At 41.1% G+C, this 137939-nt stretch overlaps 4 protein-coding genes across 8 annotated transcripts; 2 read left to right on the forward strand and 2 right to left on the reverse strand.

Annotated features, from left to right (window-relative positions):
* Window positions 1-23350: 23350 nt before the first annotated feature.
* STAR (steroidogenic acute regulatory protein) lies at window positions 23351-29400 on the forward strand (the record flags this gene model as incomplete). The annotated part of the gene is made up of 7 exons (XM_083368113.1): window positions 23351-23414; window positions 25468-25581; window positions 25709-25836; window positions 26307-26465; window positions 27306-27490; window positions 27986-28079; window positions 29284-29400. The coding sequence occupies 7 exons, from the start codon at window positions 23351-23353 to the stop codon at window positions 29398-29400; spliced, it is 861 nt and encodes a 286-aa protein (XP_083224239.1).
* A 3847-nt stretch (window positions 29401-33247) lies between these two features.
* On the reverse strand, window positions 33248-60311 carry ASH2L (ASH2 like, histone lysine methyltransferase complex subunit; the record flags this gene model as incomplete). Of its 5 annotated transcripts, XM_083368108.1 has the most annotated exons (18): window positions 33248-34032; window positions 34198-34316; window positions 35671-35730; window positions 37078-37176; window positions 38325-38417; window positions 40178-40371; window positions 41200-41367; window positions 42414-42631; window positions 44145-44238; window positions 47561-47578; window positions 49374-49449; window positions 50261-50356; window positions 50593-50688; window positions 52807-52901; window positions 53800-53888; window positions 56087-56232; window positions 57668-57737; window positions 60175-60311. In XM_083368108.1, 17 exons carry the CDS (start codon window positions 60309-60311, stop codon window positions 34209-34211), a joined length of 1857 nt encoding a protein of 618 aa, XP_083224234.1. In that variant the 3' UTR covers window positions 33248-34032; window positions 34198-34208. The 5 variants fall into 5 exon arrangements, with proteins under 5 accessions (XP_083224234.1, XP_083224233.1, XP_083224235.1 ...); XM_083368107.1 differs by lacking the exon at window positions 33248-34032 and having other exon boundaries at window positions 34100-34316; XM_083368109.1 differs by lacking the exons at window positions 33248-34032; window positions 60175-60311 and adding an exon at window positions 58252-58472 and having other exon boundaries at window positions 34100-34316.
* Window positions 60312-67138: 6827 nt separating this feature from the next.
* On the forward strand, window positions 67139-72237 carry NODAL (nodal growth differentiation factor; the record flags this gene model as incomplete). The annotated part of the gene is made up of 3 exons (XM_083368887.1): window positions 67139-67421; window positions 70505-71295; window positions 72085-72237. The coding sequence occupies 3 exons, from the start codon at window positions 67139-67141 to the stop codon at window positions 72235-72237; spliced, it is 1227 nt and encodes a 408-aa protein (XP_083225013.1).
* A 12974-nt stretch (window positions 72238-85211) lies between these two features.
* Window positions 85212-104185, reverse strand: EIF4EBP1 (eukaryotic translation initiation factor 4E binding protein 1). The gene is made up of 3 exons (XM_083368416.1): window positions 103931-104185; window positions 89272-89436; window positions 85212-86200 (listed from the first exon to the last, which is right to left on the reverse strand). Exons 1-3 carry the CDS (start codon window positions 104091-104093, stop codon window positions 86169-86171), a joined length of 360 nt encoding a protein of 119 aa, XP_083224542.1. The 5' UTR covers window positions 104094-104185; the 3' UTR covers window positions 85212-86168.
* Window positions 104186-137939: the final 33754 nt, after the last annotated feature.

The following is a 137939-nucleotide window of genomic DNA, read 5'->3' on the forward strand; positions in this document are numbered from 1 at the left end:
GGACAACAGGGGAGAGGAAGTAGGAGACTCACTATAGGGAACCTTGTTCCCAAGTTTCTCCAAACCCAAAGCTGGAAACAGGTCTCTGTGTTGAACAACAGCGTGGAAGTTAAGATACCTTTAGCTCTCCGGAGGCTGGTGAAGCACAATTCTCAGCATCTCTTACTTTAGCCGCTGCTAGGTGGCCCTGCTGGAAATTGTCATTTTAACAACTTCTGGACAGCTATAGGTTTTCTACTTCTAAACAGGGCTAGATTTTCTCTAGCTTATAATATACCTATTTTAGTGCTCTGGCTTGACTCCGTTTCCCATCTTCACTGCTTTTAAAATTGTGTCATTTGTTTTTACGATCATAGGAAGCTCCGAAGCAGGGCCCTTCAAACTTGGCAACTTGCAAGACTTGTGGACTTCAGTTCCCAGAATTCCTCAGCCAGCCAGGGTTGGCTGAGGAATTCTGGGAGTTGAAGTCCACAAGTCTTAAAAGTTGCCAAGTTTGAAGGGCCCTGCTCTGTAGGATAGGATACTGGATCTATGGGCAAAGCTGCTGTTTTCTCTTCAGGCTGCCACTGTGTGATGCTCTTTCACTGATTTCTGTGGCCCAGGCTGAGACCAAAACAACCCATCGGTTCTAAGATAACCACAGGGAGCTTCCCACATTCTGAGGCTCTCCCTTCCAAAGTAATTTTCTAGGGGTTGGCTCTGAATCGCCAAGGCCATCACATGTTGCTAAGGCCGGGAGGAGATAGATCTATTTTTACTCAGAATTCCTTCTGTTTATCTTATCGCTTGGCTGTTGCATGACCCGGTGAGGGAAGGGCTTGCCCCCAGTCTGGTGCTTTTTTTTTTAAATAGGCAGCGATGTCCTTGGGGTAGGAAGGACTTTCTGGGTGAAATATCAGGGAATCTCTGCAAGCTGGTTTCTCAGCAGTCAGACTTCAGCATAGGAATTGCGCTCTGGTCTTCCAGCGGCAGATGCGAAAATTTGGGCCCACCCTTGACAAGCTGAGCCCCATTGAGCAGCTTGACCCAAGGAATGAAGCTCATCCCTTCATTAAAACCTAAGTTTTGGCAAGCCCCATCTAGAAAGTGTGATTTCTGGAGGCTCAACTCTTTAAGGAAGACTAATGACCAGAGGCTCTTTGAGGCTAGAACAGGGGTAGGCAACCTTGGCTCTTGTATGACTCGTGGACTTCAACTCCCAGAATTCCTAAGCCAGCATGGCTCAGCTTGGAAACCTGTCCCTTTCCCCTCAGCATGGCTGGCTCAGGAATTCTGGGAGTTGAAGTCCACGAGTCATAAAAGAGCCAAGGTTGCCTATCCCTGGGCTAGAAAGATAGGGGAGGACTTGGAGCCTTCCTCCTGTGCAAATGTCACCATGCTGATATTTTGGATGGATGCCTGACTTTTATTAAACTGTATGGTAAACATAGTAGAACCAGGAAGAAATGGCAGTCTTTGTCTTTGGATGCGATTGTTTGAAAACTGCACAAATATGGATCATGCTCAAGGAAATAAAAGACTTCTCTTAATGCCCAAGGTAAACAACTCAGCTTCCTGAGCTATTGGCATTTTTCCACTCCTTTACTTTTACTTTTTTTTGGAATCTCAGTTCCTTCTCTAACTTCAGTTACCCCCAACTAAATCTGTAGCATGAGCTTTTGTTTTAAAAACAAAAACAATCTAAGTTAGTAAAAAAAAAATAGGCATGAAATCCTGGCACATACCCACTTTGCACCCATCCTCTGCCCACTAGGGCCTTTCTAAAAATGTAAGTGCTACACCTGCCCCCCCCCCCAAGTTGCCTGCTTTTTTCCCAGGTGCCTGTCTAACGCCATTTCTCTAAAAGGTCAAGCAACAGATGATTGCAAAGCGACGGAAGCGCACAGGTGGCTGGGTGGCTTTGCATAGGGAAAACACACAGCAGCCAACGGGACCAAGCTTCCTTCCCACCTTCCATTTCTGTGCAAAAGCCGACTCTCCTTCCGTCTGTGGCTCATTCCACAAAGCTGCCTGGATTACCATTAGAACACAAATGCAGAGTGGGAATCCCGGAATTTCTTTTTCTTTACTGTCTAATTTAGCTCCAGAAATTAAGTGATGCCTCCCTCCCCTGAGCAACTTTCCAGGTGGGCTGATGGATCCTTACTTGCCTCCTGAAAAAGATTGGAGTGGTTTCTTAGGAGGATTGTGTGAACCAATCCAAAGAAGTCCAAGCAGAAGATGTTGACCCTACTTTTCTAAGCATAAATGGATTTGGATTGCTTTGACTTTCAAGAACAGAGGTTCTAGAAAGAAACTCTGCTCTAATATTAATAGATCAAACAGAAAATTGCTCAGGTTGTTGTAAAGAGCTATGGGCAGGCTCCGTGCCAGATTGGACATGAATTTGGGAAAAAGGTACAATGGAATACCCCAAGGGGAAACCAAGGTCTATTCAATGAACTGTTGAGCCTTTATCAGCAGTCTAAAGCAGGAAGGTCTACCATAATGGGAGACGTTAGATTAGATATCTTTGATCTTTCTTTCTGCTCTGATTAAATAGCTTATCCTCTCTGCCATGTGCTGACAGTATACTTGAGGCAGGGGGCGTGGTGCTCATACTAGAAGACATGCATATAGCTTTTCCACATGAAGGAAGGCCAGTCCAAGTCCAGCATCTTTAGGCAGACATGATGCTCAAATAATGATCTCGTCCATGCCTGCTCCCCTTCTTAAAGAGGCAGATAAGATTCTATTGCCCAAGTGGCTTTGTACAAGTAGTCCTCAATCTTCCATTGCTTAGCAAAGTGGTTGTTCAATGAGTCATGCCCAACTTGACAACATTCTTTGCCACAGTCCGGCTTCCCCTAGAGTTTAGTCATTGGAAGTTGGCTGGGAAGGTCCCAAGTGGTGATCCTGTGACCCCAGGATGCTACAACTGTCATAAATACATGCTGGTTGCCAACCGCTTGAATTTTGATCAGATGATCGTAGGGATGTTGCAAGTATTCTAAGTAGGAGGATCAACAGTTGTAGGTTACTTTTTTCAGTGCTGTTGTACCTTTGGACAATTGCTAAACAGATGTAAGTAGAAGACTACCTGTAGGTTGCCCGCTGCCCTATAGTAGAAGGTAAGGCTATCTCAGGTTTAATGCCAACCTTACCCATTGCACAGGATTTTGGAGATCCTGCTAATCGAAATAGTAACGTCTCTTGACATATTGACTCCTAGTATTCTTCCCAAAAAATTAACTAATAGAAAGGGAAATGATTCTATGGATCATAGGTCATCCAACGAACAGTGTTTATATCATTTAATGTTAATTCAATCTATAAAATCAATTACAGGCTTGGTCTAAAATAGGTCAGCTGCTGCTCGGCTGTAACTGAACAAATGGTCACATATTGTGAGCCTTCTGCCTAAAAATCCCTTAGGTCAATCCCCATCACATACTTTAGCACAGATCTCTTTCTCATATATACGTAGCTATAGACAAGGAGTGGGTGAAAAAAATACAACTTTCCGCCAAAATCAGGAAGAGAGAGAAAAATCTTATTTTCTGAAATTGTGATTCGCACATCACGCTAAACCATAAAATGGCTGGCTGGTTTGGAGTTTTACTGTAAGGTGTGTTTGCAGCCAGGTGTAGCTTATCTAATACGTTGTGGTTGTACAATGGCCTGATGTGATGGGTGATCCTCATCTATGTGAGGATCACATGGATTGGTTCATCCGAGTGAACCAAATAGGAAGAAACTTGAAAGGACTGTAAGCAGAATATTAAGGAATGATTGCCTTCTCAGTCTGGGAAGCACAAAGGAGGAAATATTCTGTGGGTCTATTGACCCTTTTGACTTCAGACCCTTACACTTTTTTGTATCTGCCTTTTCTTTGTACATCAGTGTTGTTGGGGTTGGTTTAACGTTGGCTTTTTTATTTCTTTCTCTCTCTCTTTTTTTACACTGTTCATTTCTGATTCTGCAGCATTTGGGCTGACTTCTCGGGTTTTTATTTTGTACATTTGTAAATATTTGTATGTTGAATGTTTGGATGTACATTTTTAAACTTGAAAAAGCTGCAAGCCAAGCCATGTTTGGAAAGGTGCCCCTGATGCATTGGGGATATTTTTTATTATTATTATTATTATTAATATTATTATTAATATTATTATTGGGTATATGGAGGGAGGTGGGAGGAGAGAAATGAATCAAAGCTTATTATAATATAAAGTCCCTATTCCAGTCTAAGGAAACCAGAGTGGAGAGGGGGAAAATTATCTCAGTCAGCTGGGATTTCCTCTCTTCCCAATTTTAAAATTAGGACGCTGAGCTTGTCGATCAGAAGGTTGGCAGTTTGGCGGGTCGAATCCCGAGTGCCGCGTAACAGAGTGAGCGCCTGTTACTCGTCCCAGCTTCTGCCAACCTAGCAGTTCGAAAGCACGTAAAAATGCAAGTAGAAAAATAGGGACCACTACGGTGGGAAGGTAACAGCGTTCTTTGCGCCTTTGGCGTCTAGTCATGCCGGCCACATGACCACGGAGTCGTCCTCGGACAAGCGCTGGCTCTTCGGCTTTGAAACGGAGATGAGCACTGGCCCTTAGAGTCGAAAACGACTAGCACGCATGTGCGGGGGAACCTTTACCTTTTTTATTATATGTACTACGGTTGCTGTTTTTTCTTGTTACTTATTCCCAGGGCTGTGTGTAATCTGCACTGAATAAACATATACACCAAATCTCCACCAAAAAGAGTTGCATTCTCTGAATTACCCAAGAAAGACAGTTTGATCTAGCCAGTCACCAGGACACTGTGAGTTCTAGTCCTGTCTTAGCCATGAAAGCTGGCTGGGTGACTTTGAGCCAATCACCGGGAGTTCCAGTGAGTTCTAGTCCTGCCTGAACCTTGAAAACCAGCTAGGTAATTTTGGGCCAGGAAGGTAATGACAAACCTTGCCAAGAAAACTGAAAGAATTGCCCAAGCAGTTACCAGGAGTCAAAAATGACTTACACAGACACTTACAAAGGGATAGTAATGGAGTAATACCCATATTCATTACTTAAAACCCTAATGTTTTGAGGGTTAAACATGCTTTTGTTTTTTTAAAACATAGATATACGCAGCAGCCAGTGGAAGTTCTGTACAGTATCTTGTTACTGAGAAGCATAAGGTTTTTACTTATATGGATCACTAGGAGGCAGTACATCCCTGGTTTCAACCTGCTTAAGATTTATCAGATGTACATAGTTCCAGATCATTTTATGAGACTGAATTCTTCTAATAGGGATTGAACTCATAGGCTACTGAACTTGAGAGGACAGCATACAGCATTGTCCTCTGTAATGTTTCAGGAAAAAATATATACTCTCTGTCTTTAGAATGGTGTATAAGTCTTATCTTCCTTTCTTAAGCTTTCAAACTGGAGAGATGTATAGCTGCTATATTGTGTCCTTATGTAGGAAGTTATATGTTTGATGAGACACACACACCCCAAACAGAAGAAAATCATCCCTATATGGCTGCTGGAGGTTCCGTTGAAGATTAAAGAAGAGGAAGACACAGAATATTTTCAAGTATGGGGTGTATTTTATCAATGGCTGGAAAAACAGGGTAGAGACTAGGAATTTAATATGTATTGTTAAGGAAAACAAATGGACCCAGACAACATGTTGTTTACTAAGCACTTATGAATTGTAAACTCAGAAAACTAATAAAATGTTTAAAAAAATAGAATGCAGCATCAAATTAACCCCTGTTACCACTGCTACTGTGATTTAAGGATAAGGCCAGCCTGACAGTAGTGAAAATGATAAATGATAGCTAATTATCTGCAGTTTTAAGGCATTCCCTAAAAGGACCTCAAGAATTTATTATTTACTTTAAGGCTAGGAGCAGAGTCAAGATAGATGAGTGAACCTAGCCTTGAGAACGTTCTAAAGTAGCAAGAAAAGTATTTTTTCCCCTGATGTTGTACTTGCTTACATCTTAGAAATAAGGTCAGGAAATTGGAATAATGGATCAGAGAAGGTGAAGGTTATTTTTCAGAAACTATGGCAAATGTTACAACGGCTATCATCACTGTCTCTTTCTACCTGAGTTCAATTCTGTTTAAGATATTTCAGGTTAATGAGCTAAGGAATAGGTTTACTGAAGTTGGTTGGACATTTAAATGAGTACCTATACTGTAAGCATGTTTATCTAAAGATTCTACAGGAACAAATGTTTCCATAGATTGCCTTATCCGAAGAAAAGAAAGGAGATATAAAACATGTGTAACTAGTTTATTATTCTATGTATTGAGCTGATGGCATTGAATTTAATGGCTTGGGTCTGGACTATCTAAGGGAACACCTGCTGCCGGCATCATCTTCCCATCGTCCTATGCGCCCCCACAGGGAGGGCCTTCTCAGGGTACCGCCGGTTAATGAATGCCGGCGGGTTATCCCCAGGGGAAGGGTGTTCTCTGTGGGTGCGCCTGCCCTATGGAACCAACTACCCACAGAACTTAGGACTGCCCCCGACCTTCGCTCATTTCGCCGGGACCTGAAAACTTGGCTCTTCGATCTGTTTGGTCCAGACTGTGGGGTTGTTAATTTAACTGGGTTTTAGATTTACTCTTGGGGCTTGAATTTAATTTAATTGTTTTAATTGTTTTTAATTTTTTGTATTCATGGTTTTAACTGCCCTGTAAACCGCCCTGAGTCCTACGGGAATAGGGCAGTATACAAATCCAATAAAATAAATAAATAAATAAATAAATAAATAAATAAATAAATAAATAAATAAATAAATAAATAAAATTTAATAAGATTCACTTCAAGCATAAATGTCAAGAAGCAGCTTTTTAAGCTGATAAGTAAGATACGGGAAAGCTGTGTGCAACCCATATTCTGGCTTCATTATGGAAATGCCTTTTGAAGGAACCTCACTCACTTTACTTTGATCCCATTGGACAGGGAAGATGCTCTAGTCTGAGACAGATGTAATGAAGAAAGCATATTATTTTAGATAAACAGAAACTTTATTGATCAATATAAGTAAACTCAACAGAATGGAGAAAGCAAAATTAACTCCTAACAACATGGAGAAAGAATGGAAAAAGCAAAGTTAACCCCCTAACAACAATAACTATTGGCAACCATTGGTGGGCCAAGACTTTGCGTAATATAGCAAAATTTTGCTACTTTAGAAAAATAGATTTATTTTGGCTGTTGAACAGATAATGAAAATAAAAATTAGCATACAGTTAATTATTTCAGTGCCTTCTATGATTGGACCTGTATGAAGACTGGAACGGCAGATGGCAGCATTTGGCTGAGTTTATCTGAGCTTGGAGACAAACAGGTTCACAAATAATGAATAATGGGATGAGACACCTCCAAGGAATATCAGTGTAGACTGTACTGGGAACAACAACAAAAAGATAATCTTGGAAGAAGGAAGGCCGGGGCAAACCACATTAAGAATTTGTTGATTTGTCTATGTGAAGTCATTGACGGTCAAAGTTATCTGAAGGTGGTGGTCTCTTTTAATGAAATTGATTTATTTAGAGTTTCAGAGACTTGGAGTGAAAGATATACACAAGGAGATACAAATAGATATTGTAGATTCAATACAGTTGTAGACTGGTGCAGTATAATGAGCGGCTAGGTAATACAGATTGAAATAACCAAGAAATGTTTGTAGGAACTCTGGAAATAGCTCCTTTAAGACCATGGCCTGGTGCAACCTACATTTCCGCAATCTTGAAAGAAATGTGTCTTCAGGACATTTTATCTGCAGCAGCAATCCCAAGGTTCCCAGCAGGGATTCCTGTGGGCCAAAGTGTCTTCTCCTGGGTGAAAAGAAAGTCCTGTCCTTGGAGTCCCTTTGCCACAAATCTGAAACGCTCTGCATGTTTTGGGTTCTAGGATCAGACTGGATATCTTTGCATATCCAAAGGCCTTTATCTGAATTCTTCTCTCACTAAATTCATAGTCTGAGGTAAGAGGAAGGACCAAAGGACCAACAGAGCAGCAGAGTCAGTTGGTAGAATGCTCTTCTCAGATGATTCTCCTGATGCCTCCTTTATATTCTCATTGGTGCCAGATGGAGACCTTTTTTAAAATTTTCACTGGGCTGTTTGGATTTTTATCTCTTTATTTCATGAATACATAAGTATATATGAATGTGCGCAATTAGCATGGAAGTGGCTAGTCAACATATTTTGGAATGAGAGTTCCAGATTTTATTGATAAACCAGCCTTCCACAACCCAGCCCTGTCTGCTCAAGGACCCCAAAATGACTTATCTTGCTTTTCGATTTCCCAATGTTTTGGTCAAGCATTTCTTCTTAATAGTAGGCAGATCTTCAGCCAAGGCCAAATTGTCTAGTAGGCCAAGATTTATTGGTTCCTATTGTCCAGCCTGCTCAAAAGAAAAAAACAAAACAAAACATGGAAGGACTTTTGAATCACCCTCATCTTCATTTGCAAAAGTTTTTTTAAATAGTGGAAGAATCATTAAAAAAGGATCAAATGAAATATAAACTTTTAAAATAAAGCATAAACCTACAAAGACGTGAGGGTATAGTTCAGGGGTAGGCAACCTCGGCTCTTTTATGACTCATGGACTTCAACTCCCAGAATTCCTGACTCAGGAATTCTGGGAGTTGAAGTCCATGAGTCATAAAAGAGCCGAGGTTGCCTACCCCTGGTATATGTGTATATGATGGAAATGGTGAAATGAAAAGTACTTACCCAAAGGTGCTTTCCAAGAGGCAATTGGACTTTCTTGGATGAGAAACAAAATATCTTCAAGGAAAAACCGAGAAAGTCCAGTTGCCTTTGGAAAAGCACCTTTGGGGCCGCAATGACCAGGATGACGAGAACCTCCATTAGATGAAAAATCCTTACCTCTGTCAGCTAAAATGAATAAACTCCAAACATGAAAGATGCTACTGAGGGATACATTCCATTTTAATAAACCTTTAAAGAACTCAGTTCATCTATTTGTCAATGAATCTGACAAACAGTACACACAAACGTCTTGCAACAATTTCCTGCCTAAGTGTGTGAGAGATGAAGGAACAAATGCAGAATACTCAGGTCTGACCGATTACTTCAAAATAGCATTTCCCTCAAAAACAGAACTCTGCACATAACAAAATTTTAAAATGGGTTTCAAATACTAAAATTAAAACTAAATACTAAAAACTTCAAAAACAGACCCGGATAAAATGGCAGATTTAAGTTTCCCTACTAAACACTAGAGGTAGAGGTCAGGAAGGCCTGGAGGAACATTGTCCATGGGGTCGCGATGGGTCGGACATGACTTCGCAACTAACAACAACAACAGCTAAACACTAACAAGGGGAGGCCCAATCTCAAGCACAAAAGCTGATTCCACAAAGTTGGGAATGAGCCTTGCCCTAGAAAGTAGAATGCGGTATTGATGTCAGACATCTAAGTAGTGACACCTGGAAAACATCTGTGCCTGAGGGCCAGAACATGAGGGATGAAGATACAGATAACTTTACCTAAGCCCAAATAAAGCCTGAAAAAAATTCAGAGGACCCCTAAATGACAACAGCAGCAGCAGCAACACAATATCAGAAATGTACATTCTTGGTCACCATCTGGTGGCAGCTGGATATGAAATCATACCTTCTGAGACAGGAAAAGAAACTGCATAATAATTAAATAAGTAGCAGATGGCTGGCTTTTCAGGACTTGAGTTTTCCAATGGAGAATGATGGAAAGGACATGCAATAACTCAACAGTTGATTGGTTGATTAAACTTGATGTGATGTCACATAAATGATGAGTCCATGCATGACGACTCTTTAATGCCATGCAGTTGAACTGGAATGTAACTTAGGAAGGCATGTAATCTGAAAATGTTATGGAAGCAAAATGGTGAAAGTAGTATGGCTACATCTTTCTACCAGCTGTGCCCCTTTTGTTCATATGATGGACCCCACTGTGTGAACACCAGTGTATCATTTTTTTTTATTGAACCAACCATAGTTACAAAAGAAAAATACTGGGGTTACAAGTCACAAAGGAGATTGAGAAAATAGTCATAACTCCTATACTTCATCTTATTCATTAATCACACATCCATTATATATATAAGGTATGTAGGTCTTGGCATATTCGGGTCTTTTCCCATGTAAGATTGAGATTGTCTTGGCGACGTTTCGACAAGGTCCCACTCGTCATCTTCAGGCTGGTGTCTTCGGCTTTGTGCTTGTGCTAGCAAAGCGTGATCGGAGTTGCCATTTCTCTATAAATATTGGTGGGGTTGGGGGGGTGTGAGGTGCTGGCTTTGTTGCTGTAAGCGGCCTGGTTGGCTGTGTTGTTACATCTTGATTGGTTGATGGAGTTGTTGTTTGCAGATTAGTGGGCTGTTTTATAACATCCTGTGTGGCTGAGGTGTTGGCTGTGTGCCCATTAGTCTTTTGTGTTGTAACAACTTGGATAATGGGCTGTGTGATTACATCCGGAGCTTTAGTGTAGTGATATCCTGAGATCTGTGCTGCAACATCCTGGGTGGTTGGTTGTGCTGTGACATCCCGAGCTTAAGCATTGTAACCTCCTGACTTCTGTGGTGTAATGTCCTGAGCAGAAGGCTGTGGTGTAACATCACGGGCTTTGGTTTGGCTCCGGGTTTTACGGACTGGCTGTGTTCATGGCGTGTGGGGGTCGGGGGTAGGTGGTGTGGCCGCTGGAGATACTGCCATAGTCAACTGTATTTCTTTTTTCTTTCTTTTTTTGTCAGAAATAAATTGGAAATAAAGAAAAAGAAAACATTGTCCTTTTTGTCTAAATGTCTTGAAGAATTTGGATTTGACTATGCAGGGGTTCTAATATGGAACTTCTAATATGGAGAAGTTCTATGATTTCCAGTCTATCACAGACCTAGATTGTAGTCACACTCATCAAAATCCATTACAATCACCAAATGCTCAGATTTCAGAGAATATTTGTACATTGCTTTATGACACAGAGGTCTCCAAACTTGGCAACTTCAAGACTTGTGGACTTCAGCTCCCAGAATTCTGAGAGTCGAAGTCAACAAGTCTTAAAGTTGCTACGTTTTGAGACCCCTGCCTTATGAGATACAGCCAACTCATTAGCTCCATTAGTCAAGTCCTCAGTTCTGAGTACAAAACAATGCAACAACCCCCAGTAATTCTGAATTGATTATGTCTTTAATAAGATGCAACATTCTCGGTTGCAGACGCTGCTCCCATTGGGGTATATTTCCTCCCGCAGGGACAGTTTAGCAGCAGATGTAGACATAACAATAAAAGATATACAAAAATGAAGCTATGCTTTAGCTCTAATATTAAAACAATATACATGAAACTATATAGATCATTAAATTATATAAATGAGTTATGGGCCACAAAAGGACAGAAATGCGTCTATCTCCCAAGCAAGTTCATCCAGAGTTGTGTTGCTTTCCATTCAACTCTTAAACAGCTTACTTCTTTGTAAACAAGAAAGCTTTATGGATATAGGTGTGGCTGTAAAGCAGGGGGGGTGGGCTGTTGTTGCTTGATCACAGTTTTATTTATTTGTTGGTTTATTAAAGTAACACAGCCTTGGACTGCTCAGTCAAGGCGAATGACCCTGCCCGGTCCACTGGGACATGCTAAATTTTCCTTCAGTATTGTTACAATGGCTTTGAAGGTCATTGGTACAGCGAGCACAATATGCTGAGGCCCTTGCATAGTTTTTGTCAACCTCATGTTTTCTAGGCGAGGAGCCACAGCTCCCATAATCCTTAGTCACCAGCGACACCCTCCCTCCCTCTTCCTTCCTTCCTTCCTCCTTCAAGTCTTCCCCATTAGAAAATTGGAAAAGGGAATCTTCTGGAATTCTGCTGTTCAGGGGAGAGGAGAGAGAATGATATTAAGGGGCACCTTAATGGGTCACCTGGGCCTAGGTATAAAATATGTCTTCAATTCCTCATGTTTCTTCCAGATGACAAGATATCTAAGCCAAATGACAGTCCCCAAATTTAGAAGAAGCCTAACCTTGGCAAGATTTACTGCCCTTCCAAAAGTTGGTTTTGAGAGCGCCTACTTTGTTTCTGTGAAGGATTTTATATTGATTTAGTTCCTTCATATAGCTATCCAGCTCAACCAAGCCAAGAGACAGACTCTATCACACTGGGCAGAAAACCAATTTTTTCAGGCCTGGTGCAAGGCCAGCAAGGTTAGCTTAATCTAAGGTGGAATGATGTTCCCCAGGGCTGATACAGGGCAGAAAAAGCTCAACTAGCCCCACTAGTTGACACTCCTGCTGGATCAGGCCGGACAGGTAGAAATAATGGGGGGAGAGAGTTCTTGAGACATTAACCCACATTTGTTATATTGCTCTTTTCATAAAGATGCCCAGCTGCAGTTATTAATTCCCCATCTAGTCAGATTTCCTGGTCACCGGATCCATTTTATTTACAGTAGTTACTCTCCAGCCTGAGTGATTTAATTTCCTACTTCTTAAGGTAGCTATGTTTGGTTTGACTATTTGGAAAATACGTTGTATCTTCAACAAGCCAGTTTTATAGTTTTGAGTTTTAATGTTTATTTGCTGTCTCATAGTTTTCTTTCACTGGTCAATGACTCAAAGTATTACTTTCTCTGGATCTAGTTGAAATCAGGGGAAAAATCAGCTTTTAAATGGGATATATAGTAATTGGACTCACCTCATTTGCCAAGAAAGTCATTTAGCTGCCATCAATTTGAACTCCAGGGGATTGTTGGGAGGGGAAAATGCTTGTCCTCTCAATTTGTCTCAGCTATAATTTGTAATTCTGCTAAACTCCCATTCATGAATCTGATCCAGTCTGGTCCCTTCTTTCTCCTCCACTCTTCAAGCAGCCCCACATTCTTGGCCAAACAGAAGACTTCTCAAGTTCTGTCCTTCTTTCCTTTCTCCAACTGTTCAAGAGAAATCCACAGACACTATAAAACAAGAGAGGGAACTCATCAAATGCTGGAAGCTTGATCAGATTCCTGTAGGCCAGATCAAAATTTCCCATCTTTCAGATACAGCATTTAGTGTTTAAAAAAAAACCCCCACACTTTTATGCTTCTTGCCTAGAGGACTTAAACCTAGAGGGCAACTGAGAGAATTTGAGAAGAAAATCTATAAGAACTATAGCACAAGACACCTAAAGCAACACGTCCTCACTCAAGGAAAAGCAAGACAAGGAGATCTTGGAATATTCAATGTTTAATATATGGAGGAAAACTCTTCTTATATCATCCTTTCCAGGGTACATCTTCCTTTCTACAAGGGAGGTTCTTCCTTCACATGTTATTATGAAATAACAAAGAGTAAATTAACCTTGTTCGTTCTGGTGCCATTCAGACATTTTGGGTTTCAAATCCCACAGTCCATTGTAAGCATGCTAGTTGGGGATTATGACATTCAAAGCATCTCAAGGGCCCTGAGATGGAAGAGAGCAACTTTAAAACAATCTCTGCCATTAGCATTACAAATGTTCTGATCCAAGCTGGGGGTTATTCGTTTCCCTCTGCATTTTAAGATCACTTACTAAGTATGTGTTGCCATCTTCCATTATTTTAGCTGGTTTCAGTTTTTGGTCATTATTGTTGCTTTCTTTTGGAACTTGTTTAGAACTATATTCAGTAACAATGAAGGAGTTAAATATTCTGTCACACAATCAATTGGATGAACCTTTTTCAAATCCCATAATGGCTTAGCAACAAGTGGGAACCCTGACACTGTAGCTTATTCAATAAACCATGGTTAAATAACTATGTTATCATGTGATGTGTAAATCTAATCTTAATGTATAGCTATGGCTTTAAAGTTCGTTGTTGCACACAAGAGAATACTCTGTTTTGCTTTATCATTTTGTTTTGGTGCATACAAATATTGAGTTCCAAGTTAGTAGGGGATCCATTGCAACTTGCAAGCTCTAATCTAGGCCTTTTATGGCCTTGGTCCATTCCTGATTATATACATGATGGGTCAAGGAATGCACAAGCCTTGAGCAGCATTTGCATCTTTCCACATGTGCACAGCTGGAATTGTACATTCTCTCACTCTTGCCAAAAGCTTGAGTTCATCTTAACAGATCTTGTTATCCAACTGATAGTACAAGAAGCTTTAGCAGCTGTGATCTGTCCTTGCAATTTGTTTCTATAGCTGATGGAATGAAAGTACTTTTCATCAGCCGGCTCCAATGTTTGATCTCCGTCCGCCTACCTGAACAAATTCTAGCTCTTTTCTTTTCTTTTTCTGACTCCCTTAAAGACCTAGGAGGATATTAAGAAAATGAAGTTTGCTTTTGATATGGTGTCCTTGGTGCAGAAGGCTGCAAAAGGTAGGAGAAGCTGGTCAAATGATTGTAGGCGGTGAAGAAGCCAGGATGCTCAAAATTAAAGTGGAGAACATCATTCAACAGGCAGACTCAATTTTGAGAAAGGTGCAAAGGAAGAATGGCATTGATTAGTCCATGCACTGGCTGTAGAAGGTGGCAGAAGGTTGCAGGGGAAATTTCCTGCATCTCCAGTTTAACAAGGCTCAGAGAAGAAGTGAAGAAAAATAACTTTTTCTGCATCCTACTTGGCATTAGAGTCAAACTGAACTATGGAAAGAGCTTTGCATATTTTAAGACGGACAAATAAAGCTGGTGACAGATTTTTGAAGCTGAATAAAACTATTCGTTTTACTTTCTCTGCTGGGAAGGTAGCGTTATAGTCTGTCCTTTCTTTTAAAATGAAAAACCTCATTACAGTCCTTTTTTCAAAAATCCATTTTAAAAGTTACTTCTGATTTTATTTACTGCTTTCCCTAACAGAAGGAGCCCTTGTACAAGACAAATCCTTTGTAGCCAACTCTGTAATTCAAGGCATTCTCTCTCTCTCTCTCTCTCTCTCTCTATATATATATATATATATATATATATATATATACATATATATATATATATATATATATATATATATATATATATATATATATATGTGTGTGTGTGTGTGTGTGTGTGTGTGTGTGTGTAAATTTTTTAGCTTGCTAACAAAGAATAAAGGGACACTGATATGATCATTTCAAACTTATTTGTTCTCAACAGTCAGCCATACCCTTCTGTTAGCAAGCCAAAAAATTTACACAAATATGAGCTGCCACTGCTGTGGCTACTGCCTGTAGATGGCCTTGGGCTAGGCTGAAACAGGAAATAAGATTTGACCCGAGTATTCTGAATGCTTAACAAACATATATATGTGTGTGTGTGTGTGTGTGTGTGTGTGTGTAAAGTTTAAATTTTTTTTAAATAGTTAACAAGCATTTAACATTTATACACACACACACACACACACACATATACATATATATGCATGTGTATGTGTATATATATATATATATGTAGATCTAGAGTCTCGGGTTTCTTCCCGCGTTCCTTTCATCTTCAGAAAGTTGTGGCGACGTTTCGACGAAATCCCATCCGTCATCATCAGGCCGGAGTGTTCCTCCTGCTGCTTCCAGGAGCAATGCGTGGTCTGGCTGTTCCTTTCCTTCCAACTGCCGGTGGGGCTGTGTTCTGACTGGGAGGAGGCGTGGCTGCTTTCTGATTGGGTGGGGGTGTCCTCCGACTGGGTGGAGGCGTGGTTGTCTTCTGATTGAGTGGAGGCGTGGCTGTCTTCTGATTGGGTGGATGCGTGGTTGTCTTCTGATTGGTTGGAGGCGTGGCTGTCTTCTGATTGGGTGGGGTGTGTTCTGAATGGGTGGGGTTTTTTGTTGTGTTGTAATATCCTGAGTGTTGTGATTTGGTGTCCTGAGGAGTGGGCTGTGTAGTGGCCTCCAGAGCTTTGGTTTGGCAACCACGCATCCACCCAATCAGAAGACAGCCACGCCTCCACTCAATCAGAAGACAACTACGCCTCCACCCAGTCGGAGGACACCCCCACCCAATCAGAAAGCAGCCACGCCTCCTCCCAGTCGGAACACAGCCCCACCGGCAGTTGGAAGGAAAGGAACAGCCAGACCACGCATTGCTCCTGGAAGCAGCAGGAGGAACACTCCGGCCTGATGATGACGGATGGGATTTCGTCGAAACGTCGCCACAACTTTCTGAAGATGAAAGGAACGCAGGAAGAAACCCGAGACTCTAGATCTACACATACAGACACCCACGAGAATCTACGAAAACATATATATATATGTATATATATGTATATATATATGTGTGTGTGTGTGTGTGTGTAAACAGATGTACATTCCTGAATCAAGAAATTCCAAATTAGTGGCAAATCAGGCTCTTTTCCCAATCAACACAGTCAAATAAATTAATCTTGAGTCTGATGCTCATGATTGTTCTAATTATTAAAATTAACTCATAAGCTGTCCTCATATCAAACAAGCAGCAAGATGGGAACAGGACAAATGCTTCTTTGTTGCAGTAACGTTCTACCCAGTCCACTCATATCAATCTCATCTCAAAACATTTGTTACTCAAATAAATTGCAGCAAATGATGTCATAAGCCGCCTAGACATTTAACAGTTGCATATGGGAAAATTCCATTGGTTACACATCAAGGACTTGTCTTTTATTGACAAACAGTGCAAGTTTGAAAATGATTAACTCCCTGAGTCAAAAGGAAGAGCATATCAAAAGAAGGGACCCAAGAAAGAAATAGTTGCACTGAGTAATGATGTATTAAATGGCCCAGCTCAAACATGTGAGTGTAGCATCATGATTTTCATCCAAGGCTTTTTCCTTCATTCCCTTGATATAAGGGGCTAACAGCATTTTCCTTCCTTCCTTCCTTCCTTCCTTCCTTCCTTCCTTCCTTCCTTCCTTCCTTCCCACCCTCCCTTCCATCCTGCCTTCCCCCCACTGCTTTCTCTGTGCAAGAATAAAATATTGCTCTGTCCTTGGGCCCTTTGAAGTCTCATTACATTTTATGTTGATTTCTTTCTTTCTTTTTTTTTTCCATTTTTGGCCACGCTGAAGTCAATGACTCAATATCCAGGAATATACAAAGGAGACCCAAAATGCTGACATAACCATTGAGAATGTTTATTTATTTATTTTATTAGATTTATATACTGCCCTTTCCCGAAGGACTCAGGGCGGTTTACAAGGTATTTAAAACAACCAGTACAAAAGTTAAAAACAAATTAAAAAAGATTAAATTATCCCTAAAATTAAAAAAACCCAGTTAAAAATTCTCAGCCTGGGCCGGAGAGCTCGAAGAGCCAGGTCTTCAGGTCCCGGCGAAATGTGTGAAGGTCGGGGGCAGTCCTAAGCTCCACGGGCAGCTGGTTCCAGAGGGCAGGCACACCCACAGAGAAGGCCCTTCCCCTGGGTGTTATCTGCCGACAGTCTTTTATCGGCGGCACCCTGAGAAGACCCTCCATGTGGGAGCGCACTGGACGAAGGGAGCTTGATGCCGGCAGCAGGTGTTCCCTCAGATATCCCGGACCCTCGCCATTCAGGGCTTTATAGGTCATCACCAGCACCTTGAATCTCACCCGGAGGGAAACCAGAAGCCAATGCAGCTCGCGGAGTAGAGGTGTTACATGGGAGTATCGGGAAACCCCCATCACAACTCGCGCGGCCGCATTCTGCACCAGCTGAAGCCTCCGAGTGGTCCTCAAGGGCAGCCCCATGTAGAGAGTGTTGCAGTAGTCTAGACGGGAGGTCACGAGCGCACGAGTGACTGTGCGTAGGGCATCTCGGTCCAGGTAGGGTCGCAACTGGCGCACAAGGCGAACCTGGGCAAAAGCCCCCCTGGTCATGGCTCCTATATGATCTTCAAAATTGAGCCGTGAATCCAGGAGGACGCCCAAGTTGCGAGCCCTATCAACGGGGGGTAACACCTCACCCCCCATCGTTAAAGGTGGAATAGTCTGGTTAACCCAAGATGCCGATATGCACAGCCACTCAGTCTTGGCAGGATTGAGACGAAGCCTGTTCTTGAACTGATTCATTTTGTTGCCTTCAATTTTTTTAAAAAAAGATTAATTTGACCATGTGAAATTCTGATTTGTGCTGAATAATAGTTTCTATGGGGGGATGGGGGTGGGTATCCTTTGCACTTTTCAATAAAGTTCCAAAGTTCCTGGCAGTGAACTATTTCCTGGGCCCACAAATAAACACATGACAGCCTGGATCTTTTAGTGAATATGCGACTAGAACTCAATTAGCTTGGCCAACATTGAGGATAATGGATGTTACAGTCTAAAACACTGAATAGGCATCTGGCTGTGAGTACATGTTTTCCATTACCTAGAGGAGAAAGAAAATGCCCTAAAGGAAGTTTTAATTTCTGTCGGGGTTTTATTTTAAGTAGATGCTGTAAGGTTATTTACAAGGGAAGAAAAAACATTGGGTTTTATGTATGAACATGGCATACTAGATTAAATGAACTTTAAGACCCCCTTATCTCTGCTATGACAATTATTTTCACATAAATTAAAATTAACCATATGGTTGACTTGCTGTGCATTTCTCTCAGCCTCAGAATCAGACATCAGAAGAGTCCAGCCTGATAGAACCAACGGCTTACTGTATCCAGCATTTGGTTCTGTGATTGGATCAGCCTGGAAACTGATGCCTTCCCCAGATCTGATGACAACAAGATCTACAGTGAATCTACATTTTACATCAAAGTATCTTTGACATAAGAAAGCAATGGAAATGTATATTTCCTTTACTACAGATGTGCAGACTGGAATGCATGCTGGGCGAGGAGGAGGAGGAGAAGAAGATTAATATCAGAAAAAAACAGCACTCCCATTCATTAATAAGTACATATAACATGGATGGAAACAGCCAGGAAAATGCCTAGGATGGGTCTTTAACCACTCGATGATGGCTTTGCTGCTGGGCCCAGATTCTGTCTAGTAGAAAAAGCAAAGCTGTCAGCCTTCAACAGACATCCCCATTTTCTTGCCTTCTTGCAACAGTAACCTGGAAGGTCAGCATCCCAGCAAAAGAGCACGCAAGCTGCTGACGTCAAAGGAAGTAACTGCCGATCGACTGGCTTTTGGGAAAGAGCATCCCTGCAGCTGTAACTCACTAGGAAATGTCAGCTTATCCTTGACTGTTATCATCTCCTGCACGAGCGTCCCCCCCCCCCCCGCCACTTTGAGAAAGATAATGCAGCTGATTTCACAGATACAAGAGATGAAGAGTTTTAAGAGATGGCTGGTGTTTCTTCTTTCATTTAGGAAGGAATCTCTCTAAAATCCATACTTGCTTCAACACCTGCACCCTTCGTTCCTCTCCCACTACTCTGTGGACCATCTTCTAACATTTTTCATGGAAGTTATCACCGGCCTAAACAAGGTCAGGTAATGCTGCAGGGCAAGTCACACCATCTGCATTTGAAACACTCTGCCTCTCAGACTTAATGTGAGTTTTCATCATTGAACATCTCTCTGGATTTTGTAATGTCTATTCATTTTATTTTCACTTAAATAAAGCGAAGGTCAAGGAGATCCAGACAGGCTCTCCTTGCTGGGAAATCATATTTTATCCGATATCCGCACTTTGGGAAAATGTGATTCTCTCTTCTGTCCCATCAATAGCATGACAATGTGGAATGGATGGTAACCACTATGCTCAAACAAGCTACACAGGTTGTTATTTTCAGAAACTGAATATGTTCAGAGCTGGGATAGGGATTCTTTCCCATTACCTACCATTTGAGGTTTGCATCCATGTTGGAGGATCTCCTTCTCTTCTCTTCCCTTCTTTATTGTCAAAGAAGGAGTGTGTCTCTCTGCACCCACCATAATTCTTGGCCATTTAACCAAATATTCTGGGGTTTGCAGGGCAGTCTGAATCATAACTAAAAATACAGGCCAAGTTACTAAACAAGCTAAGCTAAAGCATGTTAACTACTTTGTGGTTTGGGAGGAAAAAGACTTACAGCATTGGCATTTAAACTCTTCACAAGGGAGATACATGTTGAACTCATACATGTATTGTTTTGAAGGACCATTTCTAAATGTTTAATATCATTCTGGCAGAAGTAGTCTATTCCTTAAGACTTGGGAGTCAACACCTCCTGGCTTAGTTGTCCTGCAATTACTGTCTCCATTATCACTGAAAGTCATCATGTTTTAGCCATGCCTGAAGACCAGCGTGTTAGAAAAAGGACACAATGCAACCATAGACAAACATCACAAAAAATACAGATTGCACAACTGCCCCAGTTCCATATTTATCTAAACAAAACCAGGAACAGTATGATAAAGTGATCCAATGTGCATGACACATTTACCACACTACCCTCTTTGCATACAGAGGTTTAAGAGGGAACTAAAACAAAGCCATTGCAGAACTGGACATACTACCCAGAGTAAGTTTGCAATATACCATCTCCAAGAGACTTTTTCCCCAATTCATTTGTATCAGGTACACAACTAGAATTCAGTGGTGATATGGTCAGAGTACTTTCCACAAAGCCTCATTAAAGAGTCATAGCCACGGTATTATTTAAAATGTATTTTTTTGTTCTCATGTGTATGTGCTGTCTTTTCTCTTGAAAACTCAAAATGGTGTCACTGGAGTTTCTCTCATTTATCTTTCCAAGAGTCATCTCTATCAAGTAGCTGAGATGAAGCTAGGGACTGGTCCTATCAGGTCATGGTCAAGAAACTCTTGAATTGGACTTCCTGGTCTCAGTCCAACCTCTTAAGCAGTGTTCTATGTCAGGGGTCTTCAAACGTGGCCATTTTATGACTTGTGGATTTCAACTCCCAGAATTCCTCAGCCAGGCATGCTGGCTGAAGAATTCTGGGAGTTGAAGTCCACAAGTCATAAAATGGCCAAGTTTGAAGTCCCTTGCTCTACATCATCGTCTTTGTCAGGCTTTCAGTTGTGTCTGACCCTTGACCACTCTATGCATCAGCACTCACCATATCCTTCCATCTTGCACCACCTCCTTCAGATCTGCCACAGTCATCCTGGGGTCTTCCTTTCTAGTGTCCAGCCAAGGGCACTAGGGCAGTCCCTTCACCTTTTTTTGCGGATTGCTCCCAGCATGATTGACTTTTCGCGTGAGTCAGCTCTCATGACATGACCAAAGTAGTTTTAAAGAATTAGACCAATTGCCAGTTGAGGTGATTGTTAGAATATTATATGCTGGCTTTTGGGACCTGGCTTGAAATTTCAATTCTATCCTGAAGCTGATTTGGAAGTTGACTTCAAAGCAGTAAAGGTAGTTTTTGACTTACAACAATTTATTTAGAAAGGGACTGAAAAAAGTGACTCACGACCATTTTTCACACTTACGACCATTGCAGCATCCCCCTGGTCATGTGATCAAAATTCAGATGCTTGGCAACTGACTCATATTTATGACAGTTACAATGTCCAGGTGTCATGTGATCTCTTTTTGTGATCTTTCAACCAGCAAGTCAATGGGGAAGTCAGATTCTCTTAACAACCATGTTCCTGACTTAACAACTGCAGTGATTCACTTAACAACTGTGGCAAGAAAGGTTGTAAACAGGGGCAAAACTCACTTAACAACAATTTGGACTCAATTGTGGTCGTAAATTGAGGACTATCCGTAGCCCTGGCTGTCATAAGGATGAAAAGTGAATCGAACCACAACTTAAATTTCTAAAGGAACAGTTGTTGACATCCCAGCCTCCATTGATAAACAGAATTTCATACAAGATTTTTTTTGAATTTGAAGATTGCAGGATGAGAAGGATTAAAATATTTGTGCCTTTGAGTCCGTCTTGATTCTTTGAAGACTTGAGTCAGTCTTGACATGACAACAAGTCCATGCAGTTTTCTTGCAGAAATGATTTGCCTTTAGCTTCTTCCTGAGATTTGATGAAACTATAAGTTTACATGATGATTTTAAATAGAATAAAGTAAAAAGGCTCTTAAATTGAGTTCAATTCTGGGTGATACATAAAACTGGCTGTAGTTTTCCACTGACTGACTTCTTCTGGAATATCTTGTTTTGTTTTGTTTTGGTCTGAGATTTTAAGCAGGACTGAGTCTCCTTAGCATTTTGTACAGTATCTTCTAAGGCCTTCTGTGGCAGAGTAACTCGTAGAAGAGTAATAGAAAAGTGAAGCATCTTACCTTAATCATTCCTGTCCTCTTATCATATGAGCAGGTGATCATTGTAGCAGATGAGACAGAGTAAATCAGGAAGTGCATTATAAACACAGTTTCATCCCACTAAGGGTGTTCTGTTATTTATTTTTTAAGAAGGCTGCCCTTTTAAATTGTGTCACGGAAAGGTTTTTGGATAATGCTGACTTTCTCCTGAAAGCCACATCTAATGACTAAGGGAAACTGATTCAAAACATTCCAGATATTTGAGAGATGGCAGAGAATAATTCTCTGTTGCATCAGGATTGTATTCTGAATGTGTTTCTGTTCTGTAAATAATGATAAGGATTTGAGACATTTATACATCGGTCTCGGACGAAGGCCTCTAGATACTTAGGACTAATTGCTGTTCCATTTCAGCCTGTTCTCAGGAGTTTTCATTCCTGCTTTTTAGTCATTAATGGCCTCTGTTTGGTTCTTTTTTATTTTTTCTGCAAATCTTACACCGAGCAAGGAATGGAACGTAATAATCTTCAAGGTCTTTGATGTGTCTCTCCATTATTATTATATATTTTTTCATCACGGTTATACTTATTTTTCTTACTATGTTTTATTTGTCCTGGATCACTTTATAAACTTGGGATATACTGTTTTTAAAAATAACAAAAGCATATCGATACATGGAATAATAGAATCATCATATTTTTATGGAAGGAATCTTGCAATTTACCTAATCTGAATTTTAACTGGATTGACAGCTCTAGATGGTGAACTGCATCTGGCACAGGAATTTAATTCATTGCCTCTGTTTACCCTGGTCCTGAATTAGTTACCAATCACTGTACTCCATTTCTCAACCTGTTAACACCTTAATAGGAGCATCCAAAGTGGATTTTTGCTGAAAAAGAAAGAGAGAAAAGCTTTGGTTGGTAGGACTGATTTGAAGCAGGACGACTGGCTGGAAAACATCTGGCAACCCTCAAAAGAAGATAAGCTGGCTTAAAGCCCTTTGGGGATTGTACAGCCTTCCCGTGGGTGGAGCTTCCCTTGTAATTTCAATGCCTGCCACTTGTCCCTACCTCCGCCCCCACCCCTCCCCCCAACTCCCGAGAGGACGAGATTGGCCTTGGTGTCAGCCAGCTTGCTGTAAGTGATGTCTTTCCTTATCTCCCAGCTGACAAAATAGCATCCTTCATCAACTGTATTTAAGGGTGGAGACCAGCAGAGCCTCCAGTGACACTACTACTCTGGGAGCTGAAAGACACAAGGAGTAGCAACACAAATCAGGAATCCTTTGAGACTTTTAAAAAGACTCTCGTGATGTTGCCAGCAACATTCAAGCTTTGCGCCGGCATTTCCTACAGACACTTGCACAACATGACAGGTAAGGATGCATCACGTAACTCTTGAACAGCAAGAGAAGACTGGAGACAATATTTGAGGGTTGGTTGAAGTCAGAGAAGCCAAATTCAGGACAAGTTTTTTTGAACGGTTCAGGCTGACAGTTCAAGTTTAGCTCTTTGGAAGATACCTTAGGCTGAGATGATTGATCCTGATCCTTTCTCCAACCAAAACTAATGCTTTATTCCTGAGCCATAATGAAGCACCCATACTCTTTTTTTTTGCTTTGGAAATCAGTACAGATCAAGCCAAATCAATAGGTGTTTGTGCACAGCTAATAGGTAAAATTCAAAGATTGAAGGTTGATGGAAGGCTAGGGTTTTTTCTTTCCAGATGGGCTAAACTGTTAGTTCCTGGGATTACCTTTGTGCATTGTTTTATCAAGCAGTAGTACAGACAGAAACGTGCTGTAAGCAACATCATAAAGTATTTCCCTGGTCAAATTAGTTTGGGGAATACTGTTTGCATTCTTCTGGCTGCCAATTTATCATTGTCCAGGTGTTATGTTTTGGACACAAGGTGAACTGCAAGAAGGCTGTGTAAATTGAGCAACAGAAAAATGTTTTGCAAATTCAGACCATGTGCCCCTAAGTCAGCACCTTTCCTTACAATAGCCCCTCAGATGCACATGGCAATAGTGGTTCTGCACTATTCAGAAACAGCTTTTCTAGTGGAGAAAAATGTCAGCTGTTACTTTCTACCTTGCATGACGTTATTGAGGGCAAACTCTTCCTGCCTATTAACAGCCTGAAATTAGTGCATTGGCTGTGAAACTTTTTATTTCTCTTTCTTTTTCCTCTGCCCTTACAACAACCACTGATAGACCAGCTCTGCTTTCACAATCAGTGGATTTAGTGGTTAGTATCGCAAGGCTTTTCCAAAGTCAGGTGTTGAGGACTGCCACTTATGTCAACGGTAGTGCCAAGAAGCAGTCTCTCCTTCTGAGGCTATCACAGCTTGGAAGGGAAAATATTGTAGGACTATTGAGGATGGTGAAAAACCAACTCCTTCTAAGCCTCTAGCTAGTCTTGCAATGACCACTGATTTGTATTTTAGAAAAAAAAATTATTTTAATTTTTTAATTTTAATTTTTAATTTTTATTTTAATGTCTTCCTTCTTTCCCTATAACTGGTCAAATATGGCTGAAAAGCAGGAATGGGAAATGCCATACTTAAGGCAACTGTGTTTGTTGATGTATTCATCTGGAATGTTTATACTCCACCTTTCATCCATCCTGAATCTCAGGATGACATACATGGGAGATTTCCAAGCAGACTCCTATCTGGGCACTGACCAGATTCAAATCTGCTAAGCTTCAGCAAGGGGGCTGTTTCATCTGACCATACCCTTCCAGGCCTTTTTCAGTAACTCGAGTGCCTCTTCCTAACCATGGTGTATTAATTTTATTTTCTGTATTAACCATTATGTACTCAGCTGTATATTATCTAGATCAGAAGTGGGAAACTTTTATGGCCCATTATGGAACTTAGCCTGTTTACTTGTGCATTGAACAACAATCCCACCGTGCCAAAGGCTAATTTAATAACCAATTTAAACCATCTGCAAACACAGAAGACAGAGAAGTTGTATGGACTTCTCCTTATATTGTATTTTTATTTCAAAATAAACAAACAAGCAGAAGAATGAATATCAAGCCATTGATGAACTTTTATCCAAATAAAGGTGCAAAACGGTTATTTTAAAGTGCAAACGGGCTCTCTCGGAAGCAGGAAGCTGATGATTTTCTGCAACTAGAGGCACAGAATCTTCAGCTCTTTGGGGCAGGATTCATTTCTCCGTATTCAAAATCAAAGCTTTTTGTGGATGCCCTCTACAGACATGCAACCAACAACACACATTGCCCACCCCAGAAGCTGTGCTGGCTGGGGATGGTAGGTGTTGTAATCTCAACATACTTAAAGGATACCAGGACGTTGTTGTTGTTTTTTGTAAACTCCGGAAAAGGGTGAAGAATTCAGTGCAGAATTCCTTTTCTTCCCCCCCCCCCAATAATGCTGGGACTTCTTCCTCTTAGGTTTGAAGAGACAAGCAGCCATAGCCATTGTCAAGGAACTGAAGAAAGTTGCATTTTCCAGGCCTGGCCCTACCGAGTGGATCAACAATGTACACAGGAGGAGTTCTCTTCTAGGCAAGTAGCATATAATTGCCTTCCCCCCCCCCAGAAAGCACCTCCCTGTTTTGAGTGTGCTGGCAGCAATGACAGAAGATTTCAGTTTCTTTGATTTCTATTTCTTAAATCTAATTCAATTGTGCAGGTTCAAGGCTGGAAGAGAACCCTTTCAATGATATGGAGATGTCCTACATCAAGCAAGGAGAGGAAGCTATTCAGAAGTCTCTGAATATTCTTGGCGAAAAAAGCGGCTGGAAAACTGAGGCAGTGATGGTACGCTTAACAGTTTTCCAAGAGGAGACTATTATTAAGAGACAGTGAGAAACTTTAGGTTGCTGTAAAGTAGAAACGTTGAAATGGAGCAAGAAATGGCTGGTTGTAGCATTATGAGCAGCAATGATGTTGTTGTTGATAGTTGCGAAGTCATGTCTGACCCATTGCGATCCCATGGACAATGTTCCTCCAGGCCTTCCTGTCCTTTACCATCTTCTGGAGTCCATTTAGGCTCACGCCTACTGCTTCAGTGACTCCATCCAGCCACTTCATTCTCTGTCGTCCCCTTCTTCTATTGCCCTCAATCTTTCCCAGCATTATGAGCAATAGAAATCTGTTACGTAGAGCTTAATTAGGAACTTGGGGCTTCAAGGATGACCCTGTGTACAGCATATGATAGTAGTACAGCTAGGGGTGTCTTGGAAGGTCTGCATATCACATTAATACCTACCAATTGTTTATTCCTACAGAACAATGGTGACAAAGTCTTGAGCAAAGTGTTGCCTGACATAGGGAAGGTTTTCCAGCTTGAAGTAGTAGTTGACCAACCCCTGGATCGTGTCTATGATGAGTTAGTGGAAAAGATGGAGCAGATGGGAGACTGGAATCCGAATGTTAAAGAAATCAAGGTAAGGCTTTTGCAGGTAGAGACCCTTTTTGGAAATGAGGAAAAATTGCAAGGATTATTAAGCGACATGGCCCTTTCAAAATTTTTAGAAGCAAAACTATTCTTCAGAGAGAATAGCAATAAAGTAAGATGATACCCAGAGTTAAATTGCTGGAGAATGTTCCGTGGGGATTGGAGATTCCGTTCCCCAAATGTTGAATCATAATTCTGGGCATCTTTCATTCTTGACCAGAGGGGCTTGGGTTGTAGTGGCAGGAGACTGTAGTTCAGCAACATCTGGAGAATCAAAACCTTGATGTACAATAAGTTCTACTTGTAACATGAGCAAGGAAAAGTGCAAAAATAAAATTTGCCAACAGCTAGGGGTTGAGCTGAGCATCAGTTACTCTACCAGCTACTCACCCTTTCGATGTGTTCTGTCTCTCGCTATTTTGTGGGAAAGGTTCCTCCAATACTTTGGTTGTGTGTAGTCAGAGATGCCCCAGCTTCTGAGTTAGTTTTGGGGCCTGTAAACAAACAGCTCCCAAATGTAGGCAAGAGGAGAAACTTGCTTGTAGTGTCTCCTTCTCTACAGATGAAAGTATACATTTATTGCCTCTTCCGTGGCATTGATTCTTTAACCTGTAATCCAAAGCTGAAGTCATTCTACATTTTTTAAATGCACCAACTTACTTTCTCCGTAAAAAATTTGCTTTGTCTTTTTAATGGTCCATTGCACAATCAGCCAGATGTTCAAATTAGATTTGGCATTTTTATCCACCTACTAAGTCCTTCCCAAAGACCTGGGATAGGCAAGTGTAATGTTGTTGTTGCTGTTATTAAAATGGCCATCTTTTCATAGATTCTCCAAAGGATTGGCAAAGATACCGTGATCACTCATGAGACCTCAGCGGCAACTCCTGGCAATGTAATTGGTCCACGAGACTTTGTCAGCGTCCGGTGTTCCAAACGGCGTGGCTCTACATGCCTCTTAGCAGGCATGTCAACCACCTACACCGCCATGCCAGAACAAAAAGGAGTTATCAGGTACCCCTTGCCTTTGCTTAAACTACATAGTTCAATTACAGAACAGATCCCCAACTCTAGGTCCTTGTATCTGAATCCTCCCTCAGCAAGTCCACCCTATTACTAAGACTCAAACTTAGTAGCAATATAACCATATTGAGGAGACATCTGATGCCTTTTCTTCAGCTGATGTGCTGAAATATGCTATGACAGGTTGATGGTGTCAATGGAAGGACAGATGATGTGGTAGACCTCAGTAAAAGGGCAGTTTTCCAGGAGGGAGGGAGAACATTCAAAGGAGGGGTCAGGAGCCAAAACAAGAGGCAACACAGACCAGAGGAAGAAAGTTAGAATAGCCACTCCCTAGAATCTCCCTGGGTATAGCCGTTAGGATGGGAGTAGTAAGAGTTTAGCCTGGCAAGATTCTGTCTGTTGAGTGTAAGCAAATAAAGAACTGAACTTTGGTTGGGTTATTCCTCGTCGTTCTTGAGTAACTGTTTTCTTTCTTTTCTGCAGAGCGGAAAATGGTCCCACATGCATGGTTCTTCATCCAGTTCTAGGAAATCCCTCACAAACCAAGTTAACCTGGCTTCTCAGCATTGATTTAAAGGTAAAGATATAGGACAATCCAGGCTGAATCGTGGTGACCGTTACTTTTACAGAAACACTTCCATGCCATCTTACAATGGCTTGATGTGTTACGGCAGTGCACAGCTTAGATGGGGATATTTGTATTGTCGAAAAGAAAGAAAACTGGGGTTTTATATTTTTTTCAGGGATTTAGTTTAATCTTTTTTAATTGCTCTTAATTTTTGTATTGATGTTTTATATACCCTGTAAACCGCCCTGAGTCCTACAGGAAAGGGCGGTATATAAATTCAATAAAATTCAAAAAATTCAAGTTAATCCTGAACTGATTGTAGTTGCTCCCCCATCATCATTAAAAGGAATAAGATAGATTATATATAAAACCCTCTATCTGCAATTGTCCCATTGTAAAATGAGTTACTGGGGATAGGAAGAGATGAGTCTTCCTTTTGTGTAAATATTATACTTTTGAGGTTTTAAAAAATAAAAATTCTCCCCTCAGGAAAAAAAACAGGACTAAAAGTTTGTTCTTATGTATAACTGTGAACATTGTCAACATCTCAGCTAACAAGAGAATCATAAAGTACAAAGATATATGGATCCACAATTTGATTAAATATCTACATGGAGAATTGGATAAGAAATAAACTCCCCTTCTCTCTTCATAGTTAAAAATTATCAGTACAGGTAGTCCTCGACTTACGACTACAATTAAGCCCCAAATTTCTGTTCTTAAGGGAAACATTTGTTAAGTGAGTTTTGGTCCCTTCTACCTTTCTTGGCTCAGTTGTGAAGTGAATCACTACAATTGCTAAGTTAGTAACCTGGTTAAGTGAATCTGGTTTCCCCATTGACTTTGCTTCTCAGAAGTGTACAAAAGGGGATCATATGACCCTGGGACTCCACAACGGTCTAAGTACGAACTAGCTGCCAAGCATTTGAATTTTGATCACATGATCACTGTGATAGTCCTAAATCACATTTTTCAGTGCCGTGGTAACTTTGAACGGTCACTAAACGAATTGTTGCTAAGTCGACGACAAATTTCAGGCCAGAAACATAAAAAGTCCTGAATGTAGTTATGAAATTTATACGCTCAGTCCCCAAACTGTAGCTCTACAGAAGCTGTTGAACTACTAAGTTTCTTTTTCTCGATGTGGAGCTTGAGTCTACTTCTAACTGCATAGCAACCTGGTTTAACATCCCCACCTTTTTTTTAATTCCAGGGATGGCTTCCAAAGACACTGATCAACCAAGTTCTTTCTCAAACCCAAATGGATTTTGCTAACCACCTCCGGAATCATTTGACCAAATCTACATCTGCGCAAGCCCTCAGATGCTAAAATTTTTCCTGGATGATGGTCTGACTTCAGCCCACTAATGAATCACTGACTGAAGACTGTATCCCAGAGAATTGATGAATACCACCCTTGAACATCACTCCCCCCTCCTCTTAAGAGGCAGACTTCTTTCCTTTAGGTTGCATCCTTATGTTTGAGAGCCTCTCCTTAGAAAGAGGTGCACAAAAGTTTGTGTTCAGGACTCTGGCAGAATAAGATATCCACCTCAGGTTAGCAGTTTGCTGGGACTCAAAAGGCTAGCTGTTGCTTGATGGGCAAGGTGTTGCATCTTATTTCTTACCAACTTCTAAATTCTGAAATACATAAGGCAATGTAAACTATACTGAGAAGACTGCCTGATTCTAAGTCAGGGGTGTCAAACTCGCAACGTCGTGTGACGTGTCGCAACGTGATTTCCCCCCATTGCTGGCAATGGGGTGGGTGCGGTTTTGGCATGACGCATCCGGCCTGTAGACCGGCAGTTTGACAACCCTGGCTAAGCGATAGGCTGCAGTAGGACACAACTATTGTTTAAGACTAAGAGAGGAAAGAGCCAGCATCTTTGATGAACAGATTACTGTTCCACCTGGACCATACTGCATGGGCTCTCTCTACCGGGTTCAGTGTGCAGTGTGCTTGGAGTGGGTTAATCTTTCTTGGCTACTTATTGATAACATGCCAAGTCTGATCTGCAACCTCTCCATTTTAAGCAACTGACAGGAACCAAGAGATGAGAAAGAGCTTTGCAGGATTTGGAGAATTATGCCAATAAGTAGGCAGGCAGTCTGACCTGCAGTAAGGCTGTTCCAAAATACTTTTATAGGAAAAAGTATCATGTCCAGAGTGATGCCTTGGTTAAAAGATGCTGGCCATCACCTTCTCTTAGTACCTTGACTCATCCTAACTTGGCAGATGATCAACTGGGGTTTGCATCTAAGCAGCCGTTTTTACAATCCCCACCCCCACCCCCCAAGCTGCTAGAGGTAGCTGTCATATCCTTCCCCATCATTTGCAACCCCCTATTTCCATGCCAGGATATCAATACCAATAATATCAATGGAGGGTTCTGACAGGTACCCAACTTGTCTCGTTTCTATTTTTGACTACTATGGAATGGCTCCTAAATCTTGGGACAGGGTCAAGATTAATTCAAGGGTCGCTAGATCCTACGATACACTTAAGTGGAGTTAATTGAACTCTGCAATATTGGCTTTATTTAAGCTAACTTTAAATCTAACTCCATTAGTTGATCTGGTCAACTAATGTTCTTTTGATATTTTCACAGAACATTAAGTCTTCATGGACTCAGTTTAAGTGTGCCATTGGGAACAGAAACCGTGCATAGTATTAAATTATGGTCACTGCCTAATTATTGTTGGAGAGTAGATATTTCCCATCGCTTCCATCTTCTGCATGATTTGTTTGCTGCCCTTTATTGTTATCCACCTCTTCCTATTTTCTTCTTTGAAGATGGATAAAATGGGAAGTTCCAAAGATTAGCCTGAAGATAATTCACCCATCCTTGGCAAGTAAGATAGACCAGTATTTTTTAAACTTGGCAACTTTAGGCTATGGGGATTTCAACTCCCAGAATTTGTCAGCTAGCATGGAGCTTGAAAAACACTGGAATAGATGCACACTGCTGCTAACTCTTGACGCCAATTCTGTCCTAGGTTTTTCAAACATGCTACCCAATTTTGTCTGAACTTTAGTCTAAAGGGAAGGGTGAAAAGTTACTTGTTTTTTTCCCCAGACCAACCAAAACTGGCAGATAGCCCTTGTCTGATAATGTCACTAAACATCAGAGCTGATGGTAGCTTACGTTTTAAAAGCCACGTAACAATTATGCCCTCCAAAATTTCACAATAGAAAACAAGAGTCAGTTTCAAGGATTTGCAACACTGCTGTTGACTTGCTATGGAACTCCGCTTATTCTGTCCTTGTTATATATTGCAGAAGCTTAGTCTGTTCTGCACGATTTTAATAGCAAAGAGGACTTTGGGGGTTTTTTTGGACGGAGGGGGGAGGGGGTGTTATTAGAAAACCATAATTGTGCTATCGTTTATTACCAACCATTCCAAATCTAATTCAGCATCTGTAGCAGATAAAATAATTACTTTATTCTAATTTCCTCCATATGTTGCCCTTCTCCCCGCCAAATTATCACCAATGGGAAATCTGTCTCGGTAAGGAATATTTACCTCAGAGATTGGTCTTTACTTGACCTTGTTGGAGAAAAGAAAAGGATAAATGCTAGTTAAAATGTTAAAAACCTGTGTTTGAAGTGTGAAGGAGTATCTCATGTCACTCCATTTACCTCAGGAGTCCCTAGCAAGGTTATATCTTCCCCACAGCCATCTATAAAATCCAGTCTGTCGATATTTATTTTCCCTCCCTCTTGTTTGCAACAGCATTTTATTTAATTATTTATTCTAGTTGAGATTTGTGAAATGTTTCCGATTCATAGTTTCCATTACTTCAATCAACCAATCAACCTACTTTGAGATGTATGGAGAATCTGGCGTTAATAACACATAGTTCAGGTTGTCCTCGGCTTACGACCACCATTGAGCCCAAAATTTCTGTTGCTAAGTGAGACATTTGTTAAGGGCGTTTTGCCCCATTTTATGACCCTTCTTGCCACAGTTGTTAAGTGGATCGTTGCAGTTGTTAAGTTAGTAACACGGAGGTTAAAGTGAATCTGGCTTCCCCCATTGACTTTGCTTGTCAGAAAGTCACCAAAGGGGATCACGTGACCCCGGGACACTGCAACCGTCGTAAGTACGAGTCAGTTGCCAAGTGTCCGAATTTGGATTATGTGACCACGGGGATGCCGCAACAGCCATAAGTCACTTTTTTCAGCGCTGTAACTTTAAACGGTCACTAAATGAACTGTTGTAAGTTGTGGACCACCTGAATGCCTTTTAACATACATGAAAAAGTACTTTCTGTGATCTGAGCAATGGAAAGGTATAGCTACAAATTAAATTAGTGCTTTAGATCTAACAAAGCAGCACAGCTCTGCAGTTGTAATTTTGTGAATTTACGCTGTATGAATAAAGAACAACAAAAAAAAAAGTATGTTGTGGTGTGCTTTGTTCAGAGGGGAACTATCTAATTAAATTTCACTTTAAAAACCGAAGGAAATAGGAAAAAAGTTACAGAAGGGGCAGAGATGGCGAAGTTAACTATTTTAATTAAGGAGAAAAATGTATCTAGCTTTGCCTTCACTTGGAAACTGCTTCTAGGCTTCCTGTTCAAAAGAGAAGAAAATCAAACTTTGACTTTGGATTTTGATGATCCAAATAGGTTGTTGTTATAGAAATAGTTTGTACTCACTAACTATACAGAAGTAAAAAGTAGAGATTACAACTCTACTATATAACTTACTGCACCGAAAAAAATCGGAAATCATTTTTCTTTCTTTCCCTTTACACCTTTTTTCTTCCTTTTCCCTTTAACCATTTCCCCATTCAATTGTATTTTATATTAAGTTTAATAAAATTATACCTGCCTGCCTGCCTGCCTACCTACCTATCCATCCACCCACCCACCCACCTTCTTACCCATCCATAGGAAACTGGAAACTTACTGCTAAGCTTGTAAGCCGCCCTGAGTCTTCGGAGAAGGGCGGGATATAAATGGGATTAAAATAAATAAAAATAAAATAAAATAGGAAACACAAAGTTCTTTCCGTATTTCTTCCCTGACAATATATACCGTATATATTTATTAGCTAAATTAGCAATATTTTCCCACTCCCCCAAATTACCTTTCTCTATGGGTGAATGCACAGTCCCATACTTTTATTCTTTCCCCCCCCCCCAATCTATTTGCTTTTAACTTAGTACATTGAGGGTTTTTTTGTTTTGTTTCTTTACTAAAACTGAAAGTAAAAATTACTAATGCACTGTGTTATAAAAAAAATGTGCAGTAATAAACACATCAGGGTTTGTCCCATCGAGACATCGTTGTCTTACATACATACGTACAAAATAAAGAGCTGTAAGATCTTCTAGGAGACTCTATAGTACCTTTCCAGATAAGTGGCTGTCTAGTCCCTTTGTAAAAGCCGCCGGTGATGGAGCAACTACAACTTCTGGTGGCAAGCTGTTCCACTGGTTAATTGTCCTCCCTGTTAGGAAGTTTCTCCTTAATTCCAGGTTGCTTCTCTCCTTGATTGGTTTCCATCTATTGTTTCTTGTCTTGCCTTCTGGTGCTAAGGAAAATAAGTTGACCCCCCTTCTTCTTCTTTGTGCCAGCCCCTCAAATATTGGAATACTGCTATAAAGTCATCCGTAGTCCTTCTTTTCTCTTAATGGAAAACAGACTAAATTGATCGTTCCTTAACTTCTCTGTTATTTAGTTTTCGTGCCTACTTTCCCCCCCCCTTAAATGCGTTTCAAAGACAGAGGTGAAGTGAAAGATAACAGCAGTGTTTGCATCTTTCTGTTATCAACCTCAGTGCAGGATATCCCTAGATCTTGACCTGGAAAAGGGTCAATTTTACCTTTTTTGGGGGGGAAGGGGGGAGGGGGGAAAGCTCCAGTTTCTCTTAGGAGTCATTTTGGAAAGAATATTTCTGCTTATCTTGAAGAAACTCTTTATTTCCCATTGACTTACTGCTTGCTCTGCCTGTAGGAGGAAGAATTTTAAAAAAATAATAATGAAAAGGAAGACGGAAGAGCTGCACAAATCTAGAAATTTAAAAAAAGAGACATTTATTACTTTTCCCCCCCTCTACCACCACCAAGCATGTTATTTTTTTTTCTTTTTGTAAAAAATAAAAAAAATAAATACACGGCGTCTTTTTAAGGCTCCCAAGGTGGACTGCGTCTCCCGTCAACTTCTGTTTCCACGTGATACAGGACGTCCGCCAGCGTGTGCTCTACTACAGCAACCCAGCCCATGTCACTGACCTGCAGAAGGGGAGACGAAAGGGCGAATTGCTTTGGTTTAGTGGCCACGTACGAAGCAATTAAGATTTAGTTTGCGTCTGCGTACTTTGAAAAACAGAGGAATAACAGTCTGCAACAGAATATTAAGAGTCAGCCAATCAATGCAATTCTTGACATGCTTTCAAAGGATGAGAGAGCGGGACCCTGTTAAGAGCAATAGCGCTTTGACTTATATACCGCTTCGTGGCGCTTTACAGCACTCTCTGGGAGGTTTAAATGTCAGCAATATGGCCCCCAGCAATCTGGGTCCTCATTTGACCAACCTCGGAAGGTTGGAAAGCTGAGTCAACTCTGACCAAGTCAGCATCGAACTCCTGGCAATGAGCAGAGTTAGCCTGCAATACTACATTCTAACCACTGTGCCACCATGGCTCCTTTATTACCCATTTCCTGGTGGAAGGACGAAGGCATTTTGAAAGAGTTGTGCACTCAGTAATCATAACACATCGGTAACATATTGCAGGCCCTTTTGCAAAGCTGATTCTAATCGGATAGCTCCTGCATAGCGCTACACTTCTAAATTTCCTTTTAAAAAACAGTGATTTTTCATCTCTGCAGAAAAAGAGCTGGAAGTACATCGATTGTGCCTATTAGAATGAAAGCACGCTGTGCCCTCTAAGTTGATGAATTGCTATATTGCTTAGCAATGTTTTACGTGCCTAACTTACTATCAGCAGAAATGGTTTAACTTAAGAATTTCTGGTTGCAAAATACGGAGAATTTTAGCACAGAAGTTTCATTTGGCCCGTTCTTGAAATAAAAGGAATACTGAAGGGTGTTTGATTACATTTCAAGCTTATGCTTACAAATTAAATATGTGAAGAGGGAGAATGTCTTTTTACTTTCAATTACAGCTCGAGGAAAAAACAGTTGTAGAGTGGAATAGGGCTTGCTCTTCCTTTAAGTTGGAAATCAAATCATATCCACAGCTATTTTTGTCCAAGGCTGAAACAGCATGTGTGAATGCTGTGAGAACAATAGGCAGCCAAACAATTTAGCAATTGGTGTGAATTTTTAGCTTTTTTTTTAAAGAGGAATTCTTGCTGTCAGGATAAATGCATAGCCAACTGAACATAACCTTCAGGAGCTATACATGGTCAGTGCATAACTAGATTGGCAAACTTATTTCTTTATCTGAATAATTTTATACAGGGGCCAATGTGCATGTGTTATTTCTACTAGAAACAGAATTAATTTGGCCCATGAAACTGAGGTCTTCATTTACATGGAAAATGTTACAGATTGCTTGCACATAAAACCTTGGATTACATCACTTTAAAAAGTCACACATCGTTCTGATCATGGACTTGCTTACCGGGCGATAACTAATATCTCTTGGCGGATATTTGAAATAGGGTCCGAAGTTGATAGAAACCTATGAAAGAGGAAGGGTTTATTTTTGTTTATTTTCAACTTTTGCATTGCTCGGTACTGCCTATTTCAATGGGTATTATTGGAAGAAAAAGATGCAGCTGGAAAATTATAATGGAAAAGACAGAGGGACAATTTTACCCCAAATAAAACAATTTCTTTTAAAAAGGATAAAGTTAAAAAGAAAAAAAAGGGGGGTAGGTCTACATGTAGCTTTACAGGGATTTTTTTTTTGTAAAGAATTACAGAAAAAAAGTTACTGTGCTGCAAATTTTTCTACTACTATGAAAAATAGTATAAAAGTCAGGCACTCCCATTTCTCTTTGTTGCAAGCAAACTCCCTTTTCAGTTATCAGCCTATAAAACATAAGCTTTTTTTTCTTAAGTATTGCAGGTAGTCCTTGACTTATGACCACAACTGAGCCCAAAATTTATGTTGCTAAGCGAGACATTTGTTAAGTAAGTTTTGCTCCATTTTACAACTTTTTTGCCACATCTGCTAAGTGAATCACTGCATTTATTAAATTAGTAACATTGTTGGTTAAGTGAATCCGGCTTTCCCATTTACTTTGCTCATCAGGAAGGTCGCAAAAGGGGGAATCACATGACCCTGGGACGCCGCAACTGTCGTAAACATGAATCAGTTATCAAGCATCCTAAGGTAAATCACATAACCATGGGGGATGCCGCAAAGATCAACAATTGTGGGGAAATGGTCATAAGACACTTTCTTCAGGGCTATTGTAATTTAGAATGCTCACTAAATGAACTGTTGTAAGTCAAGGACTAGCTGTAATAAGATTTCTGGCGACAAATCGTATAACAGCCTTCCTCCAGAAATTTGCATGCTGAAAAATATATTTTTTCCCCTTTCTTTCTCCTATTAGCCAGGTAAATTTGCAGAGGACAAACTGTTATCTATTTTTCTCCCACTAGTCTACATGCCAGTCCAAGCTCTCTCGATCTCAGAAAAGCTCCTAGGCTGTTGTTGATAAGCGCAAGGCTGACTTAGGCAAATATTTCTCCAAATGCGCTCACCATTTGCTCCCATGCTTAATTCGAATCGGCTATTGTGGTCTTTTCAGTCCCATGATGAGCAGGCAGAGGAGATGAGCCTCCCACCGACTAACCCTTGGCAAGCAGATAAGGAGGGACACCGCAGAGCGGTTACTGCCAAGAGGGGACTGGGGAAGTTGGGGGCAGGCACAATCTCGCATCAACAGATGTGTCACTGATCCACAATCCTTGGGCTAGGATAAGCCTGCTTTCAGGGTCAGGCCTTCACCCAGCATGTATCAGAGCCCCAAAGCACCCACATTTGAAAGAGCTGTGCCCCACAGATTCTACATACCGTGCAGCCTTTGTACAGAGATACTGCAGGGAAATAAACACCTTCAAAAATATCTTTGTATGCAACTCCTTGACTGGTACCATTCTTATAGAAGATTATCTAAAAGAGACAAATAGCAGAGCGTGACTATAATCTGGGGGAGATTTCAGTTTGACCTGCAAAATTCCCTTTCTCCCACTGGTTGTGCTTTAACAGCACAACCAGCATATAGGCCCTTTGGGTTACACCCTGTGTTCTCCTGAAAGTGCAAAAAAAGAGCTTCTGTACAGCATCCAAGCGATAAATGAACCACAAGATTTGACTCTTGGATTTTATAAAGATGGAAAACCATTTTTGGCGTTCTTAAGAAAGCTTTTCTTAGGAGTTTGCTTAGACTAGAATTCTTAAGAAAACTTTCTTAAGAGTTTGCCGAGACTAGAGATGTGCAACAGGCAACTTTATGGCATCTTCAAAATGCAGCTGGCAAAGCTCTTTCTGCGGTTGAAGTACTATGCAGGATCCTCAGCTTTCCCAAAGTTCATTTAAAATAATCAGAGAAACATTTAAGCTCTTATAATAGACACCGGGGGAGGGGAGGGGGGCCAGAGGAGAAAAGAAAACCCACAAATGTTTCAAAACTAAATTACATATCATATAAAACACCCAAGCAAAGTTTTGAACAGTATATTTTCAAATGGCATTTCTAAGGGGAAAAGCTCTTGGCAGGCTGTCCACAGAAATTACAATTTTTTACTCCAGTAACAGCCCTTGTTGAGGATACCTGAGTGAAAATATACAATCTCTTCACCATGGTATTGAACACAAGGGCAAAACAAAAATCTTATAGGGAGATTCCAGCAAGCCACAATTTGACTCTGATACAGGCTTTGTTACAGATGCCTTTCGTAAATTTGCATTGTGATTTAAAGGCAGAATATGCCGTTCTCCTGATATATCACCGGCCTTCCCATATTCCTCCCACACTAGCTGGAACTCTCAGGATTTGCAGCTTAGTCATTTCTGAACAGCTCCAATTTCTCTCTCCTATTTTAGTATTGTCTCCAAACTAGATCTCATTGTGAATGACCCAGAGCACCTTTTTTCCTTTTTTGGTGTGTGTGTGTGTGTGTCTGTGTGTGTGTGTGGTTATTTTGAATTTCTGCACCAAGGCAGTGTATTAGACTCAATGATGCAAAAGGCCTTTTCCAATTCTATGACATACAATTCTTTTTCAGCAGCCCAATTTCTGCTGCTAAAGGCCAACTTACTTGGCTTCCCAGAGCTTGCTTTAAACTTTTCTCAGCTTTGTCCACAAAGTCCTTCTCTTCAAAGTACAAGTAGCTTTTGAACTTGATCAAAGCCTAAGGAGGGCACATGGGAGAAGACATCAAAGCCAGAAGTTCCATTTGTAAAACAATGGTGAGACAGAAACGCAACTGCTGATGATTGACACAAAATGTGACTTCAACTGATTAATTCGACAATTCAGCAAGGAGTTTATTCCTAGCTGTCTGTAAACAGAAGTCACCACCTTCAGCAAGAGTAAAAACATTCATGGGTTGTGGCGGGCAAAAGAAAACCCCATGGGCAACTATCAAACATCAAGGACTGCAAATATGAACCGCACTTTGAGGTACATTGCAAAGATCTGCATCCTGAAAAGTCAAGATAGAAATATATTTTAAACAAAACAACAAAACCAGCAGCCCTTGGTTGCTATTTATTTGCAATGCAGTCTTCTGACCAAGATAGAGCAGCTCCTTCCTAGGTTAATGAAAAAGATAAAACCCCTCTTTTTTGTAGTGGTTGTGGCAAACTGAGCAGAGAGCTCAGTATCCAAAAAGATAGTTTATTTATTATTTATTTATTTTTGGGACTTATATGCCGCCCTATCTCCCGAAGGACTCAGGGCGGCTAACAACAATAAAACACAACGATACAAAAGTTAAAAAGAATTAAATTAACAGCCCCAATAAAATAAATTACAATTGAAGTTAAAAATTAAAAAACATTTTAAAATCCCTGTCGTCAGTCCAGGTCAGCCTGATGGAAAAGAAGTGTTTTAAGGCCGCGGCGAAAGGACCGGAGATCCGGGACCATCCAGAGCTCAAGGGGAAGTTGGTTCCATAGGGCTGGCGCTCCCACAGAGAAGGCCCTGCCCCTGGGGGTCGCCAGCTGACATTGTCTAGCCGACGGCACCCTGAGGAGGCCCTCTCTGTGTGAGCGTACTGGGCGATGGGAAGTCGTCCCCGGCAGCAGACGGTCCTGCAAGTATCCCGGGCCTAAGCCATGTAGGACTTTAAAGGTAAGTACCAGCACCTTAAATCTCGCCCGGAAGACAACCGGTAACCAATGCAGCTCACGCAGGAGGGGTGTAATATGGGAGTATCGGGATGCTCCCATCACTACCCACGTGGCCGCATTCTGCACCAGCTAGAGCCTCCGGGTGGTCTTCAAGGACAGCCCCATGTAGAGAGCGTTGCAGTAATCTATACGGGAGGTAACGAGTGCGTGAGTGACCATACGTAGGGCATCTCAGTCCAGATAGGGGCGCAACTGGCGCACCAGGCGAACCTGGGCAAATGCCCCCCTGGCCACGACTCCAATATGATCAGGGATGGCTTAGTTTTGATTCCTGCACCAGGCAGGAAGAAGCCCAGCTGCTTTAGAGCCAGTTTGGTCTAGTGATTAAGGCACCAAAGTAGAAACCAGGAGACTGTGAGTTCTAGTCCTGCCTTAGGCATGAACACTGGCAGGGTGACTTTAAGCCAGGCACTCTCCTTGGGCCAAGTCACCTCAGAACGGTTGACAACTGGACACTAGGAGGAAGGAGTTTTAGATACGTTTGCCACCTTGAGCTGTTTATAAAAATAATAAAGGTGGGATATAAAGTAAGTAAATAAAGAAATACTTAGCTGCCTAGGGACACAGACGTCTTAAGTTACACATACTTAAAGTACCTATGCCAGTTCTGTTATATAACTTACAATCCTAAGACATGCTGCCCCATTAGTTTCCCAGTTTATTCTAGAATTTCAGTGAGGAATTCCAGAGTTCTTATGGCATCCTGTGGAAATGCCCAGCCACCTCTATTACAACGAGGCTTAATTAGAAGACCCACCTTGTCTTTGTAAGTATCTGGCAGGGATTTGGCTGTTTCTGTGTCTTCAGGAAGGCTGATATAAAAACCAAGCACGTCCCCCTGGCCGTAACTTGATGAGTAGTGTTTACCAATGGACTGGTGGAACTTTGTCCCTTTCTTGCTACGCCAGGAGTAGCTGAATTTGTCGTAACCCAGAGGAGCTTGAAGGTTTCCTGTAGAAAAACCAAACGTTACGCTTGTCCAATACCTGATTGCATTTGTTTACTCAATACTTCAAACTGTTATCCGGAGGGTGGGTGAGGGATTAGGGAGGGGGGACATGATCACCGTCTTCCAGTACTTGAGGGGCTGCCACAGAGAAGAGGGGGTCAACTTGTTTTCCAAAGCACTGGAGGGCGGGACAAAGATGTAATGGGGGGAAGCCTGTTCAAGAGAGATCCAACCTAGAAGTAAGGGGAAATTTTCTGACAGTGAGAACAATTAATCAATGGAACAAATTGTCTCCTGGAGCTGTGAGTGCTCCATCACTGGAGATTTTCAAAAACAGACTGGACAACCATTTGATTGGGATGGTATAAGGTCTCCTGCCTTGAGCAGGGAGATGGACTGGAAACCTTCTGAGATCCCTTCCAGCTCTATGATTCTATGTAATTCCTTTTCTTTTAATGACTGTGGAATCCCTTACATCAGGGTAGAGTCGGGGCAACTGGATGGAGCTGAGCATTTACTGGCGGGATGCCCTTCCTGACACCTATGCGGTGTTCGCAGCAGATGATTACATGGTGCCCAGAGAAATATCTGCCGCTACCTAGGATTGAACTCACAGCCTCCTGACTGTGAGGCGAGAGCTCCACCTCTAGGCCACCGTGAAATGACTCTTATGTTCTATGGATAAGGAAGACAAAAAAGGAGAAAGGGCCGGTGACAAAAGGCCCTTTGCCCAATGCCTGCAACCTACCATGAAGTCCTCGAAGGAAGAAAGGGGCAGGTCTCAAACTAATGAAAAAAAAATGAAATGAAAGAAGTAGAGGCAGGCTTACCTAAAGGCTGAGACCACCCAAGTCTTGCAGCCGTTTCGGGTGGCATCTCATCCACGGATATTTCAAAATACCAAGCCCCCTTCCGCACCCCATGTGAGGCTCGTACCATCGAATAGCCTTTTTCTCCAATGACGGTCAGCCTGTCATCTGAGATCTTCAACTGAGGAGCTGCAGCAATGGGTGGGGGAAAGCAAAGGATGACAAACCGTTGTGTGAGTGCCATCAGGAAGAAAGGAAGCAAACCCCAGAAACGGAAAGACTCGAAGTATCACTGCTCTCCCCTCTGCTGTATCACACATTCCTGGCCCAGTTTGTTTAATGCACCACAGTGTATTTTGACTGGCAGCCAACAACATACGATGGAAACTTCTAGTTCTTATTTTTATCACACTGATCTTTTCAGTTTGCCAAGCTGATTAGCAATCACTGACAAATCCTGACTCCAAATATGATGCATTAGGCTAGTCTGGCAGTCTCAAAATTCATTTTGTTCCGAGGGACTATTTCTTAGAAAGTAAATGGCATCGGTCAGAAAATGTTCTGATGTAAGGAAGAAATGCATATTTTTGCAAACTATCCTACACGATGCAAACAAAATGTACTGGATATTTTATTTGGAGGAAATTTCCAAACCGATCTTCCTGCCATTGCAATGGCTCTCTAGAGCTCTGCTACTCTTCAAGATATCAAAGCTATTAATAAAAGGCACTTCCCTGGAAATGCAAGGAATTAAAACTATGGATTTTTTTTTAAGTACAAACATACCCATTAATTACAGCCATCACTCCAAGGTATTTTTAATTACACATTGCTTTGCGATTTAAAAAAGCCACTGGCAGATACCATCTCCAAGCACACATACTTTCCTCTAGTTGGTTTCTTTGAATTCCTATGATGACCCATTTGCTGTTTTTCCTTTTTTTTTTCCCCTTGACTTTTCCATACAATTCCGCATTTAAGATCACCTTATTTTACGCTCCCTTGGGGTAGCTCTATGATCTGCCTACTCTTTTTACTGAAATCCCAAGATCACATTGCCAAAATCTGTGACACAACTTTCAAAGGCTGGTTTTCCTTTCCTTTCCTTTCCTTTCCTTCCCCCCCCCCAAAACAGCCTCGCTTTTAAAAATCTAGTTTTTGCACAGTAAGGGCTTGTTAGCCATCCCCGGTCACCAAGTGCGGGAAACGTCCAATGCGATCGAGCGGCTTGGTACCTCGGTCATGCAGAGCTAGAAGGACCCGTTCGTAGAGGCAGGCTCTGTAGAGATCACCAGGGATCGGCTTTCCCGCCCAGCAATCCAGCTCCAACTTCTCTGGGTCAGGAGCATGGGGGTCTGGCTCCGCCAAAATGTAACGGTACCCATCCTTATTAAACGGGTGCTCCAGCGGATAGCCATGGGGTGGAAGACGCTGAGCAGAGAACAAAGGATCACTGTGGAAGCAAAATGCATCGGTCAACGGCAGATCTCTCTCAGCTTTCCGAGCAATGAAAGAGAGAGGAATAGATCCTTTCGATTCATCAGTGTTGTTCACCAGGGTAATTTTAATTTGTTCCTTCCCTTCTAGGTGTGCCACAATGTGGCCAAGGATCTAAGGTAAAGCAGAATATAATAAAGACGCGATACAACAGCAACAAAGTGGTACAGATCAAGAGGAAGAGGAGTCTCAATACTTTTCCTTGAAATGGAAGGGCTGATCAGAACTCACAAGGCAACGCTTGCCTTAGTTTGCTGCCAATCCCTATGAGGAGCGGCAGACAGGCGGCCTAAACAGGCCTCTCGACAGCTGTGTGAAGGAAACGTTCTCTTGCTAAACCTTCTGCTCTCAAGATACACACAGGCTGGAAAGTCCCTCAGATGCCTGCTCTTTCATTTATGTGTTTTCTCCACATCAACAGAGTTTACAAATGAGTCAAGGAAGTTGTATATTGATATGCTGGACTGTGAGCTAACTAGTGGTTTTCAAACTGGGTAACTTCAAGACACTGCCCGGGGAAGTTTATGTCTACACACTTGAAAGTTGGCAAGTTTGAAAAAAACCTGTCCTAAGGGATTCCCCCGTTGTAGCAACACTACGCAGAAAGGCAATAAATGGATAACAAGATAGATGATCCACAACTTCCAACCACAACGGAACCCAAAATTTCTGTTGCTCAGCTTTGTTCCATTTTACCACCTTTCCTGCCGTAGCTGTTAAGATAATCTCTGCAGGTTGTTAAGTTAGTTAACACAGTTAAGTGAATCTGGTTTCCCCACCGACTTTGTTTGTCAGAACGCCGCCAAAGGTGATCACATGATCCAGGGACCCTGCAACCCAGGATACTTGCAGGACCATCTGCTGCCGGGAACGAATTCCCATCGCCCAGTACGCTCACATAGAGAAGGCCTCCTCAGGGTACTGTCGGCTAGACAATGTCGGCTTGCGACCCCCAGGGGAAGAGCCTTCTCTGTGGGAGCGCCAGCCCTGTGGAACCAGCTCCCCCCTGAGCTTTGGATGGCCCAAGATCTCCAGTCCTTTCGCCGAGGCCTCAAAACACTCCTTTTCCACCTGGCTGACCTGGACTGAGAGGGATTTTAATTATGTTTACAATTCTAACTTTATTCTTTAATTTATTTTAAATTTTATTTTTTAATTTACTGTACAGAGACCTTTAAGTTTTGATGTTGTTAGCTGCCCTGAGTCCCTCAGGAGATAGGGCGGGATATAAATCCCATAAATAAATAAATAAACCCGTAATCATGATCCAGTTGCCACTGAATTTGGATTGCATGACCAAGGGGAGGCTGCAATGGTCGTCAATGTGGAATATGGTCGCAAGGCAGTTTTTTTTCAGCACTCAGCCACTAAACAAATGGTTGCAAGTCAAGGACCACCTGCACACAGAAGGATGATGAATTATTCTCCTTTTCCACCCTTTCCTTACCCACCAAATTCTCGGGACTTACCTCCGCGTTTTCTTGGCTGTTCCTGTAGTTCCTCCCTCTTGCTGCTTGCGTTTGGCCCCCCTTCCTTTCCCACTGGTGCCTGGCACAAGAGCCCCTTGGAAAGAGAAACACCACAAATGTGTGTCAGCTACTGATATGATTGGGGAACTGGCCCTAATCCCCATGAGTATCTCTGAACCTCAAGAAAGGTTCTGCTTCCAGGTGGAAAGCAGAACCTCACTGTTCTGAGAAAACACCGAATGTTTGGTCTCTTTCCTGGCCTGTTCTAACTTGGGAATCAAAAGTATTTTCAGCGAGACACAAGCAGCACCATCATGTTTGTCACTGGTCTGACAGTAAATAAAATAACCATAGGTAAAGGTAAAGGTTGCCCCGCACATGCGTGCTAGTCGTTTCCGACTCTAGGGGCCGGTGCTCATCTCCGTTTCAAAGCCGAAGAGCCAGCGCTTGTCTGAGGACATCTCCGTGGTCATGTGGCCGGCATGACTAGACGCCAAAGGCGCACGGAACGCTGTTACCTTCCCACCGGAGTGGTCCCTATTTTTCTACTTGCATTTTTACGTGCTTTCGAACTGCTAGGTTGGCAGAAGCTGGGACGAGTAACAGGCACTCACTCTGTTACGTGGCACTCGGGATTCGACCCGCCAAACTGCCGACCTTCTGATCGACAAGCTCAGCGTCCTAACCCACTGAGCCACCGCATCCCTTTTTAAAAAATAACCATACTATACCATAATTAACTGAGACTTAATTAGACTTAGAAGACATTTAGTCACACAGTTGCTAGCCCAGCTCAAGCATCCATCCACTCAAAGTCTAGAAGGCAGGAAAATCAAAGCACAAGGTTTTTTCTGCAAAACAGCCAACTGATTATCCTCATTCATTAACATTACTGTGTTGCCCACGTGACTCTCTCTCCAGTTTAACCGCATGCTTGCTTCGTAAGCAGGTGCATCCATGCGTCTACACAGCATCAATAAATGAATCTGGGAAAATACGGAGAATCTAAACTTCAGACCCTATTGGATCTGAAAACTATTTTGAACAGCAGGGTCCACTGTAACGTGTAACTCAAATGTGAGCAGGAACAGTAATTCAGGACTGATTTGAATGTAAAAAGATGTGTGCAGCTAGTGAGTAGCAGAAGTAGATCTGTTCAGGCTCTGGATTCCTTGCTTCTCATCAACTAGAGGCAAGCATGCTGGTGGACTACAGAGAACTACCTTCCAATAGTAGCAGAAAGCAGAGTATAGAGTAAGTAATCAGTATGAAATCAAAAGTAGTAAGTATGAAGTCAGATCTCCAGTGGTTTAGGAAACACAGCCTTCGGAGGGAGTTATCGTCTTCTGCACCACCACCAGTTAATTTGAAATACAGATAGTCCTCGACTTACGACCATAACTGAGCCCAAAATTTCTGCTGCTAAGCAAGAGAGTTGTTCAGTGAATTTTGCCCCATTTTACAAACTTTCTCCTCACACAGCTGTAAAATGAATCGCTGCAGTTGTTAAGTTAGCAACATGTTTTGATAACTGAATCTGGCCCACCCGTTGTCTTTGTTTGTCAGAAAGTCGCAAAAGGGGGAATCCCGTGATCCCGGGACACTGCAACCGTCATAAAGGTGAACCAGTGTCTAAAATTTTGATCTCGTGATCATGCAGATATTGCCACAGTTGTTAGGTGTGGAAAAAAAACGGTCACAAGTCACTTTTGTTTTTCAGGGCCTTTGAACAGTCACTCAACAAGCTGTTGTAAGTTGAAGACTACTTGTACAAATTTTTATTTTCATTATTGCAAGGTAGGTATGCTTATTTTTATTTATTTATTTTTTTAAAATGGCTCCTCTCTCTTTGCATCTCGGGAGTGTTGGCTTCCTACCTAAATTCAGGCAACAAATTCTTTTATCACATGAAGCTGGACTATTTCCAGGCTGGCTTAAGCAACCTTTTTCAAAAGCATGGAACAACTGATCTGGGGCTTCAGCAGACTATAAACACTTGGGACTGTTTACTACTGACATCTGGGCTACATGAGGACACTGAATTTTATCATCCCAATAGTATTATGACTAAGTCAGGCTTAGACTAAGCTGACGCAGATAAGCAAACTTTATTCAGACATGGTTCATTTTACTAGGGACATCTCAAGATGGTTTCGTCAAAATTATCAAATGTGTATTGTGATGTCACACTGCAAGCTCTGCCCGATTTGTATAAAATACAATGGTAAGATTCAGGCGATACACTACGTTCAAGTGAAACAAATCAGATTTTTGTCTCAGCGTATACCTGAACCGAGCCAGTGTTTTAGTAACCAGTAAACTTTGTGTCTGAATAGGGTTTTGTTCAAGATCAGAATCCATGAACCAGCCTGCTCTTAGGACTGTGTAGTAAGAGCTCCTGTAGAGAAGCAAACTAATAAAGTGGGGGCAAGAACTGACTGTCTGAATTCAGAAGGCAGTGTTGTAATGAACGGTTGTATTTCAATGTTTAGCAGCCTATTAAGAGAGAGAGAGAGAGAGAAAACTTATGTTTTCAAAAACACACTTTCCACCAATACTTTAATAGTAGTCCTCAACTTACTATAACTTGAGTCCGCAAGCAGGTGGTAAGCGGATCATCACAACATCTCATGCAATTTTATGACCTTTTTGTTTTGTTTTTTGCGGTGGCTGTTAAGCAAACATGGAGATCGTTAAGCAAACCCATTGTTTGCTATGGGATGTTTTTTTCCCTAGAAACCGGAATAAAAGCTGGTTTCCAGCCAAAATGTTGTTAAGCGCCAGACACAGGAGTGCGGGATACGGAAAATGCCTGTAATTGAGGGCTGTTGGCCGAGTGCTCAAAATTCAGTCATGTGACCACGGGGGCACTTCAAAGTGTAGCCATAAGTACCTTGGGGGAGGTCTGTTGTCATTTCAAACAGTTGCTACCTGACTAGCCATAAATCGAGGATTACCTTTATACAGTAAAGCTCAGGATAAAGAAGAACATTTACCTGATCCAATCTTAACGCCACACAAAAAGCCCAAGGAAGACTTTTTAAACAGGAAGAACCGAGGTTACACATCTACATACTTGCATCCAAACCTCTTCCATAGAAACCAAATCAATCAATTAAATTGGATCCAAAATTCAAATGTTTGTATAATCAACAAAATGGAGGAGGATATGGCTTTTGACCGCTGTAAATGCTTCACATTAATTTTTTTTTTAAAAAAATGTTCCACTTACAAATTAATGTGGCAGGCTTAGGATTAATCAATTATACTTAGTTTCTACGACAATTTGGCCAAACAAAGCAAAAACGGGGGGGAGGGGGGAGAGGAGGAGGAGGAAGGGAGGGAGGGAGGGAGGAAGGCTTTTCACACAATACTTAAGTTTGAGGAAGCTGAAAAGTAAATATTCACATATTCACCTCCCAAAGAGGCTCCACCTGTAAGAACAGAAGTTGCAGCATGTTGTTGTAACGTGAAAGTTACAACGTGAAAGCAAAACACCACAGCATGAAATGGAAATGAAACAATGATGCCTCGTGTGTCTATTCAGAAACCAAAGTCCTTGGATATTCATTGAATAAACTCCTTAAAAGGCGGAGGAAATTCTCTGCTTCTTTTCTCCTGGGATTCCATCTCAGAAATGGGAGAATGGGACTAACCCTTCTCTTACTCCCAGCACGAAATCAGGCTAAGCAGAGGGGGGATGGAACAACCAGGTTCCTTCACCTCCAGGGTGGTGGGGGTCTTTATTCTAGCTCAGGGGTGTCAAACTCAATTTCATTGAGGGCCACATCAGCATTGCGGTTTCCCTCAGGGGGCTGGGTGGGTGTGGCCAGGGTGGGCGTGGCCTGCTGGGTGGGCGTGGCTAGAGTGTGTATGGCCTACTGGGTGGGCGTGGCCAGCTCTACATCGTTGGTATCAAGGGTGCCTATGGGGGCCTGGGCAGGAGTGGGACAGATCTGAGGGTCTCTGGGCCAGGGCCAAGGCAGTGGGGGCCGTTCCCTCACTGTTTCCAGGATGGCTTCGCGGGCCACATGAAACCACTTCACGGGCCGGATCCTTGTGTTTGACATGTCTGTTCTAGCTGCTGAGGAAGCATGGAATCTCCAGGGTTACCATGAAACCAGAACGGATTGGCAGGATTTTATTTCTCAGCCAACCCTTTTTTATTCCCTGCATGGGACTTATCTGTCAAGGCAACGGAATCCAATAATTCAAGAGAAATAGATTTTTAACTGAGCCTCCTTAATTTGCGTTACCCTTAGACTGGGGTCAGGTCAGGTGCTTGTGCAAGTCCCACTGAAATCAACAGGGGATCTTTAGAAGCACAAAGACACTGTTCCAGATCAGTTCTGGATACGTACGTGGCTCTTCGCAAAGGTGCTCTGTTCTGATGGCAACTGGACTTTCTCATTTTTCTTTCAGACATGTCGTTTCTCATCCAAGAACTGAAGAAGGGGTTTCTTGGAGGAGAGGCCAAAAATCGGAAAGAAAAAATCGGAAAGTCCAGCTGCCTTTAGAATAAAAGCACCTTTGGGCACAACCATGACCTGGACGAATGAGAACCTCCATAGAGTTAGTTAGAGAGAGTAAGTTAGATGCACAACCACACATTCAGGCTTTAAAAAAATATCTGTAGTAACAAGCTTGAATGAAATATTGGAATATTTTTTCAACTGAAGATTGCATTTTTAAATTCACCAAACTTCTTTTCTAGTTTTTATTTGTTGTTGTTAATAATTATTTATTTATTTATTTATTTAATTTTTGGGGGTGGGGTGGGGTTATTAGCGAAATTACACTTTCCAATTCTGAAAAAAGAATCCACAGTTTCTTCTAATAAATAACACAGATTTAGGCACAGGTACACATATGGTATGCCTTTTCACATAAACAAAATACAGAAAGAATTCCTTAACATAGCTTCTAATCAAAAAATTAATTCAATAAAGATGTATTCTTATGAATACTTAACTGGGAGCTTGTCCCATTTAATACACTGGAAGTTTCAAGCTGTCAGGCATAGCACTGCAATCTAAATTTAACCATTTGTTTAATTGTTCACTGCTATAACACACAAAGAAGAAAAAAAACCTAAACAAAACAGTGGATGTAAACTTAATTATATTTGGATTTATAAAGAAAATATGTTCAACTACAGAGTCTGAGGATTGAAAATTTTAAATTCCTGTTTCATCACTTCAGAAAAAAAATAAAAATAAACAAACTTACCATTTAGACTTCCAGGAGTAGATACAGTGTTGCTCTGTTTTTGGTTGTCATACCCAGGACCGATATTAGCAAGGTCCTAAAAAGAAAGCAAAGGATATTTCTTTAAACAAGCAAGCCAAAATTTCAGTCGCTTTTCCAATTCACAACGGTTTCAATTAGTTAAGATTTGAAAGCTACCACCCAAACCCCGTATCTTATAGTTCCTGTTCTCTCAGAAAACGAAGGCCACTACGGTGGAATTTCCCCCCAGTAAATTCTACAGCAGAAAAAAAAATGGTCTGTTCTTAGGTGCGAACAATTTCAATCATTGCAAAAAACAAACAAACCTAGCAGCCTGCTAGTGAGCCAATCACTGAAGAGCAACCAACTGGACAATAATTTTAAAATAATTTTCCAGCAACAGTTTGAGAGGTTAACCTTTGGTTTGAGGGAAAGAAACAGCCTACGTGAGCTTGCCTTGCCCCAGGTTTCAAGGAAAGACGTTTCGGCAGGAGAAGCCAGACTTGTGTCCAATCCCTACCAGTCAAAGGTGTTGCTTCTGCTCAAATGACTACTTTTCTCTTTTCCCCTCCCAAAATTGTAATCTTCTGGGTTATATTTGCCCAACTGGAACTTTCCTACCTTCTTAGAACCTTCCGTCACTCAGAAAGAGACCAAATTCAAAGTCTTACTTGGTATTATCAATATTTACCCTGTCGTGAAATTTTGCCAGCATGCTGTAAGACAGGGGTGTCAAACTGCCGGCCCGTCGGCCAGACGCGTCATTACAAAACCGCGCCCACCTCATTGCCGGCAACGGAGAAAAAGCTCCGATACGTTGCGCGACGTCACGTGATGTGGTGAGTTTGACATGTCTGCTGTAAGATGTTCTGTTATCACCAACCTACCTGGTCTAAGAGTCCAAATTTGGGGTAATCTTCTTCCGGATCTTTGCTACCTGGATCCGGATGCTCTTTCACCAAAAACACGTCTCTTTCTTTACACTAGAATGAAGCATTCAAACAAGATGGATGCGAACAATTCAAACTCCTTATTCAGAGAAGATCAAATGCTAGTCATATGGTCAAAAATGGAATAACATAAGCTTTTGAAGTTCAGTGAGAAAACTGAACTACAAAACAAAATGGATTAACTCGTCCACTCACCGACGCATTTTCTCTCAATTTGTAATCAAATGTGATCAATAAGAAAAATGGCAGGGTTGTTCATCTTGACTTACCATTGTTTTTACAATATTATTTGGCCAAGTCATTTTTCCTGGTCTCTGCCTTGTTGTCATACATTCCCAGTACTTATCAATAAAGGGTATAATATCCTGTTGGGGAAAAAAAATCAAATATAATGATGACAGGGGAGTTCACAGCCGAGGCAATTTACCAAGTTTAACCAATCACCTACGATATGTCTAGACTTTTTATTATAAAAAAGAGATTTATAAATATAAACAGGGTTAAGCTTTATGCACTGAAGCAAACTGAAAGCTAAAACATACGAAGAATGGTTGCAGGAACTGGGTAGGTCTAGTTTGACAGAAAGGAACAGAGCTAATAGTATAGCAGTGTTCCAATATCTCAGGGGCTGCCACAAAAAAGAGGGGATCAACCTATTCTCCAAAGTACCTGAAGGCAGGACAAGAAACAATGGATGGAAACCTATCAAGTTGAGAAGCAACCTAGATCTAAGAAATTTCCAGAAATTGTGGGTGATCCAACACGAGGTTTTTAGGAAGAGATTGAATAACCATTTGTCTGAAATGGTATAGGGCAGGGGTAGGCAACCTCGGCTCTTTTATGACTTATGGATTTCAACTCCCAGAATTCCTGGCTCAGGAATTCTGGGAGTTGAACTCCATGAGTCATAAAAGAGGCGAGGTTGCCTACCCCTGGTATAGGGTTTCCTGGATGAGTAAGAAATTGGACTACAACACTTCTAAGGTTCCTTCCAATGTTATTCTGTTAAATTGGTATTAAAGTTTACTGTGGATGCACAGATCTAAAAGATCATTTTGCTTTGCCACCCAAAAGGCAAGATACAATTAAGACAGAGCTAAAGGCAGTTTCCTTAATTCATGGAGATAATCTGGAATTTTGAGTGGGTTGCAAATACATAGAAGGTACATATTTCACCAAGATTTAATAGATGAACTCTCATTCTTCCCTCTATCTTTTTCTTCACTAGACCCCTTTGAATAAGGTTACTTTGAGAAGTATTATTCCTTATTCCTCACCATTACATCACACATTCTTTCATACACGCGTGCGCGCACACACACACATACATCTTGCATCAACAGCAGGATATGTGTCTGAATGCTCTTCCAACATACATTCCTGCCAAGAAGAAAATTTAAGTTTTCTGTATGAGGAGATGTGTGGCACGAGAGAGAGCACGGTTGATCAAATGGTCTCTCGTCAGGAGTATTGAAATGATTCTCAACATTCAACAAAATGTATAAAGCTTATTCTCATTAGTGTGAAACCACAACGGACTCAATTCTCAGGGGGCAAAAAGTTTAAACCATCCCAAGAATCCTTGCTACCAAATCAGGCTTCCCTCCGTACTCGATACCAGGAAAGTGTTCTTGAAGCCGGTTCTGAGAATTTTAGCTCTTGCAAACTTTTAGAAAAAAAAACAAAACTTTTGTTCATCTCAGAAACGGCCTTACTACTTACTGCGTTGGCTCCATGGATATATTTTTAAATTTATTTATTTATTTATTTATTTATTTATTTATTTATTTATTTATTAGTTTTTATAAACCGCCCTTCTCCCGAGGGACTCGGGGCGGTGTACAGAGGAAGGAATGTATACAGATTGAACAATAAAAATAATAAGAAACACTAATGAAAACAAACTGGGACCCCAATTAACGCTATCATGCCAGGCCGGACTGCTGGAACAGGAAAGTTTTTAAGTCGCGACGGAAGGTACGGAGGTCAGGGGCCATCCGGATTTCGGTTGGTAAGCTGTTCCAGAGGGCTGGCGCACCCACTGAGAATGCCCTCCCCCTGGGGGCCACCAGCCGACATTCCTTGAGCGGTGGCACCCTGAGGAGGTGCACTAGTTATTGCACTAGTTATTCTACTAAATGGCTCTGAATGACGCCTAACCATGGTAGGCAGAGAATAAATATTTTTAACACTAAAGCAGTATTTAAGCTGACTTTGTAATAATGCCGCTGGGGGGGGGGCGAAAGCCCTAATAAGCAGGCATATACATAGAATGAAGGCTATTGCTAAGCACATTGATTTGTGCTTTAAATTGTAAGCCGCCCTGAGTCTTTGGAGAAGGGCGGGATATAAATGGGATTAAAAAATAAATAAAAAATAGGAGACTTCTGGTAGGTTTCATTCACCACTGCTAGCAAAATTGTCCTATGTGATTTCAGCCATTCTAGGGGTCCAAAATCAGAGCAGAAACAATGGAGCCGTACCTTGTCTTTTGAGAACATGGTTTTGGGATGTTCGTCTTGCGTCCTTGATTGCCAAGTCAGATTTGCCAAGGCACTAAGACACATTTCTTTTAAATCTTTAAGAAAAGAGACACAGAAAGGAGACCAGCTTCTTCAATAACACTCTATGGTCTGAAATAAACATCATGAGTTAAAGAGAGGTGTGAATGAAAAAAATGTTATGGAGGAAATTTCAACATTGGTATAATAATGGGCAAAGGAGAGAGAAAGAGATGAAACCGTGTATCTCGGGGACTGTGTATAGTGCTAATATGAGAGCTACAATGTTAAATCAGATAAATTCAATAATCTTTATGTTCCTTTTGGTTTTGGTGATACAGGTGGTCCCCAGGTAATAACTGAGCAAATGCTACTTATGACTTGTCCTCAAAAGTTCTGGCCGTTACAGTGCCCGTACAGTCAAATGATCACAATCCACACACTCAGCAACCAGCATGTGCATTTCTGACCACTGCAGGGTGCTGCAGAAACAAGACCAGTTTGTGACCTTCCCTGCCAGCTTCCAACAAGTAAAGTGAAAGTGGATGCTAGTAGGATGTCGTAAGATATAGTCACGTGTGGTCCTCCCTTAATGACCAATGGTGATTCATTTGATGACGGGGACTGCAGAACTGACTCCAGTCCCAATTACTGTTGTTAAGCAAGGACTGCCTGCAAGTTTTAATATTTTCCAAAATGAGCAAGCAATAAATCCAGGGATGGGAATAAGCCAGTCAGAGCTTGAACATAGACCCAACGAAGCTGGACTTTGCTTCTGCATCTATAAAGCCTCTGAAAACAGCTGTAATATTGCCAATTTCAGGTATTTCATGCAGCGTGCATGGCTTAATAACTCCTGAGATGAAAGGATTAAGAGTGCTGCAGATAATTCCATCTCTTGAAGTTTATAACTTAAAAATAAAAGTGAATGCGGGGGAAAAAAACGGGTATAGAAATTTTTTTCTACCAGCTTACTTGCTTGTTTTCTTAAGAAGTATGTATTCCCACTGTGATGGCAAATGTTGCAATGGAAACTGTAGTTAGTCATAAAAGGAAGGCAGGATCTGAAACAACAATTCAGTGGTTGTTCTCAATAAATCAGATGGAAGAAAAATGTACACTCAGTAAAGTAACACTTGGGCAGGTTAAGCCATTTATCCAAAAAATAAAATAAAATGCAAGACTTTTGCCCACTCACCCATACCTCAAGCATAAACCTTGAGGCAATATTAATTAAAAAAAAAACCTGAAGACGTACATGGAAATAAAAGCCAGCTCAGCCACCAAATGCTTAACTCCATCCCAAACTCCACTGTTCTCAAATAATGGAGGAAAACTGTAAACACACAACCTGACTCCTTTAGTAATTTAACACCCCACTGCTCCTCTCCTTCATCGGTAGACATACGCAGAGACAATAAACACAAAAAGAGAGAAGTTTGTATGGGTCCTTTTTGTAATCTGAACATCAACGTCAAGATCTCTGAACATAAAAGCCTCCAGGCCAACCATCAAATTTGGAGTCAGTGAGAAGCACCCTTATTAACATCATAAACCCGACTACCAAGTGACACAAGGGATTTTGTTCAGGGCTTCAGCAGAGCCTGCACTTTCTTGGGACTTCTGAAGTCAATGCTTGCTTAGCTCTGGTTTTCTATGAGCTACGCTATACAGATGGATCAGAATGGTTTCAAATCACGAAGTAGGTAGGGTATAACCTATGGTATCAGTCTGTTTATTTTATGTGTACTGGACTAAGAACTGGCCTGTAGATGACAGCTCATAAAAACCCCTTGGGCTTCTTTTTTTTTTTAAAAGATTAAATGTCCTATCATTTTGCTGATTAACTCAATAGATGTTTACAGCTTTAGGATTATTTGTTCACAATGAGCCAGCAAAACAGCATTTCTCCACTCAGCTTTAGCCAAGGCTGTCAAACATTTCAGAGAAACCAGCTGCAAATAAACAGCCTCAAACTTTCATGGAAATGTAAAGGATAATATGTAAATCCTCATCCCGCAAATACTTGGATGTTCTAAAAGGGCTGGGCATACTCAAAACCAAATGAATTAAGCCAGGGTTTCATGCTTTGTGGAGGTGGGGGGGATGGCTCCACAAGGGGCAACAAGCCCACCATTTCCAAACAACTCAAAGCCTGGCCATGGCCCAGGGATTGGAGAGCCTGAATTAAGCATGACAATTTACACAGCACAACTGCTTTGATTAATATACACAGGTCTTAGTGTTCTTAATACAGCAGAGATAGGAAAGGTAGGTCCTCAGCCAGAAACAGCTTATTAGCGAGAAGTGTGTCTCTGTGTGTGTATTTAAAAACTATAATATTGTGTTACATTATGTTCTGCATAACCACAATTTATTAAATAATCACCACTATCTGACTTCACACAATACACTGAGCCAAAGCCTCACAAATTGGATTAAGGTTTAGGGTGATATTTAAATTCAGGCACATGAGAATCACAAAGCAGCCACAATGAAGTCTAGGCATATTCAACTGAATCACAGAACTGACGTTTTAAAATGGCCTTCCAGATATATACCTTGTATTTAGCTCTGGGAAGTCGGGGGGGGGGGGGGGGGGAAGGGGGGAGGGGGGGAAGTAGGGGGGAAGGAGGGAGGGTGGGGGGGAGTTGGGGGGGAGGGAGAGGGGGAGGGGGGGAGGTAGGGGGGGAGGAGGGTAGGGGAAGGGGGGTTTTTTAAAGGAAAACTGTATTTTAAAACTTTTCAATAAAAAAATAAATAAATAAAATGGCCTTCCAACATCTTGTGGCAGAGGTTAAGAACTGGAAAAAGTTTTGAAAGCCTGGGACATAAGCCATTTGATGTTGGTTCTTGCAATTAAAGAATGCTACCTGAAAAACTCTAGTGTTATCATTTCTCTTCTACTAAATATCTCTTGCAACATAATAGGGAACCATTTTTTACTCCTATTACTATACGGGATGTTTTTATATACAGTAATAGCCAATAGTCTATTGCTAAACAACAAAATAAAGTGAACAATCTGGGGGGTTTTTTTTGGGTAAATAATTATGTAAATAAAGTGTTAATGAAACTAAGCCATATTTATGTAAAAGGGAAGTTTCAAATTCAACTAATACCCACCAATTATTTGAAACCAACCTCAGATATAAGCATATGCTGCCCTCTTTTGGAAAAATTGGAGAGAATGTTTTGATTACTCTACTGAACTTCTGTCCCTGATCAAGAGAGTGTCTATTAATATGCTGCTACTACATACGTGGTATCAATGCCAAATGTTTCTGCGGTGAACCACTTGGTGCAAATCCCACACTGCAGTTCAATCTCTCCAAGTTGTCTTCCATTATCCTCATCCACAGAGCTAGTCTGGTTATCCATGACTTCTGAACCATCACCCACACCTTCCTGTAATAACATTTGCATAAAAGTAACAAAAAGCCACCGAGATCAGTTAAAATATTTTCCTCCCAGTAAAAATGAAAGGTGTGTCACCCTAGGTAACCACTGTATCCCCACCTGCTCAACTTCATGGCTGAGATTTCTTTAGGCTATCTCGTTTCACATTTTTTATTACAATCCAGGACATATATCGTGGCACTAAACACAACTGCAAAACCAACCCTTGATTCTGATTTCAGTATCTTGGATTTTTTACATTTTTGTCTAGTTGGCCTTATTTAGAATGCTTATGTGAGCTTTGATTTGAATATTCAATCTGTTTGAAATATATCTTCAAACTGAATTCCTAAGATAATTTGGGAATCCAATCAGGTACCTTCAAATTGATTTAAAGGATTGAAAGAATTGCATAAATACCGATATACTTTTTCCCAACAGAATTTTTAAATCCAATCAACTTGAATTGCAAATTAACACTGCATTTACTTTTCAAACTGGGAAAAAAATTGTGATCACTTCCAATTTGCATACATCTATTAGATTTTTTTAACATACCCACATCAATCATGAACCATGAATGAATGAATGAACCTTTATTGTCAAAGTACAACCATGTATACACTGAGATTGGCTGAGCCTCCCTTCGTGCCCCCACCCCCCAGCTTACAGTGACACAAACCCTCCATCTTATTACGCCATGTGAACTAATTACACAACACACTGGCCTTGCAAGTCAATTATGCATAAAGTTTATAAAAATTATTTCCCGTTCAAACGCCTAACAGCCCATGGATAAAAGCTGTTTTTCAGCCTGTTGGTGCAGCTGGCTATACTCCTATATCTCCTACCCAATGGTAGGAGAGTAAAGAGATACCGTCCAGGGTGTGAGTTATCCCTGAGAATTTTCCTCACTCTTCCAAAGCAGTAAGCCCTGGCGATGTCATCCAGTGGTGTCAGGGGACAGCCCACAATGTCTTGTGGTGTGCTCACCACCCTCTGTAATGCCTTCCTATCTGCGGCTGTCAGACCAGCATACCAAACCACAATACCCTACGAGAGGACGCTCTCTATAGTAGACCGGTAAAAGAGGGTCATTAGCCGTTGTTCTACCCTGTTCTTCCGCAAGACCCTAAGAAAGTGAAGCCTCTGTTGGGCCTTTCTGGCCACCTGGGTTGTATTAACTTTCCAGGTCAGATCTTCACAGAGGTAGACTCCCAGAAATTTAAAGGAGGAAACTCTCTCCACACAATCCTCCCCGATGTAAAGTGGGGCAGGTTCCTCCTTTTTCCTCCGAAAGTCTAGCACCATCTCTTTCGTCTTGCCGATGTTCAGGTGCAAGTTGTTGTTACTACACCATATGGATAGTTTTTGTACCTCCGCCCTGTATGCGGTCTCATTCCCACCATGCTTTATATCTACAGAACAGGTTTTGTTTACACACCAAGGCATCCTTTCCACTGGATGATTCTGTTTCCAGGGTAGCAGTGACATCAGCTAGCGATGCATCACCCCTGAAAGACAGTAAAAGTCATTATTACAGGTTTATAACTTGTTTTATTAATTTTAATTGTTTAACAAAATGAATCTATTGATTCTGGCACTGAGCATTTTTAAGTTGAAACTGAACTTGGGAGTTTTATGTGCTTTTGTTCTACCCCAATATTCCAAACAGCTGTTTACTTTTATATTTACAGCAAACAACCTCCCTCCCCCCCATTACTAACATGCAGTAATCAAATAGTTTAATAAAATGTTATTGTTAAAAAGCTTAGATAGAGAAAAGCTGTCTTTTCTTTTTTCTTGAAAACGAAACAAAACTATAGGATGCTAATTTGATGTGTGTAAAAAAATCTTTCTAACAGATGTATGGAAATTGGAAGTGATCACATTTTTATTTTCAGTTTGAAAAGTAAACACAGTGTTAATTTGCAGTTCCAGTTGATTGCATTTAAAAATTCTGTTGGGAAAAAGCATACAGACATTTATGCAATTCCTTCAATCCTGATGTTGGTGACTTTTTGTTACCTTGATGCAAATATTGTTTCAGGAAGGCATGGGCGATATTTATCCATCATCTTAGCCTATTAACCACAAATACCAGGGTTGAATCTGCTCTGACAAAGATTTCCTTGACTCAGGAAAAGAATGTTTTTCAATGATTCTTAAAAAGGAAGGCCTGAGTCACCTCAAGCAATTCTATTCATTAGATTTATGCCGAGCAGTTAAGGAGGGCTCACTGGGACAGACACTTCAATTTGCCACACTATTAGTTGGCAAATATGCATATTTTTACTCAATCATATCTCACTTTTTTTCTCACTACAGCATACATAGTAACCATTCGTATAATTGTATCCCCATCATAATTTTGTCATACATTATAGCTTTGGGAAGATTGTTTTAAGTTTGGTTCTCAGAACGTGAATAGATATGATGTACTCCAGTGGATCTATTCTCAGCTATTCTCCAAGGACAAGATTATATGTCTAACCAAGTAGAAAGCTATAATCCAAAACAGCTATCAAAACCACACTAAAAAGGCTAAATCTCTTCTCAAGTCAGGTAACTACAACAGATCTAACCTGATATTTGCCAATAGAGAACCATAGCAAATGTCTGTTATGCTAGATTTTTTCCTTTTAGCTCAGTGAATTGCTCAGAAGCAATTCTCAATGGTTTATAGCAGAAAAATGTCCCTCCCACCATCACTAATAACCTCATACTTTTTAACAAGAGAGAACCTGTGTTACAAGCATTCCTCATTTAGTGCCAGGTGAACATCCAACTGACAAAGACAAGCTGCAGTCTCATTCAGACTAAGTTCTCTCACTCCTGTAGTCAGATGCATGGATTTGGGTCATAAATTTGCACATTGGTTGGAAACTGAATTTCGTATTTGTGAATGGTCACTAACCAAAGTAGCCACTAAATAAGAAGCAGGTGCACAGTATAGGATGGGAGTTAAGTTATGGTCTAATCAGCACCAGCCACATATTAAAAGGAATATAAGAAGCAGAGAAGAAATAAGGCCGGAGGAATATCTAACCTGATTCCACAGTAGGAAACAGCAAAGCTGCTGTCATTTAACAAGCTAAACCACAATCAGTTTAGCCATGGTTTAAAATACTTAATATGCTGCATGCCTGCTCATGCAACATGTTAATATCTAACCTGATTCCACAGTAGGAAACAGCAAAGCTGCTGTCATTTAACAAGCTACACCACAATCTGTTTAGCCATGGTTTAAATACTTAATATGCTGCATGCCTGCTCATGCAACATGTTAATATCTAACCTGATTCCACAGTAGGAAACAGCAAAGCTGCTGTCATTTAACAAGCTACACCACAATCTGTTTAGCCATGGTTTAAATACTTAATATGCTGCATGCCTGCTCATGCAACATGTTTAGTCGGAAATCGTGGCTGGCAGCTCAACGAACACAAGAGGCAAAGCAAACCAAAATGTCTGGTTACTGGAATGAATAGAGATGAGAGTTCAGGGGGGAGCAAAAGGCGAATGCAGCTGCCTGACTATAGCCGACCCCTGTTCTACAGAGGTCTTGGGTCTGTATGTCCTCAAAGGCATGGTCTTGGCTGGCTGAGAATCTGGGGAGTCGCCACCCCCCCCCCAAAACCGAGACTAAACGGACTAAATTCAACGAGACGGCGGCCTAACTGCAGCCGGCTAGGAATTCTGGGAACTGTAGTCTCCACATCTGGAAGGAGCACAGGCTCGATGCATCCCGCCATTGAAAGCGTTCGGGCAAAGCCAGGGATTCGACAGGCGGGGAGAAAGAAGCCGGACGGAGTTCATTGGGCGGAAAGTCAAACCTCTGACCAATGAGAAGCGGATCCGAAACCTCCGGCCAATAGGAGTGCTCCCTGGCCAATAGAAATGAAAATTCCAAATTCGATTTTTTCCCCCCGCCATATCGCCAGCCCTCACCCGGTCTCCGAGTCCCCTGTTCCCTGCTCAGGTGGCCCCGCAGCTTCCCCAGCCATCGGCTCCGAAACACTGGGTGGTGTGGCCTCGCCGTCGCCTCCATCCTCCGGTGCCGAGGCCCCAACTCCAGCGGACGCCATCTTGCACTAGAAAACGCCTCTCGTGGGATTATTGGTGCGTAATCTCGCGAGAGCTATTCGTACTGATTCCCCTTCTCCCTTTTTTTAAAAGGGCAACGTCACTTTTTTCCCCTTAAAGGGGCAATACCAGTTTTTTTGATGACTTGAAAGTAGCACTTGCATTGGAAATATTATATAGTGTTTCAGAAACTTTTAGCTCCCATAATATATTCTATTCTTAGTTTAAACCTAATTGGGGGGAGGGAATTGGGATCATCTTATGCAGTAATAACACGATAGCTTTTAATTTCCTTAATTACCCTATCATAATACAGCAGCATATTCATTATATTGCTATAGTATATGACTGCATTGTAGCATTATTGTAACATATTATCCTATGTTTCATATAATATACCATCATATAGGGCATATATAGGACTAGCACTGGTAATGTTACCTAGTTGGGGAATGAAATGTCTGCAAGAAAACAAGCAAGTTCAGAAAGCATCAAGGACCCCTTATTTCAACCCTGAGCTACAAATATGACTGCAACGTCACTTTTTTCCCCTTAAAGGGGCAATACCAGTTTTTTTGATGACTTGAAAGTAGCACTTGCATTGGAAATATTATATAGTGTTTCAGAAACTTTTAGCTCCCATAATATATTCTATTCTTAGTTTAAACCTAATTGGGGGGAGGGAATTGGGATCATCTTATGCAGTAATAACACGATAGCTTTTAATTTCCTTAATTACCCTATCATAATACAGCAGCATATTCATTATATTGCTATAGTATATGACTGCATTGTAGCATTATTGTAACATATTATCCTATGTTTCATATAATATACCATCATATAGGGCATATATAGGACTAGCACTGGTAATGTTACCTAGTTGGGGAATGAAATGTCTGCAAGAAAACAAGCAAGTTCAGAAAGCATCAAGGACCCCTTATTTCAACCCTGAGCTACAAATATTGGTATCATATATAATAATGCTTTATTATAACTCCAAAATAGTTTTGATCTGTTGCTTTACCATTATGATGCTATAATGTATTATTGCTGAACCCATTCACTGCATTTCGGTCTCTAAGTGTTTTCATTTCACATTCTCTGTATGTGGTGGGATTGCTTATGATAGGGATCTAAAACTTGGCTCTTTTATGACTGGTGAAGCACAATTCTCAGCATCTCTTAGCCGCTCCTAGGTGGCCCTGCTGGAAATTGTCATTTTAACAACTTCTGGACAGCTACTTGTACTTCTAAATAGGGCTACATTTTCTCTAGCTTATAACATACCTATTTTAGTGCTCTGGCTCGACTCTGTTTCCCATCTTCACTTCTTTTAAAATTGTGCCATTTCTTTTTATGATCATAGGAAGCTCCGAAGCAGGGCCCTTCAAACTTGGCAACTTGAAGACTTGTGCAAAAGCACACTATTTATTGCACATATCTTATACATTATAATATACAATATTTAGCAATTTAAAATACTTCCTGCTTTATTTTATTGTTTTTTTTAAAAAGAAAACTTTACACGCAAACCATGTATTGTAAGCCATGTATTGTAAGCAGCTCCAAAAAAACAGAGAGCGAATTAATAACTCTGCACAGGCCTAATAAATTTCAGCATTAAGACACTGTGGAAATGAACTTTGCCTCAAAATTAATAGATTTTTTTATTTATAGTATGTTTTTCTCTGCCATATCATTCCACAGACCAGTGCAGCATATAACTCATAAACCAGGGGTCGTCAAAATTGCCCCTTTTATGACTTGTGGACTTCAACTCCCAGAAGTCCTCAGCCATAAAAGGGCCAATTTTGACGACCCCTGGTTTATGAGTTATAACACTCTCTGTTTTTTTGGAGCTGCTTACAATACACAGCAGGTCAGAACTACACTTCTATCACCAATTTCAAAGCAATCTTTGGTAATTCAATCAGAATTACCAAAGCACAGATACATAACCTTAAAATCTTTGCAAAAGCACACTATTTATTACACATATACATTATAATATAAAATATTTAGCAATTTAAAATACTTCCTGCTTTATTTTTTTTAAAGAAAACTTTACACGCAAACCATAGTTGTCTTCTCATCAAATATGCATTTACTTTACTGCCTTAAGAACATAAACACTCATTTGTAACTCTTTGCATATCAACTGCATCATTTCACATATTTATTAAAATTACACAGCAATTCTATTTCTATTTGGCCAGAAAATCCACAAATCTCAGAGAACCTCACTCTCACATATAGTTACCAAAATGCAAAGGTATACATTTTGTTTGTTTGTTATTAGACTTCTGTGCTGCCCATCTCACCAAGGAGACTGTAGGCGGCTTACAGTCATGTAACTGAAATACCATATAAATCTTTAATATGTTAAAATGTTAAAAACAATAAATAAAAAACTTACATTTTAAAACTCAGATAAAATTTGATTAACTATGATGGAAAGGAAAGGGGCAAAGTGTGCACAGGGAGGAGCTGGGATCTAAATAAATGCCTTTTTTACATACGCAAAAAAATCAGACTATAACTATGTGAGGGAAAGAAAAAGAGAGATGAGTTATTTCAAGCTACAGGAACATATTTTGTGGAATTACTTTGTAATGCAGTCTTCCTAAAAAATCTTCTCCATCAAGACAGTCCAAACATATACTCTATTTCCATAAGTTCTAGTACAATGTTTGGACTGTCTTGAGGGGCAAGATTTTTAGGAAGGCTGAATTATATATATTTGCTCATATTCTTAAAAATATTACTTTATTACATTATTAAGAACATGTGCTTTTCTTAAAAAAAAACCCTGTCTATTCTAGATATTTAGAGCTATATATTACCCACTAGTGCACTCTGTCAGGACATAACATAGTGTTGGTAAATTCCCTGTCTATAAAAATACATTTTACAAATGCATTTTCTTTGAGCATCATTTCATGAAATTAATTTTTCCCTCAGTTATTCAAGCTGAAAAACTGTGGCTTCTAAAAATGCCTCCCTATCTCTAGCTGTTTCCTTTTTTAAGAAAACTAAACCAATTATTCATATGTTAAGTTTCTCTTTGAAGCTACTGATAAATAATTCCCATTATTTTCAGCAGCTTTGAATCTTGATAGTAAGACTTTTTGAAGTTCAAGCTTGTTTTACAAACTAAATGATCAAGATATGTTAATTGATTGTAAAACATGTTCCTAAGACTCAAAGTGCTCAGCATAAAACTTGAAATGCTTCTGAAACAAAACCCTCAAACAGATTATGTAACTTGAAGGGACTGACTCATATTTTATCAGTAGAATTTAATTTAATTTGATCTTTTCACTTTGAAGTGGTATACATTGTATTTATTTGAGGCTAAGAACCCTTTTAAGACAGCTTCAAAAGAAAAGTTGAGTAATAGCAAACAGGAAACTATAGCAGCTGGCTCTAAAATAAAGAAATTAGGAACTTTGCCCATATCTTTTTTAATAATTTAGAAATATATTCAGCTCAAATGAAATAGCTGAGGTTTAGGATCTGGTATCACAGGTTCATGGATCGCACATCTCTTGGTAAAGAATGCTGTTAGATGACATCTGGAAAACCTGCAATGTAAAAAGCTAAAATGGCAACCTGCTTCCATGTGGATTAAAATGATCGTCAGATTTCCCAATTTTCTCCAAAGTTGGTTAAAATAATCAAACTTGGATTTTCTGACTTTTTCAGCACTTAGGACAGCAGTCTCTTGTTTCATGCAAAGCAACTCAGTTTTTTGCCAACAGCTTTTGAACCAAACTCTAATCACGTTTTTTTTTTTTGTTTTGTTTTTTTGCATTTTGGAGAAAACAAAAACTCCAGCCTTCCAGTAACAGGAGGGGATCAGTACTAAGCTAACAGGATTCTCCTTGTTAACGGAAAACTCATCGAACATGGAGCTTCATAAAAATAGTAACAATAGTGCAGCTGTTAATAGGCACAGATCACTGAAAAATATATTTCATTTATTCACTTTTTTAGTATCTTTTTTTCTTCTTTATATTAGTTTGTGTTGGTTTTTATTTTCTTGTTTAGAATTGTGTGTGTGAGTGTGTGTAAAACTATGGGTAATTTACCAATGGTTCTATCACTAGGCACCAGTTTCCCTTTGGTTTATTTCTTGAGCTGAAGATATTAAAATCCAATTTTATTTTTCATTAGCTGCTCAGGATCATAGGTATGAGATGGCCGGCTATATAAATTGAATAAATGTATAAGTAAAGTTTAAATGCTTGTCCTTCTGTCAGCTAGAATTAGATGAAGGTGTTCATAGTTTATTTGGCCACAGCCCTATGTATAATGGTGCTTCAGTGTGTGGTTGGTAATAGTTGTGGTCTAATACCATGTAACCAAGCTTCAGTACCTTGAAGTTGTATGATTATGGTAATTTAAGGAAGAATAGAATCCAGAACACTTATAGAGAAATGCGTGCTTTCCTGTTTTGAATCAACTCAGATTAATTACAAGTGCTTAGTAATTTAGTAATATGCAGGAAAATGATTTTTGGCTGAAAAAGGGAGAAAAATTGTAAAAACCACTTGGTGGCAGTAAAAACCTATCATAAAAAAAGTTGAAATAAGAAATCTGGAGAGGAAGGTCAGGGCAAATATTGCTGAGATCTCCCCCATCCCCATTTTTATCTTATTTGGTGAAATAAAAGGGAACATATACAAATAATAGTTGTGGTGAGAGACAGAAGGAAAAGGAAAAGGTAGGTTGGAGGGAGGGAGGGAGGGAGGGAGGGAGGGAGGGAGGGAGGGAGAAGAAAGGAAGCCATGGTGTCCACATGTCATGGGCATAAGATTAGACTACTTGCAGTCTTTTCCATATGTGCTTAAGTTATGCTGCTCTTTTTAACACGAACTGGTCTTTAAAAATCTGTTTACATTGTTTTATTCAGCAAAGTCCAGTCAGTTAAAAAAGAGCTGATGTGATCCTGAACTAGGAATCAAGGTGGATGAGAAGGAGGGAAGGAAGGAAGGAAGGAAGGAAGGAAGGAAGGAAGGAAGGAAGGAAGGAAGGAAGGAAGGAAGGAAGGAAAACCCAAGCTGTAGTCCACTTAGAGCTATAGAAACTCACAGGATCATTTTAACCATTCACCCAGATCCAGATACTTTTGCAGGGATAAATATGGGAAGCTCCAGATTGAAAGCAACATATAAAGCAATAAAATAAATACAGGTAAATAAATCAACAAATAAACAGTCTCAGATATGCATTCGGTGAAAGAACTCAAGTAGATTTTTTGGATTCACTCAATTTGGTCTGAACCAATCTGAGCCCCGACTGGGAATTCCACAACAATGACATTTAGAAAAATTGTGGGGAGTTCCCCCCCCCAAAAAAAATAGATAGCATGTTTCAGGTTTAATACAGCATAATGATTACTTCAGTACTTCAAAGACCAGCAATTTAATCAGCAGCGTTCAATTGCATAGGTAAAAAAAACCCCACAAACTGTAGGCGTAAATGACAAGATAAGCAAATATAATTCTTAAAGCTTTAAAATAACTCTTTGATGTTACAAGAAATTAGAAGGGGCCTTTGGAAGCAGAAGTGTGCAGTCACCTTCTCTGAAGGTGAGAGAAAGAAAAAGTCTTGATTAATCTTAACGGCTAATAATCACTTTTGTCAGATGAAAGGGAGGCATCTGAGATAATAAATCGCTTAATCCCTAAAGTACCAGAAAACTCTTTCTTCTTTTTATTGCAAAAGTCTAACACAAAGACCCCCCCCCCTTAGAATGTGCTATTGCTAAGCACATTGGTTTGTGCTTAAATTGTAAGCCGCCCTGAGTCTTCGGAGAAGGGCGGGATATAAATGGGATTAAAATAAAAAGAAATTTAAAAAACAGAATGAAATTCGTTATTGGTGAGTCTTTTAAGTTTGGCACCCTCCTGAAACGAATGAATGCGGACGCGCACAAACGTACATGCCAATAAATAAATAAATAAATCCATGCAAAACTAGATAGCTAGATAGGCTGGGGATTAAAAAAAACAAAACCTGATCACATAAAACGATCAAAGGTCTCTTCCTCGAGGCAGGAATGAAATCAACTCTCATCTTCTCCGAGATTTGAAAGGATCAGAAACGGCACAAGCGGCTCAGCTCCCATTTCAGATCCGGCCTTTCCGATTCTCGCAAGCAAAGATCAAACCCCAAAGGACCCACCCGGATCATCCGTCTGAAGTGAAGGGCACCCATCGGAAACCCGGCACTTTTTTCCCCCAAGCAACTGTGAAAGAATCACCTCGCTCGCAGCCCGCTTGGGGTGGGGGGTGGGGGGGTGGGGAGTGATGTATGGGGGAGGCGAAGGATAATTAATTGCTGGTTCTCGTCACCCCTTCCTCGTGAGGGGGCGGGGGGGTGGGGTGGGGGGTGGCGGAGCGCAGGGTGGACAATTGCATGAGAATAGGGGACGTGTGGAGCCCGTCGAAATTCTGACAGCTTGTTGAACATCAAAGGCTGGCAAGATTAGGCAGTCCAGGTATATAAAAAAAAACTGCCCAGTCTCGGCGGGCTATTGAGGGAACGAAGGCTGGAGAAGAAGGTGCTCGGAGTTGCTCTCGAGAAGGACGGAAAGGAAAAGAGAGGAGAGGAGAGGAGAGGAGAGGAGAGGAGAGGAGAGGAGAGGAGAGGAAAGGAAAGGAAAGGAAAGGAAAGGAAAGGAAAGGAAAGGAAAGGAAAGGAAAGGAAAGGAAAGGAAAGGAAAGGAAAGGAAAGGAAAGGAAAGGAAAGGAAAGGAAAGGAAAGGAAAGGAAAGGAAAGGAAAGGAAATTCTTCTTCTCCTGCCAAGCCCGCTCCGGAGATGTCTTCCAGATTCGCTTCAGTCTGGAAGCGGGTCTATCTGATCTTGGCGTTCCTCAACCTGTTGGCCACCTTCCAGCCTGCCCTCACGGGCTTATCCCCGCAACGAGCCGGGGAGCCCTCCGCCGCAGCCCGCCTCCGGCACCCCAGAGCCGCGCCCAGGTACCCGGGATACATGATGCACCTCTACCGTTCTCTGCTTGCCGGCAGCCACCAGGGCCAGTCCACCGCCGAAGCCTCGGCTTTGAAAGAATCCGACTCCATCCTCAGCCTGGTGGCTCGAAGTAAGTTCCGCGCTTCTCTCGCTCTAATTAATAACAACAACAGCAACAACAAGTTATTCTTATTCTTATTCTTATTCTTATTCTTATTCTTATTCTTATTCTTATTCTTCTTACTCTTACTCTTACTCTTACTCTTACTCTTACTCTTACTCTTACTCTTCTTATGATGATGATGATGATGATGATGATGATGATGATGATGATAACAGGACTGGGCTGCGCTTGTATTTATAAAAAAGGGTGACAGCGGTGACTGTGAGGTTCCAGACCCCCGTCCCCTATTCCTCGTTGTGGATTGCAGCCCCCACCCCAACTTCTCTTCTTCCCCCACCCCACCCCGCCGCCCCGCAGCCGTCTGCAAAGGAGAACCAATCCACATCCTTCAACTCTTTTGACATCCTGCAGATACTCATGGGTGGGAATGGGGTACCAAAGTGAAAAACTCTGCTCCTTTGTGTATTGCGGGGGGGGGGGGTGGGAGAGAGAAGAGAAGAGAGCCAGTAGATGCAGGTAGCTCATGAAGGATGTCCTGAAAAGTTGCCGGTAAAAGTTCCCCAGAGCCAAGGCAGGCATCGAGTGGGAGACACTAACCTGCTGGCAGGTAAAAGTGAAAGGAGGCCTTCTCACGTGTCTCTACACTCATTCTTCAAAGCGGTTAGAATGGCTGCCTTGAAGTAACTCCTTCGCCTGGTGAATTGTTTCATGCTACAGTAGTTGGGTGTTGAGTGTTTCTAGGCTGCTGATGACTGAATCCATGTTAGCCTAACGTCATAGAAGCCCATAGGAATAGCATGAACAGGTTCCATGTGCATCAACCCCATATTGAAACCCACACGCAGATATATTCACAGCCCTGCACCACTCAGAGTGTGGTGCCATGAATTGGGGGCGGGGAGGGGATTCATTGCTACAAAATCGAAGGTGATTCTGTGGCTTGACGGAGAAGGGTGATCTAGAAACATAAAATATAAATCAACCTTATTGGGTTTCATGGCAATTAATGGAAGGGCTATTCGCCGCAATTAACTGCCCTTTCATCAATTGCAATGAACAACCGAGTACTGATGCTGGATGTTGATTATTTTAGTAACGTTCCCCAGTTGGGGACTGTCAAGATGTAATAACCATTCTCCATGCCATCCCTAGATACCTGATCCTTTTGAGTGGATGTAACTCAGTTAATCCTGGGATTTCTTAACACACACAGAGAGAGACTCATGCTTCTAGCTCTCTCAGATGTGTGAACGACTAACTTTCTCTTGGTCTTTCTTGTTTGCTCACTTCAGTTGTCCAAAGACCACTGTGATGCTATAAATAAAATAATGAATTTTCCCTCCATCCCTTTTCCACTTTAAAGTTTTTTAAAATAACTCTTAATAAGTGATTACAGCTTTTCAAGGATGTTGCAAGGAGTGGGAAGGAATGATCAAAGCAACCCAGGATGTGGAATTCAGATTTCACTGACATATAATGAGATCTGGTCTTTGAACATCCATAACCCAATTAATCAATTACTTAACCAATATTGGACATTAAGACATTAAACTGGAAGGCATTGGGGTGTGAGCAGTAGTTTGCAGAAGTGTGTGGAGCTGCTATTGGCAGGGCCCAGGTTAATATTAGTTGTTTATCAAAGGTTTTTTTTCCTTGTAAGCCTTAATTACAGGCTGTCAGTGTTTTTATTTGTGAAATACAAGGAGGACAATTCACAAAGCATTTTAAACACATTTTTTTGCCTTTTATGTCTTATATATCTTATTTATTCTTCTTGTTACAACCTCATAAACAGGCTATTGCTGTTCTCCCCATATTGCCAGTTTGGAGAGCCAGAGACTGCTCTCTCTCTCTCTCTCTCTCTCTCTCTCTCTGTGTGTGTGTGTGTGTGTCTAGGCTGGAGGCATAATTTGCAGCTCATTCTCTTAGATGCCAACCAAAAGAGCTAATTAGCAAATTAAGAATGCATTGTTTTGTGCAATGGGTCTTAAATTCCCAAATAAGTGAGAATGCACACTAAGTGTCTTGATTGTTATTAATGATCATAGAATTCATATGCTTACCTTGGTATTTAAGTCTCATTCTCCTCTGGTGAGACACAAGCATGGATTAACATGCTCTGATCTTTCTAACCTGACTGTAGTTTAGCTAAGAAGCAGGAGATGGCAGAGAAGTATTCCACTGGGTCCCACAGTAACCTATTTGATCTTAGTGTCTCAACTTTAATATGGAGGATTCTGAGTCCTTGCTTAAGCATGATTTATAAATGAACTGTAATTAGCTTCCCCTCCCCCCCTTCTGTTCAATCAGGCGTGTTTTTTCAGGGATTGCCTGGGCAAGTCCCTGTGCTTTTCTTGGCAAGGTTTTTCAGAAGAAATTTGCCATTGCCTCCTTCCTAGGGCTGACGGAAAGTGACTGGCCCAAGGTCACCCAGTTGGCTTTGTGCCTAAAGCAGACCTAGAATTTGTGGTCCCTAGATTTCTGCCCTGATGTTTTAACTACTAAAGTAGCTTTCTAGGATCATACAATAAACAGGGTTTTGAACTATAGTTTTGTGTAAATGTGCTAACAATCAAAAGGTACTCAGTTTAACATACTCCTCCAGGAAATCTTGGGCCTCAGTGATGAACATTAAGTGATGAGAATATTGGAAGGATATGAAGCTTTGAGAATAAGTTTGATCCAGTGGTTAAGGGACCAGGCTACTCTCTTTTCATTGAACACTAATTTGTCACTTACTGTAGTTTAAGAACTGAAAACTTTTAGGAAAAGTAGCATGAATAGATTGGTGAATGTATGGATCTTACAAACTGCACTGTGTACAATCATCTTCGAATGCAAACAGTCAGAAAAAATAATTCCCCAAGTTTGATCCAGGAGAGGAGACATTATGTGAATAAATACAATAGTATCCCAATTACAAATTTGAACATAGCCGAAGATTCTCCCAACACCACATTTTCCTTCATAGATTTTATTTCTCATTGAAATGTCTCTGCATGATATTTTGGGAGTAGTTTTGGAATCTATGCTAATGTTTCAAAGCGTGAACTTTATTTTGTAATTACTATCTTTCTGATGTCTTCCAGCTTCATTCCAATTTGGGGATCACTGGGACTTCTCCTTTGACATGACTTCCATCTCCAGAAACTATGATATCAAGCTGGCACAGCTCCGGGTTCATCTACTGACCTCCTCTCAAACTAGAAATATCACTGTGCACATTTATCACAGCCACAGCCGCACATGTTATGGGAATCAGACTTGCACAGATAGGATGTTCCTAGGTGCTTTTGTGAGTAGCCTCTCCCTAAACCATTCACCCTGGAAAGTCTTCAACATCACTAGTTTATTACATTTTTGGCTCCACCAAGGGGTGCCATCAGGCATTGAGATTCCAGAAGTCCCACAGCAAGACTGGGAAGAAGGGAATATATTTGAGGACAATAAGCATGTCCACAATAATTCTAGAGAGGACCAGAAGCATTTTGTCCACAATGGGCCTGACAGAGCACTCCTGGTGATCTTCTCCAAAGATAAGGAACCCATGGAGCCTTCTCGGGGTTCAAGTCTCATTAAAACTGTAGAGATGTCCAAGCATGTTCTGTTTGACAACACTACTAAAGAAGCTGGAGGACGTCGCTATCGTAGGAACAGGAAAGAAAAACAAAGAATTAAACTGAGTTCTCTCCAATCCTCCAAATGGGCAGAAGAAGGCAGATTTCTATGCAAAAGAGTCGATATGATGGTTGATTTTGATAAGACTGGCTTTGGAACCTGGATTGTACATCCCAAGAAGTATAACGCATATCGATGTGAAGGAGAATGTCCATCACCTGTCGATGAGACCTTCAAGCCAACAAATCATGCTTATGTTCAGGTATGAAGGAGTGTGTGAGAGACCATGGGGCTTGGTAGAGTAATACTCCCCAGTTCTTTGAAAAGGAACTGGAAAAGCAAGCTTTTAGGAAGCAGTAGTAGAGTGGCTTTTGTCTAAAATTATGCACATGCTAGTTTATAACATAGATTCACATTTAGAAGTTCCATTTTACCTTTAGAAGTAAGGGGCCCCGTGTTGCTTTCTGAAGCAGATTTTAAGGATGCTTTGTTCAAGCTTGTTCAATGCAAAACACATCACTGAAGATCTGCAATCCACATAAAACCAGAACAACCATTCATTGAACAAGTAAAGTTTGCTAAAAGAAATAAAAGATCCTTTCCCATTGATCATACTAAATAAAAATACAGTTGTTGGTTTGATTGGCATATCTGTCTAAAAATGGAACCTATGGTTCCACTTTTGATGGCTGAGCCTTCTGAATGTGTTGGTGATTCCTCATGTGAATCAGGGTCTTGGTCAATTCTGAAAGCATGACAAATCAGGATGGGGGGAATCCTTGGTGCTCTCTAAGCTTGGTTGTTTTTTTTAGAGACCTTTCATTACCTTCATTACCTAGTACTGATGATGTTACCTAGTTTGGGTAATCAGATGTCTCCAAAGAAATCACCAAGCTCAGAGAGCACCAAGGACCCCTTATTTCAATCCTGAGCTACAAATATTCTTTTTTATTGAAATCAGGATCTGCCAGTTCATAATAGCAAATCCTCTTGATCTCTCTTGGATCCACTCTTATAGATGTTGCTTATGATTTCCTCTTTTATTTTACAGAGCTTGCTGAAGGTATACCAACCTAATCGAGTGCCTTGCCCATCCTGTGCTCCAATCAGGTTAAGTCCATTGTCCATGCTGTATCATGAGAAAGGAAAAATACGGGTCCGTCACCATGAAGACATGGTCATTGAAGAATGCGGCTGCAACTGATGCTTATGGGCTATTGCTGTCTGACTAATGGGAGCCTTCTGCAAGTAACTTCCCATTACTGGATATTTTATGGCAGAGGACCATAAAATGCAAATGTGTTAAGACTTTATTAGCACACTGAGAGTCTATTTTAGTGCAACCTTTCTAGGATTTCTTAATACCTGGAACTTATTCTGCCAGAGAACGGAGCTGCTAGTCCCCAACCCCAACCCCCAAACACAGTATTTGTTCTACATCCCACCATGTTGGGTCATAAATATGGCAGTTGTTTTAGTCAAGGATTCCTAAGCTTTAAAGATAGTGATGCCTTCATACTGATATTGTTCTGAGGATCATTTCCTGGGGAATAAGTGTGAAAGGAGGTTATCGGTTTTTGTTCTGTTTGGGGGCTTTTAAAACTATCTGTTGGGCTTTTTAAACAAGATCTGATGGGGTGACTTGTATGTTGGATCTCATGCACAGTCCATTTCATCTAGCAGAAGTCATATAGCTTTAATTTTATGCAAGTGGTCCTTTCAGAAAGTTGGCATGAGTCAATGCATGGGGGAAAAAATGCCCCTGCATTTTGCCTATTTTACCTCTTTCAAACCAAGGAGAGAGAATACGTGCTTTTGAAATTTCCCTTAAAGGAAAATAAAATTTCTATAATATTCTAGAAGATGTAATATGAAGTTCTTGCACTTGATTAGTTACAAGGTTGCTTTGGGTAAATTGGGTGAATGTACTTGTTTTTATTTTTATTTTTAATAATCTCTCCAGAAATCTTTAGCTTTATGTGCTTTAATTAAACTGCAAGGGAATCCCTCACCATTCATGTGGGACTTTTATAATTTGGGAAGCAAGTGTGGCCAATGAGGTTACAAATTAATGAAGCCACATGTCATAGGGAACAAAGATACAAGCAATACCATCCTCTGATTTCTTCCCCAATCAAACTAACAGAGAGATCTTGATCAAGAGAAATCCAGAAGAAATTCTCAATCACTATTTCAAGTGACTGAAAACATATTCTGAGAAATGAGAGGCAGATATTGGTACAACATTCATATGCGTTCATATATTTATTTTAACCTTCTACACTTCAACGGACACATCAAAAACTCTACTTGTTTGAGAGGGAGTTTCCTAATAGAAACAATTAAGGATGTCCTAGATTAACGATATGTATTTGGACAGGATTGTTGTATGAGCTGTATTTTAAGTAATTTGGAATAACCAAGGGTATAGTAGTTGGTAGTAGTAACAGAATCTGTAGTAACAAAACATCAGATTGTATTGTTGACATCATTGCTCTAAAATAAATGCCAAGCAGAAAAATAAAAGCTGCTTCTTGTGTTTTGATAATAACTTAATTTTCATTATCATGAATGGGTATGTAAATATCTTAATGTATTTTAAGAAATGAAGCTCAATATTTTAAATAAATAAATAGATGAGCCCAAGAATTATAAAATAAAAATAAAAACCAACCAGAGAAAGGTGAGCAAAGATAATTTGTCAATACACATACATGGCTACGGACTCTAAAGGAAAAATGGAGGAATTTTACATCTATATTTCTTTTTTTTTTTAGAAAAGTGAGTAGTAGAGCATAGAATCCGATCACAAAAACTGGGGTTGATAAATATTTTGAAGCAAACGGATTTTAAAACAAAGTACATATACTTTGGCAGTGCAAGAGGCAGGAAAGAGGGACAAAGGGGGTTTGGACTGAACCAGAGATACCCAATGTTGCATTTTGAAGATCTTCATGTCCACCCACCAGTCTTCAGTGCCCTCCTGTGGGATACTCCATTCCATCCCTTTCTCCCAAGTTATTTCCATAGCCTCTTGCCAATAATTATTTCACATTAATTTGGTTGTTTTTTTTAAGACTAGCACACACACACACATACACACACAAATCTAGAGAACTCAGAAGCTTGCAAATTCTCTGGTGCTATTTTTGCTTGATTTTAACAAAGATCTTATCCACCTGTAGATTTTAGAAGTCAATTCCCACTTGCATTTTCACAGAACAGTAAAGAGATGGATGGACAGTTTGTAGCCCCATAAATATATCAGACATCATTTTCAGCCCAACAGACCATGCCAGTTATTGTGGAAGGGCTGAAACTAAAAGAGAGAGTATTACGTAAAACCCCCATTAACTTCTCCTGGAAAGGTAGGATAAGAATTAACAAGCAAACCATAGAATATCAATATGCTGTCACTCTTCAGAATAGACATATGTACAGGATCCAGTGTGGCAGACTTTGTGCTGTATGGTGTCTCATGTTCCCCACCCTGTTTAAAGATTTAATCTCTGAGAAACTACAGCAAAACTTTTGACAATGACAACCCTAGCAACATCTGCATCCTGCCTTCCAAATTAGAAAAAAAAAACAAACCACAGGGATTTATTTTTTTTAACAGAGAACTTATAACAAATGACAGAAATCCATTCTAGACAATAGGACCTCTGGATCTTATAACTCTTTTATAAACAGGCATGGCAAGCAGCTATCTCCCCCAAGCCCTCCTTTGAAAGATGGAGAGTATATTTCTCTTCCTTTGGGGACATGGCCTTTGATCGCAAGTCTGAGCTCTTTTGTGTAATGGATGTTTGTTTAACCAAAAAAGATCCCCGCTATCCTAGGGGAGTCTTCTTATCATCATGAGGGGTGGGATTCAGACACTGGGATCCAATCTTCATTATGAGGAGGAAAACGATCATTCATGCTTCTAAACTGCTAACTGTCCTGACAAGAAACAAGGTAAATTAAAGGTCACTTCACATCCCTATGGTTGGCCAAGGAAACAGAGCAGCAGCTCCGCTAAATATTTTCCTCTGCATCAAAACTATGGGTCTCCTCTCTATTTTTGTCATACAATGTCTGGAATTTGCTTCCTGTCTGGAAAAAAAGGGGAAAAAACAAGAAAAGAAAAAACTTTGCATTACAAAAGTGCCCATTGGTGGATGGAAATGTCAAGCCCAGAATTTATGGAGCAAGAGAGTTCGAAACCTTGGCATCAATTTGAAGAAAACCCAGAGTCCAGCTTCTTTATCGATCCTCAAAAAGAAGTTCTTTGCACATCAGTTGACTGTCCACCGTCCACCCACTCTAAATAACATACACATGTTCCCCAAGGTATACATTACTGCACATTTGTCATTCATGGGAAACACAGAAGGAAGGATGAGAGAAAAAAGTAGGACCAAGTAGAGCTGGGGCATCACAGAGGGAGAAACCAACAGAAATAGTCTCAATAAATCTTCACATAAGAATCTGTTATGTTTGCCTCCTCCACTTGATGCCTCCTAATATACCACAGAACCATTCTCATTGGCCATGTTGGCTGGCGCAGGGAGGGGAGACATGGAGGAAATTGTGGTTCAGCCAAGCTGTAGAAGGCTGTACTAGAAGGTCCATTTCAGCCCCTGTCCTGAATTCTTCCATTACGCAAGAGGATGAAATCTCTAGCTGCTTTCTCTAACTAGGATTTTTTTTATCTATTATCTATCTATCTATCTATCTATCTATCTATCTATCTATCTATCTATCTATCTATCTATCTATTTATCTATCTATCTATCCCTGGTTATCTCTCTCTCTCTCTCCTTCCCCCAGTTATATGTATATACATATAATGTATACATATATGCCTTTAGCAATATGTACTGTATGTAGGAATGTAGATTCTTCTTACCCACCATTGTTTGCACCTTTAGCCCCTGTATTTTTATTGACATGTTTCTGAATATGTCCCCAAGCTCAACTTATGAGCCTTACTCATTCCTTCCCATCTACAGTATAAGTTTGTGCCATTCCCATAAATTTAGCTATATGTCAACCAAAGCAAGGCAGAACAAAAGGTAAAGATGCTAAAGGCAAATCTGTCTCTCTGTCCATCCGTCTGTCCATCCATCCATCCATTCCTGGTTATATGTAAATACATATACACCTTTAGCATCTCTACCTTTTATTCTGCCTTGGTTTGGTTGATATTTAGCCAAGTTTATGGGGATGGCACAAACAGATAGATGGAAAGGGATGGGTAAGGTCCATAAACTGAGTTTGGAGACATATTCAGGAACATGTCAATAAAAACACAGGGGCTAAAAGTAGAAACAATGATATGTGGGAAGAATGTACATTCCTTTCCATGCATTAGAATCAAAGGGTATTGATTAGACCAGCTTTCATCCTCTGCCTTGCTGGAGAAAGGACAACACTGATTTAATGTTTGTAAGAATATCATGTGGTAAATATTACAAATCCATGGGAATAACATTTGTCTCAAACTCTTGCATTCTCATATTCCAACCCCCCCTCCCCAAAGGAACATATTGATGTGCTTGTTGAAAATCACTTCATCAAAAAGAAGGATGAGTGCTGATCAAATAACCCTTGATTCTTTGATCAGCCTCCTTTATAAATAAGGATGAGGCAATTTAGACAGGAAATGGGGTATATTGCTTCAGCACTTCCAATTCCAAGGGCTTTTAAGACCAGGTTTTGCCTAATCTGCAATGTTTGTTTACCAGAATGGTTCTGATTTGGTTAATGGCTATTACTAATTTGGCCACATGGGAGCAGAAAGTAGAACCATACCCTGTGACAAACAGGATACACTAACAACTCCCTCGAGGTGTGTGGGAGTTGTAGCTAATTCATTCTATCTCCTAATATCCTACTGTGGACATGTTCAGAGGATGGAGGAAAGGGATTGTCCTGGAATCTTCTGGATAACTGGATTGTTAATCAATGAGGATGGAGTTGAAGAGTGAGTCAAAATCCTCCCTTCTTTTTTGAGGCTAGACAGGGAAAGCCAGTTGAGTCCTAATGGTGAGTCACTTTGATCCAAGATGGAATTTCCTAGCTGTAGATCAGATGGAACTTACAAGATCAGTGTACTTACTGTACTCATGAATAATCTTGTAGTGCAGAGTCTGTGCTGTCAAATTTTATCTCTTACTGGGGGGGTTTTTTGGCTATGTTTGAGGGAAACCTAGGTCACACTTAACTAAGTCAGGTAAAAGCCTCTCATCAGGAATCATGTTATATGTTACGTTTGGTTAGTTTTAAGCTTCGTTAAGTTTTTACTGCATTGTACAGACTCTCCCCATTTTATTATACTATAGTTCCATGTATTATATAAACTTGGGTTAGGGTTAATTCAGTAACCAGAATAAATGTATGAATATAGTCAGTGGGTAATGTACAGACAAATAAATACATCAGTGGAAATGTATTGACAATATGTATTAACTTATCAACCACCCACAATGCATAATTAATATTGTGTGGTGCATCCTTGATGCTCCTTCTGAACTTCTTCACGTGGTTTCTGGAGATTAATATTTGGCAGGAAGGGGCCATCTTCTGAACATAAGGATATGTATGTGTTTGTGTGTGTGTGGTATTTTTTTTCTAGTGGTGTGGAGATCATTGCCATCCAATCCACATTTGCCCATGTAGATAAACAAAGCTTGTCTGGGTTTCACCCCTGAGGCTAGCATCCAAGCCTGGAGGAATAGCACTGGCCTCATATGCAGACAAAGTTTCACACTGCTGTGACCCTACAGCGATTAAGGTGTGACTAGAGACTCATTTGCAGAAGCTGTTGCCCCAAATGATTCTCAGAGAGGAGTGAACTTAACTTGTCTTCTCCCTCCTCACATTAAGCATCATCTACCAAGGGCAAAGAGATATGCGATTTGGTGATTTAAAGAAGGCAGGCTGTGATGCCACCCACCTTGCCAGCTCAGGAAAAAAGCTAAGCCACACCAGTAGATCACAGTGATTGGAGGAGCCCATATGTTTCCTTTTATCTCCAAGGTGGTGGTGGTGTTAGTTGACATGGGCCAATTCCAGTTGGTTTCCATTGGGTACAAACATGTTTTCTGAGCAACTGGGGGTCAACCATATGATTTGAGAGGCCATAATTCAGGGTCTCAAGCTGATTCTTTCCAAGATGAAAGTCCCAGGTTCCATCCATAGCATGTCCAACCAATCCAGGATAAAATCCTATCTAGAATTTTGAGAATGGTGCTTATGCTGAGGGTGTGTGTGTGTGTAGTGATGGATGTTGTAGGTCAACATAACTAGAGGGCAGTAAAATTGTGGAAAGCAGTGTAGACAGTAACAAACTAGGATGATCAGTGGTTTGACTTACATACTTAAACTACCAATATTTTGAAGACAATATTGAATTATTGCCACTGAACTTAATCTTCTGATCCGTGCGGCAATCCTCCTCATTTATTGGAAGATGAGGACATATCCTATGTTTCTACCACACTTGTGAAGTCTCCCAGAATGGAGAAAGCTGCATTAGGAATGCATTTTGCATGGTAGAACTTCCACCAATTGAGTTCTGAAGAGCTAGAGTCCACACAGAGGTTTACTTCTCAAGAAGACAACTTTCTTGAAGACTGAGTCACTGAACTTAGCCCTCTCTGGCTAATATCAAAAAATGCTAATACGAGACAGAGCTGGTTAGTACTTGGATGGGAGATTACAGGAAAATCCCAGGACTGGCAAATACATCAGGAATGTGGCTAAAAAAAATCTGGAAGAAAGAAATAACAAGCCACATCTGTATGATTATCAAGAAAACTACATGGATATATTATGAAGTCAACAGGAATAAAGCTCTACTCAAAGATGACTTTCATTTTTGATTTTTATGGATTAAGCACTGCCAGAAGATGCCTTTCTGAACCAACTGAACACAGAATAATGTATCCAGAACTGTTCACACACACGCACACACACACACACACACACCCCACCACCACCACCACCACCAAAAAAGCTATTGAGCACAAGAGAGCACTCTATGAAGGTTTTCTATGAATTTAACTGTTAGGACACACGGCTCCTTTGTGCCCTAATATCTTCAAACAGAATTCCTTTTTCATACCACCCACCCCCCCAAAAAAAACCTTACCCATTTTGCACAGAGATAAAATACTAGCTTGCTTGGTTGACTGGATTCACACATCCCACTGGGTTAGCTTAAACATGGTCTGTTTTTGAACCAAGACTGGCAAAGCTCTACTGTCTTTGTGCCAACATTGACCGCAAACCCAAGTCAAGTCAGCCCCATTGTTATGGTTAAGAAAAAGCAGAAATCCAGACAGTGGATCTTTCTATCTCCTTGATCTCTTGAACTAATGTCAGAAAATCTTTCCAAACAATAAAAAAGGGAGCTAAATTTATGAATTTATGCCGTGGGCGAAAGCCAGGCTAGATTTGGTGCAAAGTGTTCCCTGCTGCATGGAATACGCAGCACTGGGGCAAATGTTTGAAATGCAGATTTGATCTTTGCATCTGAACAGAGATGAGGACACTCCTTCTGGCTCAAAACGAGCCTGCGCTAAGGAGAGGCTGCTAACTCTACAGGACCAGAGGATCCTTCTGCTTTCAACATGCAGCAGGGGAAGAAATCTGCATCAACCAACAGAGAAAGGAATGTCTGTTAAGGCTTGAGCAAACCATTAAGTGCTAGTTAGCATCTTTTCTCCCTTGGGGCACTTTCAGCTCTGTTGTTTCTTTCCAATAGTGTAACCCCACTCTTCTAAAAAATTTCGAAGCATCTAAAGAATCCAGTTCCTTTCAATGCTTGAATAAATATCCATATGGTGATATAGGGTGATAGAATTAATGAAATAAGACTAGGTGAGGAATTTGGTGTGTGGGGGGGGAAACTGATTTGCTATGTGATCCAATTGTCTTTTGCTCCTTGCTTTTTGCGACCATATTATCATCTGTCTGTCTGTCAAGTTTTTAACACACCCACAATATACACACTCGCATAAGTAGATATCTGAGATTTCACCCCCCCCTCTGAGCTAGCAGATCTGATCTGAACTGAACTCTTCTGTTTACATTAAATGTTCATTTCATCAATATATGAGTATATATTTTATTGCGGTTTTTAAAAATGATTGGTTTTTTTTAAAAAAAATCTAAAATGTATAGTTAATATCTTGCTTAGAGGTACCGTGTCTGCAGGCTCTTGAGGTTTCAGATGAGACTCTACAAACTTAGGAAATAAGAGCAGCAGCTAAAATTAGTCTGCTCTTCAACCATAAGAAGTTAGAAAAGTTTCTCAATTCTTTTTATTAAATAATGTTAGAGATATTGCTAATGAGTAGACAATATGGCAGGTGATTATTCCTAAAGAAACACAATTGCATGTCAGTTGTAAAAATCTGGTATGGAGAAAAAAGTATTAACTTATATTCCGTGCCTAGTACCCAGATTGTATCGAGAGAAGGAAAGATAGCAATTTATGAATTCAGTATAGCATAAGGATTATCCAAAAGAAGAGTATGGAATAAGCCTGGTCTCACATTTCATATTTTCAGTAGTCCAGGAGGTCTTCTGATGACCACAGCTTCAGATGACTAGATCTTGCTGGTGGAATTACAGCCGCTAAGACCAGGAGATTCTTCCACGTGCTCTCCCTTGTATTAGTTACTGGTGTTTGCTGCCACTTTCTTAGCATGGTCAAATTTGACACACAAATGTCGTTAGAAAGTAGAAGAATGAGGGATATATGACATGATAATAATATGGAAGCATCTGCTATGCATACAAAGCTGTGGGTTCTCCGTGTCAGGCTTGGATGCTTGAAATGCATCAACACAATTACTGCTAGAATGGAAAAGACTGGAGATTTGATTTGGTTGCCACCAGCAAAAATGTATTTCCAACACAGCAAGGTTGACAAAGCTTAGAGGCGATCACAACATGGTTAAAATAGGTTATATTGGCTAAGGCTAGAGATTTAAAATTTAGTTTAAATATTAAGCAAGTGCTATCTGCAGCAGCATCTGCAAATATCTTTTGCCAGAGGTCTGTTGTGGCAAGAAATGTGCATGTTCTAATTTTGTTTTGACTCCTACAACAGCAAGAACAAATTAGCATTTAACCAACTTATACTGGTAAGGGTGGGTGGGTGGGTGGGAGGAAGATTCATCTTCTAACCCAACTAAAATAGACGTTTCGAACTCTTACTCATAAGAAACCTTATTTAACAGCACAGTCTGTTTCATATCCCAGTGCTACCTGGTTCGGTCATAGCTATTCCCTATTGCTGAGATGAAATGTACTGGCCAAAATATATTTATTAATTAAAAGTATTATAAAACAGGCATACTGTATACAACTAATTATATTAAATATATATTACAAACCATTTTTGTTGATTTAGTGGAGCAGTGGACTAATGCCTCCTTAAGTAACACCAGCTGCCTGCAATTAGTGCAGGTTCGCATCCCACCAGGCTCAAGGTTGACTCAGCCTTCCATCCTTCCGAGGTAGGTAAAATGAGGACCCAGATTGTTGGGGGCAATTAAGCTGACTTTGTAATAATGCTGCTTGGGGGCTATGTGTGAAAGCCCTAATAAGCAGGCATACACATAGAATGAAGGCTACTGCTAAGCTTGTAAGCCGCCCTGAGTCTTCGGAGAAGGGCGCAATATAAATGGAATAAAAATAAAAATAAATAAATAAATATTTCCTATGGATGAGATGGTAGATTCCAGATGGACCAAGACTCTCTCTCAGAGGGCAGATGTATATAACCTCAGAAAACAGAATAACAGAGATGGACAGGATCTTGGAGGTCTTCTAGTCCAAACCCCTGCTCAAGCAGGAGACCCTATACCATTTCAGACAAATGGTTGTCCCATCTCTTCTTTAAAATCTCCAGCATTGGAGCACCCACAACTTCTGAAGGCAAGTCATTCCACTGATGAATGGTTCAGAATAGGTCAGAATATTCAGGTTCAGATCATAATAGGGCAACCGAAATCCATGACAAAAACGTCAGATCTTTCTAAGGTACCCCAGTTTATTTTTTTAGTTCATCAGTTTATGTGGTTTTTAATAGCCAGTTTGAGTTTATTACAGTACTTTAGTTTTCACTCAAGGCAGCAAGCAGAAACTGAACAGTGCCTCTGAGCAGTGAGCGAATCGCATCTTATAGGGACCAACAGCGTTTGTTCCATCTCTGTCTCAGTTTTGCAATTTGTTGCGCTCATAAACAGGAGCCGCTTTGGAAACTGAGTTTATTTTTTCATTGAAAACATTTCTACGGCTGCTCATCTTTCAACCGTATCTCGGCCAGCCCTCGAATCAAAAATTAAAATATATACAAAATCATTTTAAAACTATTCAACTCAACCAATTAAAACATTAATGCTTATTTATTTAAAACATTTATATCCTTATAAGTTATGGATAGCTTATGTATTTCCTAAATAGAAATCATAAAGGAAGGCAAGAAACAACAACCAACCCTCTCTTTTCAGTCAATAGATTTTTTTGCCTCCCAACCATGAATAGAAAGAGGTTAAGTGCTGATGGATGTATCTTTTAGCATCCTGCCTTAACAAAAATTTGCATTTTTGCACTGGAGTAGACTTAACCTCAAGAGGGCACTCCTTTGTAAATGATTTCTTGAGCACTGCCTTTAGTCTGGCAGATATTCAAGTGTTAACATGCCAGAAATTGTCCATCTGAACCCCTCGGGCATTTGAAATTCAGGGCATCATGGATTGTTTTAACAAGGGAATACACAAAGACAGGGAGTTTAGCCAAGAATTTTACACTGGAGGTTTTCTGCCAAAGATCCTTTATGAGTTTACCCAGACTGCACCTCTCAGCAACCCTCTAAGTTTCATCACTCTTCTCAGAAACAGAGCTAAATTAAGTTATAATTAGTAGTTAATTAAAAGGTGGGAGGCAGAGATAGACAGATAGAGGGTACAGTATGTGTATGTTCACGTTTCGTTTTTACGAGTATGGGAATATGGGCAGGAGGGTATGTGTATGGGCAGGAAATAATTATAAGCAGTGAGGTAAGAAGAAAATAGGACGCAAGAAGCAAAATGTGTAACAGTCAATATTTGCAGACACATTTATAAAAATTGAAGAAAAAATGAAAAAATATCCTGTAAAGAAGGAAATCAAATGTGTTGTTCAAATGATCTTTGAGTATACTGTATTGCATTGAACTTTTAAAGTTTTTTTTCCATTTCTCACAAGATACCAAAAAAGGAAATATTATGGCCTTTTCCTCTCTTTTTTTCTTTCTTTCCTTCCTTCCTTCTTTTCTTCTCTTTTCTTCTTGTTTCTTCCTTCCTTTCCTTTTTTTCTCTTTCTTTTCTTCTTTTTCTTTCCCAAAAAATTCATGTATCTCTGAGGTAAATGGACAATCTACAAGCCCCATTCTCTCCCCTTTAGTTCTTTTATGGCCCCAAACATGGCCCTTCCTTTCCAGAGGGATGGGAAGAAGAAATGTGTGAAGAATTCAGAAGGTTCAACACTGAATGCATGATAGTACAACAGCAGCAGTGTCCGCCTCCATCTGCATCTCTGGCCTATGACGTCTGGTGGAAAAACAAGTGACAAGATTCCAGGGACACAGGCCTATTGCCATACAATGCAACCCTGCCTTCAAATCCTTAGCCCAAGTCTGCAAAATGGGACTTCTACTAACATTCACTTAAATAGGCACAGACTACACAGAATGAACTAAGCTCCCCATTTAAACTTATTGCATAGTGAGATCAAAGCCTTGGTGGAGCAGTGGGCTAATGCCTCCTTAAGTAACACCAGCTGCCTGCAATTAGTGCAGGTTCGCATCCCACCAGGCTCAAGGTTGACTCAGCCTTCCATCCTTCTGAGGTAGGTAAAATGAGGACCCAGATTGTTGGGGGCAATTAAGCTGACTTTGTAATAATGCCGCTTGGGGTGTGTGTGAAAGCCCTAATAAGCAGGCATATACATAGAATGAAGGCTACTGCTAAGCTTGTAAGCCGCCCTGAGTCTTCGGAGAAGGGCGGGATATAAATGGAATTAAAATAAAAATAAAAAATAAAAATAAAAAACATGGATTGGGTAGAGCTGAAACATGCAGGAAAACCAGTCAGAAACTGGGGTCAGATTGTGTTAAATCATTGTGTAACTACAACTAACCGAACAAAACATTTTCCCTTGGACTGCCTAACACATGATGGTCTCATCAAACCAAACTGATTGCACCAGGCTGTTGTCTTTCAGGTACTGTATATCTGTACATAGTACAGAACAACTGGGTGGGACTATATCATTTGTTTTTCTTTCTGAACCCAGTCATCTTAAGAACAACATACTGTAGCTAAGAAACGGGTCCCCCATTTTTTTTACCCCAAGGAAACATAGTGATGGATGGAAGGGAGCCCATGTTGTTAACTGCCATCTTTCAAAAATTGTACAGGCAATTAAAAGATCCACAAGTTGAGACTGGGTTGGCAAGGTTAGCAAGATAGCCAGTGTTCAAACTTATTGATCGGGTAATTAATCTTTTTCTGGGTTCACATGATCCACCGTACTGTAGGCTAAGCGCAGGGTAGGAATCGCACAATATGCTGCCTTAAAAAGGGATTGACTTGGTTGTGATTCAGTAGATCAGGCAAATGTAACCCACTGCATGTAAAAGTGTCTTTGTGTTCTTTTCACATAACGCCAGCACGTCCTCTCCACAGGAGCATTGGCAATTTAACTATTGGATCTAGTGGTTAAGGCACCAGGCTAGAAACCAAGGGAATGTGAGTTCTAGTCCTGCCTTAGGCATGAAAGCTCCCAGAGTTGTTGCGGGGGAAAATAGGAGGAGGGGAGAATATGTATGTTCACCACCTTGAGGGGTTGGGGTTTTTTACATATAAAAAAATAAAATATTTTAAATGAATGAATGAATCAATCATCCAATCCCTTAAGATTCTCCAACCTGAACTCTTTCTAGAATTCAACTCCCAAAATTCTCAGAAATGATTGTGCTAAGCTGGGGAATTCTGGGAATTGAAGTCCACACTTCTGCAGAGTAAACAGAATGCCGGTAAACGGTCATCCCTAGCAACATACAACTAGCATGGAGACAACCGGAAGGCTTGAGCAAAGAAACGACACCGAATGGCTTCCTCCAAAACTCATACGCCGATTTTAACAGTTTATTTCATTTTCAGTACAGTGAAGAATGTGTACAGATCTACATGTAGTTCTGTAAAGAAAGGGGGGAAAAAAGTACTTGCAAGGCTGCCTGCTTGCCCAGTGTGACATTTTCCCACCTCAAAGACATTGTTTTTCTTAGTTTTTTTGTTTTGTTTTGAAAAAAAGAGAGCGAGAGAAGAATTTGCTTCCTCTAGCACATTCAGAATCAAAAAAAAAAAAAGAAAATGAAGTCTCTTTCAAGGGTGAAATCAAAACAATCTGCTGATACGGGTGAGCTGATTTCATCAGACCATTAAATTCTTACAGAATCAGAAGAAAAAATGCAATGCAAAGCAATTGAGCAAGCATGTGACTCTTGGTTTTTTTTGTTTGTTTTTGTGGTGGCCAGGTTCGTCCTGACCCTGCTACATTTCTCCCTTTGTGGTCGTGGTGCCTGATGCTGTAATAAAAGTTTTGGCCAAAAAGGAGAGCGCAGACGATCCCTCTCAAGAAGGGGAAAGATTTACAGGCCATACAATTGAGGAGGGGAGGACACCCACTTCCCTATTAAATGAATGAACGACAACTGATCCTACATTAATTGCCTAATCCAACATGATTATTTAAGTCTCCCTGTGTCAGTCTCTGCCTCCAACCTGACATTTATGGAACAAAGGCACTAGGATTTGAGAAACAGAAAACATTCCTTCTCACTTTAGCATTCTTCCTCCCTGGAAGCTAAACACCAGAAAAAGAAATCTACCAGAGTTTTCAGTCTTTAGGTAGTCAGAAACATCCTCTTTTTCCCAGCTTTACTATTGTTATTTTTTAATGCGATGAACCATTTCTCCTGAAAAGCTTTGCATAGCATGGGCTATTCTATTAAGCCTCTCTCATTTGGGGAAGCATTATTGATATCTCATCTTCATCAGGAATAAAACAACTCTTCTGTCCTCAGAGATTTCAGATATCTATGTCGAACTGGGCTTCTTCACCTGCGAAAGAGAAAAACGATTGATAAAAGTGTCTATGGAGATTCTCAGTCATCCAGGTCATGGTTGTCCCAAAGGTGCTTTTTCAAAAGGTAACTGGGCTTTTTGTGTTTTTCTTGAAGACATTTCACTTCTCACCCAAGAAGCTTCTTCAGTTCTGACTGTCAGAACTGAGGAAGCTTCGTGGATGAGAAGCTAAACATCTTCAAGGAAAAACAAAGTTTGGTTGCCTTTTGAAAAAGCATCTCTGGAACTGACAAAAATCTCAGTTTCATGTGTCTTCATCGGATGCCACGCACGCTTGAAAGCATTACTTCTCAAAGTTTTCCTTAACATTCCAGTTTTAACTGTGGACAGTCATTTCCAAAAAAATCCTGCATAATTCGTTTTCCAAGAAGTAGTGATGAGATTAACACCACTACTTCTTGAACATATACATAGTAATTGACAACTTATAATCCTCCAGCAGTCCAGACTGGCAAAGGACAATAGAATTATTGCTTTGAAAGCTGGTGATTCGGAGGCAGAAGAAGCCTATAATCTTTGCAAAATTTACCTCAATGTTCCCAGCAGAGAACAAAATACGTCCCCTTTAAAAAAAAAAATCTCTCTTGGTTGCTAGTTTCGATGGTGGTTTTGCTGCAGTAAAGCAGTCAACAAAGATGCTAAGAACTGGGTAATTCCAAGAAACTTCAGTCTCAGCTTTGTTCATTTGCAACCACACTCTATAATCATAGGACCTATTTTGTTTAGACCAAACCAAACCAAGCAAAAAACCCAGAACCTATGCAAACAAAAACAAAACATAGGTGTATTCAACACTCTTGCGATTAAGTCACCGTTCTGACATGAAAGCTACTCTACTGTATTCTGAAAACCATCTGTGAGGGTTAAGCAGTTAAAAATCTTCAATACAGTATTAATTAGTTGATGTAAGATGGTGAGAAATAGAATATATTCAAACAGTTAAGACGTGTATCCTGCACATTAGACTTTGTGATGAATTGCGACAAAGGTAACTTTGGTTATTTAAAACTTGGAAATTATAAATACTAAATGTTCAAATTTAAATATTAATGGGAAACTAAAAATTGGGAAAAACTAATTAGGACATTGATTGTCTATTAAGACTGAATGTTAAGCAGGGTATGTCTAAGCTAAAAATTATTGATAATTAAAATTTACTGTCTCATGTTTAAAGATACTTGTATGTTATTGAATTATCGATTCACTCAGCCGCCACGTTGCTTTTCAAATAACTAAATGTAAAATTAGAAAATCAACAAAACATTTTTAAAAGAAAAATCTTCAATACAGGTAGTTTTCGACTTACGACCACAATAGAGCCCAACATTTCTGTTGTTAAGTGAGTTTTGCCCCATTTCACAACCTTTCTTGCCAGAGCTGTTAAGTGAATCTGGCTTTCCCATTGACTTTGCTCGTCAGGAGGTCGTGAAAGAGGATCCCAGGACCCCGGGACACTGCAACCGTCATAAGTATGAGTCAGTTGCTGAGTGTCTGAATTTTGATCATGTGACCATGGGCGTGAGGCAAAGGTGGTAAGTGTGAAAAATAGCCGTAAGTCACTTTTCTCAGTGCCGTTGTAACTTTGAATGGTCACTAAATGAACACTTGTAAATTGAAGATTACCCGTGCACGATCATATATAAAGAGAGATACAAGTTGATAAGCTTATTAAAAATTTATTTCACTGAAAGGTACTTTTACATTAAAAATGTTTGATGGCAGCTGTCATGGGGGCATAGGAAGGTTTTAGAGGAAAGGCAAAATATAAATAAAGGCCTGTCTTGGTCAAGCACGCTCTGCCTCACGGCTTCCAGAAAGATGTCTGGGAATGTCCACAGTGAGGGAAGGCAAGCAAAAACATCCCTGATATTCAGACACAGAGCTTCTGAACATGGAGGAAACAGTCAACAGCTGCTAAGGGGCTGCATTTTCTCTAAAAGGATCTAATCTACTTCCCTAACATCCAAATCACCCAACAGGAAACGCTACATCAGGGATGTCCAACTTGGCAACTTTAAGATCTGTGGACTTCGACTCCCAGATGGTTACCGATGCAGAATTGTGTAGGGAATTTAAATGAAACTCCACAGAATTTTATTTTATTTTTTATTTTTTTTAATTTTAATTCCATTTATATCCCGCCCTTCTCCGAAGACTCAGGGCGGCTTACAAGCTTAGCAGTAGCCTTCATTCTATGTATATGCCTGCTTATTAGGGCTTTCCCCCCCCCCCCAGCGGCATTATTACAAAGTCAGCTTAATTGCCCCCAACAATCTGGGTCCTCATTTTACCTACCTCGGAAGGATGGAAGGCTGAGTCAACCTTGAGCCTGGTGGGACTCGAACCTGCACTAATTGCAGGCAGCTGGTGTTACTTAAGGAGGCATTAGCCCACTGCTCCACCAAGGCTCTGTGCACTTGGTAGCAGTTATTCTAGGAAATGAAAAAGTCCCAGGCCTGTGGCTGTATGACCAGTCTGGTCTAGTGGTTAAAGTACACTGGCTAGAAAGCAGGAGACTGTAAGTCCCTATTTTCCTTTCACACAATGGCAGCATCTCCTGTCCACAGGCGCATTGGCCAATAGAACTGTTTGATCTAGTGGTGAAGGCACCAGGCTAGCAACCAAGGGAACGTGAGTTCTAGTCTTGCCTTAGGCATGAAAGCCACCTGGGTGACTTTGGGCCAATCACCAGGTGACTGTGAGTTCTAGTCCCGCCTTAGCCATGAAAGCCAGCCGGAGTAGTCACTCTCCCTCAGCCCAACCCAACCTCTTGTTGTTGTGAGGAAAATGGGAGGAGGAAAGTCTATTGGATATGTTTGCTACTTTATTTTAAAAAATAATAAAAGCGGGTTATAAATAAATATAAATAAATAAAATATTCATGAAATCTCGTGTGGTCAGTAGACCCAGCACTCATGGTGAGAACATGTAGGGTTTTTATGACAGATCAAAACTGACCAGGCTATGTCAGCTTGGCACAGAGAAAAGCAATGTCTGTAACCCAACTCAGCAACCATGTAATGTGATTTGAACAAGCGACCACACACCTAAGCCTGGTTTCTCATCGTCAGCAGACATAAAGTTGACCTCAGTCTCATCCACACTTCGATTTGTCACACCTGGAATGTCTGGAAGATTGCAAGGTGGTGTTTTGGCAACTGGAGAATTTCGGCACGCCATTAGAAATTTGCGGTCATAAATAATGCGGGTACCTATAAGAGAAAGATAGCTACAATTTACTGCTGTTCTCAGAGGGTTAAGGAACCAAATACTGCTTAGAAAGAATTTCCAGTTAACCTGCCATGTTATCTACATTGTACTTTTTGTATGTAATTTTTATTTAAACTTTTAATCGAGAAGATAAAAATGAATGGAAATTAACATAAAGTAAGGAAGAAAAAAGAAATCAAGGAAAAATGGCAAGAAAGGAAAAAAGTTGTAAAAAAAACCAGAAAAGGGGGAAAGTGGCTTGTGATATTCTTTGCAACAGTTTTAAGTACAAATATATTTTAGCCTCTTTCTAAAGTTATATCATATTGCTCTCTTTTACAATCTATCCTATCTAATCATCAAAACCATAAATGACAAGCTCATTGTTTTCCATTTTTATACAAAAAGTCCATAAGAGACTTCCAGTCACCGATAATTGTAGATAATGTCTTTTCTCTACACAAAGTAGTCAATTTATTAATTTCAGGAATTTTTTTCAAGTTCACCAACCATTCCAACATTGTGGGTAGTGTCAAATCCTTCTATATCTAACTAGACCGCACTTTTAATATTCGACAGCTTGTCTCCTTTCCCAATCACGGTTAGATTTTGGCTTGTTTTCACAACCTGGCTCAGTCTTTCTTCTTTGCTCTCTGCAAGACTGGATAGAATCAGGCTGCTTTATATAAAAAGGGGGAACTCCTGGAGAAAGTGAAGGGTAATGCACAGAAGCCAATAAACCTGAAAAATAGACTGAGGTTCACCATAACTCATGGTCATAAAACAGTGGTTTTTCCACAACAATGAAAGCTGGCCAGAAAATCTGTCTCCATAACACTTGGTCTGAAGCCCTGATGATTTAATAGTAACTGAGAAGTAAGTAGAATAACATAATGTGCAGGCATGTGTAATTATCTGGACAGTTTTACAAGAAGTGCATATCAGCCTTGCTTTTTCCCCTTTTGGGCAAGAAGAACAGAACAAGCATGAAAGAAAAACAAGGGATGATATGCAATCTTACGTAAATTTGCAAACTGGCTGAGGCTACATAAAACTTGTGAATAGATCTGATTCTTCTGCTTATTTCAAGGTCAATCGTTAAGAATTGCTGGTTCTTCTTTGTCTAGAAAAGTGTCCAAACATGGCAACTTTAAGACTTCTGGCCTTCAACTCCCAGACTTCCCCAGCCGGTAGGTATTAAAAAGTTGTCAAGGTTGAACAGTCCACTCTAGAGCAACCTACCATCCAGCCGTCAAGAAGAAAGAAAAGCAGAGAGGGTCCCACAACATCGGCGCCTTGATTGCCTTTCCTGTGCTGTCACCTTTCCCAGATATTTTTCACCACTAAAAAGGTCTCATGGGGAACCATTAGAACAGGAGGCAAAGAAAGTGCTTTCATTGCAATAGATAGGTTTAAGTGTGACCACTAGAAGGAGCCTTGTACTCTTAATTTTGCTTTTGTACAGAGGCAGTAGTAAGACATTTGCAAGTCCTCTGATTGGGCTCAGAAACTGACTCCTTCCAGTTTTGAAATGTATATTCTACACGATGCAATCAGGTCCTGAACAGCCACCAGTCCTAGGTCTTCATCCATGCATTAAGCAAGCAACAAACTTTTTAATTTTTTCAACTGTAACTCAGCCTTTTGCCACTTCAACAGAACCAAGAAAGAAGAAAAATGTGCAAGTCTTCCTTTAAAAAAAATAGACTGTGCATTAACAAGCAGAGGAATCACTAAAGCTAATTTTGGCTGTGTATTCTTGTCGGTTTTGACATTTTTATGCGCTTGGTTCAGCTTCACTGCACCTGAAATTCTATGTTTCTCTTTGCCTGCTGACAACAGGATTTCAAGAGCAAGATTATTTGTCATTATGATAGACTTTTTCAGTAATTTATTGTTCCTACTGAGTTCTTAATAAGATTCTTCCTGCTTTTGCAACTGCCCTCCAGCAGAAATGTAATGACAGAGAATTAGGAGGAAAATTGTGTATATTTTCAGAATTTGCATTCAACACTGAGCTGGCCGAGCAGTTTCCAAATATAGCTTTAAGTACAAATCTTTTAAAAACCCAAGCTAAGAAAATGGGGACTTTATTGTTTTTTAGGGTTTAACATTAAACCCCCCCAAACCCGAAGCTTCAACCTCAAAACCACAATGCGAGAAGTTGCCTTATTTGTAAACTTTATTGTGGTCATTGACCAATTTAAACACACACACACACACACACCACAAATTCCGAAACAGCAAGTAAAGACAGCAAGAAAACTTAATTCTAACACTGAAGAAGTCAAAATGTGGCATATTTCCAAAAAAAAAGCAAAACAAAACGTAGCCACATTTAGACAAATCAAGCCACACTGATCAGACTAGTAGGAATTCCGATGAAATGGAGTTGTGATGGGGCTTCCGGATACTCCCATGTAACACCTCTACTCCGCGAGCTGCATTGGCTTCCGGTTGCCCTCCGGGTGAGATTCAAGGTGCTGGTGATGACCTATAAAGCCCTGAATGGCTTGGGTCCGGGATATTTGAGGGAACACCTGCTGCTGGCATCAAGTTCCCTTCGTCCTGTGCGCTTCCACAGGGAGGGCCCTCTCAGGGTGCCGCCGGTAAAAGACTGCCGGCGGGTAACACCCAGGGATAGGGCCTTCTCAGTGGGTGCGCCTGCCCTCTGGAACCAGCTGCCAGTGGAGCTTAGGACTGCCCCCGACCTTCGTTCATTTCGCCAGGATCTGAAGACCTGGCTCTTCGAGCTCTCCGGCCCAGGCTGAGAATTTTTAACTGGGTTTTTTATTTTTTAGGGATGATTTAATCTTTTTAAAATTGTTTTTAACTTTTGTACTGGTTTGGTTTTAAATGCCCTGTAAACCGCCCTGAATCCTTCGGGAAAGGGCAGTATATAAATCTAATAAAATAAATAAATAAATAAATAAATAAATAAATAAATAAATAAATAAATAAATAAATAAATACCTGTAACTGGGCATCTTAGTAATAAGACCAATAGCAAAACATGGGTTTATATTTCAGCTGTTGCCTTAGATTTAAGTAAATTCCAGTAATTAAAAAAGGGAGGTGGAATTGTGGTCCTGCAAGATTTTTATGTGCAAGTATTTTTTTGCCACTGAATTGGCATTTTAAGCTGACTAGATGATTATTAAAAATATGGGGATAATCGTAACAACTGTATCAAATTAACCCAGTTTGAATTAAGTTTACATCTAAATGCAAAGCAATGATATTTACTTTTTGGTCAGATCCCACCTCCGTTGGGAGCATAGGACCTGCTTCTCAAAAGCCGAATGCAAAGATTAGGAAGGCACATTGCACGATACGTTCAAGGAAGGTTGCAAAACCTGTGGTCCTATTCTTGCCATTCCCACTGGCCAGGCCAGGATTATGGGAGCTGTAGTCTAGCAGCAACTTTGAGTAGTGTAGCTGAGAGTCTTCACTCCTCCTCCTAAGGGGAGCCACGCTTTTACATTTACACCAAGGAACTGTTTTCAAGTACTCAAGTTCTGCTGCCAAGTAACACTATTTCCTTGGCCATATTTCGATCAAATCTTTCAAACGTATTTTTTTTTTAGAAAAGAATTGGTGGAAAATGGGTGACAAAAAACCAGGTTTTCCCCCATTTGGAGCAATTAGAACTAAATTGTTTCCCAACCATCTGAAGTTTGGTGGGTTTCCAGGGACAAGGTGGGTGGAGCGGGGAGGAATTCAACGGTTAGGAGTCCACAGCGCAGGGCTCCACCCGATACTAAACAGCAATGAATCAGGATCTGCAGACAAGCAGCTTTCGCTGCTTCTGACGCCTGCCAGCTGCTGGAACGCCCGCAGAACAAAGACTGTTTTCCTAGAAATGTTGTCACTGTACCAGTTATTGCAAGAACATTTCATAAGGGGTTCACTGGAGGTCTGCATCTCTGAGTTTATATTCAGACACACGCTCAGGACTCCTGTTTGCTTAATGTCATAGCCAGACAGGGTAAAAACAGAGGGCTTTGAAATATTTTCAGTTGCTGGAGGGGGAACGGAGGCATTCATTTTCATAGCCCTCAACTTACGACCACAATTGAGCGCCAAATTTCTGTGACCAAGACATTTGTTAAGTCAGTTTTGCTCCGGTTCTTAAGTGAATCACTGCAGTTGTTAAGTTAGTAACACGGTGGTTACGTGAATCTGGCTTCAACATTAACTCTGCTTGTCAGAAGGTCGCAAAAGGGGATCACGTGACCCCGGGACACTGCAACCGTCATAAATACATGTCAGTTGCCAAGCGTCTGAATTTTGACCATGTGACTATACGGCTGCTGCAAAGGTCGTAAGTGTGAAAAATGGTCATAAATCACATTTTTTTCAGTTTCATTGTATCTTCGAATAGTCACTACATGAACTGTTGTAAATCAAGGACTACTTGTAGTCTCTGGGGCCCTGCTTCCTAAGAACAGGAAACAATTGGGTCTATGGATGGGATTTTATATACATACAAATGAGGGGTCCTTGGTGCTTCTCTGACCTTTCAGACATTTCATTACCCAAACTAGGTGTCATCATCAGTGCTAGTCTAAGGCAGTGGTAGGCAACCTTGGCTCTTTTATGACTCGTGGACTTCAACTCCCAGAATTCCTGAGCCAGCTGGCTCAGGAATTCTGGGAGTTGAAGTCCACGAGTCATAAAAGAGCCAAGGTTGCCTACCTCTGGTCTAAGGTAATGAAATGTCTGCAAGAAAACAAGCAAGCTCAGAGAGCCTCATTTGAACCCTGAGCTATTCTCCTTTATTGATACTTTGATACTATGAAACTTTGAAACAAGTCAATAAAAATAAACACAAGCTAGGTATAAGTGAGGAAGGGGGGAAAAAACAGGGGAAAAAGCAAACAAGGGCCAGAAAAGAAAAAAAGTTGAAGCAAAATAGAAAAGAAAAAAAGATACACAGAAGTGATTTCCAATATTCTTCATCGCACCTATAAGTACAAGTATATTTTCATCTCTCTCTGAAGTTATATCGTGATTCCCTTCTTTCTATAATCGTGTCTAGTCATCAAAACTATAAATCACAAGTTCTTTTTTTTCATGCTTGTGCAAAAAGTCCATTAGAGGCTTCTGGTCATTTTTATTTCTGTATCTCATGTTTTTAATATGTTTATATTTATGATTTTGAATGTAAGCCACCCAAGTCACTTGGCAGGTTGAAATAGCCGCCATATAAATTCAATCAATCAATAAGTCAATAAGCATATTTTCTCTAATCAAAGAGGTCAATGTATTCATTACAGCAAAATCTGTCAACTTTATTCCTCCATAAAGGATTCCTAACTTATTTTCTGGGAAGGGCAGATCTCACTCATGTGAAACATACATGCAGGTGGTCTACATGGGGACCGGAACTATGAAACTAGATGCGCTGTTTTGTTAATGCCGCTCTCAATATTTACACTTCTGGGTTCTAAGTATGTTCCTTGCTTACAAGTATGCTTGACTCCCTCTTCTTTGTGGCAGCCCCTGAGATATTGGAAGACTGCTATCATGTCACCCCTCATCCTTCTCTTCATTAGACTAGACATACACCATTCCAGTAACCGTTCCTTCTATGTTTTAGCCTCCAGTCCCCTGATCATCTTTGTTGCTCTCCTCTGCACTCTTTCTAGAGTCTCAACATCTTTTTTACATCGTGGTGACCAAAACTGGATAAAAACTAGATAAGTCATGACAACCTGGAGTTTCCAATGCTCAAGCCTTTTCAGAACAACACCATGCTGGTTAGATATTCTGCAAGATGGAGCCCAACCTAGCTTGTAGAAAACTGGCCAGAGTCTTCATGAAAGGAAGCTGTCCCTGGGCACCCTTTATGAGCATGATCAGAAAAGGTCAGGAATGAAAGATCAAGGCTACATGTTAAGTTCCAATCAAACTGATTTATTGCTCAATGCCTAGGCAAAGGAATCTAGTCAACTAATGAGTAGCACCGTTTTGTAACGGAATTCAGGAGGAGTTGGTCTTAATCTGTTTCTGGCTATGTAGTGATTCTAGGGGGATTCCTCTTTTGACTCTGCCCCCCAGGCTCTCTCACTCCTTCTCCTACAGAAAGGGAACTGTGTAACGGTATGCAGAAATGACCTAGCGAGACAGGAGGAAGAACTGCAGATTAAGCAACCTTCATGCAAATGATATCTTGACCTATAGAAAGAAAAGGGATGTCTGTGTGGGGGGGAGGGAGGGAGGGATTAGAGAAGAGACCACCTCTACTTCGCTGGAGAGTAAAAGGAAAGGGAAGAATCCTGCAGGATTCTGTTCATGTACCTTTACGATAAAGCCAGACTTCAGTACTCCTAGCTGGGCTGGACTATCTTGAAAAGCCAACAATCAATCTTATTTTCTTTAATTCATCTCTCAATTGCCCCCAAACAGCCAACTGTTCCAAAGACCACTATGCCTGGGTGTAAACTTTTTCAGATACGGTTGCAATGGGCTCCATGAAATTTTCCCAGGCCGCCACAGGCTGAATGTTTGTTGTGAGCAGGTCCCTCTCCGTGCCATTAACATAAATGTTGTGGTACTGGTCACACTGGCCAAGTTCCCAGGGGCAACCCGAGACTGTTCAAAACAAACCACAAATAGGACTATCAGCCATCGATCTTATTGCGCAGCGGCAAAAAAAAAAGAAAAGAAAAGCGGTTCCTTTTTCTGAGGACTGGGGTCAAGGAGAGACAATCGTGATAAATTAAGGCTGGAACTGAAAAAAAAACCCCTGTAGCTCACGAGACTTTAACCGCCCTATTCAAAGCCCCCATCAGAAATAGGAAGAGGGGATTTCAACCAGACAGTTGTCCTCCCTTTTCCCAGACTCAGTTTTGGAGCAGAAGGAAAACAATACGTTTTAATCCAGTTAGTAGTTTGCGTTAAGAGGGACGCGGTGGCTCAGTGGGTTAGGACATTGAGCTTGTCGATCAGAAGGTTGGCAGTTTGGCGGGTCGAATCCCGAATGCAGCATAGAGTGAGTGCCTGTTACTCATCCCAGCTTCTGCCCACCTAGCAGTTCGAAAGCACGTAAAAATGCAAGTAGAAAAATAGGGACCACTGCGGTGGGAAGGTAACAGCGTTCCATGCGCCTTTGGCGTCTAGTCATGCCGGCCACATGACCACGGAGACGTCCTCGGACAAGCGCTGGCTCTTTGGCTTTGAAATGGAGATGAGCACCGGCCCCTGGAGTCGGAAATGACTAACACGCATGTGCGGGGGAACCTTTACCTTTACCTAGTTTGCGTTATGCAACCTCTTCCTGATAGAAAGGGAAAGATATAGGAAAGGGTAAACAAATCACTATCCTTATCGAATTTTTAGGAGAACAAGAGACATGTGCAGCAAACTGGCTTTCTGCATTCGGCTAGGACAGGGGTAGGCAACCTCGGCTCTTTTATGACTCATGGACTTCATAAAAGAGCCAAGGTTGCCTACTCCTGGGCTAGGAACTAAAATATAACCAATGTGCAACACAACAGTGCTATCACTAGCTTTATGATAATTGGTTGTCTTTCCCCTTCCCAAGTTGTCAGCTCACAAAATGACCTTAGCCCTTCTCGGTTGTCTCCTGTAACTTTCCCACACAGCAGTGTGCCAGTCTTCACCTCCCCCCCCCCGCCTGGTTTGGGTTCTAGCTCAGCTCCAGAAATAACTTTTCTGCAAAACATGTCCCTTCCCAAGGCTTGTCGTTACTCTCCAAGACTCTAACTAATCTAGAAGAGGGATGGATGAGCTGTGTCCATTCACAGTGTTTGCAGAAGACCCATCAAAATCTTAACCTTTGGGTTAATCCTAAACTTTGTTTGCCATCTCACAGCTTTTTGCTTTCTTGTTTATCACCAGTTCTCTCCACGTGGGAATTCACTTGCTCTGCCAATAGATTAGTGTTTCTCAACCTTGACAGCTTAAAGTTGTGTGGCTGGCTATGGGATTCTGGGAGTTGAAGTTCACACATTTTGAAACTGCCAAGGTTAAAAACTCTGCAACAGGCTACAATAATACTTCATCTGTTTGGCCAAGTGGGCTATAAACGTATACTTTAGACGCAGGATTATTTCTCTTCTTTGCTAGTTCTGAGTGCATTTGAAAGAAGCAAACATTGATTCTTTCATGATAATTACAGCCAGGTTGATTTCCACCACATTTTGTTCGAGTTGTTTTTTTTTCACCCTTCAAAAGACTGGAAGGGACCATTTGTAACCATTCAAAACAGTCTGCAGTCATTTTTTTCAGATTTTATGGACATTCTTCTGCTCTCGAGTCAGAGGCAAAAAACATCCAACACCCACTCACTCTCCCTACATTTTAAAGATTAGTAGCCAGGAGGAGGATAGCACAGTTGTATTATTTCCAGAAAAGTAGCTGTGTTAGATGCTGTAGCAACCATTAGAGGATTTGGATTCACTTAGACCTGTCTCTGCTTCAAGGCCAAACTTTTTTTTTTTTAAAAAAAAGGGGAAAAAAATCAGTACGAAAGAAAATGTTCAGGCTGCACATTCAAATCACAGACTAAAGACATCATTTCCAGAAGGGTCTGGTTTCTACTTACTGCAACCCACCCCACGTGCACGAACAACTTTCTCCGAATGGCAGATGATGCAACACACAATACGCTGAAGCACAGAAGAAGCAACCATCAGAAGCTTTCCGTAAGGCTTCTGCAACATTAAAGGGTTCGCCTTAGTAAACAATTGCTTTGTACATCTTGGAACCTGTTCGTAACACATGATTCGCTTACCTGCTAGAGTTCATCAAGGTGACAAGAAATGATAACACCATTACCTTGTGAGCAGCCTGGATGGCAGCCCAAAACTGTTGTGCAATGCAAAACAAACAGAGCTGAACATGCTTTCTTCCAGCTTCAGAATTCTGCTACCTCTGTGCAAATCTCACCCTGGCCCTCGGACTGGGTGCACAAATGTAAGGAAGCAAAAAAAAAATGCTCATAGCACGGGGGTCTCCAAACCCCATTATGCGCCACTTTAAATCCACCTAAGATTTACTTCAAAGCACCAAAGGAATTTGGAAAACGTTCCTCAGAAGCCCTGGACTTAGGACCACAATTGAACTCAAAATTTCTGTTGCTAAGTGAGAACAGTTGTTTAAGTGTGTTTTGCTTTATTTTGCAACCTTTTTTTTGCTTAAGCACAGTTGTTAAGTTAGCAAGTCTGGCTTCCCCATTGACTTTGCTTGGCAAAAGGTTGCAAAAGGTGATCACAAGAGCCCGGGACACGGCAACCCTCATAAATTAAGAGCTGGGGGTGGCGCAGTGGTTAGACTGCATTATGGCCGGCTAATTCTGCTGACGGCCGGCTGCCTGCTGTTGGCAGTTCGAGCCTGACCATCTCCAGGCTGACTCAGCCTTGTGTCCTTCCGAGGTCGGTAAAATGAGGACCCAGATGGTTGGGGGCAATAGGCTGACTCTGTAAACCGCTTATAAAACACTGTGAAGTGGTGTATAAGTCTAAGTGCTATGGCTAAATATGAGTCAGTTGCCAAGCGTTTGAATTTTGATCATGTGACCAAGGGGGATGCCGCATCGATTGTAAGTGTGAAAAACTCATAAGTCACTTTTCCTAGTGCCACTGTAACTTCGAAGAGTCACTAAACAAACTGTTGTAAGCTGAGGACTATCTGTAGAGAGGTTAGGTTTGCTCTAGCAAATTCCCCCCACTTGTTTCAATGTTAGGACGTCAACTTCCCTTCGCCCTGTGCGTTCCCACAGAGAGGGAATCCTCAGGGCCACCGGTCAGAGAATGTAGATTGGTGGCCCCCAGGGGGAGATCTTTCTCTGTGGGCGCCCCGGAGCTATGGAACCAGTTACCGGTTGAGCTCCGGACGGCGCCCGACCTTCGCTCCTTTTGCCGCGACCTGTTCAAACAAGCCGGCATGGCATGAGGGGGGAATGGTGGGGTTTTTACTATCTTTTTATTGGGGTTTTTATTAATGTACCAACTGTTTTTATGGGCATGTATTTAATTACCTTTTAATTTTTGTAACTTTGTGTTTTATTCTTGCCCTGTACACCGCCCTGAGTCCTTCGGGAGAAGGGCGGTATAGAAATATTAATAAATTAAATTAAATTAAATTAAAATCAAAGGGCCATAGCTTGTTTGTGTTTCTTTTCCACGTTAGACATATTTATTATTATTATTATTATTATTATTATTATTATTATTATTATTATTATTATTATTATTATTATTATTTGAAAAGGAGCTATAATCCCAGCCTCCTCCACACAGCAACAATAGCTTTTAATGGCATCATTTCAGATTGCAACAGCAGGACAGGCTTTTGATTGAGAAAGCATGCAAATTCATCCACTGATGCATATCGGTCAAATAAAACAAATTGCTTATGCTTTTTTCCCCCTTAGCCAGCCATAATGCCTTCCTTCCTTCCTTCCTTCCTTCCTTCCTTCCTTCCTTCCTTCCTTCCTTCCTTCCTTCCTTCCTTCCTCCCTCCCTTTCTCCTAGTGAGAGGCCACATTCTGAATTTTTCCTTCCTTCCTTCCTTCCTTCCTTCCTTCCTTCCTTCCTTCCTTCCTTCCTTCCTTCCTTCCTTCCTTCTTCACTGGTTGTTGACAATGCCACAAAATCACTGGATGATTAAATAATAGAAGCCACTCGAAGAGCCCAAAGGTCGTTTGCACTATGGAAATTGTATTTTCAATTTCAAGAATTCTAAAGTTGTGTGTCTATGAGCAATTTGCTTGTTGACAGAGCAAAAAGATGGCTCCAGTCACACTTTGGGTATCCCAGCAGAGAGGATATGAAAGTTATCCTGCAAGTGGAAATGTGGACAACAATTAAACAATGTTGTCTGCTGGGACTCTGGAAGCGTATCTTCTCCGTAGCAGTGCCTGATTTGTATTTACTGCAAGTCAAGCCACGTGCACAAATAACTTCTCAGAATGGCAGATGATGCAATACACAATATGTCGAAGCATAGAAGAAGCAACCAAAGGTTTTTTATAAGGCTGTAGTTCACCCCCACCTCAGATCTTCTGTTTAAATAGAAGATCTGACTCCCAGGACTTTAGCCAGAGAGTGAGATCTCCTTTGTCACATGTGCCATCTTTTATTTTTTACCTTTTATTGTAATTCTGTTGTTGGGGGCCACCCAGAGAGCCATTGAGTGTCAGGCAGCATAGAAATTTAATATTATTAAGTTAATTCTTTTTTTCTGAACGTATTGTTAAACGTATTAAAAATAATAGGACGCTGGAAAAGGCATGCTAGGCAATACGACACATTTTGGGGGGGCAAAAATGTGCAAGTTCAGAATGCCACCCTTGCGATTTAAGCTGCAGTTAGTGACATCCAATTCCCGTGGCCTGCCATGTGGCTCTTCTCCAGCCCCCAAAATACAGTCCAGAATGGACTTGTCTGCTAAAGCTCCCTTAGACCTATCCAAACTTAAAGGCAGCCACTATTTTGCATCAGTCGTTAGGAATTAAACCTTGCAAATGCGTGCATAAACCTGATTTTTAGAGCAAGCATCGTCACAAACAGAAGCAGCAAATGTTTACCAGCGTATCTGCAACTGACACATGGGTGGCTTATAAGTAAACATTTACAAAGAAGCAAGTCTATTGCTTTAAGGGGCCTCAGTTTTAACGAATACTTTGCTTGTTTTTAAGAAAGCAAATAAGCTACAGTACAAGCTGCATTTTGCCGCATTGGATACAGGTAATCCTCTACTTACAACAGTCCCTTTGAACTGACCGTTCAAAGGGACAGCGCCACTGAAAAAAGTGATTTACGACCGCTTTTTTAAAAAACAGTTACGACCACTGCAGCCTCCCCGTGGACACATGATCAAAATTCAGGCACTTGGCAACTGATTCATACTTATGACGGTCGCAGTGCCCAGGGCCACGCTATCCCCTTTTGCAAGCTTCTGACAAGCAAAGTCAATGGGAAGCCAGTTTCACTTAACAACCGTGTTACTTATTTATCAATTGCAGCCGTTCGCGTAAGTGGCAAGAAAAGTCGTAACATGGGGCAAAACTCACTTAAATGTCTCACTTAGCCACAGAAATGTTGGGCTCAAGTGCGGTCGTAAGTTGAGGACTTCCTGTACTGGTATCTTGGAAGAGTTCCTACTTGTGCGCTCCTAAATACGCCTCAGGCAGAAAATATATCTTCTTCTGAATCTGCTCACCCACCCACCCCCCAATTTTTTTTGCAATGTTACATTTATCTACTTTTATGTTCTTAGACCTCTTTTACACAACACATCCGGTCCAAATGCAGTTAAAAAGTACGGATAGCCATGCCTGAAAAAAAGGAAGCCTATTCTGCAGAGTTTGTAGTTCAGAGGTTTGTGTCGGGTTTCCTACACCAAAGCCTGGGACAAAACGCTTTTTGTGCAATGCTTGTTTTTAACAGCACACCCACAACTTACGGCACCCTTTTATGGAAAAGTGGCTTTTCTGATGGATAAAAAAGATGGTTCTGTGATCCATTGCTCATCTCCTGTAAATGTTTCTAGGATTCAACCACTCTTCCCAATTACCTCTGAAGCACAATAATTTCTTCCCTGGCCAATGTTTTGTACTATTAAGGCACTCAGGGGAGCCGCTGAGAATCTAAGTATCAATTAATCTAAACTTGGAAAGGCACCGAGTTGGAAATAAAGACGATTCTCTGAGCCAGGTTCCTCACATCCGTAAGCAAGTTTCAGGGGGGATATTACTCCTCTAGCCATTTTGAGAAAGGCTGTTTCCTAGCTGGAAAATCAAAAGGAAAGTCCCTACTGCATGCTTTTCCCTTTAGACAAGCAAGACTATTCCACTCCATTATGTTTTACTCTAGCCTTGCAGTTCATTTAAGGCATTGTCTTTCCAGAAAAATGGGGAGATTCCATGAGGAAGCAGGCCTAGCTAGGACCCATTTTAAAGAAATATGCCACCTGTTAAGGACCCTAATTCCAGTGTGTGCATGTGTGCATGTGTGTGTGTTTATGTATGTGTGTAAAATGCCAGCCTTTTCCATTGAGAACAGGAGAACAGGTCTGAAGCCAATCTCAGACGTAGCCCATTCCTGGGTATACCCTCTTGGGGTGAATCCCCCTTTCTCTTACCTACACAGGGATCAAGGGTTTATTGATGAAATGAAAACTCTGAATAAGTGGAGAGAAGCTGGCAAGCCTAACTGCTGGGTCTGCATAGCAGGAAAGGGCGACTTGGAAAGATTAGAAAGGAGTTAAAATCTTGGGAACCGTGTCAGGGTAAGCCCTGAATTGCTCACTTCTCAGAAGAACAAATGCGCTACCTTTGATTCTTTCCCTGCAGGATTGAACCCGTGCCCAGAAGCATTATTGTATGAGACTACTTTGTACTCTCCTTCAAGCGGTTTCTCCACGCTCAGTGGCACGCCAGCCCATAACTTCTTTGTTCCCCCTCTTCTCTCCCCCCCCCACACCCACTGCCCTTCTTTTCATGACAGAGGCCCTCCGACTCTACTTTTGCTACCTTCTTTGAGTGCTCCAATCTCTTCTCCTGCTCCCTTCCCTGCATGCTCAGAGGCACTCTTGAGGCCTCTGCCATGTTCTTTGCCTACTCAAAGCCACCGTTCACACCATCTCTCCTTCCCTCTGTGCACTCTCTCCATGCTCAGAGGCAGTCTCAATGCCACCTCCCCCCTGTCTTGTGACTTTCCCTCTATGCTCAGAGACACTCTTTAACACCTGCATTCCCTCCCTGCTCAGAGACGCTCTTTACACCTTTTCTGCCTCCTGTGGCTCTCCCTCCATGCTCAGAGGCAATCTCAATGCCATCTCTCCCCCCCCCTCTTGTGACTTTCCCTCTATGCTCAGAGACACTCTTTAACACCTGCATTCCCTCCCTGCTCAGAGACGCTCTTTACACCTTTTCTGCCTCCTGTGGCTCTCCCTCCATGCTCAGAGGCAATCTCAATGCCACCTCTCCTCCCCCCCCTTGTGACTTTCCCTCTATGCTCAGAGACACTCTTTAACACCTGCATTCCCTCCCTGCTCAGAGACGCTCTTTACACCTTTTCTGCCTCCTGTGGCTCTCCCTCCATGCTCAGAGGCAATCTCAATGCCACCTCTCCTCCCCCCCTTGTGACTTTCCCTCCCTGCTCAGAGACACTCTTTACACCTTTTCTGGATCCTGTGGCTCTCCCTCCATGCTCAGAGGCAATCTCAATGCCACCTCTCCTCCCCCCCCCCCGTCTTGTGACTTTCCCTCTATGCTCAGAGACACTCTTTACACCTTTTCTGGATCCTGTGGCTCTCCCTCCATGCTCAGAGGCAATCTCAATGCCACCTCTCCTCCCCCCCTTGTGACTTTCCCTCCCTGCTCAGAGACACTCTTTACACCTTTTCTGCATCCTGTGGCTCTCCCTCCATGCTCAGAGGCCCTTTTTAACACCTTCCCCTCCGGGCACTCCTTGCATGCTCAGAGGCACACCGCCTCTCCTCCCTCCAAGCGGCTCCGCTCACCGCCAGGCGTGGTTCCGAAGAGGGTGCCGCCAGGAGTGGTGCCGTAGTCGCCCGGAGGCAAGGCGACTCCTTCGGCCAAGTCCAGCAGCTTGTTAGGGACGGGGATATCCCTGCCCAGCGTGGGCTCCGGAGCGGGGTGGGGGCGACAACAGGCGGCGGACATGGCCGGGAAGAGACGCGCCGCGATCGCCTGGCGAGCCACAGCCGCCTCCGCCTACTCCTCCTCCAGCGCAGCGCAGCAAAAGCTCGGCGGAGCACCCGCCGCCCCGCCCTCTTTGTTTGGCCCGCGCGAAGCCTCTTGGGAGGTGTAGTCTTCGAACTCGCCCCGGGGCACGCCTCTGGCTGGGAGCTGCGGAAAGAAAGCAGACGCTTCTGAATGGCGGGATGTGGTTGCCACCTAGCCTGGATGATTAACAGCCCCTCTTGCTAAATAGGGGGACGCGGTGGCTCAGTGGGTTAGGAGGCTGAGCTTGTCGATCAGAAGGTCGGCAGTTTGGCGGGTCGAATCCCGAGTGCCGCGTAGCAGAGTGAGCGCCTGTTACGCGTCCCAGCTTCTGCCAACCTAGCAGTTTGAAAGCACGTAAAAATGCAAGTAGAAAAATAGGGACCACTCCGGTGGGAAGGTAACAGCGTTCCGTGCGCCTTTGGCGTCTAGTCATGCCGGCCACATGACCACAGAGACGTCCTCGGACAAGCGCTGGCTCTTTGGCTTTGAAACGGAGATGAGCACCAGCCCCTAGAGTCGGAAACGACTAGCACGCGTGTGCGGGGGAACTTTTACCTTTACCTTGCTAAATAAGGCGCCCCCCTTTTTTTTTTGTTTAAGATGTTTAAGCCACAGACCAAGTTTGGCCCTGAATTAGCAAACCGCCCTGGGGCTGGTGCGAAGCCAGGCGCAGAATTTTATTTTTATTTTTAGCAAACTTGCAACTCCTGGATAAAAGGGTTTTGCTCAACCGTTTGTCTTGGCGCAAGGTGGGAAGTCCTGAAAATGGGACTTTAAAAAAAAAAGCCACTAAGTCAGGGGTAGGCAACCTCGGCTCTTTTATGACTCATGGACTTCAACTCCCAGAATTCCTGAGCCAGCCATGGCTGGCTCAGGAATTCTGGGAGTTGACGTCCATGAGTCATAAAAGAGCCGAGGTTGCCTACCCCTGCACTAAGTAAAAACCCAATGTGCCACTAGGATACAGTACTCTGAAGGACTCTCCTCGAGAAGGAACGAAACCCAGAAGCCGTTGATAATTGTTCCCAAACCATCCTGAAGTTTGAATTAAACCAATTCCAGCTGAGGTTGGCTACTTTTTCATGGAGCTGGTTGCGTATTTAGTTTCTTTTACAATATCGAGCTTCCCGCAGGGCCCAATGTGGTCGTTTGGTTTCTTCAGCACGTTTGTGTGAATTCAGCCCTTGTGGGTCTACGGAGGGAAGTGTGGTTGAAGAAACCAGGGTAGACTCTGTAATCCAGGGTTTGGTCAGGAGGGAAATTCAGGCCTAGTCTCAGACTAAAAAGGCAGAAGGTGAGAGAGAGAAATGAAGAAAAGACTAATTCTTGAAAGCATGCTGACATGTATTTTTCAGCCTTACAAATTTAGATGGCAACGCTTAGCTGATCTGGGAAAAACCCAGGGTGGACTTTGGAATGGATTGGATGGGAGGCACAAAGGGATTCTAAGGCTGTGGATAACATTAGGAAATTGGGGGGGGGGGGAAGCAGGAAGGAAATTATAAACTGGTTGTCAAGAAAAGTGCCTAGCCAGTTGTCAACAAAACCTATGAACCTCAATTCCCAGAATTCCCTAGCCAGTATGGTTGGCTGGGGAATTCTGCGAGTTGAAGTCCACAAGTCTTAAAGTTGCCAAGCTTGGACACCCCTGATTTACAGTATACCTACCCGGAGGGAGATGGAGGCCTCCTTGTTTAAATAGCAGATGGATCATTCTTGGTTTTGGGAACTGATGGGTGACAAGAGAAAGCCTTGTCCTTTTGATTCCCAGCGCAATTGTCAAAGTGACTTTCAGTTGGTCCTTACACAACCATTGCATCATCCGACGGTTGCATGATTAAAACTCAGGTGATTGGCAACCAGCATGTATTTAGAACACTCCAAGTGTCTCAAGGTTACATTACCCCCATTTGCAACCTTCCCATCTGCCTTCTGACTTCAGCGGGAGAAGCAGAATTTGCTTAACAGCCACAGGATTCACTTAATTGCAGCGTTTTTCTTAACAACCGTGGCAAAAAAAGGTGGTAAAATTGGGCACGATTCACTTAACAACCACTTTGCTTAGCGATGGGAATTTTGATGTCAATTGTAGCCATAAGTTGAGGACAATCTGATGGCCTTGAGCTTCTGGAGGGAAGGCAGGGCATCTGGTTAATTATTCAGTCAATACTCCTCAAGTCCTAATTTCCCATAATTTTTCTTCTCCCTTGAAAGAAACTGTAAAAGCAAAGTACTTTTTTTTTTTAGAAAACTTGTGGGTTTTCTGCGTTGTTTTCACTTAAGTCACGAGGGGCTACGCTTGATTTGTCACTTGTCTGTTGATGCTGCTCTCTTAATCCTTTTAATTTTACTTCATCGTAATAGAGTTCATTGTTCTTGGCTGCAAAAGTTAATGTACCATTTATTTCCTGTCCTGCAGCTTTTGCAATCTTTGTTCCTTTAATCCCTTTCTGGGACACGCACATAAGGGCTTCTTTGAGGCATAAATCGAATGATCGTGGTTGTTATGATCATGTTATTTTTTAGATGATACGGATTGGACCGTCAGACACGTGGCCAGAGATTGTCCCGTCAGTGTTGTTATTACATACTTGGATTTTCAGAAAACACCTCATCGAATATTTTGAAAAAAGCAGCTCTCCTGGAATAAGGGCATATTGGCAGTTGGTGAAAAAGAGGAAGCAAGCAGTAGGAATCAACAAGTTTTTTTTTAACGGTGTAAGAAGGGAAACCTCTCAAAGGCTGCAGTGATTCAATTAACAACTGTGGAAAGAAAGCTCATTAAATGGGCCCAACATCCCTTAACAAATGTTTCACTTAGCAACAGGACTGTTCGGGCTCCATTGTGGTCGTGAGTCAAGGACTACCCTTCCATTCCAAGGGTGAGTTGGTGAGAAGATCCAAATAAAATAAAATAAAAGTGCCCGCTGGCAAAGGGAAGGGGAAGAGGAGAGAAGAAAATCTGTCTAAAAATCTAAATCAGTACTGCCAATAAATAATCAAAAATGCAATGCCAGAGTCACAGGCTTGCAAGCTGCATTGTCGGTCATAGCATACCAGTGAAATAATGAAGTCACTTCTCTCCTTTGCTCTCTTTATTTTTTAAAAAAAGATCAGCTGTTCCAGATCCTGCAGTTAACTGTAGTAACTGTACAGCCAAACCGTTCCTGGTTGAGAATGTTATTTACACTCCTCTGTCCAAGGAAAGATAATAGGGTCATAGCATCTAATTGGCTTCTGTTGGACTTGCTACCCCAGTTATTCCGATAATTCTTAAATAACCAATCTCAGGTGTCGTGCAGACAGAAACGGCACAGAGTAACGCAATAATATAGAAATTAATAAGCTGAGGATTTCAACTCCTTGATGTTAAAAAAACAACAACAGTCTGAATGTCCATTAAAATGAGCGCTTTCAAAATGAATCCAATTTTTGGCAAGATCTTGAGCCAAGATCTCTTTTAGGGAATTTTAGGTAAGGAAATGGATATGGCAAACAGTCTTTAATGTCCTGGAAAAATTTGGGCAATAGGAATACAACAATGTGTATTCAGAAATCAGAAGAGTTATGGGTGGAAAATTAAATTTGATACAAAACTGGAAAGAGATCTGCAGGTTTGGTATTAGCACCATTGAGGAATGTGCCAAAGGATGAATCATAACATGTTCTCCGTGGACTTTTCTTCTTTCCAGTTCCTGCAAATTCAGTGTAATCTCCCAAGGAGAACTGTTAGTAGTTTCTCAAGTCAATAATTTCTTTTCTTCATTTACTGCTGCTCATTGACATGAAATATGAATTTACTCTTTGTTTTTTATCATGGCCTAGCCTTGGTCATATTAACCCAGAGTTTCCTTCTTGGGTGGCTTTCAGAAACAGTTGTGAAACTAAATGGTGTGAGATTTTACAGCTGCATATTTTTCTCCTTTTCTCCTCCATGGAGGTATGAAACAGAAGTCTTTAGTGTGGGGTGACCTTGCATTGGTGTGAACTGTTCACCTGTTGAGGTGACAGGAAAAGTCATGGAAGAATCACACCTGCCATATGGTCTTTCCCCTGTACTGTATTTAGATAACATCAAGGAGAAGAAAATACAGTGTAAGGTTAACCTGCTAATGAGATACTCAACAGGTTGGGACACATTGTTCTGGTGAGAAGCGATGGGCTCCATGCATGATGCTAAATCATGGTTTCTTTAACTGTCATGTATTAGATAAATCAAAATTGGTTGAGTTCACACCTTATCTTAAAACCATAATTGAACTGTTTTCAAATCACACCGGAAGAGAGGGCATAACCTATTGAGACATAATCAATCCACCATATAGCTTGATGGACTTGTAGAATGGATCAATGGAACTTCCAAACAGCTTAGAATCCCAACCCCATCTTTTTCTCCAACTTAACGATTGGTTAAGGAGTTTAGTGATGTCAGCAAAGGTTGAGAAATAGGATCAACGTCTGCAAGATGTGATGGGTGAGGAGCTTAGGAGACCACACACACATCCCCAGTGTGTTGATTTGGGAGATTCCCCATTATAAATCTAATGCTTCAAGCTCTACTATATGCTGGTGAAAGAGGTTCATTGAAGCAAAGGGATCTCCCCTGCTTGAATCTCATGCTAAACCATTGTTAAACTAATGTTTTATTGAATGATAAGCGATTGGCATCTTATTTGATCAACCATGGTTTAAAAAAAATCACAATGGTTAGTTTATACAACATGCAGAGCCAAAACCAAACAGCTGCAGTGTTACTTATTGTGAAATGTGAACACAATCACTGAGTTGACATCTGAATAAACATTCTGTGGGATTCCCCATACCTCCTCAGCATGCCCATTGTCCTTTTTCCCTTCCCCTTCCCCTTCCCCTTCCCCTTCCTCTTCCTCTTCCCTTTCCCCATCCTTTATCACTCTTCCACTATTTGACACCATGGATCTTCACAGGAGGAGAAGAGAAGAAGAATTCTCAGCCGCTGAACTGAATGTGCAAATGGTCAAAAGTTCTTCCTTTCAGCTTTGAATCTGGTGTGGTCTCTACCATTTGTGTGTGCCCCACTGTGTCCTTGGCATTTTTGTGGTTGGAGAAAAAAAAGAATGGCCACAAATTACCATTTGTAACTCAAGAGAACTGTTACATTGCTAAGCACATTGGTTTGTGCTTAAATTGTAAGCCGCCCTGAGTCTTCGGAGAAGGGCGGGATATAAATGGGATTAAAATAAAAATAAATAAATAAATAAGTAAATAAAAATATATCAGTGTGACTCAGCTGGCCTTAGACTCTGCCCTTTTCTTTCCTGCGGAGTCCTGAAAGAGACAGCATTGGGGTGAGCTCATTCTACAAGAAGCGAAGAGGAAGGTGAACAAGTGGCATCTAAAATCAAAGGAATAAACCACCCTTAGTTGCAATTGGAAAATGTATTGATATTTTGACGATTATTGTTCTTGTAACCTTCCCGAGAGATGCCTGGGAATTTGTTTAACTAAATTTATCACAAAAGGGCATCATCATTATTTCTGACTGTACTCCAGTCGATTAATTAATTTATTTGCATGTATCTGTTTTATTTTTATTTTTTTTCTGTATCCACCAATTCAGGATCTGTATTGGAGAACATGTCAAAAATAGCTTTTCCTTCTCTGACTAAGTTATCCATAATCAGGCACTCTTGGCATAGAGGGATTTGTAATTCCCCTTGGATAATGGCTGAGTGACTGGTTGTGATATGCAATCACAACCAATAATTTACAGCGCTGGTATATCAAAATTTATAGGGGCAAAATCAGTAGTAGGTAAACTTTTGGGGGCTAGGGCCTTCTTTTTCAGTGGAGGGGGGAGTCTGAAAATTTCAGGGACTGGCACAATTCCTCCAAATGGATAGGGTCTCGTCTATAATGGCAGAACTGAGATTTAACCCTATTTCTTGATTTTGATAGGCAATACATTTCAGCAGCATGGGGAATATGAATTCCTCACACCCTTTGAAAGGTTCAGAGCTCTTCCAACCTATGGTGAGAATTAGAAACAAGAATCTTTTCCTTCTTGGTGACCCATTGGGTTAAACTTGGGAATCCATGCCAGGGATATGCTCTGCCAACAGCTTATTTCAAAGACCCAAATAAAATATGTCAAGTTGTAGCGTTGCTGCAGCCCAACGTTGAGCTACTAGTAGCAACGTAATGTCTGTACTCACTTGGAATTGTAACTAATTCAAAGGGTTGGGGTTTGTTTGTTTGTTTGTTTTGCATAGCAAGAATCCATCTCTCTCTTATTCTTTCCAATGACTCAGGGCGGTTTACAATTATTAAAAATATTAAACCCAAGGGTTGAGCTTCATGTATGATGGCAAAAGGTACTGTTTGAGTAATGTGAAGCAAGCGCATGATTTTTATAATAATGTCTTGAAAGTAACCCCATCAACACTTCTGGAAGCTGCAGAGGGATCTGGAGAAGGAGAACATCAAGAGGATGAAGATGCACAGATAGACGAGAAGGGTACAGGAGGAGTTCAAGCTGCAACTCTTTTGGATGATCTTAGAGAACAGAGGGTGACGCGTGCTGCCTTAAAACGCTCAAAAAAGAAAAAAAAATAAGACCAGTAGAAATCTATGGAACTTCCACAAAATATTTATAGTTAAGTGGTAGTTGTGTTTTTTTTAAAAAAAAAAAGTTTTGGGATGCTATGTATGGTAATAGATTTTTTTTTTAATTTGGAATTAATGGACAACTTACTACAGAGGAAGAGGAAGAAAGTTTTGTGGGTTAATGTGGGTTAATTTGTGTAAGAACTATTTATTAATGTGCAAATGAGAATATGTTAAGGTAATAGTGAATTGTGGAAGAACATAGATGGGAATGATGCTAGTTTTCTTTTATTTTAGTTTTTTATATATATTTAGTATTATTAAGGATTGGTTTACTATATACAAGCTAGAGAGTGATGGATTTTAGAGTTTATAATTGTTAGTATATGATTGTTTATGATTGCCTTTTAGATATATACCTTGTATTTTGCTCTGGGAAGTCGGGGGGGGAGGGGGGAGGAGGGGAAGTGGAGGGGGGGAGGTAGGGGAGGGAGGAGGGGGAGGGGGAGGGGGGAGATAGGGGGGAGGTAGGGAGGGGAGGAGGGAGGGGGAAGGGGGGTTTTTTTAAAGGAAAATTGTATTTTATAAAACTTTTCAATAAAAAAAAAATATTAAACCCAAGGAATAATACAAAAACACCAGAACAAAAGAACGGAGGTGGCAGAGAAAAGGAACCCAGATGGGACAAGGAAAAGGAAGAAAGAGCAATCATTTTAACCTCTGCTTACCCCACCCACCTCTCTGTACTGTGCAGATATCTCGATCTTGAGAGATGGTTAAAAACAACCCAGACAACAAGTATTTTCAGACCTTCAGATACTAGGGTTTCTAAAGTAAGTTGTAGCACTACTACAGCCCAGTGTTGAACTACTAGCAGCTGGATCACATCTAATACCTGTACTCGGTTGGAATTTAACTAATTTATAGGGGTTTATCATTTCTATCCTCCTTTTTCATAAAGATTGTGGGTATGATTTCATTTCAATGGTCTTTATAAGAGTTTCTTTTAATACCAAGACTTTGTTTGCTATCCTTCAGAAGCTGCTTCTGCTCCCCCATGTGGCAAGCCATCAAATTGCTAAAGGTGGCTTATCCATAATTTTTTTCTATAAAAAAAAATAACCCCAAAACCAAAACCTGCCAGAAAAGTCTCCTCTTCCTCCCTCTTTCCCTTTTAAGAATAATTCTGTCATTCTAACAGTCTTACAGGGACAGTCAAATCTAAAACATAGTAGCCTTTGTGAGTCTTTCTCGCCAGTTAATGCCATGATTTAATCCTAGTTTGTAAATTCCATCTCATCAGAAGACAGCCCAACTATATTCCAGATAAACAGAAGTGGAAGGCGGCAAGTTGGGGAAACTTAAATTAGGTTATCTAGGGCGGAGTTAGTCAGTAGCTTTAAACTTCTTAGTTAAGGTTAAACGTGCATATTTTCATAGTAAAAGTGCCCATAACTGGAAGTCAAGGACTGGAGCAAGGAGAGGGTGATCAGTAAGTCAATCAGCACCAGAATTTGAGTCTGCACATTTCAGGACCCTGGACAGAGGCCAAGAATTAAAGGGGCAGCAGTTATTCATTTGAACCTGGGTGTACTAACATTTTTCAATTAGCCCAAGTTGAAGGTACTTCCTGTTCTGGTATGGAGAGTTCTGAAACAGTGGAGTTAGTAAGTCCCCCAAATCTTGATTCTCCATTTCAGAATAATATTATATCTGCCAATGACATAAATACTGAGAGGCTTCAAATTCGACGCAGTATAAATGTAAAGTTTGGACATGTTCCAAACAGATGGTTTCTTAGAAATATAAAGTAGGAAATGTTAAGGACTTCTATTAGGAGCAGGTATGGTGGAAGATTAAAGCACAGAGAAGTGAACAAATACATTTCACGTTTCATTTCAATTTAAGATAGGCATAGAATCAAGATCACGTGAAGTATTAGTGCCGCTTTATAAAACCCTAGTAAGACCACACCTGGAATACTGCAGGCAGTTTTGGTCACCATATCACAAAAAAAGATGTTTGAGAGTTTGGAAAAAATTCAGAGAAGAGCAACTAAGATGATCAAAGGCCTGAAGACCAAAATGTGCAAAGAACGGCTGCAGGACTTGGGTTTGGCTAGTCCAGGGGTAGGCAACCTCGGCTCTTTTATGACTCATGGACTTCAACTCCCAGAATTCCTGAGTCAGCTATGCTATGCTATGCTGACTCAGGAATTCTGGGAGTTGAAGTCCATGAGTCATAAAAGAGCCGAGGTTGCCTACCCCTGGGCTAGTCTAAAGAAAAGAAGAAATAGGGGAGACATGAATTTTGAAGCTCCTGTAGGGTAGCAACATCTCTGTACTATAATAGATTTATGTTCTCTTGCAATCCATGCAAGACAGGGTATATAAGTAGGGAAACCTACCCACTGATCTGCCTATCAGATGAAGAGATTTATGGGAAGAGATGTGAAATCTCTGAAATCATGAATGCGGTCTGTGTGTGTGTGTGTGTGTTTGTGTGTGTGTATGTCTAAAACAGGGATTTTAAACTGTCAGCCCACGGGCCGGATGCATCATAGTGAAACTGCACCCACCCCATTGCCAGCAATGGCAAAAACATCCGCGATACATCGTGACACGTCATGTGGCATTGTGAGTTTGACACCCCTGGTCTTGAAGGAAGCAAGACAGAGAAAATATGTTTTCCAGGACTTCACTGTCTGTTTTGCTTCATCCGTCAACAATCCATGAGACCTTGCAATAACTTTAATGCTTCCTTTTTGTCTCCCTGTGTAAGGATATACCCTTTCCTGGATTTCTGAATATGTTTGCTAAAACATTAAGCTCCAACATAGATGGACTGAGGTTGATGATGGACAAAGTTCAATAATACATCTTGAAAAAGCAAACAACCCGGATTCAGGCACAGTTTTACCTTTGTTTCAAAAGGTAAAGGAAAATGAGGTTTGGCAATAGAGTACAATTGGGAAGTCTTTGAGTTAGTCTAGCTGAGTGTTTCACAAATAAGGAGACAGACAGAGGAGAAAGAGGAAGGAGGAGGAAGAGGAGAAAGGAAGGGAGAGAGGGAGGGAAGGATGAGGCAAAAAGTTGCAGAAATGGGGTGTGCATCAAGACCAAGTATGGAGGAAACCAATTCTGGCTTTTATCATGGAGCATCTCATTCATCTATATGACATCTTTGAAAATAGAACTAAGCGTTCATTATTCTTTTGCTAAATGCCAGTGGCTGACTTAGAGAAATAATGAACTGCCAATCACCATTACATAAGACTAATGTTAGCATTGAAGATGATACTTTACTTTTAATTGCTGAAATCCATTTTCAGGATAGTAGTATTTAAACTACTCAATCACCAAAACAGCCCAATAAACATGAAATAAATGGCTTCTTAAGGTCCACTGAAACTCAGTCTAGATGAGGTCAAGGGCATGCTTTGTATGAAGAAGTCAGACGTGCAGATGGGCTCTTGTGCCTTCAGTTAAAAATCAGGAGCGTTTCTTCTTTCCCTGACCTCTCCTATCTAATCAATAATTCAACTCCACTGTAAAACAACAGATTTGTTTTAAAATAATCCATTTCTTTCAAAAAGAGCACATTCTAGCGTTTACCCAATTACAGGTAGTCTTTGACTTATGGTCACAATTGAGCCCCAAAATTTCCATTTCTAAATGAGGAAAATGTTGTGTCTCATTTTATGATCTTTTTTTCCCCTAATTATTAAGCAATTTTAAGTGAATCATGCAGTTGTTAAGTGAATTTGGCTTCCCCCATGGACTTTGCTTGTCAGAGACTGGTTGAGAAGGTTGCAAATGGTGGCCCTGGGACACTGCAACAGTCATAAATACATGCCAGTTTCAAGCAGCCAAATGTTAATCAAGTAATCATGGGGATGCTGCAATGGTCATAAGTGTGAAAACTGGTCATAAGTCATTTTTTTCAGTGCTGTTGTAACTTTGAACCTGTTTTCACTTACATTTATTGTCGGGTCAGTATTTGGCTACTTCATCCTTACTAGGACTGCTTTCAGATACATAACCACATCTTACTCAATAGAGTTCAAGATCAGGTTTTCAAGACTTGAACTCACAAGCCTTGCACTTCTGATGACCATATGCAGTATGTGAGATTTAGGAATTATCCAGCCCCCAGCCCCCACCCCCACCCCATGCTCAACAATGTTGTCAAAAGTGGTGTGATTGAATTCTGAGACATCCTTGAGTAAAACAGATAACATCTTTAAACAGCCAGACGTATTTGTGCCTTTTTGATTCCTTCACTGACCTCACGGTGTACATTCATTCTGTAGGGAATTTACTTTGCAAGATGCAGAATTTGAAATATATGGATAAAGACATTCCAGTGATGCCCTTGCCTCATCAATGCAATGTTATTCTCGCAGCTCCCTTTCACTTGCAGCCTGCAGAAACCCAGCGTCCTTCTCCCAGTCTGTTCTGTACCAGCCTACTACCGGCCCTGCAAATAAGGCAGGGACAACCCCTTTACAAGAAGGCAAGAGGCTGGAACTAAGCTTGCCAAATTTATGGACACAAAAGCAAACAAAGCAAAAACAAGACACGAACCATGAAACAGGAGCTATTCAAATGGTTGCCTTCAGCAAACCAGCCCTCCCACGCATTCCCCTTTTAAACAGTTCAGGGCGTGGCTTCTCTCTGCCTCCTTCTGAGGTGCCCCATTGCCTTCCTCTGTTTACTCCTGATTGACTGCCTCCTGTGTCGGGCGTCCTTGAACAGGGCCAGCTGTGGGTCATCTTCATCCACGCTGTCAGGCTCACACAGCTGGGTCTGCGTCATAACCAGGTGGGAGGGGCCTGGCTGAGGGCTCTCATCAGCAAGCTCTCCAACACCCTCAGCAACCTCTCCAACACCCCCCTCCTCCTCCTCTGAATCATCCGACCCAACTGCCGAACCCACAGGCTGACCCTGAATCACAACACAGTCCAGGGCTTTGCATTAACACACATTAACTCCACTTCTCCTCAACCACCTTGTTCAAGTGTCTTTGAAGAGAGAGAAAACACTAGATGCCTTTGTCTCCCACAGGAAGGCTGGTTTTCCTCGAACTATTGTGAAAGCTTGCAGTGGCTGAGATAGTCTACCTCCTTAATAAAGATGCATGATTTTTTTTTCCAATTAGTAATTCTGGAAGGAAACCTAAATTTAAAAAAAAAATCACATGACCCTAACTTATGAAACAAGAGTATTATTACAAAACTTCCTCCTTCAACTGTTCAACCTGGAAAGAATACTAGGCCCTTTGTTTTCATTAGTTACTTATCTTAAGCCCAGTAGGCAGAGCACTGATAGAATGCTGGTTATCTAGTGCCGTTCTTTCTTAGACTCCTGGGTGAATTTTCCTGTGTTCTTCAAGCAATGGTTTAGTGGTTTTAGGCATGGCAAATCAAGCAATGCATGCCTGGCATGTTGTTCAAGATTCTAATTTTATTAAGTAAAGAACAAGACATGGGAATAAAGTTAAAGCATTGCTCTCACATCTGATCTTCCTCCCTTTGTAGCGGTTATTAAGTGAATTGGGCCCAATTTTGTGACCTTTTTGCCATGGCTCATTACATGAATCACAAGGTTATTAAGCAAAACTGGCTTGCCCTACTGACTTTGGTTGTTGAAAATCCTTGGGAAGGTCACAAATGGCGATTATGTAATCTCAGGATGCTGCAACCATTGAAAATGCATGCTGGTTGCCAAGTGCCCAAATTTTGAATATGTGCTTGCAGGGATGCTATGACCATCAAAGGTTCAAGGACCGGTTGCAAGTTATACAACAGCATTGTTGCAACTTCAAATGGTCACTAAACAAATACCGTAGTTATAAGGGCTGCCTGTATGGTCATCCCAGTTTTTCTTTACATTTATAAGAATAAACTATGTTTTACTTCTTGAGTAGCAAGGAATTCCAGGAGAAATTATCTCCTAAACTGAGCTTGCTTTCAAAGAAAAATCATTAGAGGCTTGTAGTGGTTACATCTTTTCTCCCTATAGCCAGAATCACCATCATCCAGTTTTTGCCTTGCATTCCAATCATTCCACAGTTAACTGTCTCTAGCAGTATTTCTCAACCTTAGTAGCCTGAAGAACTGTGGCCTTCAACTTCCAATTGTCTTTAACAATTAGATAATATGAGCCAGAAACTTCGGATTTTAGATTCTAATCACCCCACTTCTGTAATGTCTCATGGACTGTTCAGCGAACATTGTATGGAGTGTAGAAACTCTACTTCAAGAGTGTCTTCAGTCTAGAGCAGAGGTCTTCAAACTTGGCCCTTTTCGACTTGTGGACTTCAACTCCCAGAATTCTTCAGCCAGGCATGCTAACTGAGGAATTCTGGGAGTTGAAGTCCACAAATCATAAAAGAGCCAAGTTTTAAGATCCCTGGTCTAGAGATTATTATTATACTTAATACTACTAGTAGGCTAAAACATATGATGAACTGTTGCAGGAACTGGGTATGTCTAGGCTAATAAAGAGAAGGACTAGGGGTGACATGATAGCACGTCCAATATGCATGCCCATGTCCAATGTCTTCCAATATTTGGGGGGCTGTCACAAAGAAGAGGGGGTCAACCTCAGGGCGGGTGGAATCTTATCAAAGAAAGTTCCAATCTAGAACTAAGGAGAAATTTCCTGACAATGAGAACAATAATCAGTGGAACAGTTTGCCTTCAGAGTTTGTGGGTGCTCCATCACTGCAGGTTTTTAAGAAGAAATTGGACAACCATTTGTCTGAAATAGTACAGGGTCTCCTGCTTGGTTAGATGGTTAGACTAGATGACCTCCAAGGTCCCTCTGTTACTCTGTATTAGAGACAACAGTTGACTGGGCAAAACTCCCCTGCTTCCCTATAATAATAATAATAATACGGTCAAGGAATTTTACTATACTAAGATATGCAAATATATACATTTCTTGGTGGTAAATTGTGTCTGAGAGTTTACAGACTGTACTTCTAAAAACGTTCAAGCTTGTTTGAGCAGAGATGACAATAGGACAAAACTGGATGTCTGTATACAGTATGTGTACTTAGAAAAGGCTACCACAATGCCATTAGGCATGGAAAATGCGATGAAGTCAGCTAATGAGAGCTGAAGCATAAGAACACATCATGAAATTGTTTTAATTATGCAGCACCTAAAGGAAAACAAATAGAAAGACTTAAAAGCTCACTACCCTATCCTGCCTGATTTTATAAGCGTATTTTATAATCTTAACAGCATTTCCATATTTTCATTTTGGCCAATAGGTGGGGGTGCTTTGCTGTTTATCTCAAGAGAAAAAGCTTTGGTATGCTGCACTGACAATTCCTTGTTAACAATTCCACACTGGCACAGGTTTATTTCTTAATGTTATCGGACTATTTTGTTCTGGAACTGTTTACAAAGATGAAGAAAAGAAACGAACCATCCAAAAACAAAATGTTTCATAAGGAACGATGAATAAAATAAAAGGTTTAAAAATCATACAAGTAGCTCAAAAGTTCTCTGCTTGTAAAAAATAACCAGAGACTATCAAACTGCTCTAAGACAAGTAAATAAAAATAACCAAGGGAAAAAGTGAATAAAAGAATTGTGAAAGTAACCAAAGGACAAGACATGGCGTCTCTCTAAAACTGGCAGAAAATGTTGTGATAAGAAATGAATGAGTTAAGTGCAGAAGACAAGACAGATTTTCTGCTGGAATGTATTACAAATGATTTCGAGAAAGAGGATGATCAGATTTACCACTTAAAGCACTTCCAAGGGATAATTGTAGCCTGCCAACATCCTTTATATGACCCTCCCCAACTTTTTCCAGAGAGAGTGATGTCAAAGAGCCTTGGTGGAGCAGTGGGCTAATGCCTCCTTAAGTAACACCAGCTGCCTGCAATTAGTGCAGGTTCGAGTCCCACCAGGCTCAAGGTTGACTCAGCCTTCCATCCTTCCCAGGTAGGTAAAATGAGGACCCAGATTGTTGGGGGCAATTAAGCTGACTTTGTAATAATGCTGCTTGGGGTGTGTGTGAAAGCCCTAATAAGCAGGCATATACATAGAATGAAGGCTACTGCTAAGCTTGTAAGCCGCCCTGAGTCTTCGGAGAAGGGCGGGATATAAATGGAATTAAAATAAATAAAATAAATAATTCATGGTTTGGTGGTTTGGTGGGTATTTGAGGAGGTGCTAAGGGATCAGATGAGTGTCTTAAGCCTCGCTTTGGGCACCGTTTCATCCTTTCAAATTTGTCTTCCCAAACGGGCCCTGACCTCCTCATCCCCTTTTACAGTGCAGACCTTAAGACACCTTGGTGACAAAACTTACACAACCTTGCTCTGCTGGATATAAAGAGGAACTGCAACACTGAAGGGCCAAGAAGATGGCCCAGCAACTCCAACGTCTATCACTTACCATGAGAACAAAATATTGTCTTGTTAATCCAAAATGCACCACTAGCAAAGAAGGCGAACAATAAAGAATCCTGAATAAATAACAGCAATCGAAGGAAAGGGGAAAAGGTTCGGCTTTTCTGTTACCCCTTTAAGGATTTTGGTCTGGGGACTGAAAAGGCCTGAAGAGACACCTTCAAATTCTACCTGCTATCTCTTTCTCCTTCACTTCCTCCCTTCTTTTCTTTTGAGTGTTTTTTTTTACAGAAAGTCTTGTTATTGAGTGTGTAAAAAAAGTCTGCTTGTTAATATTTTATTGTTGTTTGCATATTTTAGATTATGTTTGTTTGTATTTTTATACCCTGTATTTTGCTCTGGGAAGTCGGGGAGGGGGGGAGGGGAGGGGAGGATTGGGGGGGTTGGGGAGAGGGGAGGGGGAGGGGAGGGGGTTTGTATTAAAAATGTATTGTAAAACTTTTCAATAAAAAAAAGTCCGCTTGTTATTGAGCATATGAAATGAGAATGCACAGATAAAGATTCTAAACTGATAGCAGTTCTCTGTAATCTCCCATCTTCTTCCACAATCCAGGCAGCCCCTGCCCAAGGTGTCTTAGCAGTTGCCACCATCCATCTGTTTCTAGACTCTTATCTCCAAGGATAAGAGCTTTGGAGAGCTTCCAAGAGGATACTACCCCTAGCAGTCAATGAGAATTGCTGTGCCACAGGGACTCGTTTGTCCCAGATGGAGATCCAATTATCAGGGAGGACCTGGTGGCAAAGGAAATGCATACATCCTGCAACAAAGAATAACTTTAGTATGGATCTCTTCACTTTGAGAAGCCTGAATGTTATAGGAAGGGATTGTCACCACTTCCTTTCCACAAAATTGAAAGGGGGGGGGTCAAGGAGTTTCTTTGAAAGGACAAAATTCAAAGCCTGACAAGAGGAAGAAGTGGATCAAAGGGTACCACAGGAAGACAGACCAGGATCAGTCAAATTCATGTAAAAATCAATTTGCCTCACTGATTTCAGAACGTTTCAATACTCTGTTCGGTACTCTTGAAATCCATGGAATTCTCAATGCTCTTGAAATCAAGATTTCAAAACTTGAAATATGTAAACTTTGAATCCAACTGAATCATTGCACTTTTTTTTTGTTGTTGTTCTAAGCCAACTTGATTGATTTGGTTCGCTTTAACATACGTACTTAGTCACTTTGGGCTTGTTCTACAAAAGAGAGCACAGTTAAAGGGTGTGGGGACAAGGATGAAGAAAAGAAACGAACCATCCAAAAACAAAATGTTTCATAAGGAACGACGAATAAAATAAAAGGTTTAAAAATCATACAAGAAGCTCAAAAGTTCTCTGCTTGTAAAAAAAAAACCAGAGGCTATCAAACTGGTCTAAGACAAGTAAATAAAAACAACCAAGGGAAAAAGTGAATAAAAGAATTGCGAAAGCAACCAAAGGACAAGACATGGCATTTCTCTAAAACAGCGTTTCCCAACCTTAGGAACTTGAAGATGCGTGGACTTCAACTCCCAGAATTCCCCAGCCAGCTATGCTGGCTGGGGAATTCTGGGAGTTGAAGTCCACGCATCTTCAAGTTCCTAAGGTTGGGAAACGCTGCTCTAAAACTCGCAGAAAATGTTGTGATAAGAAACGAACGAGTTAAGTGCAGAAGACAAGTACTCAGTTCAGTACTCTTGAAATCCATCAAATTCTCAGTGCTCTTGAAATCAAGATTTCAATACTTGAAATACGTAAACTTTGAATCCAACTTAATCATTGCACTTTTTTTTTTGTTCTAAGCCAACTTGGTTGATTTGGTTCGCTTTAACATATGTACTTAGCCACTTTGGGCTTCTTCTACAAAAGACAGCATAGTTAAAGGGTGTGGGGACAATTATTTTATGTTTTCTGGGGAACGACCCAGTTACTCTGGAAAAGTTTAACTTACCTTAAAAGTTAAGGTTAGGGTTAGGGTTGTTGTAGGGATGCTGTAATGGTATGAAGTGTGAAAAACAGTCATAAGCCACTTTTTCCAGTGCCACTATAATTTCAAATGGCCACTAAGTGAATAATCAAGGACTACCTGTACATGTAGGGTTCAGAAGTAGCCTTGGACCTCATAATTATGCTTCTGACTGGTATTTGGTTTGTCCTTTTGTAGTTCCTTTTTGTTATTTTTGTTATTAGGGGACTGGAGGCTAAAACATCTTAAGAACAGTTGCTGGAATTGGATATTTCTACTTTAATTTTTATTTTATTTTTTATTTTAATTCCATTTATATCCCGCCCTTCTCCGAAGACTCAGGGCGGCTTACAAGCTTAGCAGTAGCCTTCATTCTATGTATATGCCTGCTTATTAGGGCTTTCACACACACCCCAAGCGGCATTATTACAAAGTCAGCTTATTGCCCCCAACAATCTGGGTCCTCATTTTACCTACCTGGGAAGGATGGAAGGCTGAGTCAACCTTGAGCCTGGTGGGATGTGAACCTGCTGGTGTTACTTAAGGAGGCATTAGCCCACGGCTCCACCAAGGATCTCTTTAATGAAGAGAAGGACTAGGGTGATATGATAGCAGTCTTCCAATATCTCAGGGGCTGCCACAAAGGAGAGGGAGTCAAGCTATTCTCCAAAGCGCCCGAAGGCAGGACAAGAAGCAATGGATGGAAACCTATCAAGGAGAGAAGCAACCTAGAATTAAGGAGAAACTTCCTGACAGTTAGAACAATTAACCAGTGGAACAACCTGCCACCAGAAGTTGTGAATGCTCCAACACTGGAAGTTTTTAAGAAGCGATTGGACAACCATTTGTCTGAAATGGTATAGGGTTTCCTGCCTGAGCATGGGGTTGGACTAGAAGACCTCCAAGGTCCCTTCCAACTCTGTTATTCTATTTTAATGTAAAAAAAATCTATTAAAAATGAACATAAAGAATGAAAGAGCCTTCATGAGAGCAGAGCATGGCCTTTAGTATGTTTTGTGAACTCGGCCATTCAACAAACCATAATGAGCGATCTAATGAGCTAGAGTGTTGTGTGAACACATTGTCTTTGGTGCTTGCAGTTATTTTTCCCTGCATCCTTTGTTTCAGACTGTTTTTGCCAAGCGGTTCCTTGTCTGTGTATATACAGAATGGAGAATATTTGGAATACTTTTTCCCGTCTCTGCATTATACAATGCCCTGTGTGCAGTGATTTACCGGTATTTCCACTGTCACATCAGTTCATGCCCCAGTATCCTGGGCCTGTGTCTCTGTGCAAATGTACAGTGAAGGGGGATGGGATTGTTAAGTTAGGGCAGTTGGGGCACTTGAGGTCCCTTCTATTTAGGATATATAATCTTTTTCCATTCCTTGCTATTGCTTCACAAAATCTGAGGCCAGAATTGATCACCGAAACTGTTCCTACTAAACAGAGCTATGCCTGGTTGAGTGATGTGGCAGACACTGCATTCCTCTCTAAGACAGTGTTGCTCATTGAAAATGTGTGGACTTCAACTCCCAGAATTCCCCAGCCAGAATGGCTGGCTTGGGGAATCCTGGGCATTGAAATCTTCAAGTTGCCAAGGTGGAGAAACCACTGCTTGAGATCTGACAGGATCAGCATGCTCTTCGGTAAAGCGATGTCATTTTATGGCATGCGGGAGGCATGCTTTCCTTGATGCCATGTCTGCCTTTTGAAACAATGTCTAAAGCTCACTTGAGAGACACACAAACCTCAACCCTGCTTAGCTTCCAAAGCTAGGAAACACAGCCCAGGTGCTATCACTGGCAGACAAACATACTAAATAATGACATTTGTTTGTGCTTTTTGACTCAGCCTTCTCATGATGACTACCTGGATTAGTGGCTGGAATTGTTTTGGCAAGATCTTCAGAAGTGATTTACCCTTGACTCCTTCCTAGGATGGAAAGAGAGAGAGAGAGAAAGAGGGATTGACCCAAGGTCATCCAGGTGGCCTCTTGTCTCAGGTAGGACTATAACTCAGTCTCCCAGCTTTGAGCCTGGTCTTTTAACCACTCCACCAGACTGGTTCTCCTAAACAATATGCCAAGAAGGCTCCACACACATTTTCATTACTCAGGTGACCCTGAGGACACACACACACACACAAACCCCTCCCCCACCTCCAAATGGCTTGAATGACTATCTAAAAGAAGGCAAATGACCAGCAGTCTTCAAGGAATATAAATCCTTCCATTCCCCACCATCCAGTCAGAGCTGAAGAAGCTTCTTGGATGAGAAGTGAAATGACTTCAAAGAAACACAAGAAAGTTCAGTTGCCTCCCAAAAAAGCACCTTTGGGACAACTGTGACCTGGACGACTGAAAATCTCCATAGACCAGGGGTCTTCAAACTTGGCCCTTTTATGTGTTGTGGACTTCAACTTTCAGAATTCCTCAGCCAGACAAGTTGAAGTCCAAGTTTGAAGACCCCTGCCCAAGACAATCTGCCATTAAGAAAAGACCTAGTTGAGTTGGCTGTTGCCTGCCTTGTCCTAGAGATATCCTTAGATCTGTTTTGGGATTTAAATGCAAAAAGAGCAGACTTCAAGGAGAGAAGAACAAGAGAACGATGTAGCTATTGATCTCCATTTTCATTAATAGGCATCTCCTTTTCGCCTGTCTCACCCTCAACAATATTTTTTACAAGGTTCCTTTTGGTTGTAAATAAATGGGAAGTGACATTTTACAGAGGAGTAAAGAAAGTTTCCAAGGGCTCAGTGGGTTAGGACACTGAGCTTGTTGATCAGAAGGTCGGCAGTTTGGCGGGTCGAATCCTGAGTGCCGCGTAGCAGAGTGAGCGCTTGTTACTCGTCCCAGCTTCTGCCAACCTAGCAGTTCGAAAGCATGTAAAAATGCAAGTAGAAAAATAGGGACCACTATAGTGGGAAGGTAACAGTGCTCTGTGCGCCTTTGGCGTCTAGTCATGCCGGCCACATGACCACAGAGATGTCCTTGGACAAGCTGGCTCTTTGGCTTTGAAACAGAGATGAGCACCGGCCCCTAGAGTCGGAAACGACTAGCACGCATGTGCGGGGGAACCTTTACCTTTACCTTTTTTAAAGAAAGTTTGTAAAGCCACTAGCTTCTCACTCCTAAGATGTCAGTCTCTTAATGGGCCTGAAAGGACCAAAAATGGATGCCATTCAGTGTGCATCCACAAGGGAAGGGAAGGTCTGATAGTAAAGAAACAGCTGAGAATTATGGGAAACGAATAGCCTTTATCTGTAAGGTTATGTTGTACGTCTGCAACCTGATCTCAACATTTCCAATACGCTCATGGTCAAGCGCTTTGCTCAAACCTGCTGCATAAAATTCAGACATCTTGAAGGCTAACTGATGGAGGTCAAGGTGCCCAACGTTTCTTTGAACTTGGCCTTCAGCACAGGAGTCAAAAACTGTCAGGGAATTGTGCAGCTGGTGTCCAAATGGAGTCAGAGACACTGACACAAACTTGTCGTTTTAAATAATATATATATATATTTTACTACTATACTGTATATACAGCAAACTAGTTAGTCAGGCAAACAGGAGCATCATCAGGTAAATCAACATAGCAGGGACATCATGAGGTAAATTTCATGAGGTAAACTTCAGATCACACAGGGCACACAAAAATTCCCCCTCCAGACCCATAGCAACCAATCACAGGTTAGATTGCTTCGCGCAGAATCCAGCACTCTGGTGTCAATCTACCGCAACTGTGCATTCTGGCTCACTGCATAACCCCACTTTTCCAGCTATTAAATTTAAATATCTCAACAAAAACTTTCCTTGCATTCAATTCACCCTTCCTTATTGTTGCTTACAGAAGTGCTTGCAATCTGCATATCTGTAGACTTAGCCTCCAAGTTCCCAGCTGCCCCATGTTCTTATCTGCTGGTATTTTTTCCCCATGGAATTGTGTTTATCTTCATCAGGATTAAAAGAAGAACACATGCCAACTGGGAAGATTGGCTCAGGAATCTGGGTCTGTCTCTGAATGCCCTTGAAATATAAACGTTTTGGGGAAACTCTGCTAAGGATAGTCTGAGTTCTTTCTTTGACAAAGGCTGGCACTTCTTGAAGCCAACTCTCTGTGTTACTGAAGAGGCAGATAAACAAATGTAGAGGAGACAAATTGAAACAAAATCCCAATACATCAGCTACAAGCGCATGCTCGCACAGAGACACATCCCCACATTACACATGGTGTTCAAATGAACTTGGAAACTGCATTGTCTTCATATCTCCATTACAGTAAGTCACATCATTAGGGAGAGACTAGTTCAGAGGTAGTCCAGCATATGCTCAAAGTGTAAAAAGTTGTTAATTCAAGCCTCAGCATCCCCAGGTGAAAGGGATCAGGTGACAGGATGCGCCTCTACAGGTAGTTGATGACTTACAACCATTTGTTTAGCGATCATTCAAAGTCACAATGCAGATAGACTTCACTGTGGCTGGCTGAGGATTTCTGGGAGTTGACGTCCGCAAGTCTTGCCAGGTTTGTAAACTTCTGAATCAGAGCGTTATGTTTTTAATTTCTGCTTTTTGTTTTGTATTTATTTCCTTTGGTGTTGTTAGCAGCCTCGAGCACACATCTGAACAGAGAGATGGGGCAACAATGCCCTGTGTAAATCCTTGTGGGATATTTAAATCAGATTCTTTCCTATCCTCTTCCTTTCCCGCAATACTGCATAACAAAAATCAGGAATGGCAAGAAAGGGGAAAAGATATGAAATACTAGCACAGCAATCTTGGGGTAAACAGGCAGGCGAAACTCTGCTTGGACGTAAAGAATTTTCCCCAAGGGTGGGGTGGGAGACCAAGGCAGGCCTACAATGTTCAAGTGCAGCAGAAATACATGACATTAATAGCCAAAGGATTCCAGTCCCTTAAGCAGTTTTCCCTCTTGGCAGCTGCAGTAAGTGACTAACAACTTCTTGGCAATTGTGAAAACAGCCTGCTGCCATGGCATCAGCCACAAGAAAGTACTCTGTGACGGAAGAACATTCTCAGGGAAATCTTAACATCTTGAGATAACTGCTTTGGCTGAGAAGAACAAGAGAAGAGAAGCATTAGATCTGATGGGCTTACCTCATCGCTGCGTTGCCTTTGCCCAGAGCTTGGATTCTGGGAATGAAGCACCTACTTGGCTAAATAATGACAACTCTTGATAACGCTAAGAGGTGGAAATACAAAAGTGGAAACATATGCAAGACTTGTGGCTTTCTAAAGCCCCTAGGATTCTGGGATTGCATCCATTGCCTTCTGTACCCCTAGTAGAAGAGCCTCATAGGAGAAGTTCGATGGCTTGTCTCTCCTAGGCTAAAGAACATTGCATAAGATCTAAGACTTTACAACTGTGCATTGCCAATGGATCCAGGCACTTCTGGAGAATGCAAAGATTCAATCATAGGTCTAGGAGGAGGCACAACTCTTTATATTATTTCAGTGTGCTAATGCCAACTCATAAGTGAACCTTTGAAGGTATTACTATGATTAATTTTCCATTCCAGTCAGAAGAAGCCATTTTAAATTCTTATTATTGCCAAGGAAGTGGAAACATATGCAACCAGAAGTCCTGTGGGATCTTTAATACATATATTAAATAATAATTATATAACAACAACAACAACTTTATTGTCACTTTGAATGTACACCAATCGACATACATCAAAATGAAATTTCGTTGCATACAGCTCTCAAAGGGTCACCATCTCCGATATACACTCCTTGTTCGTGGCCAGCTCAAGTTACCTAGTAATCTTGCTGCATTAATCCGATATTGGAATAATCTTCCTTGACTATTTCCTAACTGCAACCCATCAGTTGTAAAAGAAAACGTCTGTTTTCAATGAAATAATAATCCTTAAAAGCCGCTGTATCAACGTGAGCATTCAAATCCATTATTTTTAGCTTTTTTTTTAACGTGTTCACCAAGCATGATAAATATATCCCTTCCTGTTGTTTGCATTTCCAACATACATCTGGAATGTCTTTATGCATTATAGATAATTTATCTGGCATCGTGTAGAGAACAGTGGAACAATTTTTCGTTGGATCCAGTACTGCTTCTCAGGCACCAGTCCTGGGATAAGATATTTGGCCCTGAAATCAGAATCAGTGATAGAGGACATTATAATTAGGCTGAGACCAAGGTGTTAGGCCAAGAGTTCTCAGTCGCTGTCTCTAAACAGTCTAGCCCCCTGCCCTGCCCCTATAGGTCCCATCCCCTAATCTGCCATGCCCTACTCCTCCTTCCCCAGCAGGAAGACCTGGCAACCTTCATTCTTCAGAGCTGCATTGTTCCTTCATATCTCAAACCGGAGATCAGCTCGCTAATGCCCAATCTGTTTCCTTGCCAAGGTATTTCCTGCTGTTTTTCTGTATATCCCCTTGATGTTTGCCAGGGGCGGCTGATGGCATTGCTGCGGAGGGACTTCTTGGCGTGAGAAGATGCTTTCCCTCCAGCCCCTTCAGTCCCAGGGTGGGACTGTACCTCTTCTGCGCAAAGAGGCTCAGGGTGGACAGTGACAGGCAACAAGGGGAAGTTCCTGCTTGCCGATGTGAAGTTATCTTCAGAACTTCCACCAATACTAACTGGGCTGTTAATGAAAAGCCAGCTTGCCCGAGACAGGAAAAAAATAAAGTAAGGAGAGGATAAACTTCCTTGCTTCCATAAACAGCAAGCAGAGATAGTGTCGGGGAGGGAAGGGATTATATATCCTCTCTGTGATGTGGCTGGAATGTGCTCCTTTGGGAACTAAACTGTTGCCATCTCTTCAAAGACAGCGAATGGCCTCCACTGCCCTGCACTCATCTGGGTCCTGTTCTGGACACCGAGCAAATGTCTGTGTTCCCTGAATGTGCAAGGAAAGCCTTATGCAAGGCTTTCTTTCTTTCTTTCTTTCTTTCTTTCTTTCTTTCTTTCTTTCTTTCTTTCTTTCTTTCTTTCTTTCTTTCTTTCTTTCTTTTTTCTATTGCAAATTTTATTATTTAAAACTTTGGACAAGGTGTTAACGGTCTGACATTCCTTCTTGTCTTACATCATTTTTGTGTTTTACACACATATATACACTTTATGTACATATCATTGATATACAGTTATACAATATTCAATCTTATCAACCACCTTATTCTAGTAATATGTGAAATCAGCATCCTGTATATTTCTATTGAGACCTTCCTTTCTGTTCCCACCATAGGTAAAACTTATTCCAAATTCTGATCTTTATTTTTAATTTCCAAAGTTAACTTGTCCTTTTCTGCGCATGCCCAAATTTTATTTATCACTTCACTCTCGTCCGGTATTTCACTATTTTTCCATTTCTGGCTTTCTTGTGTGCCTTTATGCATCATGTGACATGGTCTGGCTTGATCCTGATCCTTTGATATAGAAAAAAATAATAATTTGGTTGCTAAGAATCATTTCAACTGTATTTATACTTCACACTATTGCACAGAAGCTTAGAAAAAGTCAGGTTCTAATATCAGAGAAGTACAGATAGTCCTGGTCTTATGATCACAGTTGTGCTTGAAATTTAGATCATTGAGCCAAATGCTCATTAAGTAAATTATCCTGTGACCAGACCCAATTTTAAGACCATTTTTTATTATGGTCATTAAATGAATCTCCATGATTGTTAAGTGAATCCAGTTTCCCCAACTGACTTTCCTTGTCAATTGTCAAAAACAGGCTGGTAAGGTTGCAAGTTGCTGCAGCTGCAACTGTTGTAAATACTAGCTAGTTGTTAGCTAATTGCCCAGTGCCCAAATTGCAGCCATATGACCATGGGGGTGACATGACAGTTGTAACGTTGAAGGCAGGTTGTAATTTGCTTTTTCTGAAGCCATTGTGACTTTGAACCATCCTTAAACGAACAGTTGTAAGCCAAGGACTACTTGTACTGCACTTGTACAATGTCCAAACCACTGTTTCTCAATCATTTTTGAAGTGCTCACATCCCTAATGGATTCTGGACATTGGCCTATGACAAAGTCTTCTCGTAATCTGAGGAACATCAGATGGTACTGAGATACTCCTTTGTGACTTGGCAGAGAGTCACCTTAGACTAGAGGTCCCCAACCCCCGGTCCTTGGACTGGTACCGGCTGCGGCATGCCAGCAACCGATCTGCACAAACAAGCAAAGCCCCATCTGCGACATGCAGGCAGCACACAAAACCACGCACTCTCTGGTCCATGGGAAAACCTATCTCCACAGAACTGGTCCCTGGTGCCCAAAAGGTTGGGGACCTCTGCCTTAGATGATTCAGAGAGGTAACACGGATGTGTTCCTATGTCACAATGGGATTACCCTTTAAATCTTGGCCAATGCATCCTAGCTCTAACCAGAAATCAGAAAGCTAACTGATGCACATCAAGAATCTGCAGTAACTGGCAAGGCTCCCGGCCTAGGTCTAGAAGCAGGTTTTCTTTTAATCTGGGAGAGATTGGGCTATACGAAGGGAAAAATGCATCTCGGATGTGCTCAGGGTGCTAGAATGGAATGAAATGGGTCATGGATAAGAAGAGAACAGAGCTGTTCCAGTCCCTTTTTTTCTGCACAGGAAAAGAGAAGTGGGGGGAGGGAAAGTCTCTTCTTGGCCATCTTCCAAAGGTATCGTCTTCATTCAAACATTTGTTGGTGACAAGTTGATGTGGATGATATCCAAATATCCTGGAGGTCCTGGCAGCCTCTATTCTAGCCTTCCAAAGAATAGAATGGCCTTCTCTTTGTGATGTCAGCATGATGAGGCACTTCAAAACCTCTGCCATGTTTACATTCCTCTCTGCTTGCCAGCCATGATAACATTCAAGCTGGCCCATTCTGCTAGTCAGCCAGCACTTGGCATAGAGATTAACAAATGCCCAAACAAACGAACGGAACCTGCTCTTGGGAAGCTCCCACCCATGAAGTCAGCCTCCACCTGAGCTGCCAAAAAAATCTAAGGAAGCCAGACATCCTTAGTGGAGATGGGATGTTCCAGATGATGCCACCAGCCCTTACTCCAGGCAGCAATTCCTTGCCTCGCTAGATACATTCCATCCAGAAATAGCATGGAGAAGTCTAGCTTGTCTTTATAAATGGAGTGGCCGAGGAGGTAGAAGACAATAGCAAAATACTCACTGCTATATCTCAAAGATATGAAAAACTTCCTGTGTTGAATGTCTGCCCGTTAATCTATTTGAGACACAAGTAAGTACCTTAGACGTTCAAAAGCTGTTTGGATGAAAGGTGGATTGTTCTGTTTCATGACACCATATTTTTCTGTTAACTAGTTCAAAGAGGTGGTCTCGTCTTCTTCTCCAACACAGTTACGTTTTTTTTTATGCATCTCACAACACTTGTGTGAGGCAGGTTAAGCTAAGAGAATTGGCATAAAATTGTCTTGGGAGTTTCACAGTTGGGCAGAGTGACAGCCAGCAAACATCCACAGACGTCAGTTCGTGAAATTGATGTCTCTACTTGCTATGTCTAAGAGTCCCAAGTAGGGAGTGGACAAGTTAAAAATAGTCCTGGCATGGGAAAGCTAGTGGACAAGGAAGGTCTCCTATTGCCACTACCACTATTGCATAAACAATTATTTCAGCAAAAAGTAAACAGCTGAAGTCCTGTTATTCTCCTTTCCCTCACTTTGGGGCTTTAAAATCAAGGAACTTCCCCCACGCTTCTCTGCCAGTTGTATACGAGGGGAGCAATTGTATTCTTTTTCTGGCATCTAGAATGTACTGGGACACCGGAATGTAACCAGAAGGAACAATAGCATTGCCTGTCTTCTTCTGTTCTTGGCTCCTGGCTGGAACAAGGAGGCATTTTTTGAGAGACAGCTGGAGCAGTCTTCCCCAACCTGGCACTCCCAGGCATTTGGAATATAGCTCTTATAATTTCTTCCATCGGTAACTTATCAGAGATGGAGAAAGTAGTTAAAACTCAGCTTTGCTTTGCTTTCCTCCTTCCTTCCTTCCTTCCTTCCTTCCTTCCTTCCTTCCTTCCTTCCTTCCTTCCTTCCTTCCTTCCTTCCTTCCTCCCTCCCTCCCTCCCTCCTTCTTTCTTTCTTTCTTTCTTTCTTTCTTTCTTTCTTTCTTTCTTTCTTTCTTCTTTCTTTCTTTCTTTCTTTCTTTCTTTCTTTCTTTCTCTTTCTTTCTTGTATTTTATCAATGGATTGATTAATTATGTGCTATCAAGTTGTTTTCAACTCCCAGGGACCACATAGATAGATTATTTTTCCCCCTTGGTGATCCATTCCTAACTTGTTTTTTCAGGTCTCCTAGTGGTGCATTCATTGGCACTATGACTGAAAGTAAACTAGATACATACACAGGGTAACAAGAGCCAGGATTTCTTATGATCCAGAAAGCACAGCCAAGCGCTGCTGCTTGCTGTCTCTTGTCTCATTAGTTCATCAGAAGCAGTACTATACCAGGTTTTCCTTCTGTAATTAAGCCCACCTCATTGTTGATGTGTCACTGTTGATATAGTTCTGCATTTGGTACTTTTAATGACTTTAGAAAGAGGTCAGCTTGTAACAACGTCCCAGGGACATTCAGTATCCAGTGGGTTAAAACTATGCACTCTTTTTTTAATCATTATTTTAATGTTAATGTGCTGATGGGGAAATTTGACAGATTATTCCAAACAACTTCAAAGGAAGATACAGAGAGGCCAACATGGAAACTATTCCTAAGGCCCAACACATAAAGCCAGAACAATTATCATCAGCCCTTCCTCCAGAAACATTAAAGTAGAAGCTCAATGTCGGTGCCAAAATTCTAGATTTTGGTTGGCCTAAAGCCGGTTGACATCAGACCACATGGCATACCTAGCCTCTCATCACCCATATAATTTATTAAACAACCCAAGAGGATTTGCAGCTAAATTTGGAAATGGGTGTTTTGAAACAAGGAATCACAAACTGCTGTATTTTCTGAAGTCCAGCACATGCAGAAAGCCTTGAGTTAAAGAAGGTTCCGAAGCTTCTGTGCTGGCCTGTTGCGGCCAATGTTGAATTAACCTCTACTTACCATTTGAAGTATGGTTATACTGTGCATCAAACTATTTTCCTACTCCTTTTCATAAAACCACTAGATAAACCAATGAAGAAAGAAAGAAAGAAAGAAAGAAAGAAAGAAAGAAAGAAAGAAAGAAAGAAAGAAAGAAAGAAAGAAAGAAAGAAAGAACCTTACTATCATGCCAATATCTTCAGCTGTAGGGAGATGGACCTTATTTGGCTGTACTCTCTTTGTGAGAAGAAGGAGGAGGAGGAGGAGAAGGAGAAGAAGTCCGTTCAGTCATGTCCAACCCTTGGCAGTTCTCTGGGCCAGATCTCTCCACGTCTTCTGATCTTGCCCTATTCTTTGAGATTTCTATGCTCTGCCTGGTGTCAGCTTTGATGGTGTTCAGCCATCGTGTTCTTTGATGGCCTGGTTTTCTTTAATTGCTAACTTTTCTTAATGTAATTGCTTTCTCCGTGAATTCCCTTGCATGACATAGCCAAAATAAGTGAGATGCAGTTTTAAGATTTTCCCAGATATATTTATATGGTACCAATTATTATCTCCCAGGAAGGGGTTCTCAACCTTTTCTTCAACAGGACCCCCTTTAAATGAGTGAGGAAGATTCTCAGGGATGACTCACACCCTGGACGGTATCTCTTTACTCTCCTACCATCCGGTAGGAGATATAGGAATATAGCCAGCCGTACCAACAGGCTGAAAAATAGCTTTTATCCGTGGGCTGTTAGGCTTTTGAATGGGACATAATCTTATGCAGAATTGACTTGGGAGGCCGGTGTGTGGTGTAGTTGGTTCACATAGTGTGGTGGGATGGAGGGTTTGTTGTCACTGTGTGTTGGGGGGGAGAGAGCACGGGGGGGAGGCTCAGCTAATCTCAATGTACACATCTTGTACTTTGACAATAAAGGTTTATTTATTTATTTATTTATTTATTTATTTATTTATTTATTTAAATGCCTTCTGTGGCCACAGACTATGACCATAGACACTCCCCCTCAAGACTTAACTCAAGATTTAAATCATAACATTTCTTCAAGCCTTCGCAGATCCCCTGTGACAACATCACAACCCCCCAGGGGTCAGTGCACCATAGGTTGAGTTTGTTCAAGATGAATCAAGAAGTTTGTTCAAGATGAATCAAGATCAGAGGCTGGTGTAATAGGGCACCTGCTCTGTTCTATGCCCCAGCTATATTCCATCTAATTTAGCCTCCAGATTCAACCTCATAGTGCCCAGAGCATTCCTGGGAATAAGCCAGCTAAGCTAAGCAGTACAATTAAAATGAAAACCCTGAAATATTTAGGATCTGATAAAGTTCACTCTGTGCTTGACGGAACCAACCTTTTGACCGATCGCATGATTCAGATGGATATTTAAGGACCGAATCTAAAAATGGTCCTGGGCAAGAATGAGACTAAGGAATATGGAACAATAGCCTAGAATGGGCTTGCCTATGTTCCAACTCATAATAGCACAGCCATCACTTGACACTTGTCACTCACTTGTCACTCTGGTGGTGTTGAACTTACCTTTGATTCCCAGCAGGAATATTTTCCATTGCTTGTTCTGGCTTAGGGGCAGATGTGAGCAGTTTATTACTGTAAGTTCAAAGCAAATTTCTTTTAAATCACCTCTCACATCACAGCAATACTGAATCTTGATTGAAATTTGGCTAAGAGTTTAATGGCACCATAAAAAAGCAGTAACGAGATCGTAGGCTAATGTGGTAGGCTTGAGAGACTGCTGTGGTGGAATCTTTAGGTTTCCAATATTTATACATGCATATATGTATTTATTTTGTTTACTTAAATCAGGGGTCTTCAAACTTGGCCCTTTTATGACTTGTGGACTTCAACTCCCAGAATTCCTCAGCCAGCTTTGCTGGCTGAGGAATTCTGGGAGTTGAAGTCCACAAGTCATAAAAGGGCCAAGTTTGAAGACCCCTGACTTAAATCTATAGTTCACTGCGCTGTAACATCTGGGAAGCCACACCCTTAATTATTTAATTATTCATTATTTGATTTGTTATTTATTACCTAGCTCTCTATGCCATTTCTGCATTGAGAGCTAGGGAGCCTACAGTGTTACTACAGAGTAGGTTGGCTGTTTAGTTCGGTTGCTTCAGAGAACATAAAAAGACGAAAAGACAAAACGCAAAGATAGTTATAATACAAATATTTATTTGTTTTATAAATATTTGCATTACAGAGAAAACAAAAACCGTGCATCGAAAGTGTTTAAAAATGACAAAAAAGGAGAGAGAGAGAAAATCAAAGGATAATACTTTTTTTAAAGACAGGTTCTTACAATAACCTATACTTAACCAAGTTTGAGGAAAAATAATGGAGGATATAAAACAGGACTCTGGGACAAAAACTAAAATTTTCAGAGGTGACCCAGTATGATCTACGGTGGGTTAAGGCACCAGGCGAGAAACCAGGAGATTGTAAATTCTAGTCCTGCCTTAGGCATGAAAGCCAATTTATTTATTTATTTATTTATTTATTTATTTATTTATTAATGGGACTTATATCCCGCCCTATCTCCCGAAGGACTCAGGGCGGCTAACAACAATAACATATAATAAGTACAGAAATTAAGATAAAATTAAAATTAAAGTCATCTGTGCAATAAATTAAAATTAAAAATAAATTAAAAATTGTAAACATAATTAAAATGCCTGTCAGTCCAGGTCAGCCAGGTGGAAAAGGAGTGTTTTGAGGCCACGGCAAAAGGACTGGAGATCTGGGGCCATCCGAAGCTCATGGGGGAGCTGATTCCACAGGGCTGGCGCTCCCACAGAGAAGGCCCTCCCCCTGGGGGTCGCCAGCCGACATTGTCTAGCCGACGGCACCCTGAGGATGCCTTCTCTGTGTGAGCATACTGGGCGATGGGAATTCGTTCCTGGTAGCAGATGGTCCTGCAAGTATCCTGGGCCTAAGCCATGTAGGGCTTTAAAAGTAAGTACCAGCACCTTAAATCTCACCCGGAGGGCAACCGGTAACCAATGCAGCTCATGGAGCAGAGGTGTTATATGGGAGTATCGGGGGGCTCCCATCACTACCCGTGCAGCCACATCAATTGGTTGATTTTGTATCAGTCCTCCCTTTCAACACAACAACACACACAGTTCTTGGTCTTAAGCAATCCAAACAATCAATCCATCTTTAGAAACTAAATCATAGGTCAAGAATGTTTTATATTTATGGAAGGGAAAACATTGTAGATTTCTTTGGAAGGGAGAATGGTATACCGAAGAACATAATTGGAAGGGACCTTGGAGGTCTTCTAGTCCAGTCCCCTGCACCCTATATCATTTCAGACAAATAGCTGTCCAATCTCTTCTTTAACATTTCCAGTGTTGGAGCATCCACAATTTCTGGAGGCAAGTCGTTCCGCTGACTAATTGTTCTAACTGTCAGGAAATTCCTCCTTACTTCTAGATTGCTTCTCTCCTTGATTAATTTCCATCCGTTGCTTCTTGTTCTGCCTTCAGGTGCTTTGGAGAATAGCTTGACTCCCTCTTCTTTGTGGCAGCCACTTTGATTATAGGAAGACCATTATGTCACCCCTAGTCCTTCTTTTCATTAAACTAGACCTACCCAATTCCTGCAACTGCTCTTTGTATGTATACAATATGTATGCATACAATACATACAACAAAAATAGTGATACATTAGTAGTAGCAATGAGGCACATTGTCCATTATGAGAGGAGAAAAAGAAAATTCTGTCATTGCTAAAGTCAACAGGTTGCTAACTCTGATGAATCAAAGTAATTTGTTTTTACAAATTCTGAATTTGGGATCAGTGAAACCAGGATATTTCTGGTCTGAATTATCTGTTATAAAAAAAAAACTTTTTTGTGCCCTTAATGCATCTCTGCGTAAAAGGAAACACTTTTTGCTTTTTACTTTAATATGGATGATGTGAACTCAAAGGACACAGAAAATCTATTTTCAATTTGAACTTTGCTGTAGGAGAAGATTGTCTATTAGCAGATATTAACTTCAGGAGATTTTGGGACCATAATAGAGAAAGAAGTGGTTATGTTCCCTCTCTCTGTTTAGCTTGATTATTTTTGCAAAGTTAACTTGCAAAAGTTAACTTGTTTCATTTGACTGTAAGCCAAAAACGGATAATATTTTTGAAGCTAGTAGAGATATACTGAGAATCTCTCTCTCTCTCTCTCTCTCTCTTTCTGTGTGTGTGTGTGTGTACGCGCACGTAAGTCTGTTTGTCTTTCTCTTGGAATGGCATGGAGCTCTAATTTTGTTTTATCTAAAATAAAATAAGCATGTTAAGCCTTGTAAGAGGATTAACCCAGTTTTGATACTGTTTACTTTAAAAAAAAAGTTTAAAAACATTTTGCTAAAATTCAGAAATCAGCTACTGAATTTCAGTGGAATGATGTTAGAGATTGGGAGCTGCAAAGCTATTGGACTTCTGTGGCCCTGACTTGTCCTGGGTAGGGGGGAAAAACCCAGTCAACTTGTGCCAGCCTTAGTGGTGCATTAAATGCCCTTGGAATGCATACCTTTGTTAAATGAACGCCAGCCAGAAATTAGATTTGAATTTTCAAAAGTCTAATTGTTCAGGCTGCTTTTCATCCTTGATGAGCTGCGTGCTGACTCTAACACTCAGCAACTATGGGTATTCATCTTTTTACAATTGACTTTAATCATATGAAAACAATGGGAAAGTTGCAGACAGGACTTGTAGTTGGCCAAAATGACCTTATCATTAGAGGTACCCCACTCTGAAAGGCAGGTGATATCTTATATGCACCCATACCTAAAAATATCCAGTTCCCGGCCAGATGATCTTTAAACTCAGGGCAATCCAATGTTGGAATTTTTCTACCCTAGATATATCAGGAGTACTTAATCTACTCAATTGTCATGTTGTGTAAGCCCAACCCTAGCCCTTTTTCGGGACAACTCTATATTACCTCCCTAAATGGAATGTCTGAGATGACTCCAAGCTTTATACAACATTAATTGGAACGTTGAAATGGACATCACGAAGGTACTAGTCTATAGAGAGCTATTTCAGTATTGATGCTTGATCATTCTGAAAAAAAATCATAAAACCATCTTTGTTCTTTCATCCTTCATTTCATGTGCTGATGGGTTCAAGCCCTTGTGCTTAAGGCAGCATGTGAGAGCTTATTTTTGACTGGGCCTGTTATACAAATTCAACCATTGTCCAACCTAGGCTGTTGTGTTTGGAGAAATAATTGCTTAGTCTGACGAGGCCACTCAGAGGGTGGTTCGATCTTTGCAGAGACCCTACAGAATTTTTCATTTCTGAACATCTTTTCTTTAATTTCCATGTAAACTAAGGTTGTGCTGTACATGTCTCCCGCCTTTCCTCTTACCCCCATAACATTCTCAATAAGATCCTCTCTTCACAGTTTGCATTATCGAAGTTTCCCACGCTTTAGTTATATCTCGAGACCTTTTGAAGGAACTCTTCCCATGGGGTTTTTTTAGGTCAGGAAGTGAGGGCAGCCAGGGAAGGTGCAGACTGATGGAGAAATGTGGAGCAGAAAAACACCCACCCAAAATAGTGAAATCAACTCACAAAAAAAAAACCACCAAAAGAAATTCTAAAGAATTCAAAACACGCTAAAGATTTGGCTGATACAGTCCTGGCAATAAAACTCCAGGATGGTCTTCTTGTGCCAATTTTGTTTCTCTCCAGTTTATTCTTTTAAAAATTATAACCTGTTAGCCGTTCTTGAAGTATTTTCAATGATAGCAACATTGGCTAAAGTACTAAATAGAAGC

This window comes from Vipera ursinii (genome assembly GCF_947247035.1).
Source record: "Vipera ursinii genome assembly, chromosome: 8".
In the NCBI taxonomy this organism is placed as follows: domain Eukaryota; kingdom Metazoa; phylum Chordata; class Lepidosauria; order Squamata; family Viperidae; genus Vipera; species Vipera ursinii.

Coding starts and splice junctions, on each gene's coding strand:
- EIF4EBP1 (XM_083368416.1), bottom strand. CDS start 104,093: ATGTCCGCCGCCTGTTGTCGCCCCCACCCCGCTCCGGAGCCCACGCTG. Junction 89,437..103,930: donor CTTCGGAACCACGCCTGGCG/GTGAGCGGAGCC, acceptor TTTCTCTTATAG/GTACCCGCATTATTTATGAC. Junction 86,201..89,271: donor CGATGAGAAACCAGGCTTAG/GTGTGTGGTCGC, acceptor TCTCTTTCGCAG/GTGAAGAAGCCCAGTTCGAC.